This window comes from Dioscorea cayenensis, chromosome 5, assembly GCF_009730915.1.
Source record: "Dioscorea cayenensis subsp. rotundata cultivar TDr96_F1 chromosome 5, TDr96_F1_v2_PseudoChromosome.rev07_lg8_w22 25.fasta, whole genome shotgun sequence".
In the NCBI taxonomy this organism is placed as follows: domain Eukaryota; kingdom Viridiplantae; phylum Streptophyta; class Magnoliopsida; order Dioscoreales; family Dioscoreaceae; genus Dioscorea; species Dioscorea cayenensis.
In genome coordinates, this window is record NC_052475.1 from 25,765,539 (window position 1) to 25,905,531 (window position 139,993).

At 34.2% G+C, this 139,993-nt stretch overlaps 19 protein-coding genes and 1 long non-coding RNA gene across 23 annotated transcripts; 13 read left to right on the forward strand and 7 right to left on the reverse strand.

Annotated features, from left to right (window-relative positions):
* Positions 1-7,175: 7,175 nt before the first annotated feature.
* Positions 7,176-10,371, reverse strand: LOC120262285 (oil body-associated protein 1A-like). The gene is made up of 3 exons (XM_039270378.1): positions 10,197-10,371; positions 8,951-9,354; positions 7,176-7,424 (listed from the first exon to the last, which is right to left on the reverse strand). Exons 1-3 carry the CDS (start codon positions 10,319-10,321, stop codon positions 7,249-7,251), a joined length of 705 nt encoding a protein of 234 aa, XP_039126312.1. The 5' UTR covers positions 10,322-10,371; the 3' UTR covers positions 7,176-7,248.
* Positions 10,372-12,538: 2,167 nt separating this feature from the next.
* On the forward strand, positions 12,539-13,775 carry LOC120261838. The gene is made up of 2 exons (XR_005536649.1): positions 12,539-12,816; positions 13,564-13,775. It is a non-coding gene; the product is annotated as an uncharacterized LOC120261838 (long non-coding RNA).
* Positions 13,776-33,891: 20,116 nt separating this feature from the next.
* Positions 33,892-40,527, forward strand: LOC120261497 (MACPF domain-containing protein At4g24290-like). Its single transcript, XM_039269412.1, has 7 exons — positions 33,892-34,423; positions 37,599-37,837; positions 38,183-38,384; positions 38,455-38,532; positions 38,609-38,792; positions 38,986-39,152; positions 39,606-40,527. Exons 1-7 carry the CDS (start codon positions 34,172-34,174, stop codon positions 40,326-40,328), a joined length of 1,845 nt encoding a protein of 614 aa, XP_039125346.1. The 5' UTR covers positions 33,892-34,171; the 3' UTR covers positions 40,329-40,527.
* A 1,636-nt stretch (positions 40,528-42,163) lies between these two features.
* LOC120262116 (transcription factor IBH1-like) lies at positions 42,164-43,289 on the forward strand. Its single transcript, XM_039270174.1, has one exon. It carries the CDS (start codon positions 42,336-42,338, stop codon positions 42,795-42,797), a length of 462 nt encoding a protein of 153 aa, XP_039126108.1. The 5' UTR covers positions 42,164-42,335; the 3' UTR covers positions 42,798-43,289.
* Positions 43,290-46,411: 3,122 nt separating this feature from the next.
* LOC120261399 lies at positions 46,412-51,412 on the forward strand. Its single transcript, XM_039269282.1, has 8 exons — positions 46,412-46,830; positions 47,231-47,322; positions 47,436-48,130; positions 48,777-48,847; positions 49,339-49,428; positions 49,506-49,634; positions 49,803-49,898; positions 50,838-51,412. The coding sequence occupies exons 1-8, from the start codon at positions 46,462-46,464 to the stop codon at positions 50,853-50,855; spliced, it is 1,560 nt and encodes a 519-aa protein (XP_039125216.1). The 5' UTR covers positions 46,412-46,461; the 3' UTR covers positions 50,856-51,412.
* A 1,423-nt stretch (positions 51,413-52,835) lies between these two features.
* On the forward strand, positions 52,836-53,865 carry LOC120260180. Its single transcript, XM_039267621.1, has 2 exons — positions 52,836-53,437; positions 53,667-53,865. The coding sequence occupies exons 1-2, from the start codon at positions 52,836-52,838 to the stop codon at positions 53,863-53,865; spliced, it is 801 nt and encodes a 266-aa protein (XP_039123555.1).
* Positions 53,866-54,608: 743 nt separating this feature from the next.
* LOC120261853 (FK506-binding protein 5-like) lies at positions 54,609-56,398 on the forward strand. The gene is made up of 2 exons (XM_039269857.1): positions 54,609-55,546; positions 56,066-56,398. The coding sequence occupies exons 1-2, from the start codon at positions 54,641-54,643 to the stop codon at positions 56,279-56,281; spliced, it is 1,122 nt and encodes a 373-aa protein (XP_039125791.1). The 5' UTR covers positions 54,609-54,640; the 3' UTR covers positions 56,282-56,398.
* A 453-nt stretch (positions 56,399-56,851) lies between these two features.
* LOC120261855 (rho GDP-dissociation inhibitor 1-like) lies at positions 56,852-58,807 on the reverse strand. 3 transcript variants are annotated; one of them, XM_039269859.1, is made up of 6 exons: positions 58,504-58,807; positions 58,345-58,411; positions 57,546-57,764; positions 57,326-57,450; positions 57,126-57,243; positions 56,852-57,017 (listed from the first exon to the last, which is right to left on the reverse strand). In XM_039269859.1, exons 1-5 carry the CDS (start codon positions 58,744-58,746, stop codon positions 57,163-57,165), a joined length of 735 nt encoding a protein of 244 aa, XP_039125793.1. In that variant the 5' UTR covers positions 58,747-58,807; the 3' UTR covers positions 56,852-57,017; positions 57,126-57,162. The 3 variants fall into 3 exon arrangements, with proteins under 3 accessions (XP_039125793.1, XP_039125794.1, XP_039125792.1); XM_039269860.1 differs by having other exon boundaries at positions 56,852-57,049; XM_039269858.1 differs by having other exon boundaries at positions 56,852-57,243.
* Positions 58,808-60,746: 1,939 nt separating this feature from the next.
* Positions 60,747-71,140, reverse strand: LOC120261852 (phosphoglucan, water dikinase, chloroplastic). Its single transcript, XM_039269856.1, has 19 exons — positions 70,763-71,140; positions 69,935-70,538; positions 68,872-68,958; positions 68,662-68,793; positions 67,435-67,560; positions 67,179-67,357; positions 66,829-66,913; positions 66,436-66,597; positions 66,278-66,330; positions 65,325-65,533; positions 65,081-65,199; positions 64,088-64,158; positions 63,837-63,954; positions 63,644-63,730; positions 63,436-63,522; positions 62,919-62,995; positions 62,185-62,335; positions 61,970-62,105; positions 60,747-61,840 (listed from the first exon to the last, which is right to left on the reverse strand). The coding sequence occupies exons 1-19, from the start codon at positions 70,951-70,953 to the stop codon at positions 60,939-60,941; spliced, it is 3,576 nt and encodes a 1,191-aa protein (XP_039125790.1). The 5' UTR covers positions 70,954-71,140; the 3' UTR covers positions 60,747-60,938.
* Positions 71,141-73,178: 2,038 nt separating this feature from the next.
* On the reverse strand, positions 73,179-78,429 carry LOC120262501 (abasic site processing protein HMCES). Its single transcript, XM_039270628.1, has 8 exons — positions 78,235-78,429; positions 78,012-78,168; positions 77,204-77,289; positions 76,288-76,400; positions 75,170-75,235; positions 74,363-74,469; positions 74,023-74,088; positions 73,179-73,768 (listed from the first exon to the last, which is right to left on the reverse strand). The coding sequence occupies exons 1-8, from the start codon at positions 78,330-78,332 to the stop codon at positions 73,289-73,291; spliced, it is 1,173 nt and encodes a 390-aa protein (XP_039126562.1). The 5' UTR covers positions 78,333-78,429; the 3' UTR covers positions 73,179-73,288.
* A 3,624-nt stretch (positions 78,430-82,053) lies between these two features.
* Positions 82,054-90,519, forward strand: LOC120261047 (type II inositol polyphosphate 5-phosphatase 15-like). Of its 2 annotated transcripts, XM_039268715.1 has the most exons (12): positions 82,054-83,235; positions 84,297-84,528; positions 84,652-85,462; positions 86,266-86,393; positions 86,554-86,638; positions 87,889-88,051; positions 88,237-88,274; positions 88,381-88,648; positions 88,813-88,936; positions 89,021-89,381; positions 89,502-89,857; positions 90,454-90,519. In XM_039268715.1, the coding sequence occupies exons 1-11, from the start codon at positions 82,245-82,247 to the stop codon at positions 89,826-89,828; spliced, it is 3,528 nt and encodes a 1,175-aa protein (XP_039124649.1). In that variant the 5' UTR covers positions 82,054-82,244; the 3' UTR covers positions 89,829-89,857; positions 90,454-90,519. The 2 variants fall into 2 exon arrangements, with proteins under 2 accessions (XP_039124649.1, XP_039124648.1); XM_039268714.1 differs by lacking the exon at positions 90,454-90,519 and having other exon boundaries at positions 89,502-90,130.
* Positions 90,504-93,530, forward strand: LOC120261048. Its single transcript, XM_039268716.1, has 5 exons — positions 90,504-90,861; positions 91,535-91,695; positions 92,002-92,032; positions 92,399-92,501; positions 93,097-93,530. Exons 1-5 carry the CDS (start codon positions 90,541-90,543, stop codon positions 93,195-93,197), a joined length of 717 nt encoding a protein of 238 aa, XP_039124650.1. The 5' UTR covers positions 90,504-90,540; the 3' UTR covers positions 93,198-93,530.
* A 596-nt stretch (positions 93,531-94,126) lies between these two features.
* Positions 94,127-97,448, forward strand: LOC120261249 (cytochrome c). Its single transcript, XM_039269055.1, has 3 exons — positions 94,127-94,307; positions 95,937-96,070; positions 96,974-97,448. Exons 1-3 carry the CDS (start codon positions 94,196-94,198, stop codon positions 97,067-97,069), a joined length of 342 nt encoding a protein of 113 aa, XP_039124989.1. The 5' UTR covers positions 94,127-94,195; the 3' UTR covers positions 97,070-97,448.
* Positions 97,449-98,694: 1,246 nt separating this feature from the next.
* Positions 98,695-100,045, reverse strand: LOC120261248. The gene is made up of 4 exons (XM_039269054.1): positions 99,724-100,045; positions 99,331-99,567; positions 99,088-99,234; positions 98,695-98,993 (listed from the first exon to the last, which is right to left on the reverse strand). The coding sequence occupies exons 1-4, from the start codon at positions 99,727-99,729 to the stop codon at positions 98,937-98,939; spliced, it is 447 nt and encodes a 148-aa protein (XP_039124988.1). The 5' UTR covers positions 99,730-100,045; the 3' UTR covers positions 98,695-98,936.
* A 3,270-nt stretch (positions 100,046-103,315) lies between these two features.
* Positions 103,316-104,438, reverse strand: LOC120261696. The gene is made up of 4 exons (XM_039269679.1): positions 104,240-104,438; positions 104,013-104,129; positions 103,726-103,920; positions 103,316-103,642 (listed from the first exon to the last, which is right to left on the reverse strand). Exons 1-4 carry the CDS (start codon positions 104,243-104,245, stop codon positions 103,583-103,585), a joined length of 378 nt encoding a protein of 125 aa, XP_039125613.1. The 5' UTR covers positions 104,246-104,438; the 3' UTR covers positions 103,316-103,582.
* Positions 104,439-110,208: 5,770 nt separating this feature from the next.
* Positions 110,209-111,005, forward strand: LOC120262128. The gene is made up of 3 exons (XM_039270190.1): positions 110,209-110,353; positions 110,442-110,663; positions 110,739-111,005. Exons 1-3 carry the CDS (start codon positions 110,297-110,299, stop codon positions 110,793-110,795), a joined length of 336 nt encoding a protein of 111 aa, XP_039126124.1. The 5' UTR covers positions 110,209-110,296; the 3' UTR covers positions 110,796-111,005.
* A 4,077-nt stretch (positions 111,006-115,082) lies between these two features.
* Positions 115,083-115,711, reverse strand: LOC120261785 (putative lipid-transfer protein DIR1). The gene has a single exon (XM_039269770.1). It carries the CDS (start codon positions 115,706-115,708, stop codon positions 115,250-115,252), a length of 459 nt encoding a protein of 152 aa, XP_039125704.1. The 5' UTR covers positions 115,709-115,711; the 3' UTR covers positions 115,083-115,249.
* A 4,058-nt stretch (positions 115,712-119,769) lies between these two features.
* On the forward strand, positions 119,770-120,741 carry LOC120260671 (uncharacterized protein At5g48480-like). Its single transcript, XM_039268205.1, has 2 exons — positions 119,770-120,101; positions 120,196-120,741. The coding sequence occupies exons 1-2, from the start codon at positions 119,845-119,847 to the stop codon at positions 120,410-120,412; spliced, it is 474 nt and encodes a 157-aa protein (XP_039124139.1). The 5' UTR covers positions 119,770-119,844; the 3' UTR covers positions 120,413-120,741.
* An 8,459-nt stretch (positions 120,742-129,200) lies between these two features.
* On the forward strand, positions 129,201-134,225 carry LOC120262391 (protein PEP-RELATED DEVELOPMENT ARRESTED 1 homolog, chloroplastic). The gene is made up of 9 exons (XM_039270492.1): positions 129,201-129,595; positions 129,681-129,836; positions 130,519-130,587; positions 130,663-130,833; positions 131,848-131,991; positions 132,929-133,090; positions 133,223-133,288; positions 133,456-133,515; positions 133,606-134,225. The coding sequence occupies exons 1-9, from the start codon at positions 129,230-129,232 to the stop codon at positions 133,648-133,650; spliced, it is 1,239 nt and encodes a 412-aa protein (XP_039126426.1). The 5' UTR covers positions 129,201-129,229; the 3' UTR covers positions 133,651-134,225.
* A 1,005-nt stretch (positions 134,226-135,230) lies between these two features.
* On the forward strand, positions 135,231-136,052 carry LOC120262077 (EPIDERMAL PATTERNING FACTOR-like protein 9). The gene is made up of 3 exons (XM_039270132.1): positions 135,231-135,409; positions 135,526-135,551; positions 135,707-136,052. Exons 1-3 carry the CDS (start codon positions 135,319-135,321, stop codon positions 135,860-135,862), a joined length of 273 nt encoding a protein of 90 aa, XP_039126066.1. The 5' UTR covers positions 135,231-135,318; the 3' UTR covers positions 135,863-136,052.
* Positions 136,053-139,993: the final 3,941 nt, after the last annotated feature.

The window sequence follows — 139,993 nt, forward strand, 5'->3', positions numbered from 1 at the left end:
AACAGTCCCTGGAGGTACCCGAAGACCAGGAGGAGGAGTCATATAAACTTCCTCCTTTAAGTCACCGTGAAGAAACGCAATCTTCACATCAAGCTGATGTAGGGTCCACTCTCGAGCAGCCGTAACAACAATCAACGTACGTACAGTATACATGTGGGCTACATGGGCAAAGGTCTCCTCATAGTCACGACCATGCTCCTGCTGGAAACCACGAGCAACCAAGCGGGCCTTATAGCGTTCGAGAGACCCATCAGAACGAGTCTTCACCCTGTAAATCCAGCGGCATGTAATCGGAGTAGCATGAGAAGGGAGGGGAACTAAATCCCAAGTATGAGTCTAAGACAATGCATCAAGCTCCTCAGCCATGGCAGTACGCCACGCAGGTGACTGTACCACCTCTATGTAGGTACCTGGCTCAAGGACATCCGAGACACTAGTGCTAGCAGTAGCATAACGGTTAGGAGGATGTAAAGTGGATCGATCACGTAGAATGTAAGTGTGAGAGGGTACCTCAGGATCAGGATCACCAGTAGAAGGAGTGTCAGAGAGGACCGGCCGAGGTGAAGATGCTGCAGGTTCCCGACGATGATAAGTATAACGAATAGGAGGATGAGCCGAAGGAAGTGAGGAGGAATCGATAGATAAGGTGGGGGATGGAATAGGGGATGAATGAGAGAGAAGCTCTAGAGAGGAAGGACATGGTAGAGAAGTAGTGGAAGCTGGGGGAGTATCCTCAGTGGATGAGAGAGGAAAAAGGAAGGAAAGAGGAACAGTGGGAGAAGTAGATGGAGTAGAAGGGGGAAGCATAAAAAGGAGTGGTCTCATCAAACATGACATCTCGAGAGATGCGAAAGCGACGAGTGACTGGATCATAACAACGATAACCTTTGTGTTCAAGACTGTACCCCAGAAAAACACAAAGAACCGACTGGGTGGTGAGTTTTGTCCGCTCCCGAGGTGAGAGTAAGACATAGCAACGACAACCAAAAGCACGAAGGTGATCATAGCGAGGGGGAGTTCCATGTAGGGACTCACCGGGACTACGACCCTGAAGATGGGATGATGGTTACAGATTAATAAGGTAGACGGCAGTGTGAACAGCATCAGCCCAAAAGTGAGGAGGAAGAGATGCACCAAGCAGGAGAGCTCGAGCTGTCTCTAAAATATGGCGGTGCTTGCGCTCAGCGACCCCATTCTGAGGATGAGCCCCAGGACAGGATAGTTGAGGCAAGGTGCCCTCAGAAGACAAATGGGTACGAAAAGCATGAGAGGTGTATTCTCCGCCAGAATCAGACCTAAAGGTCTTGATAGAGGCAGAGAACTGAGTGTGCACCATAGTAGTAAAAGAGCGATATATAGATAAAAGCTAACTACGATGATGCATAAGATAAACCCAGGCAAAACGTGTGTGATCATCAATAAAAATAACATAATATCGATTGTCACCTTTAGATACAAAAGGAGCAGGACCCGAACATCAGAGTGAATGAGGTCAAAAGGGGCACTAGTTTGAGACTGACTCAATGGATAGGGACGCTGTAACTGTTTGCCAAGTTTATAGCCAAAACAAACAACATCAGAAGGAGGAGAGACTGCTCCTAGGACACCCTGACTGACAAGAGAAGACATACGAGACTGACACAAATGACCAAGACGATGATGCCACAGATGATGTGATATAGTAGCAGCATACAATGAGAAACAGACCTGTCTGAAGAGGGAAGACGAAGGGAATCCATCGCATATACTCCACTATGGCGGCGACCAGCTCCAATCACCGCTCCACTGTGATCCTGCACACGACATGAGGTCCGGTCAAAAATGACCTGACAGTCATAATCAGTGAGTTGACTAACAGACATAAGGTTCATGGATAGATGAGGGACATGAGATACAGAAGGGACAGAGAAAGCACTAGTGGAGAGATGACTAGTGGAAGAGACAGGTAAAAGTGTGCCATCAGCAATGCGAACATGAGTATGAAGGGAAGAAGGATGAGAATGGTGAAGATGAGTGACATCATTTGTCATGTGAAAGCTAGCACCAGAGTCAAGAAGCCAAAGAGGACAGGAACTACCTAGAGTAGATGGAGTAACCTGAGCCGAACGTGCCTGACCAGTAGAGATGTCGCCCAGATGTGACTGCTGAAACTGACGAAGCATCACCAATAGCTGCTGCTGATCGGCAGGAGAGAGAGAAACAGTGGAAGTCGATGCTGAGTGCGTTTGAGAAAGAGGTGTGGGAAGGAGCGGAGGAGTCGGTGATGAAGTCATGCAGGGAAAGCCTCGCTGCTTCTTCCGGCAGTCACGCTCAAAGTGTCCCACAATGCCACAATAGTGGCAAGTCACAGTCTTCTTCGACCGCTGAGAAGACCGAGAAGCAACAGAAGTAGAAGAGGACGGAGTAGCCGGTGAAGGAGCAGGAGTACGAGTAGCAGCAAGTGCACTGCCCCCCCTGGGAAGGAAGCCCGGAGACGAGTCTCCTCAGCACGAACAATAGTGAATGCCTCGTCTAAGGAGTGTGTGTTAGGGGCATGTAATAGCTGGACCCGGGTCGACTCAAACTCAGGACGTAGACGCATAATGAACGCGTACATACATCGTGACTCCTCATGGCGACGGCGACCAGTGCATGCCTCATCAGTGCAAGTAAGGAGCTGAGCAGTGTGGGTAGGCCAATGAGAGGGTGTAAGGGTATCAATCTGGCGCCATAACCCACAGAATCGACTATAGTAGTGATCACGATGATCCTCCCTTGATGCGAGTGTCAAGGGCCCCGATATAAGGTATAGATCCGTGCTCGATCGGAACCACGCGATATGGCCTCAAGTAGCTCCACATCGCACGAGCAGTGGGTAGATCTGCAATATGGGTGCGAATATCAATGGTTACATTCTGACAAATAATCATCCGTGTCGTAGAATCATCGACAATCCACTTCTCAAGCTGTTGCTCATAAGCTTTGAGAATGGCGTAATCGCTGATCGTCGGAGCTCGCTGGAGCGATGAGAAGTACCGTCAACATGGGAAAGAACACGAAGGCCATCAAGAATGGGCTTGAGAGTAAGCCGCCATGGAATATAATTGGTGCCATCGAGCACCACATCAGAGTGGGAGAGACTGCGGTGACGGACATCAGGAAGAACTCCACTGAGTCCGTACAGGTCCATACTTTTTAACTAAATACTCAAATTAAATTACAATCAAAAAAAATAATAATAATAATAAAAAAATTCTCAAACAAGAGAATAACACCAAAAGCAAAAAATAGTTGGCCGGATATTAGGGATCTGGTCGGGCGACCAGATCTGGCAAGCGCGATAGAGGTCCGGCGCGGCAGGGTCGACGGTGGCCGGCAGGCTCGACGCAGCAGGCCAGCAGGCGAGCGCTCGAGCGGACGCGGCTGGGGGCGAGCTAGTGCGGCCGAGAGCGAGCTGGTGCGGCTGGAGGCGAGCTGGTGTGGCCGGGAGCGAGCTGGTGCGGCCGGAGCGAGCTGGTGCCTGGGGCGAGCCGGTGTGGCTGGCGAGGCTCGACGCGAAGCGAGCACTCGAGCGGACGCACGGGGCGAGCCGGTGCAGCTGGGGCGCCGAAACATGGTCGGCCGGGAGTGGGGACAAGTCAGTGCGGCAGGAGTGGGGACAAGCCCGGGCGCGGTCGGGCGCGGCGCAGGTCGGAGAAGGGCGCGGTCGGAGCGCAGGCGCGGCAGGTGCGCAAGAATCGGCAGTCGGAGAGTGGGATCCAGCCGGAGAGAACGGCAGCGGTCGCCGGAGAAGGAGTGGCGGGGTTCGACACCACTGCAACCTAAGCTAATCTGATACCATGTTAGAGAGTGAGAGGAAGAGAGAAATGCTTGAACCATTGATCTCAATGGACAAGCTCATGTATAAATAGATGATGAAGTGTACAAGTATGTATAGTGTATATGATCTATACTCAGGATATACATACACATATATAAATGTATCTAACATTGACAAAGTTCATCTCTAGAGGAAGCGCTTAGCTTCACATTTTTTTCCCTTTGAACATATGGGTGTTACGTTATAGCCTATACATAGATAAATTTTGTGGTGTAGGAAAGGTTGTCTACATTTGGTCATCAAGAATCTTTTCGATTAATAACCATGTAGATCTGGTGATCATGAAGGGCATATATTCATGTATATACATATATATCCTTTTCCTTTTATGTCACATTATATTAGAGATACACTGCTAGCATTTTGCAACTTTGTCTTGCTATGTTAATTCTTGCTATGTTTTTATTGTTTTTCCAACATAAAGTAATTGAATTCGGGTTTCTAACTGTAACAACTTTGTCTTGTATGCAAATTCAGGTTATCTACTATTTAATGAAGCTGGTTATAAAATGGACATCTTACTTTAAACATAATAAAATAATTAAATAAAACTTAACTATATGGTGGAATTAATACTTCTAAGCTTCTTTTTTGCCGTATGGTTTGTTATCTGTGGATCATGGTCATGCGAGCCTGCCAACCTTTTTTCTTTTAACTTCAATTTTAGGTCCCCAGAGAACATGTACATTATTGGAAGATAAACTTAAAAAATTTGTTATAAAATATGAAGAGGTTTTGGGGTTATGAAAATGAAGATTTTGGAGTTATTGAATACAAAAGGTTTTAGGAATTAAGAGTTAATGTTATGGATTTTGTTAAAACCCATATAACAGATTAAGTTTGTTGTATTTTGTAAAAGGTGAAGAATTTAACAAAAGAGTATTTTTATATATTTTAAGTTTTTTCTCTTTCTAGTATATCTCCTCGTGCTCATTGTCCTTTTAACAAGTGATCTCAGAGCGTTGGCTTGATTTGAAAAAACAGAGATAGGTAGGCTCTTCGTTGTCTATTTACTGGAAGATATAAACTTGTGTGAGAAAGCACTGTTGGATGAAAGTGCTGCGAATTCTCGGGTTGGGTAAGACAAAAGAAAAGCCCTAACGAGAAAGTGAGAGCTAGCTATATATGAGGTAAGCTTCACGAAGAATGAAGAAGTCTTCAAAGCATTGAAGAAAAGTTGTGAAATGGAGAGCAGAAGACTTATTGACTTATTGTTGTGTCTATATAATTTAAAATGATGCTCAAGGTGATACTAGAGAAGCTAAACCTTCCATCAACGAAGTATGAATGTGAAAGGTTTGGCTCTTATCATTTACCTTAATTTACCTATTTTTGCAATAAAATAAATATTTGAAGATAGGCTTGGAAGTCATGAATGATATAGATTTAGAGCATTCGCTAAGAAGGAGGCTGAGAATGGTGCTTCACTATGAGTGATAAGGCATCTAAACACATGCTACAATATTATTGTGAAAGATATGAAGGAGGAGTTATTTGAACTCAAATATAATGTTGAAGATCTCAAGGAAGCTAATTATAAAGAGTTATAGAAATACCTCATTAAAGCTAATAAAGAGTTGAATGAGTTAAAATGAATATAGAGGAGAGAGAGCCCAACAAAGAATTTAATTCCGAATCAACTAATGTAGTTTGTAATTTTTCAATCTGTTGCGGTTATTGCATTGAATAACTTATTAAAAATAATCTTTAAAAGAGGAGGTTGGAAATAAAATTTAATATTTTAGAAATGAAAAATGAAGTATTTTGGAGTTGTAGAATATGAAAGATTTTAAGAGTTATAGTTTTAATAATAGTTTAAATGTGGGAGTTTTGGATTTGGTATTTGAAAGATTTTTATTACAGCTTACATAAATGGCTAAATGTTTTTATTTATAAGAAATAAAAAATAAATAAAAAAATATTTCTAGATATTTTACTTTAAAATAAAGTTTCTTCCACTTTTTGTTATTGTTATCCCCTTTGAGGCGATAGTATCTACTATTGCTTCCAGCATATCTTCTGTTTCATTCCTGGTGTACTTTCAAATAATTCAATCTTGTAATTACCACAGACACTTTTTTTTTTTTTTGGAATAAAATGTATGAACCACTAATTTATATGAATCATGACCACACTTTCATGTGTGATTGTTATTTGTTATTATATATAATTGAATTTGAACCTGCATAACATGTGTTTAGTTTGAATTTAGCATTCTAACCAATGCCAACAATCAGTGCGTAACATGCAAACTCCCGTGTGAGTACCAAAAGAGACTACACCATTTCCAAACCAATTCCAAACATGTTATGTGCTTATTGATCACTCAAATGAGAGGGAGCTGGAAAGGGTACAAGAAAGGCACATGCATGTAGTGGGCCTCTGGCAACCGCCGCCCGGAGGCCACCTCCACCACTACCGTCTTCAATGGCTGGAGAAGCGCCACCACCAATCGCCATTGTGCTCTTGACCATCGCACGAGCGGCCTTAGCATTACTCTCCGGCATCGCCTATCACCCAGCCGTACCACACCTCCTTGGCCTCTCCTCCTCCTCCTGTGTGTTAGTGATCTCCAGTTTCTTGTACAACACCGTCGGAGCCTGGATGACACTGCAATACACTGTAACTTAGCCATATGGTGCTTGCTGGCCTGGAAGAACCATGTTGCTCTTTATATGTGGTTAAAAGATGATGAGGCTTATTAGTGTTGGTAATGATGCCTTGTCTCATTATGTTAATGTGATGATTAGTTTAGTGATTGCTTTGATTATGAGAATATAGATAATGCTAATGATGCGGAGATTGCAAGTGAATGATTAGCTAGGAATAACTTTGATAATGCTTCTTTACTTTACTTGTGGGTTACTACTGATCTTTGGTGGTGCTCGCTACATGATGTATAGATATGGATGGATACACCACCAAAGGCAGGTTAGGTTAGGAGTTCTTGATCAGATCGCCAAAAGTGCTTGTTGTTCATTCTTTTATAGGTTTTCTAATCATCACTTGATGATTATTACAATGCTGGGTGCCACAAGCACTTTCGCCCCATTGTAGTGGAGGCAAGCCACATCCTTTTTTTCTTTTGGTTCATACTTTTCCTATGAAAATGGATAACAAACAGATGGAAGTGTTTCTGTGAATATGAATTTAGATATTTCACTTATGACTGATGTCAATATAAAACCGTGAAGTAAATATTGCATTTCTTCACTGCATCTACTGAAATTATTTAGAAATATTATATATATATAAGATTTCAATAGTCCGTAGTACACAGAGGTGAAGACTGATTTAAACAGAGTACTAGAAGAAACAAACATGTACAAAAGGACACACATAACATATTTATATTTATTTATAGTACTTTAATTCTCAAAACAAAATTCTCAAACAAAGATCCTGGGAAATGAATTAGACTGTGGCAAGTCAATATCTCTGAGCTCCAGCTTAAGGCCCTTGCCAGCTCCATTGGCTAAAGGATGAATCCCATGCTCAGGTCCAGACATGTAGGCTCTGTTCTCCCTCTCTTTCTCAAAAGAAATATCAAACCTATTCTCCACATCTAAGCACATACAATTAATGTTAACAGTAGTTATATTTTTAATGTGCATGTGTGTCTTACATAACAATATAGGTAAAAGTGTCCGTTTGATTTAATTATACCCTATACTCTTCTGGTACTTAAAAATCAAAAAAGAAAAAAAACTTTTTGAGTTGGGGGCTCAATCATGGGCTCATCCATATTTATTAATAAATAAATAAATTATTTAATAAACAAATAAATATTTAATTTGATTTTTTTTCTTTGATGAAAAATATGAATCCTAGAGGATGAAATAAAAGTGAGGATGTTTGATCCATGTGAAAAGAATTCCATGATAAAATCTAATTGTTACTGGCTTTTTATATATAATGCATAAAAGAGTGGTACTCCATTTCTGTCCTTGTCCCAACTCCCAACTCAATTTTCAATTTAAAAGGTGTCAACTCAAAAGATTGAAGATTATATTTAGGGTCAGTGATATATTCATATTTATAAAAAATTTATATATTTTTTGAATAATACTGAATATACCAACCATGCGTTACAATGAACTACATAGTAATGTAATTATACCGCCCATACATAAATTATGACACGCTTATCAAATGACTACTCTACCATGAAAACAATCATTCATTTGCTTTAAATATATGGGTAATAATTTACACATGAGACGAATTCTTAGAGGTCCTAGCTAAGTCAAAGAAAGCCATTAAACCCTAGGTAGTCAGAACCGGACCGGACTGGCCGGTCCAACCGGGTTGAACCGAACCCGGGCACTAGGCCGGTCCGATTCAGCTCAGAAAACCGGACAATGAAAAACCGGCCATGAACCGGGAGAGCTGCCCTATTCAACCGGGAACCGGATGAATCGGGCCGGTTCTCCCGGTTTTAAAACTTAATTAAAAAAATTAAAAAAACTAGCCTGATATTAGTAATATGAATATCTTATATTTATATCTAATTATCTATAGTATTATGAATTAATGATAATCTAATTAATAATTATCTTATGATTTAATGATTATTGATTAATGATTCATATCAACTTATTGATTATTAATCAAGCCTTCAAGCCTTGATGAGATTAATATTATTTAGTGTTTCATACCTTGATGAGATTAATATTATTTAGTGTTTCATATCAATTTAGTTTGAGTATGGAATCAATACTTGTTTGTTTCATAGGTTGAAAATTAATATATGATGTGTATTTGATTTAAAAATTAATACAATATTTAATGTATTTTATTTTATATTTTTATTTATTAAATCCGGTTCGACCCGGTTCAACTCCGATTGGACCTTTTGACCCTAGAACCTTGGCCTCCTCCCGTTTCGAAGGTTCGGTCCGGTTCTGACTACCTAGATTAAACCATAGACTAACTACAAACTACAAGAAATATAATAATAATAATATATATATATATATATATAATAAATGTACAACCTAAATCAAAATTCAAAATAAATAAATAAATACCCCAAAACAGCATGTATATATATATATATATATGATATGATAGATGAAAAGTCATATATACCTTTGGCAAGGTGGTCATAGAGCTGACCATCTCTAGTGAGAGCCATCATAATAGAAGGCAGGCCCAAAGGCAGTGCATCCCCACGGTCAACCTGCCAAAAATGGAAGGTCTTGCCGTAGGTCTTAACCACCTTCTCCAAATCCATGCGTTGGACGGAGAGTGGCAAGTCAGGCATGAAGAGCACCCCACTCTTCACTTCGTACTCATGTGAGTGCCACAATGGCTTCTCCTCCTCCGGCAGCGCCAAGAACAGCATTGGACTTATAATGTACTCAACTCCGATGAGTTTCGCGTCGGCTTTGCTACTATCGAAGATCAAACACTGCCTCACTTCTTCGTTCAGGTGAGCACAGTAGTGATGAGCTTCTACTTGTCTCGTCATGTCATCCGCGTAGAAATGGAACCTTAATTTGATCATACACACATATGTATTTTAATTATATTATATATGCCTGAAGTTAGTTGTTACTGTGAGTCAAAGATTATTAATTATTAGCTCATGAACAAAATTAATATATGTGTGTGTGTGTGTGTTTAATTGTGGAACCTTAATTAATTCGCTAGTGAGAAAAATTTTTAGAAGAGATTTTGGTAGTGTATATTGTATCATGCATGATCTCATATTTGTAGAAAGCATTAGCGAATTAAAAATTTAATATATTAAACTTGATTAATTAATTTAACCCCTCAAGTATCTCAGGTACATGTTCGCTGAGAGCTAAACTAGAGGCCCTGAAGGTAGATGGGTGAAGGTAATTAAAAACATGCTCATTATTCTTAACCGAACTCGATCGCTAGGCAAATTTATTCTTTCTTAAACTCATCTTGTCCTCCATAAACATGCGATCATAATTATTTTCATTTTTCCTAAAAACTGCATATATATATATTTAAAATTTGAACTGGAAACCACTTGCTTAAACTGGCTAAACCTCAATCACTCCCATGATATAATTTATTATGACTACATCTACATCAACCAAAACAAATAAATAAATGATAAGATCAAAATTATGAAGAAAACTATATAGTTCATGGACCATTTTATGGACAATTAGTGACTTTAAATTCAAGTTATAAAACTGAAGAAAACAACGAAGAAACAGAGTGAGAGACCCAGATATATATAACATATGCATGTTCGATCAAGATGGAAAAACTCATGAAACTAAGAAAGAAAACAAATGAACATAAATTTGACAACTAATAAGAATTAAATTAGTAGCTAAGTTTGTGTTACAATTACGCGCAGAGATGTTGATGTATTTGGTTGATGGGGGCAAAGCTCTGGATAATGCCTGTGGCGGTCTCTACTACGGCGGTGCCGGTTTCCGTTGCCTCGCCGGGGACTTCAACGTGGCTGCTGGCCATCTTTAGCTACTTCTTCTTTCTCTCTCTTTCTCTCGATCACGCTATTTTTGTTATCAATATTAATGGTTGGTAGATACATATACTAGTGTTGATGATGATCTATATATATATATTTTTATATATATTTAATTAGGATGGTATTTATAAAGAGTGAGCAGTACTAGTAATGGATAATATAATGGTACTTAGGTACTTGGCAGTTGGCACTAAGAAGGAGCTTCATCCATGCACGTCCCCACGTGGAGCTTTAACAGTGTATACGTGTTAACATCTGGGCCCTTTGAGAGTACACCTAGTCTCTGGAATTATTAACTAGGGACAAGGTTATTATAGTACACTTGGATGACTTTGCACTGCTGATGGGGTTGATAATAATAAAATAATAAAGTAATATTTTTTAACTTTTATATCTAAATGGAACTTTGGAAGATTAGCTAGGAATATTTTGAGGATTACTTGATTAAATACTGTTAAGTGATTGATCTATTTTGTAGAAAATTAGTGCGGCATTATTTCTTTATGTGAGAGATGCGGTCGGGTTGGGTGAAAGAAAAATGAAAATTCTTCATATTTTAAAGTAAAGTTATTGATGTCACATTCGAACTAACACAAGATGCTAACAACGAGAGAGATGGCATTCTATTTGCATCTATGTGACAAAGATGTATTCTATTCTAAATTATTTCTGGAAAATATAGAAGATTCTAAGCATGTTTTATTTACCCATAGATGGCATATCATCATGATCATCTTGCTTTTTTCCCCATTTTTTTGGTTCCAATATATATACATTAAATTCATTATTGTGCCTGGTGAAAACTTATGTGAATATATCAGCCAAACAATTACTTAAAAAGCTGAGATATCCACTAAGCCAGTTTCCTTTAAAAAATACTGGAATGTTTTAAAAACAAATGAAAATAACAAATTAATAGTGCAATTGTTTTACTTTAAATTATTATTATTATTATTAATACAAAATAGGTAAATCATGTCAGACTCGTGCACATATGTCAGGCTCGTGCACATATGTGAAGTTAATACTTCAACGCCCATATACTCTCATCATATTTGAGTTGTTGTTCAAACGCATCTCTTTGACTAGAACACCAACACTCTACGTAGAAGACCCGATATTAATAAATAAAAAAATTACTGATCAAAGTTGTTGATTGTATGTACCAGTGGGAACAATTATGTAATTAATTAAAATAATCATCAACAGAGGCTCTTAATAAAAGGGGGAAAAAAAACCGAATTCTCTAGACAGTATATGTGCGCGTTTGTGTGAGCTGATTTTTTTGAATATGCAATAATTCAGACACTTATATAAGTAAAAGTTTACCTTCAAGTTGTCTTCAAGTTTTCATGCCTAAATTTTGGCTAGCTTAATTAATTGTCTATTTCATTCTTTCTATTCCAACTAATTAATAATCTTACCAATTACCCAATATATATTATGTATATATATTTGGCTCCTCCAGCAGCACAGGATTTGAAACCAATGGGGAAGGGCCATTGGCAAGCCAAACTCCTATATATCAAAGCGGAGATATATGCTATCTAGTACTGAATGGCTTCATTCATGGTTAATTTGAATGCTTTAGAACCCCTATCCCAACACTATTCCTTATCCTACAATCCTACGACGAACTATACTCTGATGGCACTACTCCATTATTCAGAAATGCCCAACAGTTCCCAGACTGCAACTAAAATCCAAAGGCACACCATGAAAATTAAAAAATATATATATATGGACACAGTGATGCCACTAAGTAGCCTCTCAAGTTAGTGGATGCAGAGAAAAGGGGCAATAAATAGCAAAGCTGATGAAGAGGAGAGAAGAAGCATGTGCCCCTGTCATTCCCAACATGGCACTATGTGTCGGCACTTACCAGTACACTGCATGCATTCACAAACACTAGCTCCTTCCCATTATGCGTATATTGGCCGTAGTCCTCTATCCACCCTCCATAGTGTCTCCAAGCTATATATATTCATGCCTATACATTATATTATTTTCATATAATGATCTCTCTCTCTCTCTCTCTTCTGTATGATGCTATAGGTATAGCTATAGCTTTTCATCTCTCTCTCTCTATCTCTCTTTATATATATATATATATATATATATATTTATATATATCTTTTACTCTGAGTGGCTGGGGAAGAACAGGCCACGTGGATGGGCTCCATGTCATCACATCAGTAGGGAAGATTCAAGTTGCACCCCTTGCATTATTGTTTTCATGGCTTTTTTCTCTTTGAAGCTATCAAAAGAAGGTTGTGGTGGTATTCACTTCTTCTTCTTCTTCTCCATGCCCTTCCTTCCTATTTAAAGGGCTGCAAGGGTTCAGAGTTTTGAGGCAAGGAAAGGGAAACAATTAAGTAAAGTATGCAAAGCAAAGCCCTCATGAAGGCCAATGGGAGAAGAGAGAGAGTACAGCTTCATGAGTCCTTTTTCTCTTCATGAATCTCAATGAAGAGTACTGGTATGTCGTGAGAAGCTGTACCCTCTCTCTTCTTCTCTTGGTCTTTTGATGATAATTATCACTTCTTAGAGTTTACCCATCACTTCTCCAATATATATATATATATATATATGGAGATAAGGACCATAAGGTAGGTACATATATATATAATATACATATATACAAGGGATATAGAAGCGAAGGGGTTTTTTCACTGGCCAACCTAACTTTTTTTTTTATTTTTTGATCATGGCTTTCCTTGTTCACGATCTGATGGGAAAACAGCTAGCATTGTAGTCTTTAATTGATCTTTGAATGCATGGTTTTTATATGACGGTAAATATGTGCTAGTTTATGTTCTACTGTTCAAGCTTGTACTTTCAGATAACAGATTTGTACTACTTCATGCATGAAATTGGTAAGTTGCAGGATGTTTTTTCTAGTTTTAATCCAAGCTATGTTTTAATTCCTGTAGGGGCTTGAGCTCAATGTTCTATATATGTTTTGCTACTTTTTATTATTTGTTTTTCTTGTTTATATACTCTATGATCCCTTTTTTCCCCCTCTGGGATTTTGATCTTTGGGGAAGAAGTGAGAAGACTATATACATATGCATTCTAAATTTGTTATATATCTAATTTTTGTCTCCATAGTTTTTATTTGGAGATAAACTGAAAAGAAACCAGCATGAGGTTCAGAAAAAGAAGGATATCTATTCAAAATCTTTCATGTTGCTTCACTGATTAATTTTCTTCCTTCAATCCATAGATCAGCAACAAGCAACACCAGAAACATCAACAGTGGCCAAGTTCAACGATGTTGTTTGTTAATCATTCTGAATTCTTTTTTTATTTATTCTGTCATTAATTAAATCACCATCTATTTTGTTCTTTAGTTTAAGTTCTAGTTGCCTTTTCCTTTTTCTTTTGTATTTATGAAAAATATGACATGAGATTTCTGAAAGGAAGGAGATTCTGACACTCCTCATCTTCTCACCTGCAGCAAAAGAAACAAAATACCAACTCTCTGTCATGGAAATCATTAATCATTTATTTTTTCACTAGCACATTAATGAATAAGGAAAAATATATATAAAGTACTTTCTTTTATACAGATCGCTAATAATGTATTTTCTCACACAATTTGTAAGCTAATGATAAATGATTCATTATCTATCCCTCTAGATCCTAAAATTAATTAACTTCCATTTCTCCTGCTCGTTGTCCCTCTTTTACATGTTTAAAACTGATAAATCTAAGAGTTTGATTTCCTCATTCAAAATGATAATTATATATTTTACCTCATTTTATTATAAACAAATATTGATATGAATTAATAAATTTGATCGTTTTATTCTACAATAATTTTTGTCGCGGCTAGAAACTCTATAAATTATACTGCTTGAATCAGAACCAGAATATTAAATTATAATTAAAAAAAAAAAGCTGCTTTATAAGGTGCTACTTAGATATGAGCTAAAGAATTTTCAACAAAATTTTATATCATATAGAATTTGTCTTTTTGACTAAAACTCTTAAATAAATACATTACTTGAAATTAGAAATAACTCGATCCTTTTTCTTTCATTAAAGTAAACCTTTCTAAATCTGATGATACGATATTTTTTTGAACTTGTAACTTTGTAGGTTGGTCAAAGTTTTAGTTCAGAAAGACTACATGTTGGTTTCTATGCATCACTCCTTTACTTATATTTTAATAAAAGAAAGAAAAAAAAAAGGAAAGAAAGCAAAACACAAAACAAATTAATTTAACTCTTGACATGATGCCCCCCTTAAATGTTTCCTTTCAATTAAAGGTGTAATTAAAGGATTTCATTAATTATTCAGAGCCAGGAAGTCAAATTATTACTCAAAGCTTGACCAACCTGAAATATCTCTTTCCAGCAACCAATAGCAAAGCATTGAGTTTAGAACAAGAACCAGAAGATGTTGAACCCACTGGTACTCTTGACTTCATTATCAAATCAAATCAAATCACTCTCCCAATTCTCTCGTCAATTTTGAAAACAAAGTGATCCCCACCTCACATTCATCCTCTCTTTCTCATGAGCTATGACACCTTATCTTGTTCCTTTTGAGGTAAACCACCAGTACATATCATTAGCCCAACAGTGATTCAACTATATGTGGGCATTTAGTATTGTTGGGAGGGATGTCTCAATCTCTCTCAGTGCATGTTTTCTCTTTAATGTTTTTCACATTTATAAGATATTTATGTACTTGTGATCACGCATGGAAATTTTGCTAGTTAAAAGACTTCGATACAATAAATTTAGATGTCCTATATAGTAAGTGCATTAGTTGAAAACGAGTAATATGAGATGAATAAATTATCATTCTAAACGAGGATTATGAATATTTAAAGTCAACAAATATTGCTATATGAGAGACTGCATCATTTATTGTTTCAAAAAATAAATAAAATAAAATAAAATAAAAAATATAAACAAAAAATAAAAATAAACTCATAATTGAAAAGAAATAGAAATGAGTTAAGAAATCTTAGAAAAGTTTTTGTTTTTGTTTTTTTGTTTTATGATGATGGTGTAAAAATTTGATTTTAAAGTTAATATTATTCTTTATGAACTGGCAAGGTTCTTAAAAGAGTTTAAACTAAACTGAAAATCTCATCTCCGAACATCTAAAGTTTCAAATTAGAAATAGGAAGAATATTACATGGAATTTAAATCAAGTTATAGACTTCTTCAAATATTTCAATTAATTTAAATCCAACAATCCTAGGCGCGGCGCGGTGCGGATTTGTAAATAGAATTAAGAAATTAGAACAAATTTTACAGCTAAAACTCAAAAACCTAAATTTCCATCTCTGAGCAACTTAGTTAATTTCATTCCTCGTTTCAAGAGTTTAAATCCTTAATTAGGCCAGGCATCCTAATCTTGAAATATTATACAACTAATCTAAAGAGCAACTTTTACTCAAGAATCTCATGGCCAAATATCGTAGTTTGACCAATGATCAAATGGTCTATTAGTATACCTGGATCGCCGATAGAGCTCTTCACCAAGTGGTGAGAGTTCGATTCTCAGATGAGGGCTCATTTCTGGGAGATGTGAGCGGTGGTTGTGTGTGGGTAGTCCCAACACCCATATGTATGCGAGGTCCCGCCATCACTTGCTCCACCGAGACTTGTGCACGTCCATGACGGTTTAGCAGCGCCTTTGGGCTGTATATTCCTATTGTCAAAATATATATATATGTATATCATAGTTTGAAAAAGCTGAGTTTATATTGTTAAATTAAGAAAATTAATTATTCATCACCTTTATTCTTAAGATCCCTAGTCTGAGTATCTTCAATGTTCTAAAAAGTTCACTTGAAAAATTAGATTCCATCCAATGTTTGGGTAATCTAACATTAATATACTATGAAATTAATTAAGATTTGCTAGAACGAAATTAGATTTAGCAATCAAAAACCCTAGCTTGAAACCCTAGAATCCTTATTGTGTGTATTCTAAGCTAGCACGCCTAAAATGAAATGGTCAAAATATCAAAATGGTCCTTTTATTTTGTGTTTTCCGTCTTTTTAGTCCCTCTAATATAAATTCTGTCTTTTTGGTCCTCATATTTTCACACTTCTCTCTTTTTGGTCCCTCTAATTGATGGATCTACCCTTTTGGTCCTTCCAGCTGATGAATTAGAGAGACCAAAAAGGATGAAAATGTGTAAATACGAGGACCAAAAGGGCGGATTTTACAACTAAAGGACGAAAATGTGTAATACGAGGACCAAAAAGGCGAATTTTATATTAGAGGGACTAAAAGGGCGGAAAACGCAAAATAGAGGGACAATTTTGATATTTACACCAAATGAAATTCAAGAACTACATTCTCATGCCAGTGTAACCTAATGTTGAATGCTAATGCAACAACTTTTAATTTAGAATTAAAGGACAAGATCAATTCTAACCCTTTTATTACCAAAGGAAAACCAAAACTTAGGACATGAACCATATGTTAAAACACAAGTTCAAAATCTACAAAAATACAAGGATCAAAACAAATATTCAATGTCAAGCAAACGTGTTGTGTATGGCTTATATACACAAGTAAACAAACAGATGTGGGAATGGAGTGGAGTCGAGTGACAACATCTGTCATATTGTGGGAGCATCAGTTTGATAGGTTGGGGTGCGGGGAAACGCCCCCGCGGTAGGATACAAGGATAATTTGTATCTTGTTAGGATTATGATTTGATAATCTTGTAAATTGTATCAGGATAAAATTTGTATCTGGATATGTTTAGGATCCATATAGGTTTGTATTTGGATAAATTTAGGTTTTACCTATAAATATTTGTAACCCTGGTTTTTGTCTCAACCGTGTGGAGAGATGAGTGAATAAGAGGAATACGACCGCTCCACTCCTGAGGACGTAGGCACATTGATGAACCTTGTAAATCTTGTATTTCTCGTTCTCTCATTGCTTTCTTGATTTTCCCTGCGGATCCTTTATTTTTTCTAACAAGTGATATCAGAGCGAGGTTTCGTTGGCAATATGAACTCTGTTAAAAAATTTGATGTGGAAAGCTTCGATGGAACTGAGAATTTTGGATTGTGGCAACGGAGGGTAAAGGATTTGCTCATGCAACAGGAGATGTTAAAAGCATTGGAAGAGACAAAGCCTCAAGGTTTAAAAGACCAAGCCTGGTTGGATTTACAAACAAGAGTGGTGGCACTTATTCGGTTGTGTTTAGCGGATGATATTATGTATCATGTCATGGATCTCTCATCTTCGGTGAAGGTCTGGAGGTAATTGGAGAGTCGATATATGTCAAAATTTCTGACAAATAAGTTGTATCTAAAGCAGAAACTGTATGGCCTAAAGATACAAGAATGTGCAGATCTGGTACAATATATCAATTTCTTCAATCACATAGTCAGTGATTTGCAGAGAATTGAGGTCGGGATTGAAGATGAAGAAAAAGCTATGATTTTGTTGTGTTCTTTGCAGCCTTCATTTGAGCATATGGTGACTACACTCACATGGGGGAAGATACGCTCAAAGTAGATGAGATCACTACGGCGTTGTTGGCCCAAAATCAACAGAAGCAAAATAATGCTGAAGGTTCTCAAACGGAAGCCTTGTATGTGAAAGGGAACTAGAAAATTGGGAAAAAGCAAGGGAAATATGGTTTTGGCAAAAGGAATCCTAGAGTCAGAAGATCTGTTCAATGTTATAAGTGCCAATAAATGGGACATATTAGAAAAGACTGTCCAAACAGGAAGCAACAGATTGATGAAAGGAACAGTAATTCATCACAGTTTGCTAATGTGATCCAGCGCGGTGATTTAGATTGTAGTAATGGGGATCTGCTTTCGGTTTCATCATGTCAAACCTCAGATTCATGGATTTTTCGATACGGGATGTTCGTTTCATATGACATGGAACAAAAACTGGTTTAATTCTTAGGGGATTTTGGTTTTGTTTACATGGGCAATGATAAAGCGTGTGCTATTGCTGAAAAAGGGCAGATCAAGATTCTGATGCATAATGGTGTTGTTTGGACTTTGTGTGATATTCGACATGTTCCAGAATTAAAGAAGAATCTGATTTCTTTAGGTACTTTGCATGGAAACGGTTTTAGCTATAAAACCAAAAAGGATTGCATTGCGGTGAGTAAGGATGGTTTGATAGTAATGAAAGGTGAAAGGAGTGCAAGGAATATCTACATGATGATGGGAAATACAATCGTAGGTGGAGTTGTTGTTGCAATTACAAAATCAAATCAAGGCAATCACTACAGGGAAATTCAAGTATTGCTTGAACTTGATCAATGTATCTAATGCTAAGGAGAAATGTTACTCAACTTATCTAGATAATGAAGAGTTCCCTGGTTTATATCTTCATGGGGTATATTCGCCAAGGTGGAGATTGTTTTGTATGGCTCATATACACAAGTAAATAAGCATATGTGGGAACAGAGTGGAGTGGAGTGACAACATCTATCATATTGTGGGAGCATCAGTTTGATAGGTTGGGGTGCGGGGGAAATGCCCCCGCGGTAGGATACAAGGATAATTTGTATCTGGTTAGGATTATGATTTGATAATATTGTAAATTGTATTCGGATAGAATTTGTATCCGGATAGGTTTAGAATCTTGATATGTTTAGGATCCAAATAGGGTTAGGATCCAAATAGGTTTGTATTTGGATAAATTTAGGTTTTTACCTATAAATATTTGTAACCCTGGTTTTTGTCACAACCGTGAGGAGAGACGAGTGAATAAGAGGAATATGGTTACTCCACTCCCGAGGACGTAGGCACATTGCCGAACCTCGTAAATTTTGTATTTTTTTTATTGTTTCATTGCTCTCTTGATTTCCCCTACGGATCCTCTATTTTTTCAAACAATACGCTTACTTAGATCATAAACCTTAATTTGTTCTTCTTCTTCTCCAAGCTTTCTCTTGAAATCTCCAAAGTGTTCCAAAAAATCTAAAAACATGTTATGCTTAGTCTTCTCCCATCCAGAAACTTCCTCAATTCAAATTTCCCTAGCCGTTGGGTACAAAGTTGAAATATTACCTTAGAAATGTGAATTCCGAAGAATATAGATTAATTCATGGGGATGATAAACCCAAGAATACTTCATTCCTTTGTTTGGTTTGCAAAAACATATTTTTGAGAGTATATTCCTAATACTAGCTAAGAGGTTGTTAGTTCATGAAATATTATATTAAAGTTTGGAATATGATTAATGGGAATGTGATTTCAAAGTTAGGAAATATGTGCGATTTTTGTTTGGTTGACAACACTACAATGTGGTTGAAATGTAGCATTATTATGTTTGGTTAGCTGAGAATCGTATATTATCAATTATATTTTTACTAAAATACCCTTAGTTAATATTTGCCAAATATATCAAAATTTATAAAATTTTGACGTAAATATCATAATTGTTTAATATTAAATATATATATATATATATATATATATATTTTTAAAAAGTAAACTTTTAATTTTAAAGTATTTAATTTTTATTAATATTAATTAAATTAAACTTAATTATATTAAATAAATATAAATTTGGCATCCAACTTAATATTTGAAAAACATTTTTAATCTCAAATGTTTTTTACCTCCAACTAAATATTTTGATAAATATATTTTCATATAAAAGTTATGTGTAAAAAGATAAAACATAAGATTTTCTTATTTTTAAATTTTTAAAGAATTGATATTTTTGTGATTTTATTGGATTTAAAAAGTATCATGAGAAAAAAAAATCCACATTCCTCCCAGAATATTACATTACCGCCAATTGAGTTGCTAATCATATTATTGGTAATATTGTCAAAGCTATCAAATTCCAGCAATGTAATATTCTCATTCTAAACAACCAAACAAGATAATCTTATGTTCAGATTCTTAGGATAATATAATATTACTTCAACCAAACACCACCTAAAAAATATTTCATTCTCTTGTTTGGTTTAAATACAATATTCATGGGGAGTTTTTCCTTTAATTAAAGGAGTAAGAATTTAGTTAATAAGATATGCAACAGTAAGATGCCACTCTCCCCAAAAAAATTTTGGTAAATCAACTTGAAACATTAAAGTTTGAGCTGCTTTCAAAATATGTCTATGCTTTCTTTCAACTCTCCCAGTTTGTTAAGGTGTTCAAACAAGAGAGGTTTGGTGTACAATGCCTTTCTCAACATAAAACTTCTTTATAGCGTCGGAAACAAATTCTCCTACATTATCACTTTGGATTACTTTAACATCTTTGTCAAATTGGGTTTTAACCATTGAACAAAATTTTTTGAGTAACTCACTAGCATCATTCTTCTTAGACATTAAGTACACCTAAATAGCACGACTATATCATCCAAAATAGTGACAAAATAATGAGCAATAGTGAGAAACTGCAATTGATAAGCACCCCATATATCACAATGAATCAATTGAAAACAATCCGAATTAGTACGAAAGCTAGTAGAAAAGGAATCACAAGTTTGTTTAGCATGATACCAAACATCACAACCAGAACCAGCTTTTTGTTTTGAACTAGGAGCAACACAAATTAAAGAATGACTTTGACTTGCGGAATGACACACTTTCTTGTGCCATAATTTAATAGAGTCATTGTCAGAAACAGCATAGACAATGCTTGGTAATGCCTTGTACACATACTCCCCATCACGCAACTCACCCAAAGAAATCATGATCCTTGAAGTGGGTCCTATATCACACAGAATTGATTAGTGAATGTCACAAGGTATTGCTTTTCATGTATTAAATGCGCCATTGAAGTTAAATTACAAGATAACTGAGAAACATAAAGAACATTGTGAAGTACGAAACCATGCCCCAAGACCATTGATCCACCCTTGATGGTTGAAGTTTGAGTGTCGTTGGGGAGACCAACATGTGAAGATGCTATATTTTTAATATTTGTTAATAAATGGAGCCAACTTGTTATGAGTTGAGATGCGCCACTATCTATCAACCAGGAAGGAGATGATTTTTCCTTGAAAATTTATTTGAACCAACTTTAGAGGGTTGAACAGATTAATAAGCTATTGAATTACCTCCAGAGTTAACCTAGGAACATTGACAATCCCTACACTTGCTATAGCATTTCCAGAGTGTTGGTTTGTTAGTGCAATTTGAGCAGCATGAGCATTTTCGAAATTTGCTTCATTCCTCATACTATCATAGTTAGTCTCTCCTTGTAAAATCATGTTTGCTTTGTAAGATTCCGGAATTGTCTCATGGGTGTAGATAATACAGAGATCAAGGATCGGTGGTCTTGATGGTTTTCTTTTCGCCACTCCTGTCATTGCTCGACATGGTGCCAAGAAAGAATGAAAGAATAGAAATGCCTCAACAAAAAAATCAATCGAGGCAAACAATTCAAATAAAAACTATAGAAGGTTATCTTGAAAATTATAGTGTTTGAGGTGGACCATGCTCTGATACCATAAAGAAAAATTATTCACTGAATTTTTCTATATTTGTATTGTGTATAATAGCACCACATATATTGGCATAAATTTGCAAAGTTTAGAGAACAAGTTGCAATACATATCTAATATTTATTTATATCAATAGTAGCATAATATTCTTTAAAATTCATTACAATTACAAAATATTCATTATCTCCTAATTTATCAACTAACATATATCTTCAAACATTAAGGATTTGAAAAAACCCTTAAATATCAAAATTATAGCTCTTTGAAGTTTTTTTTCCAAAACTACCATTTACACTGTGATCAAATTAAAACCATATATGAGTTTCAAGTATTACATAAATCGATACATAAAATTTTAAGTAATTATTTCTCATAATTATGCATGTTTTAAGCTTTAAAATTTCCCACATATCTGATTAAAAAAGTTAAAATTAGAATGAAGAAAATTCTAAGATGTAAAGGACTTGCATTTAACCATTAATCTTTTTTATGAGCAAATTGATATTTTATTTTTTGTACTTGTAAACATACTTATACAAATTCATACAATTTTCTTTTTCTCTTTCCAAATTTGCCTTGTATCTTTATTCTTTATGTGTATGAATCAAATTAATAAAAATTATTATAATTGTTAAGATTTATCAACCCATACATCTAATACCATGACTATCCAAATGAAATTTTAATATTGCATTTTGAAGATGAAAATGATTTTATATATATATATATATATATACCTTTTCTTTTTACAAATATGGACCAAATAGATGATCAAATTATTAATTTTTGAGTTGGAAACGTAATGAAATACGAACTCTCCTATTGTGTAAATGGTATGACTTAAAAATTTTGGAAAAAAATATTGAAATTTAATTAACCATTAATCCTTTCTATCAACAAGTTCATATTTTATTTTATTTTTTATTGTATTTGAACAAAAATTATGTAACTTTATATAATTTCCATTTTCTCTTTCAAAATTTTCCTTTTATCTTATACTTGTTCTCTATGTGCATAAATCAAATCGATAAAATCGCTATATATATTTGTCATGATCTACTTACCCATACATCTAATACCATGTTTATATGCAAGTGAAATTTTGTATTATACATTGAAGATGGAAATGATTTAAATTTTGAAGTGGTGTTGATTAGGATACTCATCAAATAACATTGGGATAAATAGATTAGGTAGCTAGTATATCCTCATCCAAACATTTGATGAGTTATAGCAAATCTAATGTGAATGATTAGGAGTTGATTGTTGCCTCAAATCAAGAATAAACTTTATCAATGAGGGTATGATGTATTGGATAAGGGACAAACTTTTCTTTAATAAAGCAAATTGATGGCTAAAAATCTATGGTTCAACATGAGCTTAGCTTTTAGTTAATGTTCTCATTGATCGACTTTTTGTTTATGCCTCTCCTGGTTTCTCCTTTACATGCATAGAATAAACTAATTCTTGTTCAAGTTTAAAATTCTCCATCAAAACATATCAAGTTTTTTTTTTTGATGAAATAAAATGAGATAACTATGCTAACAAACAATTGAAAGGCTACAATGTATCATAGAGACATGTTGGTGTTTAGATGGAATTTTACTTGGTATATTTAGTTGGATTTGGTTATGATACAATTAGAAAACATTGTTCTCATAAACTCAAATATTCTTGTAATAAAAGTTTGTATCATTAGTCTTTCAATTTGATCTCACAAGTTAAGTTATACATGAACATGAATAATGACTAAATTAGTAATTAGAGGATCATATAGTATAATTAGTATAAGATTTTTTATATTATCAATGTTCTTTTAAAACATAATTAAAAAATTTAAAAAAAAAAATCAGGGAAGGTATAGTTGATAAACAAAAAAATTATGACACTAACATGAAATTCATGTGGCTAGTTAAAACAAATGAAGTTTTATTATATTTTGTATTTTTAATATAATTAAGTTCATATCATATGAGATTTTAAAACTAATTATAATTCAAATTGTCTACATGAGCTAGATACTTTTGTAATATAAATGATTAAATGTAATAACTAAACATTTATATAAAAAATAGTAGAAATATTAATGATATCAATTTAAATATGAGAGAATAATTTTATTTTATAATTTACGTAGTGCTCTTGGGATAAAAGTCAAAGAATGCTACTTACAGATCAAAATTAATTGGACATCATTTTTATTTCTGATTTAGAATAATTTGGCTTCAACGATACAAACAAAAATCCTTTATATAGATAATTGTCACTTAGCAAATCTTTGTACTATTTATTCGATACCAACTAAGCACTATCAGTCAATCACTTCTATTTATTTGTAATATATATCCTGCAGACAACTCTTGGTCTCTATAGGCATCGCTTTATTCTTTCTTTAATTATTTCATAAAATAAATAAGTTACTGAAAGAAAAGATTTAATAATTAATCTGTCAAATGAATATTCCAAGAGAATTTTAATCTTTTCCTTTTATCTTTTCTATATATATAAAAATGGTGTAAACACCCCATGTGGAAGAGAATTGAGCATTGCTTTCTAAATTATGTGCATGAATTTATTAAAAAAAAATATTTATTTTTTCTTTTTATGTTCATAAAAATAGAGCAAAATACTTAGTTTGTGAAAAAAAAATAATGCCAAATAATATTATTTAAACTATGAAATTTTTTCCAATAATTAAGTTAAATTTTACACTCTCATAACTCATAATGAAATCAACTAGTTATAATATAAATATATGGAGTTTACATTTCCAAATTTGTGTTAGATATTTGAATTTAAACGTGAATAGCATCATTTATTTATTTTTATTTTGCATGTTGTTTAAATATTTTGTTTGTGTAATTATAATGAGATTAAAGATTACAACATGTACACATGATGAGGAAAAAAAAAAAGGTAAAGGAAAACAAAACTATCTTATTTATCTTATTCAATTATAATTTATTTTACCATGTATTTATTTATAAAAATAAAATCTTCACATCCAATAACGACAATTTAAAACAAATCTTTCTCATATATAATAGTTGTGCCGCATGCAGTGTGTCACGGACAAAAGAGATCATATCTACAAAGTGAAGCTAAGGGCAAGAAATGTGCAATGAGATGATGGAGCAGGAGTGGTGGCATTGTGATAGTGATGGAAATCATTTCAATTTCATAAGGGAAAGAGTACCATTGGACAATGAGATGTAGTGCGCCTTTGGTGTCTTTAAACGGAAGGGTGGTTGTGGTCTTGTGGATGAGTACGACTCCGGTGTGTAACACGTGTCTTACCTTCACACCCCCCAAATATGAAATATTCATCCATTCATGACCCCACCACAGCCACCACCTTTGTTCCATAGCCGGCCAAGATGGTTGGTTCACCAAAAATAATTAAAGAGAAAAAGAGAATGACGGCTATCGCTTTTTACTCATCTGGTCTCATGGTGGGGAACCATTCACATTCTTCAGCGTGGAACGTGGGCACTCCCTTCTAATTAACATTTGTTTGTTTGTATATTCATTTAATCTTTACTGTGAGATAAATGTCAAAATTAGTATTAAGGTACGTGTATAATTTTGAAGCTCTTAATTTAGACATATAATTTCTTCAATTATATTAGTGTCAATGAGATGACAATATCAAGATTGTCATTTGATACTAGAACTTATCTGAATTAACAAAGACATACTATTAACAAGTTAAGAGAGGTTTGATATATTTAGATGATATAAATATGTGTTTGGATGACTGGTGAATGTCCCTCCTGAGAAAAATATATAGTAACTTTTCAAGTGAAGAGTCTTATAGGTAAATATAAAAAATGTTTAACATGATAAGTTTGAATTTTACATTATTAGTATTTGGGTCTTTGATATAACAACTTGAACGTATTACAGTCAATTCCAAATAATTGAGACTAATAACTTCTTGTTGTTGCTGCTGCAGCATAATTTTCAAGCTTAAAAAAATAACTACAAAAAGTTTGGGCCTGTCATGTGAGGAGGTTAATTTGTGTGAGGCCATTAAGCAAATCAAATTGGGCTTTTTAGCTAAGATATAGGCCTGTTCCCTTTGCTTGATGCTTGTAGCTCTACAGTGCTGTCATATGTGAAAAGAGTAATTGCTAACTTTGCTATTCTTATGAATTAGATTTATCCAATTGACTTTTTTTCAAGTTATTGATCACCAGTAACTTTTTCTTCAAAACACCAATATCATAATTTTCAGATGTAGTAAATAGTAGCATCACTCTTACTCACGTCAAAAAGTCAAGTTCAATCGAGTTTTGCAGAGCTAATACTTTATGCCAAAATTTAAATTCTCATTAATATGTTGAATTTTGATGGATGATATAAATTATAATTTTTTTTATAGATAATATAAATTATAATTTTTTTTTACAATGTAATAAATAGTTCTAAACACATTTTTATTATAACGTCTCAAACATAAGAGTTAAATACCTTTGTTGCTAAACTATTATTGCGTAACATTATAAAAGTTGTCTCCTCGTGTGTGTATATATATATATATATATATATTAATTTTAAAAATAAAAATCACACCTCTATGTTTAGTTTATTTCTACAACAAAAGAGAAGTGGGCATTCAAACGAAGCAATCATATATGCCTTGTGGTTCTATGCATGCATCAATCTCAACAATTTACATGAAGATTGGAAAGTTTGTTTATAGTTACTCTGTGTATTTACGTACACATTAAACCAGTTATTTTATAATCATTACAAATAATAAATAATTGTTATTTTTAAACTTTTAAGTTGTTGAATAGGAAAAAAAATTCAAAATATCAAAATCAATTAGGAAAAAAAAGTTACAGTTCGACATATGCATATGCATGAGAATCCCCATGTTTAACACAACATAGTATAATGGTAAATATAACCCCACAACATAGTACCTAACTCTATTATTAAAAAAACACAAAAAAAAAATAGCAGTGTTATAATTAGTAATTACTATCAATAATCAATAGTTTCCTTTTGTTTTTAAGTTTGATTGACACATACTAGGGAATGGCTCATGCTCTACACAATATGGCATTAGAAGAAAATGAATAACATAACTTAGTACCAACGGCCAATATTAAATAACATAACCAAAGGTCCAAAAGTTAAAAGATTAGTTATTTTATTTTATGAAAATAAATATACCATTCAAAATATATTAAAAAGAAAACTATTACCAACAGAAATATTGGCAATTTAGGAATTATAGTACAAACAAGAAAGATTAAAAGAGTGGAGGAGTAGAGGTGCAAAATATATACAAAGTGCAAAATAAAAGGAATACATAGAACACCCAAACTAGCTAGTATGGGTGATTAGGTGACCCAATTAGAAAGAAAAGGAGCAAGAGGTAGTGAGAAGAGCCTCTAAAAAATGATCGCGTACATGATTACTGGTCCATGGTTAATGTGTCAAGTTGAAAAATCAAAAATCTCTTGTGAAGTGATTGATTTTTATGGAGCTTCTTATCTCAAGAGAAAGGTGCACCGTGCACATGAATTTCAGACTTTGTTGGTAATTTTATCAAAAAAATATTAAATAGGAAACCAAAAAAAGTTGGGATAGGCCGATTGGCAATCAAGTTTAGTATAACCCAGTATTAATTAAAGCAGCTATAACAACAAGACATCACAGTGCTGAAGTCTAGTGTTAAATAACTTGAACCAAAAGTGCTGATCAAAATAAAATTCCCAAATAATAAGTTGAATTAACCCAAGCAAGGTGTAACTAGTCAAATATTGAATAGCTGACACTCCTTGACTTGAAAACAAGTTAATCAAAGATCGATGGGCAAACATTCAAAAGTACTGGTGAAGGCCAAGTCAAACACTCCTATATTTGTAAACCCAATTAAAATGTTTCAATGACTCCAATTTGCAGAGAGTGTGACACCCAATTGGCTCTAAACATTTGAATTATTCAAAGGTCGAAGTTAGGTCGATACTGTCAGCATGAACTTTTATATATATATATATATATATATATATATATTTAAAAAAATAGTCAAAGTTGGGTGAGCAAGGGCCCCATAATTAAATACCTTCTGGTTCTTCAAGTTATTTCTTGTGAAATAGCTCGATGGTGGGACCCATTCCCATTGCCACAGACGCAGTACATGGACGTCACGCAGCCAAACAATCATTTAACTCATAAATTGCAAAATTTGATGATGGAGCATTATTAATATGTTCTTGATGTTTTTTACATGACACGCATATAAGTTTTATCTTTATAATACCGGATTTAAATAATTTTTTATCAAAACAAAAGTAAGGTATTGAAATAATTTTTTTTAATAAAATAAATAAATCACAAATATTTTAAAAATATAACAAATACAAATAAGAAGTACGGTAAATAATAATAATGATAGTTAAAAGACAAGAAAAAGAAAGAGAATATGTGAGCAGTGAGCAGATGATTTGAAAATAAAAGGAAATGAAGACGGAAGAGAGGAATGAGGCTCCCAAGAAATAATCACTTAAGACGATAATCTATCAATGACAACTCTAACTATAATAAGTATCAAAATGTTTCTAATTCGGTCCATGGTTGTAGTTGTTTTCGCACTTAAGCCACATACTTAAGCTACACTTGATAGTAGACAAAGAATTATTTAGCTTAATTCTTTTTCAAGATTGGGGTAGCAAATAACCAAAGACAAATATATGATCAATTCTAATAAAAAGTGAGATGGGTGAGAAAAACCTATTGAATATGCAGTTTTTAATTTCAGTCAAATATTTTAAAAAATAGCTCTAGTGAGGAGCTTCTTGATTTCTCTGCAACAAGTCTCTAGGTTGAACTTCCAAGATGACTAAGTCTCATTTATAGCAGGTTAGGTATGTAGTGACGACAAAAATATAATTAAAATGGTTTTAAATTCGAGAGGCTTAAGGGCGTCATAAGAAAAATGGTCCACTGTCTCCATGGGTGTGTGGCCAAGTGTGCACCTTGTTGGAGGAAAGCATCGCAACTCCATCTCACTGGGTTTCCAAGTTTAGGATTTTATTATTAGCAAATTAATGATATTGATTTTGGATGGGCAATGACGCTTCCATGGCATGGGTCCCAAAGAACACCTAAGCCCAATGTCATTAAAAAAACAATAGAATGACTCGATTGAAAAGACCCCTTAGTTTTTAAGACTTCATATTTTGAAATCGGCTAAAGTCGGCAAGTGAAAGAGAAATGCTTTGAGTTCTAAGCAAGTTAATGAGGTATTTCAAAAAAAATAGTCTAGGAATAAAGGGGTACATTTTTTTAATAAGACACCAAATTATGATTCTTTTTTATTTATTTTGGGATCCAAACTTCAATTTGAATCAAAATAGTTATCATACTTCAATTTTGTTTCACGGAGTGATCACCTGAGAGATTTTAGTCTATTATTTGTCATCATATATATGACGCGTTGCCTATTCAACTAATAATTTTATCTCACCTACTAATTAATAGAGAATTTCTGACATTACATCATAAAAAATAAGTCATAATTTATTGGATGATTCTATGGCAAAACAAAATTGAAGTTAAATAATCATTTTGATTCAAATTGAAATTTGTACTTTAAAATAAAAAAGTGTCATAGTTGATACCCTATCAAAAAATTTACCTGATAGACCACCTCTAATGACAAACATGATGCTCTAGTGGAAGGTGAGTAAGATGCTTGGAGGACTAGGGGAAGCTTTTATAGTAGTAGTTAAAATGGATAACCCGAGAACACCACTTGGATTTGCTGATGCAAACCAAAACTTTTAGCACTATTTATTGAAGAGGGTGTTGAGGTTCAAGATATCTCACCTCCTCTAGTGAGACTTGCAAAATTGTTTTGAGGCTACTAATAAAAAACCATTTGAACTCAAATTGGACCCATGCCATAGAAAATCTCTGCAAACTTTATCAATTACGTGAAAGACCTAATTAATTGACTAATTTAAAAACTGACATTAAAATTTATGAAAGAACAAAGTTTAGAAAAATGAGTCTATCACAATATATATATATATGATTTTTTCATAAAGAGAGCTGAGCAAACAAAGAATATCAAATTTACTAAATAATACTATTAATAATTTCTACAGAGATCAGAACACCCAAATAGGTGAGGAGAAATTGAACTCTAGCATAATTAAGATTTCCTGCCCTACAGGAAAATGATCAAACCTAGATGAGGAGACATTTCTCACAACTCTACTTGAATTACAATTTAGACAATGATAATAATTGGTGATCTTCTTAACACACATGTAAGTCACTCAAACTAGCCCTCACAACCCCTAGGGCCCACCCCTTCACTCAAATTCAATTATCATTAGTTTAATAGTTTAATGTTAAAAATTTTGAATGAAAATTATTTTATCAGCCAATTATCTGCCATAATATAATTTAAAATGCAAAATTTTAAATTTAAATGTTGTTTTTGAACTATAAACTTTAAACCATAGGCATGATTGAACAAGCCATTAAATATTATTTAACTTTTCTGGGTGGTTGATACTTGATACTAAGGGGCCGTTTGGTCCGCAGTAATGTGAAAACATTAATGCATGTGTTTAGATTGGGCAACGTGGTAATATTGATTGTAATATGTGATTACCAATCTTGAAAGATTACCAACAAATTTGGTAATTCCATTACCACTAAAATAGGTGGCTATGTTGGATTAACAAGTGGTTGGTAGGTAATCTGAAATATTTTTTTGAACAAATATATCCTTTGTTTAAAAATAATAATTTTTATACTTTATTCGTTGGATAAAAAAATTAAATTTTAATACCATTATTTTGGAAATATGTTGAACTTTGAAATTTTATTTATTTTAAATTTAAATTTGCACAAAATAGGTAGACATAAGGGTATTTTGGGAAATTTAGAATATTACCAAGTTGGTACTATGTAATATGAATTTTCAGCCAAACATGGTTATTATAAATTACCACAACATTCATGAGCATATAACATTCCTGATCTCATTACTACGGTAATCTTATTACGCGGTAATATATCATTACCGCAAAACATAACGCCCCTTAAAGCAACTGTAACCATTACCCCAAATATGAGATTTGGGGTTATTTGGAGCTTCAATCCACCCTCAATTTTTACCCCAAATTTGGGGTCCCATACATTTTAATCAATATTTTTTTTATTTTTATTATTGTAATTAAAATTATAAAGCTAATAATTCATGAATATAATTATAATTTATAAGTAGTGAATTTATATAATTCACTATTTATATAAATTGACTATTATGTTGTAATATTTTTGCATTTGTTGTATGTTTGTCTATGATTTTTAATGTAAAATATCTAATTAAGCAATTTTTTTTTGTTAAAATTGTAATCAATAATGTGTTTAGTATTAAATATTTTCGTGCTATATAAAAAATAATTTCATTATTTATCAAGTTAATTAAGAAATTCATAATTAAATTTTTAAATAAATTAAATCCTAAATTAAAAATATTTTATTCGTTAAAATATTTTAAAATATTTTTATTAATAAAATATTACATTATAATAAATATTTAATTAAATTATTATTGAAAATATTTAATTTCAGTATTTTGTGATTGAATAGTAATAATAATAAGAAAATGGGATTGGTAAGGAATATTCTAAAAATATAGTTTTTTAAATAAAATTTAGGGTTTGTGGTTGGAGTATAATTTATTGTAGTAGAATCGAATTTAAAGTTTTGGGTAAAATTTTAGAGTTGTAGATTGGAGATGGTCTTACAAAACTACTGACCATACAAACAATAGATGAACTATTAAAATCAATAGATAATACATTTAACTGAAGTTATGTCTATAAAATTCCTTAGGAGCAATGTTAAATATTTTGAAGATATTTATTTGTATGAAATACTTCAATTTAATAATACATAAAATTCTAAATACGAGTTGATCACGTAGACTTAATAAGTATTATGCACGCTAGCATGCTGCATGACAATCAACTAAGAAAGTCTGAATCAAAGTCCAAAAAAAAACAGTCATTCCCTTGTGCACCATTTTCAATATAGACAATAGCTCAATTGGTATTATTTAAGAGGAACGTGGGTTGTCTAATTATCCACTGTTATTAAAACTATTTATTCCTTGTATTTCTTTCATTTTCATTGTCCGAAATCATGTGGAGGAGTTATAAATATAAAAAACTTTTAATGATGTCCAATTATTTTAGAAAACAGGGTTTTACAAAAACAATTTTTTTTTATCAAATAGATAAGTTATGTTAGGGTGTAAATAAGTAAAAAAGTGATTCTTCCAACTATATGTGTCTTACATTCTACGTAAAAGATCTAATATCAATAAATTAAAATATTACTTATATATATATATATATATATATATATATATCTTTAAAAAAATTATAAAATTATATGAAAAACTTAAACATTTTGTTTTCTTTATCAATATTTATTAGTGTATCTAGAATTCAAATTTAGTTTTTTTTTTAAATATCAAATTTAAAAAATTAAAATTGGCCAAAAAATGTTTTTTTTAATCAAGCAAACATGCCGTCATATATAATATTTTTTCATTCATCATCTTTTTTCGCTATTTCTAGAATCTTTTATTCTCATGAGAGATGTAAGAGAAAAATTTTCCAACAATTCTTTTGCATAACAGTCGTGAGATAAAAATTCAAAACCATATATAAGGTATATAAAAAATGATGAAATTTCATGAGTTATGTATAGATAATTTAACAATTTCTTTCATGAGTGTAAATATTATATATATATATATAGAAAAGGTTTAAATTAGTTTGAGCAGGTAGGCAAAGATGAGAAGAGCCATTTTTACAACAGAAAATTACTACTTTTAAATAGAAAAATTAATGACCTATGCCACGGATCACTGCCACAACTAGTGGCTTAAATGTCATTGTAATTCTTATTATTTTCTATTATATATCATTTATCCATCTTTATTAAAAAAACCTTTACTACATATAATTGTCATTCCATAATTTTAGTCATTATTTAAGAAACTACATTAAAATATAAGGGTTTTTTTTTTCTTCTCAAAAACACTTAAATTTATGACTTTTTAATAATTTATTTTATAAAATAAACAGTATTTGGAGCATTTTTAATAAAAACACTGGTACCTTCATATAAATGTCTAGAAAGTAATAAAATATCAAATAAATTATAAAACAGTAAAAAATTAATTACACTACATAATAATAAGATCAACCAAGCTATATATATATAGCAAACATAATCTGTGAACCTTCGTATGTTAGAAAGGAAGAAAGAGAAGCAAAACATAGAGAAATCGGCGTGGAGAGAGAGAAACAAGATAATAAATAGTGCTCAAATCGTAATATTGGGTTGACCGAGAGTGTTGTGTTTTATACAAATTTTTTTTAAAGGAGTACAAATGAAGTTGGATGGCTCGGATCAGATGTGTAATGTTACAATTAATGATTTGACGATCCAGAATTTGTCAGATGTTGCACAATGTTCATCTCATTTTTACTATTAATCAAGATTACTATTAATCAATTAATGAACATTTTATTTTACTGTTCATAAAATGCTATATATCACACGGTTCTATTTAAAATGAATGACTATCTACAAACATTCGAAAATAAAAAATCTATGAAAATTTAAAGATGACACCTTACACAGACACACACACATATATATATATATATATATTGATCTGAACTGTTCAATTGAGTACTGTACATGAATAAATTTCAAACGTCAACTCTATTTCTAATAGACCTATATGAACTTAAAAAAATAAAATAAAAAACTAATGAATCCTATTAAACCATACTAAATCCTAATTTAACTACATAATTATTAATGTGTTCAACTGCTTACAATGTATTATATATATACCTATATATATAGCCATTTTTATAAAACATTAAAATCACATCATCACAGAGTAGTTGTATGTCAAAAATATGCAAAAATAAATAAATAAATAAATAAGGACTTTCTCTCTCATTCCTAGTCTCACAATTAATAACAGAGGAAGAGAGACAAGTCATTCCCTTAATAAAAAAGCAATTTGACCAAAAGAGATAGAGAGAGAGAGAGAGAGTGACGCGTTCCCGCAATTGAATGTCGGGAACTCACTCTCTCTCTCTCTCTCTATCGATACAGAGCCAATGTGACAGTGGATGGTCAAACCTTTTGCTCTATCAATCAAACTACTATTCTTCTTCTTCTTCTCGCTCTCAACTCTCCAATTCATCATCGTCGTCCCCATCAACAACGACAACAAGAGTTCCATTGAGGGCACGGAAGGAGGAGGTCTTGATGTTGTTGCTCTGAGAAAGCTAGCATCATAACCATCATCATCATCATCATCGGAGCACTGGGTATGGTATGGAAGGGGAAGGCGAGCCGCTGGAGCTCAGGGCGCTGCGCTCGCTTGGCCTTGGTTTTGATCTCACTTGTGATTTCCGACTTAGATTCGCTAAAGGGTATCCGTGGGGGAGGTTGGTGGAGCTTGATGAGAGGAATACTCGGGATTTAGTCTTTCCTGGAGGAGTCTCTGCTAAGGGGGTGTCTAGGGATATTGGATTCGATAAGGGTGATCGTTTGCGCTACCGCTCTGATGTCCTCGAGTTCAATCAGGTCATTGCTTCTTCTTGTCTTGTTTTTGAGTTCTAATTGAGATTATTAGTTGGTGAAAAGTGAAGATTGGAACCTGAATTTTGCTATCTGATTGCGTGGATTTTTTTGGATATGATCTCATTTTCTTGAGAAAATAAAATGTCTGACTGCTTTAGTGGTTTGTGATGAAAATAGCTCTATTAGTAGAGACTCTTGATTTGATTTAATGTTTTGAGGTCTTTGTGCAAGGCCAAATATGAATTTGTTTTGAATTAAAGTGGGAAAAGTATTTCATTCCTTGTATGCTTGCTACATGCCAAAAATATAATGTGCCTGCATGGTCCTGGAATAGTAACCTTTTGAGGATGTGTGCCTACCTGAATATTCCTAAATGCTTGTTGATGTGTGTTTAATGACCTCCCTTGCTAAAAGCATGTGTTTTGAGGATGCCATGCTGAATTCCTGATGAGTTGCTTGTCGCTGTTTAGATACCACCATAGTCATGCGAGTTCATCCTTAGTCATATTGCTCTCCCATATCATCAAATTTGTTCCCTATAGATTTGACAATTTATCTGCAAAAACCTAAGAGAAATAATTTTCATAGAACATAGGCCTATTCAACCATCAGGCAAGAAAGCATTTTCAAGCATAATAGAGCATGAAGAATGCTTGCTAGAGCATAACTGAGGCATTCAACTTTGTTATGAATAGGTGTCCTGTTAATCGCAGATGTGGCTGGCTGGATTCATTGTTCTGTTTGTTTGTGAATGAACTTTCAAAGGTTAACTTTGACATTGAAGGATTAGAAGTATTAGTAATACCTTGACCAAGAAAATAGGAAGTCCTGCCCGTTTTAATTCTTTGTCTTTTTCTTTTTTTTTTGTCAAATGTTACCTAGTTTTTTATTGCTATTATGTTATATTTTTTAATCAATCTTCTAGGAGGAGCATGTTTCTCAATTGACATGCACCCCACAAAATCAAGGATTAGTCCATGCTTCATTTTCAACCTAAGTCCGTCAGGTTAGGTTATTCCATAGGTTGTAGTTTACATTATTTTTGTATTAGCATTATGAAAATGGCTATATTTTTATTGATTTTGAAGTTTTTGGTTATTACAAATAAGATTTTAGTATGATCCATGAATTTACTAGGCTCAACTTATTATCTCTGTTTTTCATCACTGGGGTGAGATGTGTGGTTAAGTCTAATCTGCGATGTCCACATCACAATCCAAAATATCTTGAGGAATTTTCTAGTCTTAAATGATCTAAGACATAGGAATGGCTCCTTTAAGGCCACTTAGTTGGACAGATGTTATCCATTGATTGGTCGATGTGAAAAGTGAAAACTATGGAATCTCATCCAATAGAATAATTATAAATAATAGAATATATATTCTAATTATCCATTTAATTTGAAAACTTACAAGGAATGCTAAATTCCAATCGTATCTTTTAAAAGCAATCTCAAGCATATATCCACAAGCCTACCATTCCAAAGCTATGATTTGCATAATATAAGAGTTTTTAGATAACTTTGAAAATGAAAGATATAAAGAATCCAATTATGCCAAAATGATCAATATGCAGAGGCAAGCATTGTAATATAAAAATGATATATATATGAACTTTGAAAAAAAATATAAACGTAGCATAGTAGTTTATGATAGTCGGATGAAGAGATTTTCATCATTTAAACTCTTCTCACATTTTCTTTCCATTAGATAGGATTTCAAATTGAAATTTTTTTACTTCTCACAGGGACCAATCTCATTGTCACATCTGTTATGATTGCTTTTCATAAATCAATAATTCAGGGTAGACCTTTTTATTTTTCACTTTTCACATGGATCAATCATGGGTTGACATCCTGGTTGGCCTCATCAAGATTAATTGTTCAACACTTTGCAATCATCTTATGGACATTAATAGACTGTCTTTGGCACGAAATCATTTATTTTGATAGGCACAAAGAGTAGACCACAATAAACAAGGTGATATTTACAGAGAATTAAGAGCAGTAATGCGTCATTTTAATGTTAAAAACCAGAAAACTTTATTACAAAGATTGACCTGTTGATGTTTTAAATTTTAGTTTCAATTCAAACTTGTGTTTTGAAAAGTAGAAAATGTGAAATATTTATTAGTCAAGGGAAACAATGAGAATACAAGTGACAGCCAGGTATAAAGTAAATAATCAAACAATCTGTATTATTCTTTTAAAAGCCATCACACCCAATTAGATGGGACCTTTGTTAGCATCCTATTTTTTTTAATGATCCATGTCTTTGTCTGTTAGATTTATTTGTGATATTAAAATTCAGCCGAAGCAAAACCACTTTGGCTAAAGCAGTTTTGATTTCAGGTTTGCCTGAATTAAATGAAGGACTCAGTTTGAGATTCAACTGAAAATCATACTAGGAGCCAACGACCATTTGGTCTATTGGCATCGGGTCCCTTGCGTAGGGTGTTCGCCTCGAGTGTTGAGCGTGACTCCTTGAGTTCAATCCCCATCTCGCGCAAGGTGAGGGCACGGTTCGGTGGTGAGCGCTGCTCCCCCACGTGTTTGTCCCTGGGTTCCGGTGCTTGTCGCCTTTCTCAAAAATACTAGGAATCTACACTGTACCACTTTCTAGACGAGAAATCAAACTACTTTAGCCAAATATTAAGTGATAAACAATAATGAGAATTTACTCTTTACCATGTGATCAAGCTGTGCAGGAAATAATACTCTTTAAGTAATGATCTATTATCTAAACCTAAGAAATTCTTGTTAATGTTTATCTTTTGTGTTATACTCATAATACAGTAATCTTGGTCATCAATGTAATTTGAAGTCTTGTTCTTTTGATTGCGTTACAAATATTTAAGTTTGCATAAAATCACCAATTGGATTCTTATTGGGGAGTCAAGGCCATTCAAGTCAAGGCTAAGCCGGCAAGTCTGGCAAGTCTGTTGTTGTTTCGCTTGGCCCAACAGCTGACATCCCACTTTCCAGATGCTCTTTCTGTCAGATGCTTTCTTGTTTTTCTTAAAAAAAAAAATTTTCACTATATTCTTAAGCATTATAAAGAAGTGTCCACATTGTTTGTTTGACATTGTCCGATTTGGTGATTTGTTAATTTTCTTGTTTATAAATGAACCTAATGATTCTTTCTTTGCATGCTCCAAAATTATGATATCTGATGGACAGATGTCTGAATTAGTCAATCAGAAATCTTCAGTCCAAGGAAAAGTACCTTCTGGTTATTTTAATGCTCTTTTTGATCTAAGTGGAGCATGGTTGGATGATGCCAAGGACACCAAGAATCTTGCTTTTGATGGTTACTTCATTTCTTTATACAATCTGCACTTAAAGGCTTCTCCTCTGGTTCTGCGAGAAGAGGTCAAAAGGGCGGTTCCTCCCAAGTGGGACCCTGTAGCACTATCTAGGTAATGCCTTCAAGGCTTCACTCTTCTGCTTGGTTCATTCACGTAGTCTTGTTTGTTAAATCTTCACCAGTTCAATGAGATCGATCTTGATTAAATTTTATGCGTTGTTGAAAGTTAAGGGGGAAAAAAGAATTTTCTGGTATCATTTTCAAAGTAGTTGAATGCTAGGTAACACCCAAATTTGCAGCTGTTTGTTTTCTCATCTGTTTGGTCTTTTCACCAATGTTTTTGATGGACAATACAACTCTGACTTAATGGTTATTCTCTAGACAATTTGTCAGTTTGTATTTTAACAAGGGATATATAATTTGAACGGTCCTTGATGCAGTCTCACCTTTTTAACAGGTTCATCCACACTTATGGTACACACATAATTGTGGCAATGGCAGTTGGAGGTCAGCATGTTATTTGTGTCCGGCAGCATCCCTCATCAACAATTTCATCTGCTGATCTTAAGGTACATCTGGAGGATCTTGGAGATTTTGTTTTTTCTGATGGAAGGAGTCACTCCCCACTGCATAGGAAGACAAAAGAAGGCAAGAACAAGGTACATTACTTGTGAGGCATATGATTCATTTCTTTAATTCATGGATAATTTTAATTTGTCCTTCAAATAGGTTCCGGATGTCTTCTGCAATATCTTGCAATCAAACAACTTACAACTGGCTAGCTATTCAGAAACTTCAAGCAAGGACGTAAGAGACCACAATCCTTTTCTTTGACATATATTTCACATTTCAGAAATTTAGAGTGAGCTCTGAATGCAAGCAGGGTCTCACACTAGTCTGCTCGAAAAGAGGAGGGGATGTGTTCTTGTCAAGTCATTCAAAATGGCTGCAAACAGTTCCTAGTAATCCTGATGCCATGCTCTTTAAGTTTGTACCGATTACATCTCTCCTAACTGGTGTTGCAGGAAATGGCTACCTTAGTCATGCAATCAATCTATATCTTCGCTGTAAGTTCTTTAGTTTATTTACGTAATCAAATTACTTTTGTTAATAAGATCTCATGAGATTGACAGTCACAGTCTGTTTCATTCATCATCTATGTGCTGGGTTTCTGTAATCATTCTGCCTTATTCAGTTACTTTGAAGTGGATATGGCTATAGCTAATACTAATACATTGGGATTCCCTATTTTCTGGTCAGACAAACCTGATCCGGAGGATTTGCAATATTTCTTGGAATTCCAAGTTCCTCGTCAATGGGCACCAATGTTCAATGAACTAGCTCTTGGACCACAAAGAAGAAAAGCATCCTATCCTTCATTGCAGTTTAGGTTTTTTGGCCCAAAACTTCAAGTTAACACTGCACAGGTAATATTTTGTTTTCATTAATCATTTGGATTTTGATTTTGATTTTGATTTTGTATGCCAATGTTGAAGCCTCCCACATAACCGCTAGTTTGCAAATAAATTTCATGGGAATTTCTTCCTGGTCGTCTTGTGACATGCAATTTTAGTTGGTGAATAAAGAGCATATTTGTGGTTGAACTTCTGGAAAGCTCTCTAGGCATATAAACAAATTTGTTAGCAGATGCCAGTATCCTGTTTGGTGAAGATAGGATATATGCAGAGGGCCCTAGTATGAAGACCAAGTGTTATCCTTGGCATGTTCTTTTGGGTATTTTATTCAATAAATATCTTCACAAGAAGGATGAGGATTATCTCAGATTAATAAAAAATTAACATTAGCCTATTATATTTCCATTCTGACAAGGTTAGTGCCATAAGTATTCCTCATTGATTTTGGTACCTCATGTGGTTTAGGTTTCCAGTGATCAGAAGCCTGTAGTTGGTCTGCGGTTGTACTTGGAGGGCAGGACATGCAACCGATTGGCCATACATGTTCAGCACCTATCAACAGTTCCCAGTATGCTTGACCCTTCATGTTTGCGAGGATTTTCCGAGTGGCAGGGATCGGAAGAGTCAGACCCAGAGTACTTTGAACCTGTTCAGTGGGGTAGATATGCCCGGGTCTGCACCCAGGTTGTGAAGCATAATCCAGAATGGCTCCAAAGGACACCGAATAATGGTGTCTTTGTTGTAACAGGTGCTCAACTCGTCACCAAGGGTAGATGGCCTAAGAAGGTCCTCCACCTTCGCCTACTCTTCGCACACCTCCCAAACTGTACCATTCGTAAGACAGAATGGACCAGTGCGCCTGCTACTTCCCGTAAGGCAAGCTTCTTAACAAACCTCAGCACAACATTTACTCAACGTGACACCCCTCAGCAACCAAAACATGAACCTGCATTGCTGAATTCCGGAGTGTACCCAGAGGGCCCTCCTGTTCCAGTTCAGTCTCGCAAGCTCTTGAAATTTGTGGACATGGTTGAGGTGGTCCGCGGCCCACATGACTCCCCCGGCCATTGGCTGGTGACAGCTGCCAAGCTTGTCAAAGAAGGGGGAAAAATTGCCCTCCACGTAAAATTCGCATTGCTGAATTATTCAGCTGAGGAAGAAATCGACGCACCCAATCACTGTACATAAAATTTGAGTTTTGATGATTTCTCTAGTTGCATTTGAAGATTTTGGTAGCCATCTTAATTGAATATGTGCATTGTAATATTGATTTCTTCATTGATAAAAGTTGTATAGACACCAGTTATCAACTGCTCAGGGTCAGGATTGTAAATACATCTCCCATTGTTTCTTTTACCATGAAAAAAAAAATGATTGTTTTGTTCCATGTCAGGATTATAAACCTGTTGGATTTCAAATCTAGGAATGAGAAATGGTGAGTGGGATTTGCGCTGGAACGGAGTACTCCGAAAGTGATGGGGACCTACAAACATTTGGATCTTCCCCAGATCACTCTGTTTTCAGCCATGAACAAGGTACAATGCACTCAAGCCTTCCCCACAAACATCCATCTTCTTTTTTTAGTTTGGTTGCAATAATGTTTTCAGGCTGGCAAAATGCTTTCATTAATTGAGTTTGATACTGATACATCCAGCATTCACAACAGGAGTGGCTTGGTCCGTCAGTCCCTTTCATTGGCTTATCCACTCAAAGTTTGCATTATTATTATGGTTATTTTTTATTCATTATTATATAAATAATTATTATTAGAACTGTCTTCTTAACCTCTGAGGTGTGATCCTGAAAGTGAGCAGTCTAATATACTTTTAATAACAACACTGCACTTAAAAATCCACATTTACAATTTTTCATTTATAAATAGCTATTTTTTTAATTTTTAATTTTAACAGAGCAAGCATCAATACTATAGCCTAATATATATTGTTTTGTAATAATTCTGAAATTTACGCTGAAGGGGCATGTAACCAGTCTGGACTTTGCACATGCATGAATATATAGTTTATTAGGTTCCACATATATTATTTTGAGAACAGTCATTATGTTCATCCGATTCCAAGCAAGGTGTATCTCTAATAATAACAAGTCAACTGTCAGGAAAGTCTTGAGTCCTGCGATCATTTACATAACAAGTCAACTGTCAGGAAAGTCTTGAGTCCTGCCCTCAAATAAATGTTTACTTTTGACAAAGACCAACCCAAGCCCAAGGAAAAGAAATAAAACAAATTCAAATAAAGCTTAACCCAATCTACCCCATTTCTACCACTACTCTCAAATGTAGTAATTTATCAAAACAAGGGATGCAGACCATAGATTATAATAACAATAATAATTATTAGTAGTGGTATAACTTTAATGAAAAACAGGCTGTCAGAAAGAGATTCGATAAAGCATGTTTGGCACCAGCGACTTAAACAGAAAAGACAAAAATTAAACAAAATAAAAATAATGTAAAGACAAGATATAGAAAAAATAATAATAAAGCCAAAGAATTAATAGCCAATTTTATTGGCCCAATCAAAATTTTAGAGTTCACATCTCACTCAATACAATGATGCTAATGGATTTCTAATAGTAAGTGTGTGTTGGTTTGTAGTCTGAATTTTGTGTCATTGAGTGATGGTAGATGGATTGGATGATCAAATTTTTATCCATGCATACTCTATAATTATATATATATATATATATATACTCTAAGTATGTATATGTATATATACATACTCTATAATTATATATATATATATATGTGCTTCTCCTATTTATTAAAAAAAATTTAAAAAAATTTATATGGTTCCTGTATAAAAAGGAAAAATAAAAAGTCGCTGATCATTCAAGCTTGTCTTTCTAGACATGTGCTTTTTATGTGGTGAGATACTTCTCTCGTTTTTTATTTTTTATTTTATTTTTAATAAAGAGCTACTTCTGTCTTCCTTCTCCCTTTCTTCTTTGATAAATAGCCTTCATTCTTAACCCCTTCTCTCCCTCCATCCCATTTCATCTCATCTCATCTCATCTCATCTCCTTAATTTATTTTTTTTTTTATAGAAAAATTTTCTTCATTCTTTTCCTTTAATTTGTTTCTCTTAAGAATTAAACTTTGTGCCAGAGAAAATCCCTGATCAGTTTCCAGCCTAATTTTTTCTCTTCCTTTGTGAAAAACATATCTCCAACATAGCCATGCATAATAACAAGTGCCTAAAAGAAAACCCTAACCCTAACCCTAACCAACCATTGTTGGCTTACCACTTCATACAAGCCCTAACTCGTATTAATCTAACTGCACATACTACTACATCTACCAAGCAACGTAGTCACATCATCAAGCATGCAGCCTATGTCTCAATGGCCTTTGCAGCTGGCAACAAGAGAACCTGGACTCATGCAGTACTGCTTCATAATAGGTTTCCTCTAAAAACAAGATTTCATCGTCTTTCCGGTAGCCGGAGATCATTCATCATGTCATTGTCGAGGAATAAGAAGACCCATCGTCATGCTCACTTGCTTCGGAGCTTAGTTCCAGGTGGTCATGCCATGGAGTTCTCAAGCTTGTTAATGGAGACAGCCAATTACATACAGTATCTCACTGCGCAGGTGAGGCTCATGCAGTGCATTGTGGAGAAGTTTGACATGCATGTTTGAATGAAAATATTATTTCTTGATGTATATCAAGAATTACATGTTAAAAAATAAAAAAACATGGAAGAGTATATATATTGTATCGTAGATTTTTGTAGATTATAGTAATTTATAGATTTTATATGTTTATATATAACCATGTGTGTGTGTGTGTGTGTGTATACACACACATGTTTATAGCTTGTTTGTAGATTGTATATCAAAGTGGTTCAAGTTAATGAGGGACGTAGTTACTAGTCTTGACTTCCTCTGCACGTACATCTGCCACTGTAATGGAAAATCGCCCTTTGATGGCGGGACTTAATTCATCGGACACCTTTGACACCAAATTCATCAAAGCGGCTATGAAAGGCTGTCATCTCTTGGAAGCTATAATCTTCTGGACTTCAATTCTCGTTATTTGTACTCTCTTGGTTAATAGTGGGTGATTTTATCATTTTTTTTTAAGGTCAATTAAGTTGTTCCCCTCATTTTGATAGAGCCATATATAAATATATTTCGTATCTTCGTTTTTAAATTTAGGATGGTTCAACCCATTCTTTCAAAGATAAAAAATAAAAAAGGTTGATTATATACAGATAGCAAACTTTTTTTTTTTTTTTAAAGTTTAATTTGAATCTCTTTTAATATGTTAGCTTACTTATTTTTGTGTGTTTTGTTGTTTTTATGTGATGCTTCTTCTAATTTTTTGTCTAGTGTTTCGTATACTAAAATAATAGAAATGTGGGTTTATATATATATATATATATATTTTAAAAAAGTGGATAAATCACTCTAATTAAAAGAAAAGCCAAACAACAAACAACCAGCTCCACGCCAGAGACAGCATAGAGAACTCCAACAAAACAACATATGGAAGAAACCACTAAACGTGATTATAAAGAAGATACCCCAACAAGTAGAAGAGTGAGAACAAAAAAGAACAGAAACATAAAAGAGGAATAGGTCTCTTTAAAGAACATAATATAATAATATATATATATATATATATAAATGAATTACTAGGACAATAATATTGGTGTGGATGTGTTTTATTATGGTTGAATTGATTATGATAGGAAAATGATATATATGTTTAGATGATATTTGATAATTTTATTATAGCTAGGAAGTTTGATAGTCATATATGTACGAGTTCTCTTGTTACTGTTTAGAAAGTAAAATGTATTATTATACCTTGAAATATTACAAGATGATCTATTTTTAAATATAAAATTAATTGTTTAAGATAAATAATAAGGGAAGGGTTAATTTCCTAATTATTCTCCAGTTTAAGATATAACTCTCTTTTAGAAATAACCTATTCAAATTTAAAAGATCTTATTCTTATTTTGGAATAAGTTAATACCATATTTCATATGAATCAACTCATTTAAGTAAACCAACTTAAAGTAAAACATTGCAATTTTTTCTTAATCTAACCACTAAACAAACATAGTAATGCTTGATAATAACATTATTAAAAAAAAATATTTTAAATAATTATAATGCTAGATATATACATATATAAATATATTTGAAGGTATAAGAGTTCATTTGATCCAAAATCAAGATCAGTGCCAATGCAACATTAAACATGAATATACATAATTTAAAAGGTGATAAGATTTTCCTATTAAAAAATTAAGGTAGTTGAGTCTCCAACTTGATGTCCATTATTGATTTGGAGGAAATTTTTTTTCTTCACTTCATTCTTTTTATATTTAAAATTTTAATTTATTGTCTTAAAAACCTACCAAGAGAACAAAAAAAATCCTATTTTGAAATATGTAGGTATATATACATGAGGAGATCGTATAGGTTAAAAATTAATTCTATATTGAAGTTTATAAAATTCAAGTTTTTTTTTCCTTCTAGTGTTTGATTTCTTTTGATCAATTTGAAGGTAAATGTTATTTATTTATTTATTTTTTAAAGTTTACTCTTTTTTTTTAATTAGTCAAAATCTATAAATTCTTTCAAGATAACCAATTGCGCAAAGTTGTTTCAAGGGACTTGTTAAACAAAGGAACTGCTCATGGCACAAGCTATTTTAAATAAAATGTTATTTATTAAAGAATTTTCCAAAAAAAAAAAATTTCCAATCATCCATTTTAAGGTCATACATATTCATTAGAATTTAAGTGTCATAAATCAATTTATAATCAAATTTACAACAAACATTTAAGTGATCTAACTATTTTTTTTTTTAATAAAAATAGATAAACTACAATTTTATTAAACAAATTAATTGTTTTCTCATCATTAATAAAAAAAAATATATAATTTCAATTAATATTATGATAATAAAAATTTTATTATAAAACATATTAAAATAACTAAACTTTAGCAAAAACTGGTTAGTTGAATTTATAGGAAAAAGGTTCATAAAATTTCTAAAGAATGATTATATCAAGAATTAGCATAATACCTACCCAGTTAGCAAAACGAGTTGGTAATATATATATATATATAAATTAAAAAATAGTAATAATTTGTGAAAAATACAGAAGCGTCGAGGAAGAGCTAGAGCGATAAGAACTACGAGCAAGTGATAAAGTATTACAATTTCAATCCATATTCCTCACCAACAATGCCTCAATCAAGCTGTCATGTGTATATATATATATTCTATTCGACTTTTTTTAATTTTATTTATGCGGCAAACCCCAAGCTTACTAATTCATCATCACATGAGAGCCAGCTTTCATCTCCAGGTGCATTTGTTTACTATAATAAATGCATACCCTTCACCCTTGTATATTTACCCTACCCAACATCAAAGTTATGTAATACTATATAATTAATTGGAAAAATTACTTATATAAAATTTTATATAAATAATAAATTTGTAGCTTATTCATCTTTAATCGAGAAAGTAAAATCTCAACTCATATAAAAGTAAACGCAACTAATATAAAAAAGAGCTGAATTTCAACTAATACAAAATGAACGTAACTCATACAGAATTCATACAGAATGATTTTGCATAATAACACACCTTAAATTTTATTTATTCACAATTATTTAAATATATATATATATAATAATTGTTAATAATATATTATAAATGTAATTAGAGTAATAAGAATAGAGAGCCAGAGTATTTACCAAAACTCTGTAAAATTCATCTCTTCTTTTCTTCTTCTTCTTATTTCTCTCTTTTCTTTCTCTTCTTTTATCTAACAAATTATACAAATAAGGGGGTATTTATAGGGTTACAAAAGTTGAATGAACGGTCAGGATCGATTTGATCCGACGGTCCAAAATACCATTATTGGTGGAATAGTAACAGTACCGGCGCTGCTAGAGTACCACATGGGCGGCTGCTACAGTATTTTCTAGATGCTGCTACAGTACCATCGTCTACTACATCAATTTGCTATAGTAGGCATCCATTATATAATATATATTTATAACAATAATAACTTTATAAAATTGTTGCACATACAACCAGCACTGGTGGTTTAACTTTAAAGAACTTTTTCCGTATGAAGTTATTCTTTAATTTTTTTATAAATTTCAAACTATTTATAAAGAAAAGTTCCATTTCTTATATAAAATCAAAATTTTATTATTTTTACTATTTTAGGCTATATGCAAAAAAACCCTTTATTTTCATTTAAAAGATAAAATCATAAAAGGAAAGTGAAGGGAAGTCGGAGAGGTCTGTGGAGGTGAAGCAGCAATGGCCACGAAGGGTTGCCCCGCCAACGCGTTCCTCTACAACGGCACGCTTTGCGCTTGCGATCCCGGGAGGTACTTTCTCAATGGGAGCTGCGCGCTGTTCAATGCTTCGGCTGGCACATGGGGGATCAGCTCCAACGTGGAGTCGACTTCGACCTTCTTGAGCACTGTGCTACCTTTGGATTCCATCAAGCGGGTCACGCAGTCGCAGGCGGTGCTGCTTGAGGCCACGCTGGTGACGCTGGTGTTGTGGTTGATGTTCTGTGTGGTAATTCGGTTTGTGAAGGTGAAAGATGGGAAGAGCATCTGGTTTCGGATTCGGTGGTGGATCAGTCGCCTCGATTTCTTCTATGCTACGAAGCACTGGATGGTTTGATTTTCTTGTGAATTAATTCTTTCTACTGTTTGCTATATTTGCCTATTGATTTGATTTTTCTATCTTTTCCCCAAAAATGTGATTTTGAGCTTCCTGGGAACTGACTTTCTGTCTTTATCCTTTTGCCTCACTATAAATCTTTCATGAACTGTTTTGCTTTTGTTTGTTGATTTTAAATTGTTTAAGATTTCATCATCTGTAATACTATATATATATATATATATATATATATATATATATGCTTGTTCTCTGATAGCTCATGAGATTCTCACCATTCAACCTGGTCAATGGGATTCTTAATGATAAAAAATAGCCTTTTATTATTGTTGAACTCACCCTTTTGCTCTTGACTGGGAGATTGTGACCTAGCATTTTTTGTTAATAATTGGTGTAGGATGACGGCACGGTAGTAAGAAAAAGGAAAACTGAGCTGGGTGGAACTTTTTCTGTAGCAAGTTGGATTCTTTTCGCCGGCTTATTGACTGTGTAAGTACTTATATGGATTTTTTTATGATCTTAGTTTGGAAATAATGTTGTTGAAGTATTTTTGAATCAATATTACCAGAAATGTTTCATACTTGGCTGTTATCTGATGACAGGTTACTCTATCTTCTTATTACAAAAAGAAGCATTGAGGTGCATAGAATGAGACCAGCTAATGCTCCAGATTTACTTGAATTTGTGAATGATTTGGAATTCAATATTACTACAATTTCTAGTATGAGCTGTTCTCATCTACGTGGTCTTGATACCTTAGTAACCGGAATTCCTGGCTTCATTGATTATAGAGTTTTCCCTTTGTCAACTTACCTAAATTATCACTGCTATAATACCAGCAGGGGGCCGACTATATCCCTTAAGTGCAATAATTGTCAAGTTCCTCGAAGAGACCACTTTGTTTCATGGGATTTTGTTGACCTTCCAAATGAACCTGCCACTGCTGTTGGTTTTGAGTTCAGCTTCACTGCAAAGGATCATAGTGATGATAGACATATGAGTTATGTCAGAGGCACACTGGAATCAAGTTCAAATGGTACATTGAAAACCTTTAGAGGTCCAGATTTGAACATATTAAAAATTCATTTGTTTCCACGGGCCTATAATAATATGCATAACTTAAAGCTCATTCAGCCTTTGTTTTATGACTTTGTCCCTGGTTCATCGTTGTCTGAGGCTAGCGATCTCATGTCTTCTCTTCAAAGTTCCAAAAGTGGAATAGTTAATACTACGCTGTATATGAGATACCTTGCTGATTACATTGTCGAGATTGACAAAGAAAGTGTGAATGGTCCTGGTAATTATCTTTTCTATTATCCTCAATTTAATTTTTAATTCTTGGATATGTCTGCTTTTACTTGTACAACAGCTCACATTTTCTACTTTGTTTTTTTATTTTCTGAAATCAACTCTGCTATTTCATCAATCACATGCAATCCAGCTTATATAATAATATAATATTATAATTAGTTCCTTGAATAGGTTATGTTTTTGATTTGAAGCTAAAATATTTACTACTGAATTGATTCCTCAACTTAATCTGACTTCCAAATATGCCTTCACCTGCTGAAAATACCACTTTCCCACAGTATGCTCCAAAATTTCTTCTTCTCTTCGTTGAGTTTTCCATGAGTTCATATTAAGGAAAAAGATGAAAAGAGGGCATGCACCCATAGTACCTAGTTTTGGTGTACTTGGTTCTCAAAGAAGAATATTCGTTCATATCCTGGACTTTCTGAAAGAAAACATTCACTCATGCATGCAGATATACTTGTGTCAGTGCACTCACATGATTTTGTAATATATCTGTAGAAATAAATGTTCTGTTTTAATATTTAAATTTAAACTGTTCTTTGAATATCTGTGAGCTTGCTGTTCTTCATTTGTGTACCTATGTGATCTCTGCCATATTTGGTAATTTGCGAAATACCTTTTAATTGCAGTGACTTTCCTCGCGGATGTTGGCGGGCTATATTCATTTAGTGTTGTTATTTTCCTTTACTTATTGCTGCAAGTAAGTGATTGTGTTTTTGATCATTTGGTCAAGCTTTCTCTGGTATTTTATCATCCAACCATAAAGATAGGAGAATTGCTACATCTTTAGACCAGAAAATGGTCATATTCGTTGTGGTGTTTAGGCCCAAATAAGATACAAAGCAACTAGATTCATCAAAATTTAGTATTGGCGCCTAAAAAAGAACTGCAGCGATTAATAATTTTTCTGATATAGAATTACCTGCTTTAGTCAATTTTCAATTGCAATACTATAATGTGAAAATCATTGGATTGCATAACAATATGTCATTGGTAATTAACAAGATACTTTTGACCTCAAGCAAGAACAACTAATCATTTGTAATTTACAGCATACTTTAACACTAGAACAGTTCGAACTGAAACCTAGAATGTATTCTGCAGTCTGCATGGTAGAAGTGTTCCTCGCCTATATTTTCCATTTACAGTGAGATGAAACCATTGAATATAACTGACTCGCTTATCCTGTAGTTTGAGGCCAGATTCAAGAAGTTCCGTTATGAGGATAGTGCTATGCGAAATATAAAAAATCGGAGTCGTGCTCAACGAAATTGGGATAAGGTCTTCCTCTAGCAATGGTTATTTTTAATGTTCAAATTTTCATTCAAATTGTAAGTGCTGACCATTCATTGATTCAGTTGAGGAAGTATGTTGCGTACACTTGGGCTCCTACCAGTTTGGATTGCAGTAACATGAGCAGCAAAGGGCACAGCAAGTCGACGGTAGATTCTTCTCATGGAATTGGGCCTCTTCACAGAACAGAACAGGCAAGTTGAAAAGATGCTCAATGCCATGAAAGAATAGTTATCCTCTGGTTAAGCTTGTCATAATTGTTTGGTTTTGATGGCCACAATAGACCTTAATACAATGAACGAATTAGTTAATGCAAGAAAAATCATTTTGCAGAAGATGATCATATTCAAATTTTGATGCAGAATTCAGTTCCTGAGGCAACTGAGAAGGACAGGTCTAAGTTAGCTGGTAGCACTGCAAGGTATAATCATAAACATGGAAATTCAGCAGATGGACATGTAAGTGTAACCTTTTCCTTTTTGTACTTATGAGTCTATAATCTTGCTATTTGTGGCCGTAGAAGTTGACTATTAGCATTGCAAAACCACCAGGTCTCTTTTTGCTCCTTTATTAAGACATTTGACTACCTGTCCTAATGGCATATTCTTGGGATCAAACCTCCTTCCAATAAGTCTTCACTTATCATATGTTTTGCTGTTTTATTTGACAGTGATTATATTTTTGTAATGAATTTTGGCTAGATGACAATGTTCACAGAATATTGGGCTTGATGTCATAATTTAACAAAATTTAATTAGAAAAAACATAATGGTGTGCACGCTTCTAGTTGCCACCCTTTTTACTTCAAATTTTAATATGAACTAGGTGAGCTTTCAAAAGTTCTAAATAATATAGAAGTATATATTCATTATTTCCTCTATGCTAAAAATTATAAGTTAAGCTATGACTAAAAGAAGGCTTTTCCATGAGATTCTAATATTTTGGAGTAGCTTCCTTTTTCTTAATGATTTCATGGACTAATTCAACAAATGTCTTGTAATTAGCTCATGGGTCTGAATCAGGTGCCTGGATGAGGTTTGCTTTTAGTTTGGTTTTTGGAGTTGCATGATGTAAATGAATTCTACCTTGTCTATCCTATTGGTATAAATCTGATGATTCATTGTCACACGAGAACTGATTTTGAATTCTTGGATAACAATATGAAGGGTCCCAGTTAACATGAACAAACTCTAGCATAAGTATCATGTAACTATGAGACAATTACAACGTGCACAAGGAAATGGATCTTTGTGAGACTGTTCTCATGTAATTTTAAAGCCAGCATTGGAGAGCTAGTCCATTATCTTATTGTTTTTCAAAGCCTATATATGCTCTACCAACTTCATAGATCAATGAAAATTTACTAATAATTCATAGTCCCGTTGTGTTTCTTGCAGCAACAATCTCGACAGTGATGGTCATGATGAAATTTCGGTCAACCGGACAATTAGCTTTCAATGAATCTGATTATTGGTGAATGAATTATTTGACTTGGAACTATGGCTTTGGTTTGTGCAAAAGGCGAAGTCATCGGAGGACTCTGTCAAGCTGCAGATTGAAAATACTCCGCCTTTTTGCTTGGATCCTGAGAAGTGTTCTCCAGTTTTCAATGTAACATAATACAACCCTTTGCATGACTTAGATGGAGAGAAGGATGCCATGTTGTTCATCATATTTGTTAGGCAAGATTGGAACTGCAGATAAGGATTGATTCATCTGGTGTTAGCCAGTGATTTCCTGGGTTTTGGGGGCTGCTACAATTATGAGGATCTATCTACATGAGCAATATTGGCTTGTTGATATTGTGGTGTATCTGCTGCTGAATTTGTTCTTGTACCTCTAATTTGTAATGTAAAATATGTGAAGAATGTAAATTAAGAAGAACCACATTGATGCTTTTGGAGCATTTGATCTTGTAAAATTGTGTTAACATTAGGATTTTATGGTAATTAATCTATGGTTTTTTTTTTTTTGGGTCATTTCTATGGATTTGGTTTTGTTTTAATGCATCAAAGATACAATACTTTTTTGTCTGAAATAAAATTAAAATAAAATTTAGGTTCATTGCAATTATGAAAGACTTTTATTTGCATGATTGTTTTGCAATTTTTTGTTTGGTCGGATTGCATCCACAAATTCAAGCAAATTACCTCATAAATATATTTCTCTTATTATTTTGAGTGATTTTCTTTATAAAATTTTTAAATGTTAATTTTTATTAAATAAATTGTGTATCTCTTAATGATTAGTTCAAACATTTTATGTGCCATTAAATTTCCCTGTTATTTATTGGTCCGATATGTGGCCGGTAATCACGTGCGTTGTTAGGGGGCTTGCTTATCAAACTTGATGGCAGTATTTTTAAAAGTAATTAACAATTAATATTAAACCAATTCCACTACCATATATCATATAAAAATATATTCTTAAATGAAGTCCTTGAAGTCAAAAACTTAGTACAAAACATACACAGATGCAGAACGTAACCACACAAAATATTCGATACCAATAAATTAAGAGGTCGTTTGTGATTTTTATATTCTAATAAATAAGTTAAATTATTAAGATATTATATACATATAAAAAATAACTGATTCAACTAACTATATTTTAAATTAGTTTTAAGTTTGTAAAATTTTTTAATCAACAGGATTTTTTTTATTAAAATTAATTTATAAATTGTAATAACTTCATCAATCAACAATTATTATTAATAATTGTTATATTTATTTGAGTTCAATTTTATGATTTTATATTTAGATAAAATTTTATTTTTATTAAACATAAAAAAATTTAAATTCAACTCTTTTTAATTTAAAAGGACTATATTTAAACCATAACCTTGGTGTATTGAAATTAATATATATATATATATATATATTTATTTATTTATTTTTAGAAAAGCGACAAGCATCAGAACCCAGGGACAAACATATGGGAGAGCCGCGCTCACCGCGCTCACCGCCGAGTTGGCTGAAATTAATATATATATATATATGTATGCATGATGCATGTTTTTATTACAGTTTTTAAAGTAAGTAAATTGATAATATATGTATATATACATACTCTGGCGTCGATCCATGCATGCATTCATCCTACTTGTGATGAGGTTGTGGTTGCGCCAATATAGACATGAAGAAAAGTCACAATGAAGAGATGCAAAGTGAATAGTTTCCTTTCCCTTCCAGAATGGATCTTGACTGAGGATGAGAATTAATAATATTGCCATGCAAAACAATGCTCAAACGAAGGGACGTTCCAATGAAGAGAAGCATATATAGATTAAAAGTGGCGTCCCTTCTCCTAAAAGATACGCTTCTCAGAACACTATATAACAAAGTTAAAGCCTCCATGATACCTCACACCATCCCCTCATTATTTGAATAACAAAAATGGCTTCCATCCTTGAAATTCTGAATTATCACAAGATGGACAGGAGGCTTTACGAGAAAATACTGGGGCTTGGTCGTCTTGCTAATGTGGCCCGCAACATCGTCGCTTTATGGATGATGTTAGAGTTTATGAGTATCGATGTTATTTACTGTGTCAAAGACATTACTGCTCATATTCTATTGCTAGACTTTGTTTTGGAGGCAGAGGCGATTCTCAATGTTATTCGTCCAGGCTCATCATCATCCTCCGATAATGATGAGTTAATAGCTATACCACTCACTGCCAACTTTGCTAATGAACCTATTGATTTGCGGTTCTTTTCCTGTCATAGTGATGTGATAGTGAGAGGATTAACATACATTCTTGATGGAGTTGGTACACTCATTTTCAATGATGAATTGAATCAAATGTTGCTCAATTATGAAAGGACATTAAGTTTTTCTCAACATCAAGGGTTGAGGTCACCAGCTATACCAGAGGAGCTGGGTAGACAATACAACTCTCGAGTTACACCTTCGTTGGAGGACCACAGATCATTATTTATCACCTTTTCTAGAGGATTTGCTCTAAGGAGGGAGGAGATCATGGCTTACTTCAATGAGTAAGTAGTTATTGTTCAAAATTTTGATATTTTTTTATTGTATATATAATGTATCGATACCTAACCCAATTAATAAGTCTTTAGGAAGCCGATAATTCAATCATTATAACTAGTATATCGTAATATTTGCATGTTTCTTGATAAACTCTTAAATAAAGGGTACTTGACACCTATTGTCAAAAAATAAAAAATAATGTATTGATGATTTATTTGTTTATATATTTTGCAGGAGATTGGGAGAATGTGTTGAAAGAGTTATGATGGAGCGTACTCCCATTGGAGTAGCACCAATGTATGGAAGAATTATATTCACAAACGATGCATTGATCGATATTTTACTTAATGGAGAGCGGGTGGTAAAATTCGTGATAAATGGAAGGCATGTTTGGGGACGAAAATATATTCCCAGGGCTAATCGTATCCCATAAAGTTATGCAATGTTATATATTTTGCAGGTGATATCCCATAATATTATTTTTAATAATAAAATAAAATAAAGTTATTGCATTTTAAATTATGGATTTTTCATCTTTTGCTTCACTGAAATTCTGAAATATTTAAATTATTATCTATATTAAATATTTTTTAAAAATGTTAGTCTTATAAGTGAAATGTAAGCTTTAAGACAAGATGCTAAAAAAGTGGTATATATAATAAATTAAATTAACATTTAAATACATCCATACATACATACATATATATATATATATATATATATATATATATATATATATAATTGTTAATATTCGTAAATATTATTTTTAAAGTTTTTATTCTATACATATTATTATATCTCACACTTAATTTTATATAAAAACGAAAAATATATTAAACATAAATGAAAACATAAATGTTATATAAACCTATATATATATTAAAAAAATAAATAAATCAGAACAAAACAATAATAAATAACAAAATAATTATATATATAATTTAATTCATTAAAACTAAAACAATGTTATATATATATATATATATAAATTAAGTATCATGAAATGCAAGATGGCAACATTCGCGCGTCCGAAGAGAGTCACATTAACGAACAACGGCCACGTATCTTGTTCGTTTTCAAGCGCTCAGCACTCTCCAACGCGTGTCTCTCCCGCACATAAAGCGAAAGAACCCGCACCGATCACTCTCTCTCTCTCTCTCTCTCTCCTTCATCGATTATCGTTGTTCTTCAAGAAGAAGCCCTTGAGAATGGAGGAGGCCTCAAGTTCGCCGGAGAGAAGCGTGCCCAAGCTTGGCTTGCTTTGCCGTGGCTGGAGGATCGGGAAGAAACTGGCCGTCGCTGGAGCTGCGGTGACGACGGCGCCACTTGTTGTCCCTCCGCTACTCGTCCTCTCCACCGTCGGCCTCGTGTGTGCCGTCCCTGTGTGTGTCTACTTGGCGGCCTTTGCTGCAACCGAGAGAGTCATGACTTCGATGCTGCCAATCCCTTCCGATGAAGAACCAGTGGAGAGTGAAGTAGGGGTTGAGCCTTTGGATATGGTGTATGTGTGTGTAGTTAAGGAGAAGGGTAGAATGGATGATGATGATGATGACGATGATGATGATGTGAGAGGAGGAGGAGGAGGAGAAGAGAGGTCATTGATGGATGTGGAGCGTGAATCTCTGATTGAGAATGAGAAAGGGGAGGTGGTTGTGTTGATGGATGAGGAGAAGAAATCAGAACAAGTGGAGTTGGGGGAGAAGAGTGGAGATGGAGAGGGTTTGGCTGATGCAGCTGTTCAGATTGAGAATCCATTACCAATTGTTAGTGAAAAGGATGAAAATGGTGAGAATTCAGCAATGAATAATGGGAAGGAAGAAGATGAATTGAGCGTGATGGAGTATGCATCTATGGTTGAGAATGCTAATGGAGAAGTAATTGTCATATTTAAGGAGCTGAAAATTGAAAAAGATGAGTTCTTGAATGCTCCTGAGACTGAGAAAACATTGCCAACTTCTCAGATTTCAGTTGCTCCGGTTGATAAGGAGAGCTCAGAGTATGCTTCTGCTGTGGAGGATCAGTCATCAGAAACTGCAGATTCTGAAATTCAGATTTCCACAGAGCTTGTGACAGTTTTGTCTGTTGATCAGACAGAAGCTATGGACAAAGATGAGGTTTGTAATTTAATTTGCATATTATTATTATTACTTTTATTTTTCCTTTCCTTGTTTATTTTCTTTTAGCATTCTTGACTCTTGAATGCAGAGAGAAATAGTTGTAGTTCATTAAGAGAGAAGTTCAATTCAATTCCCAAATTAGTACCCCTGTTACTAGGATTCTGTTATTCTTATTTTTGTGATAGTGTAGTCAGAGACGATTGGAACTGTAAGTGAAATGCAAAGAGGATTTCACTTCCAACTCATTTTAGTTTAGATTAATGCATAGTACAAACACTGAATTTAGTGTGTCATCAAACTTTCAAGACTACTATAATCCAAATCCAGTAACAAGATCTAAAGATTTTAAAAGCTCATAGCCTCATGCCATTCTGCATTCAATTAGGATATATGACTATATAAAGTAACAATCTAATATAACACTGATCCGCAGTACAACAAACTTGCAACAAATCATGTATCTTTTATATCTTTGTTGTGTATGTGATTTATGTGATATTGGTAAATCCAATGTAGGGTAAGTTTAATGAAGAGAAGATATGGGAGGAGATTTATGCATTACGAACAATTATGGGATACCAAGGGGCTTTGAGCATGTCCTGTGTTGAGGAATTGACTGCTTTATATATATTTGCTGGAGTGGAGCCCCCTGCTAATGTTAAGGATTCCCCTAAACTTAAGGAAGTTAATGATATGCTCCTGTTCTTAAAGTCTGTAATTGGAGTCAAGTGAAGCTTCATGTTGAATGCTAATGTTTAGTATATATAAACAAGTGTAAAACTACTGCAGACTCTAGAGTACTTTCATAAGGTTTTTGGTATTTGTTCTGAAAATTGCTTACGGTGTATGTTTATAGATGTGATTTAGAATAATAATAATAATAATAATAATAATACTTCAGTATGATCATGTTTTCTATTTCATTGGCCTTGTTTTGATTTTTCTCATTTTTCACATTCTTCATTATTTATCTTCATTCTTTTCTCCATTTGAATGCTATCAACACATCACGCAGTATGAATATGGCAAGTTTTTTTTTTTAGCCTGAAAGAACATTTTATAAACTATGAAGGGCTTCGACAAAGCAGAGTACAGCCATGCCCATCCTAAATCTCCACGGCATGCAGTGTCCAAGACAAGCAATTCAGAAAATAGACAATGCAGGGGATAGACATCCTTGAAGCTATCAATGGTTGAAATAAATAAGTTCTTACAAATCAGATAGATTTAAATTTAAATCATGAAGTTATGCACAAGAAAAAATTAAAACAAACACGGCACCCTGGACTCAGCACAAGAATATAACAAAGGTAATGAATATATGGAAAACCAAGAAAACATAATTGATAAAAGTATTCAAACAATTACACAAGAATCATCTATCTAGATAACAAGATCTCAGCTTGCAACAATAGTTGTTCGGTACACATGAAACTCTTGTCGGACTTCTTCTTGAAGGATCATTGTCCTACAGAGAATAATTAGTAAAAGTTCACTCACCTAAAATTGATGGAGAGAAATTTATTAGCAGGTTTGTTAGAAAACAATTAAATGGGACAACATTTGGCTTCACAACCTGTTCATTCAATAAGTAGTTGTGTGTCCAGAATTGCTCAAGAAGGTGTAGGCCAATCCTTTCTGATTTCAAAGAAGTAGCTGATGTCTAAATAGCACTTACCATCATCATCTACAAACTGAAAAAAAAAGAAGGGAACATGAATACTCATCTAAAATATTTGGAAACTAACATGTATTCTTAGGACATTAATTGTCTACCTTTGTTTTGGCAGAGTAGGACCCTCTTGCAAATATACCAGAAGGTGTAGTCTCTTCTTCCAGTTCATATATGTAAGGTTCTTTTTGAGGACTGAATGTTCCAAGCATTACCTTGGTGTTCTCAACTGGACAAGATGAAAACAAAATTTTCAGTAAATTGGTATTCACATACATGGCTAATTGAATGCAAACTATGGAAAAACAAGTATGCTTTTTGTACCTCTAACTCCAGTCTTCCATACAGTATTAGTGTATCGAAGCCCTGAAACAATGTTGTTGGTAACGGTGAAGGAGAATTTGAGACGGTAACGGCTTCCGTCTTTAAGACAGAATGCATATCCCTTGGCATTTGGCACAAAAGGGATTGGCAGAACAAGATCAGGGCGATTAGGAGTTACAATTGTAAGGCTTTGAATCTTCACTTCTGGCTCAGCAACATCTGCAGTTTTTATTCAATGAACAAACAAACATCCTTTAGTTCTTTGGTAATTTTAAAAATTCCCAACTATTATCATCAAACACCAACATTAACATGATGCAATTGGTCTTACTAAATGGAGAAACAATGTAGCATAAATTAAATCAGTGAACAGACATCTTCTTCTGAATCATTTAAACATTCATAGTTGGGACTATCAGATGATTAGATAATCATTCCTTTAATCAAACAATGCAGGACTATAAGATCACTTACTTCATAAAACATTCTGAGCCATTAGGACCACCCAAAAAATGGATAAACAGAAATGAAAACAATTCTGATTTTTTTTTTAAGAAAAAATTGCTGAATTGATTAAGCATTTCATGATTGTAAATTAGATTGACCAGAGCATTCCTGAACAATGTAAAACAATTGTCTCTGTCAGGATTGATATATTCAAGCTGCAAATTAACATCCCAAATTTCTCTTTTAGATAAACCAGAACATTCATGTACAAAAAATCAAAACAAATCCAAATCAAACCAAGAAAAAAAAAACAGAGAATCACAAGAAAAAATAAAATAAAATGAAAAATTACCTCCAACATCAGAGAGATCAACACTCCCAAGCAACTGTTCCTTCCACCTCCTCAAGCTCTCATCATCCTAAAAAATCCAATCAATCTCATCAAACCCAAATTGATTCAAAAGAAGAAGATCAACAACAACAACAACAACAAGAATACCAACAGCCAAACCTTATCCATCTCTAGCTGTTCCTTGAGAGGAACCTGAGGGCCAAGAGGGACCTGGAGATTCTTATCATCCTCTTCATCATCTTCAGGCTCATCATCGTCATTGTTCTCGGTGGAACACAAAGATGTGGTGCTAAACTTACGAGATAGCTTCTCAGCGTCGTCAGCGTCTTCTCCTTCGTGATGTTGCAGCGGTGGAGGCGCGACGCTGGTCTCGCCGGGTGCCGGCTTCTCCAAGGTCTCCATCGAAAACGAAGGCAAAGATGATGTCTTTGGTTAGGAGGCAGAGAGAGAGAAGAGAGGAGGTGATGATTTCCATAATAAGAGTCATGAAGGAAAGGATGATGAATGAGAGCGAGAAGAGGTCTGATAGCCAATGACGTGATGACGCGTGGATAAGAACGTTTCTGTTGTTTTTTTAGGGGGGTTAGGCCGTTGGACGAGGGATTGCGCCAAAAACGGGTTAGATGTATTCCATCTCAATTCGTGGGGCCATTTGGTCCGGCTTTATTTATTTTTTTATTTTTTTATTTTTTTGGAAGCCGGTCACGTTTTTTTATCCGGCGACAAAAGATTCAAAGACAACACCCAAACATCTATAGATCCATTAAAATTGTTGTATTTAACAAAACTCAAACGTGATACCTCTTAAAATATTATTTTTTTTAATGAGATTAATATTACTGAACTATGAGCTCTTTGGTTTATTTTTCTTTTTTTTATAATTTTTTTTAAAATATAAAAAACCTAGATTTTATTTTTAAAAAAAATACTAATAATTGCATGCATACATGTTGTATAAGAGTGAGAATATTGGCTAAAGGAATTGTACTTTAGAAATTGTATTTATTTTATATTTTTATAAATAATTTTAATGTATTATAAATCCTATTGTTAATCACATATAAAAATTGTAATTAAATTTGTTTAGATTTTTTCGAATGAAGGATGATGTAATGTTTTATTTTTTTTTTTCATTTGTAAGATATATAAATTAATTTTTAGGAGAAGAAGAGGAGATTGAAAATTTCACATTAGAAGTGAGTTTTTTTTTTAAGTTTTGAAAAGTAGGAAACAATTAATATTATATTTATGTTTATTTTAAAATTTATTTGTGAAATATTTTGTTTAGTATTTTTTTTTTTTAAGTTTATCGTTGTGTATACTATACAAACATTAAAAGCTATGGGAGTGATGAGTAATTACCAAAATGATGGGGGTAAAATTGAAAATCACTTTTGTTCATGGGCAAGACGGCATTAGATAATGATGAAATATTTGGGGCCTACTTTTTCTTTGTTGAATAATTGTTTGGTTATGATTAATCAATGACATCATTGACCAATGCTTAAGAAATATATTGTACTAAATTCTCCCAAAATCTAATCAAGAGATGTTAATGTTGATCTTGAGCATGTCATTTGGAACTTTTTCAACAAAGCTGTGTTTGAATTAGGGTGTTAGGTTGGTGGCGTTATCTTTAATTTAGCCACTTAGTTATGATGAAATGTTTTGATTAAATAGTTTATAAAGATGAGAAATTTCTTGGAAAGGGATTTTTTTTCCCCGGAAAGTCACTAGACTTGATTAGGCTTGTGGTTAAGGACATGTGTCCAAAAAGCTCTCATGGAGTGTTATACATTTTCATTTTTTATGAGAGCAGGGATTCAAACTTCTATCTCGCCCAAACTCGCCCAAAGAAGAAAATAGAAGTGTAGTTAGTTAAGAAACTTTTAGTTAGTTGTCAATTTTTGATCTGCTATCTAACAAATATTTGTAGATTATATTTGTCATTTGCAAGTGTTATTAGCATTACGGTGTTTTATTAAAAATTAAATATTTTTAAAATTGATTAAATAATAATAATTGGATTGAATATAAATTAGGGTATGTTACAAGGAGAGTCTGCATACATGAACACATAACTATATAAAATTCTGATTAATGCTGGCCAAATATATCAGAGATACACTGTAATTACAGGTTTGAAAAACCAGTAACGTAACATGTCCGACAAATTTATCAATCATTTGAACTTAAAAGACTAAACTTTCAAATAAATAAGTGCTCTCAAGTCATTACCATGCTTGTGACTTGGTGAAGTGGGGCATTTTATTTGCACCATTATTCTAAAACTTATTCACTTGGACCAAATAATGCTCCGATTTAATTATAATTGATAATTAAGGATATATTTGGATAGATTCAGTATCCATTTGTTGAGATGAGTTTTATTACAAAGGATATAACAAAATAAAGAAAATAGTGCTCATACATCTTATAATTACAGAGTACATGATCAAAACACAAGTAACGGTGCTGATCTTTGTATTTATGTGTGCCTTGATATCACCAGTTTATTTATTCTCATGGATTGAGTGTTTTTCTCGGCCAAGCACTAGGCATGTATTTATTCATCAGAGACATAAACAACAGTGTCATGGTTGAGGCCTGGACTGGACTATGTAAATGTTTTTGCCTACAACACAGCCCTCAACATCCTGCGGGCAGCCGAACTTCTGCTCAAGAAAGAAACCGATTGCGCAAAGACGTTGACCAATCTGTCGCCTGAATATAGGATCAACTGTCAAGGGCTTCTTGCTGTAATCGACGGTCAACCGAATAACCTCACCATTGGCAGGACCAGAATTCAAAACGATCATCTCCTCACTGAAGTTTGCAAATGCTAAGGTACTGACTCTGCCATCGAATTTCCCTGAAGATAGCCGCCATGGAGTTCCACGGGTACCGGATGCAAGAGTTTCACCAAGGCCGGGCGCAATCTCTGCCTCGACCAATTTATGGTCACGGTCTGTAGGGCTTAGTGTGTGAAGCACGAAGGAGAGATCCGGCACAAGCATCTCCTGAACCAACACAGCCATTTGGGCATCTTTCTGGGGAACACGAGCCACTCGCCTGCTTAAAATTGCTCTCCGTGTGTACAAGGAAGCCCACACGCGGCCAACAGCAGCCTCAAAGACAGCTGGGTCTGAGAGGCTAACATTCAGAATGGACTCGTACAGTCCTGCAGCTGACATGCCTGCTAAATCTTCCACATTGGCACTGGATCTTACTATTAATCGAGCATTGCTTGGAAAGATTTTTCGCAAAGATCCAATTGTACTTGCTGTTGGGCATTGAGCTGATACCAAGGACTGGAGTTTGGAACACATTCTGTCGAGATCACCACCTTCAAGTTCGGCTGTCTCAATCTGTTGTATGAGAGATAGGAATGTGCCTAAGGATCCACTTCTCTCAAGTGCTGATTCCATGGCCCCGAAGGGAATTACTGCACCTCCAGGTACTTGAAATGAAGCAGGAACTCCTTGATCACTGTAAACTGTAATAAAAGAAAGAATATTACAAAAGCAGGTATGAAGTCTATCAAAATTCTATGCGAACAATTGAATATGTACTGCGAACAGGCAATAAGCATGGCTTCCATGCTAAATATATTTCTCGAACTAACCTTTTACAGAAAGCTTGGCCAGAGCTGCAAGTTGACCGCACGCAGCAGCCTTTGCACCTGATGTCTTGGCATTTGCCTGTGAAAGCTCTAACACATCACAAGAAGTAGCACCCTTCTTAAAAAGAGGCCCTTTTGGCTGCAAAAAATAAAATGACAAATGAGAATGGAATTAACAAAAAAATACAATAGAAAATGTAAAGTGTAAAGTAATATACCTTGATAAGATCAGCAAAAAGTGAATAGCCCAGTTCCTCAGTTTCCTTGAGAGATGATGATCCATTGTCTGATAGGATTTCAGAGGAAAAAGTATGACCATTTGTTGACGAAGAGGTAGATAGATCAACTCCAGCAGCTGACGCTTCCAACCTATGTTAATTAATTTGATGCTGATATCTCAGTACATACTCAGACAAAAATTGGCGTAGACTGGAGGACAGAATTAATCAAACAAATGTTGCTGTTAAACAGATGCAATTGATGACTATGACCTCATACACCTCGTTTAAGATTTGTATGGTCCATAATCCCAAATGATATTATCAAGAAAAAAGTATATACCAATTTGAGAATACTGTGTTTTTCCATAATTTTGAAGGAAGAAGTCTTGAGGAAAGCTATGGAAATCCTCATGAGGCAAAGCATAAGCACAAGCATGCCCAACTCAGACAAATGGACGAAAATCAAGTCATACGACAATGGATTCAACATGTCAAAAAAACTACAAAAACTATATGTACCAAACATGAAAGCTTAAATGATTTCATAAGGAAATATCAGCATTGGACATGGTCTCACAAATCACATAAATAAGACAGCATCCTACTCATGCTACAAGCTATAAAAGTTGACTATACCATAAAAGCAATAAAGAGTGAGAAGTTGCATAGGTACAGCTCAGAATAACTAGCAATAAATAGTGAGCATGACGTCTTGAGTCTAAGAATATCACCTCACATTTTTCCCAACAAGTTCTCTGATACTAGAAATCTTGTCATCATCTTCACAAGTGACAAAAACAACTTTCTCCTGCGACAAAAAAAATAAACATTTTAAAAAGAGAAGCCTTGCAGTACTACCTTAATAAAATTTATTAGTTGTTTATGAACCTTGCCATTCCTCTACCAATAAAACTCTAAAATAGAAAACATCTTAATGAAAGGCTATTGGCTGCCACATACCCATTCAAAGAATCCCAGACTTGTACTCATGAAAAATATTATATCAATAAAACTCTAATGTCAATTAGCTGCCAGACATACCAGTTCAAAGCTTGTTAGTTCCAACTATTTGAGGGTGGCACTAGTTCAAAGAAATCTCAATTATATTCAAGAAAATATTTTAAAATACCATTAACACTAAATATATAGCATGCTCCCGTTGAGAACAATGCATGGAAAAGCCCTCAGTTTAAGACCAACAAAACAAAGAGAATAGAATAGAGATAATTTTCATAATATAAAGCTGACCTGTCTAGCCCTGACGCCTAGATGTGAAAGGTGAGGTAACTCCTGAAGAAGCACAAGCCCAACAATGTTGCTCCCAGCTGCCTTAACCTGCCAGATGACATCACTAGTTACAAACACAGGGTTGATGATTGCTCTATGACACCAAGATGATCGTCCAAACTAATAGGGTTGATAACTACAAAATGAAATAGAAATCTGCAATCCCAACCTCCTCGTCACCATCAGCCTTGTTGACCACCAAAATAACAGGACCTGTGAGTGTCGAAGGCAGAGAACCAGGGACAATATTTTCCACCTGCAACAAACCAATAAAACAACCAAAACTGAAGATCAAATGATACATACAAAGTTGATTTGTAAAAATAAATATTAGATAAATCAGAATAACCAGTGAAGAGGACCTGCATAAGTGTTCCATGAGCCACTCCTGGGACAAGGACATCCCAGCCAAATGATCCAAGTGCAATTCGTACAGCCTTGAGAAGAACAGTGCAAATCTTTGAAACCTGAAAGATAACACTAAAATAACGTCCAAAGTGACAAGTCAGGCTTGGTGCTTATTGGACAAGTTGTTTGTGTAGTTCCTATATACAAATCTTGAAACATGAGCCCGAAGTTTAGATCACCTAAGGAAAAAGGTTGTGAACATTACCCTGCACGAATTTCAGCTTCTGTATATGTCATCACACTATTTGCTGGAATTCCCAGTGCTTTCCCTAGTTTCTGGAAGAAGAAATATTCAAATCAATTAGTTTAATAATCTAAACCTGGGAAGCAATCAGCTTAGTAGAATGCTCAAAATAAACATCACAGGTAGATATTTCAGCTAGATAATTTCCAAATGTTAACTATGGCTTCGGTGTTATGTACCTAGGAAACTAAAAACTATCTTTCACGCAAAAGAATACAAAGAATAGCTAAATACAGTAAAGGTAAATAAAATCACTACTGCTATCAAGTATACCTCAAGCAGGACGTAATATATAAAAATGAACCATGCTTATGTTGAAAAAAAACTCATGGAAATGGGTTAATTTATATGATTAAGAGGGAGAACTATTTTTCAAGTCTGGTCCCAAATAATGTAACTCAGCAGTGCCTCAGAATGCTAACAATTGAAATGGAGCCATAATTGAAATAGACAGGTTTTTTAAACAATTACACCAGCTTGACGACATCGAAGGGCTGACAAACCGCCATTTAAGAAAGTAATCACATCACTCATTTGGATTATAGTAAAGTGACCTTCCTGGACAAGCAAACTGATATACTAGTCTTCATTGGCAAATTGTAGTAGTTGATAGAAGGTGTGACAAAGAAATTTATAGAATGGAATAACTTCCACTGATCATTTCCAATAATGACTAACCATATGCCAGTAGCAAGTTCATAATGATAAAATTATTTACATTGTAAACAAAATCCTTTTAAGATAATAATTTCCAATATAATGTTTACAACACTAGCAGCCTATAAATTTCTCACTTGGACCCTAATGATACTATCACAAATTTAATTTTTATATGTTGTAGAAATTCATCAGCTGAGGAATCAGTTAAAAACCTACTAAGCTGGCTTCCCTCCAACAAAAATGTAAACTGTGTATATACATGGAAGTTATTAAAACAAAGAGAATGTTGTGAACCTGGACTTTATCAGGAAATATCTGTAGAAGAACTTCAGAAAATTCTTCTGTTAGTCTTCTTGATCTGTCAAGAGTAGCCTTCAGTCTCAAAGCCCAGATATATTTGCCACTCTCATCGCCTGCATGAAAATGAAAGACCCCGAAAAACAGAAATGTAGAGCAATTAGTGTTCTCAATAATGGACAGCTGCCAAGCAGGTTTAAGCCTATTATAAAAATAAAATGGTACAGAGATACAAACTTACCTTGTGTTTCAGAATAACCTTTCTGCTGCCATGCAAGAAGCTCATTTTGTATGGCATCACACTCTTCTGATTTCCATCCTGAGAGCCCAACTTGACGAATTGCAATAATAAGTGCACCAAGCGGTTCATTCCAACAACTTATATCCTTTGGTCCAGTATTATGTGCAAGCCAAGATGATCCTCCCATTGCTTCAAGTGCATTTAAGAACCTATTCATATGTGATTAATACAGACAAAGAAATTGAAGTTGTATCAGAAAGTATTTGAGGATCTTGTCAGAATATATACTCAAAGAAAATGAATTAGAAAATTGAAATTACTGTCAAAGTCAAGTTTTAGGAAAACTGAGTAAATTATACTTCAGAAAGTATATAACAAGGTAAATTGTTAAGATAGAAGCAATTGCCTGTATGGATCAAAGCAAAAAGTTAATTTTATCAATTACCTGGATGAGATCTTGAAAGTAAATATGCATAATGACAGTAAATGAATTCAATTAATATCCATATAAAAAAGGAAGTGATTGTCTAGATCAAGGGAACTAACACACTAATAAAATCTTGCAAAGAGATTAGGAGCAGGTAGATAAATGGAAGATTAAGGACAATAAAATCATGAAGCAATATATTTTATGTTTACAAGGAGGGAAACACAGCATCACAACCTTAGGAACAACCATCCATATATAAAAGGCATTGATTAAGGCCCTTAAAGATTTCTTAAAAATTGAATTCCTCAAATCTGCACTCAGGTCTTTCCCCTGAAGTCAAAGGCACCAAGAGCTGCTGCCATGCTGCTAATGTTTTTAGTTAAAGCAAGCTTAATGAGAAGAGCCAATGTTTTTCATTAAAACTAATCTAGCTTGAAAAATAAAAAAATGATGTACATCAGTATTGAATATGGCGCTAAAAGCCCAAGAAGAAAAATTTTAAAAATTCCAAAAAAAATTTTACCTGCTTAACAGAACAAATGAGTAGTCTTCAAGTCCAATTTCACATAGGCGCCACTATAACAGAATTATTTCACAATTAACCAATGTAATCATATTTTCATACACACAGTCAAGAAAAATAAATAAATGAATAAATAAGTATCTTAAAAAATAGCATACCTTCTGACGCATAGCTATAGCAGCATCAGGGGCATCATTTCGAAGGCCACTTTGAAGGCCTTTGACAACAAGAGCTCTTATAGTAGTCAAAGACTGCATGGTCTTCATCAACTCATTCACACCAATTTCAGCAGAATTTCCCAGTTCTTGTGTCTCCAAACTCTGTAGAATATCCTCATCAAAATCTATAGCCTTGCCAACTCAGGGATCAGGTAATTTAACTATCATGAAGTTACCATGGCATGGAGGAAAAATCATAATTATAAATAAAAGAAAACCTTAAAATGACAAGATATAAATACCTTCTTGACCTACAAAAAATGATCAAGAGCAATAAAACGGAAACTCAAATCAGATAATCATCCAAGAATCAGAATGAAGATAGACGCATACCTTCTTGCACTTCAAAAAATGATCAAGAGCTAATAAGCTTTCTTCATCCAGAGATTCTTTGATTGAAATAAGTTGCTCAGTCAAACTGCAATAAACTGATGCTTAGCAGCTTAAATCAGCCAGAAAGTTTGAATCTTTTAATTGCGCATTCATGTCTATCAACATCACAACCGTACTTAGTAATTGACCACAGAAAATTTCCAGTTCAAGCATAACCAAGAAAAGAAACAATACATTTGGAAGACAATAACAAAGAGCCAAGAAATCAAGGAACAAAACTCTTCATTGCTAACCAATAACTTGTTTGACAAGGTAGCAATAGTATACTCAAATTTGACAATGAAGCATACCTCCCAGCATTAAAGAAATCTTTGAGTTCTTGATGAAATATCTCGAACTGTTCTATAAATGCTTCACTATACTGCCCTGGAGTCTTTGTTATCTTAGCAAGCATGGCTTCTGTAGCAATCAAATCTTCTGGACCAGCATTTCGATGAAGCTTGTTTTGTATTGTATGCTTAATTTCTTGCTGATAATAAGGAAAACAAACCATCAGGAAGGCATAATAAAATATTATTCCTTCAAAAAGACAATCCATTGGGCCACCTTCAAGTCATGAGGGATATCATTACGATGAGCAATATCACGTATACGAGTTAGAGGAACAGATGCAGTAAATTCTGACTTAAATGAAGGCAGGCATGGATGAATCTTTCGGCCCACAAGCACAGCCTGCCACAGATTAGTACAAGAAAGAACATCAAAAAGTATTCACAGAATAGTGGAAAATGTGGAGATATATAATAAAAAGATGGTCAATTTAAAATGTGCAAAAACAAGAACAGTGCTAAAAAGCTAATACATATTTGAGTAATAGTTTATTCTTACAAGAATGAGAACAATTGAGAAACACAAGTTGAATGTTCCAAGAGGAGCTAGTAGAACTATTTGCATTAGATTTAGAAGAAGCCAAAACACCTTTTCTACTAACCTCCAACAATCATATCATAATCAATCATTGACGCAAATTAAGGATAACTGTGGATCAGATAATAGCAAACATGGTACAATAAACTCAAAGTAGTCCTTAAAGTGTAGCAATTATTTGATGTGTGCATGTTTCGTCACCATATTGCCGTGTACAACAAACTAGTCTCTAAATTCCTATGAAATCTTTGCAAGAAAATACTAAAAAAAAACTCATCAATGCTTGCACATCAGTATCTGTAGTTTTATACTAAAGATTCATAAAAAAAAAGTGTATGGTTTATGTTTTACCTTCTTTTTGTGCAAAAGAAAAAGAAGATACTATTAAAATAGCAATAAATGTAAAAGAAAATTTTGTTTTTCTAGAGATTGCAAAAATGAGGTTTTGCCATAATAACACCAAAATCATTTAGGTCCTCAAATTTGGGAAAGCATCGAAAGATGAATGCGTCATATCCTTAAGTTCATCGCAGATCAAATCATTAATTTCAAGTTCAATTGGAATCGATTGGAGATAGAACTTTTTTTTTCATTCAACCAAAACTAAAATGATTTTAATACATCACCACTGAAGCTGCCCAGTTAAAAGAAGCATTGTGCAATGCTATTTCAACTCAGATTAAGTGTATTAGGATCTTCATCCAAGAATCAGTTTGGCTAAAGTCTGTTATCCAAAATTTATCAATTTACCATAGGCAACATAATAAACATTGCTCAGACAGTTTCACTAGACTAGACAAACATCGTAACAAGAGAAAAAGGAGAAATTTGACAAGAAAAAAAAAACATATAGAATGTGAAAAAATTAATGATTAAAATATTGCAAAAGGCAAAAGAGCAACTGACCAAAGGCCACTTATTTTTTTGATCAGTTATCCTTTCAAGCTCACGAAAAATAAGTCTAGAAATCTCAGCAGGCCTGTTTGGCCGGCGGTGTCCTCCATCTTCAAAACAGGGAATTTGGCCTGTATTGATCCACTGCAAAGATAAAAATCAAGTGTATATAAGATATTGTTTAGCTTTTTGTTTAGAACAGAAGAAGCCTTTTAGGAAAACCTTCAGGTAGATAGCAGAGTATATTAGCGCATCCAAGAGATTTCCTTCCTCCTGATTTGCCATCAGCAGGTCTGATACAAGTTCTAGCTGCATCAAGATAAAGAAGACAAATAAATGATTTATAAAATATGTTGCTAACTAATACAGAAAACAAATGAAATTGGCCAAGTTACACTAGTAAGTATTGGCAGTGCCAATCATATCTCAAAAGCAACCAGAGAGCCAAAGAAGGGTGACATTTTTTTACTATCATATTATTTCAACAAAATCCAATAAAGCGCAACTCTTGTTTGTAAATCCCTTTAAGCAACACAAACTCATTACTTACATGTCCCCAAAACAACAATCCTATGATAAGCCTCATTTCTATTTCCCTCATTATCTCTGTTTAATCATCTAGCTCACTTTGTGTTCTCTTTCTCACCAGAAAGGGCCACAGAGTAGCTCCATGCCTTAACTGTGAACAGGATTACCTTCCTCCTAAGTTTTCACACTTTCAACCACAGAAAGGTTAAATAAAAAATACAAAGATGCTTGGAACATATAAAATCTAACTACAGTCTCGCTTTGTTAGCAAGGCTGTGCACATACCTGCTTTGTGATTCAACATTAATGTAAGGCCATGCCCATTCAATAACTGACACACATTTCCAGACTTACCTCATTAATAATCACAAACTATATAATGATGTCTTAAATAAGAGACAGCACACTTGTCTCGTATCTGTGTAAACTTACATAGCAAACCAAATCTAGTATTTGAATTGCAAGCACTAATATCAGAAAACATATAATGTCGCAGAATTTTGGGATCCTAGTGAAAAATAAATCAAATTAAGATACCACTACTTCACATAGGTTTTGCAGCACATTTAAGCTTTTGCAATCAAATAAAATATATACTGCGATTAATCCTTATGAAAGAGTATCGTTCAATGTTTCTTTTTCTCACCTTCACTGATTAATTATAAAACTTTTTGGCTTAATCTCACATATGAGCTTTAAGCTATCAAGTCAGATTGTTTGGTCATAAGGCCTAAAGAATAAAAATTTCTCAAAGTACCTTCCGCCACCAATTCCTGGCGCCACGGTCACCCTCCACAAGTTTCAATGCCACAGCATCAAGGCCCTCAGTATCCCATCTCCGCTCAGTCTCCCTACTTGCATGTTCATTTGAACGCATAAAAGAAGCTTGCCTACCCTTCCATTGCTCAACAAATGGGCTTGTCTCCACCTCCAAGACGACTTCACCATCACAGCCATCTCCATCAACGTCACCATCCAATTGACTGGCTATGTTTTCATCCCATACCAATTCAGAAAGTTCAACAACCTCCCCAGTATTATTCCAGTGACAGACTAGACCAAACTCCCCACCCATCGGCAACTCCAAAACTCGGTTATCTCCATTCTCCCACATGACACTCTTCCCATCCTTAGGCAAAATGACAAACTTGAATTCAATTATTTCTCCTCCACGAACCTCAAGCTCACAGACCCATCCTTCCGAAGACCAGTCCATCCGGACAGGGTTTTTCCATGATCCCAGTTCTTTAGAGGACCCAAGGACTGCGACTTGCTCACCAAACTCAACCTGGTGATCAAGACGGACATGTAAAACAGCCTTTCCTTGATTCATGGACTTCTTCCTCTTCTCCTCCTTGGGCCTGAGATCAGAAAGTAGCAGTTTTGTGAAATGTACACGTTCTAAACTCATAAAAATCGGGTATTGAGACATTAATATCGATCATAAAATCATAAATAGTGGATTCAACTATCAACTGCGAAGCCATAAAAATCAAATCTTGGAACTGCACAATGAATCCAAAGGTATTGCAATTTTTATTCATTTTTTTTTTTTTCTAATAATCAGAAGGTTTATTCGGATTACCTTTCAACAGAAGTGGTACTACTGCCGCCGCCGCTACGGCAATGAAAGCGATGAAACACAAAAAGACGCCCAGGTAGGGGCTTCGCGATGGGAAGAGGTGAGAGATGGTGAGAAGGAAGGCGGAGTAAGGTCTGGGAATGGTGATAGCTGTGCTTGCAGAGTGAGGAGTGGATACGGAGGAGAGAAGCCATTGGAGACGGCGAGCGATGGCGAAACAAGGTGGGAAGCGAGAAAGGTAGGCGGTTTCAGATCACGGGAGACATGGAACGTTGATTATTGACTTCGAAACAAGCTTCGAGTTCCGAGAGCGAGAGAGACAGAGAGAGAGAGAGAGAGTTTGAGGCTTTTGGGGATGGAGATAATATCGTGATGAGGGCGCGGATTATTTTGGAGGAAATGAATAATCTATATATATATATATTATGTTGCCAATCTCAAGACATTACATTTTATTTTATTTTTAATATTTTTTTATTTATGTTTATTTAACTTATTTTATAGGTTTTTTTTTTAAAATTTAACCTTTGTATTTTTATTTTATATTTTATATTTTAAATTTGTAATAAAAATAGAAAACATTTGAACTAATTTTTAAAAACTAATCAACCGCTATTTTGGCACCACATATTGGTATCATATCCCTTGTGTATAGTATTTGTGTCTTTGCTTTGGAGACATGTTTAAACATAAGCTCACCCAGAGTAAAAAGTGAAACTGTTTTTTACTAAGACTTAAAATGTTATTTAAAATCTAATAAATTAATTAATTAATTATTATTTTTTTTAATATTTTAATTTGCCACATCCTTCCCTTCTCTGCTATAGTCCTGAGCTAGGGGAGGGAAGGAAGTCATGGGTGAATTGGAGATCACTTTTTTTCAAAATTAATTTTTCTCTCATTGGCCCATTATTGTATGTCTTGAAATTCAGTAACCTATAACTTTTGGGAACTTAAATAAAGGTTGAGAGACATGCTAAAAAATTTTTGTAGGGGACTTAAATAAAAAATCAAAGAGACCAAACAATAAATTTTAACAAATATTTTCTTAAAATATCCATTTTAATCTTTCATATAAACTTTGTAAAAAAAAATTGTCAAAAAATATATTTTTACAAATATTTTTTCTAAATATAAATTTTTTACACTATATAGTATATAAATAAATCTGTAAAAAAAAAAAGCGAAATAGTCATTTTGGAAATATCTTTCTTAAAATTATAATTTTTTAAATTATATATATTAATTTCTTCAAATAACATATCCTTGGGCCACCCTCCTTTCTCTGTTGGGTGAAAGCATTGATGGGTGAAAAATTGACTCTTTGCCCATTCATATTTTTGACGTGGCTTTATTTATATTCGCTAAAAAAAAATTAAAAATAAGTACATGAAATTTAAACCCTTCTCTGTTCAGTTGGGTGAAGATATTGACTTTTCGGCGATGCATGTTTTTGACGTGGCTTACTTATAATCGTCCAAATAAAAATTAAAAGCAAGTATATAAAATAATAAATAAATAATTTATTAAAAAATTAAATTATTCAATGATTAATGATGAGGGTGGTTACTACTGGATAAACTGCAAGTTCTTGAAATATAAAATATTTTTATATATGAGATTTAATAAAAAAAAATATATAATTTATTTTTAAAACTATTATATATTTAAAATATACGAAATATAAACCGATATATTTATAATTATTTAATTTTAATTAAATTCAATTACATTTGATTAATTTGCAATTTTCTCACAAAATACATATGGCCCAATATATTGGAACTCCCAACCATCCCAACCATCCATTTGTGTGTATTTTCTAAATAATACCTATAACTTGATTAGTATTATTGTGATTCATACCATATCATAACCAAGTTGGAGAGTGTCACAAGCCTTGTTTCTTTTTCTTGCACTTACAAGTTATAACACATCATATATTCTCCATCCAATTTAAAATGATGATGTGAAAAGAAAACAAGAAACATATCATCATAATCTATAAATGAGAGCTCCCATAATCATCACAAAATAGACCCCAACGTCATATATCACGGTAGTTGTTGCTCCAAAAAAAGCCAAATATAAAATATGGTGCATATATAATTGATACCTTTAATTATGTTTGGAGGAAATCTTAATCAACCAACTAAAGAACATAATGAAAATTCCCATTGGCATTGCAACTATTACACATAGCTTTATTAATTAAGAGTGATTGGTATTGGAAATATGATCATCATTGAAATGAACATTTTCATCCATCCACAAAGACAACGGCACATGTTCATATTGTATCAGCTACCCAACTTCTTAGTCATTTTGGTCAAGAGAAATGCAGAGTATGCTATACATCATGCAGATGAGGCCACGTGATGCATTAATTAAAAAGTCCATACACCATATTTATCATATATATATATATATCAATGAAATTAGTCTATTTTTTCTACAAATTACATTACTACAAAAGTCACACAGGTTTCATTACAAAAAAACAGTTTACTACAACAGGGTTTTTTTTTCCTAGCTTTTACCAAAATAAGACAACAGTGTTGCTTGTTTATCCCCTGAATTCTTGTTACTTCTTCCCTTCTTCACTGGATTTGAAGTGAAGTTGCTAACCTTTTCGGTTGTTTGTCCTGAATCAGTGCCTATGTCTTCTAACTCCCGTTTCTTAACAGGGAAAACTCCGTCCTTGACAAAAGAGTTACTTATGTTTTCAGTATTTAGTTCTGGATCAGTAGCTATTTCTTCAAATTCTAGCTTCATAGGAGTATCAGTGTCTACAGGTTCATTCTTCAGAGGCATGGAAGCAGCTGCACGTCTACACTCACTCCCAGCGGATTCTTCCCTTTCTTTATCATCAAATAACTCATCTTTCACTTCTGTTGGCAGAGATTCTTTATATGGGTCACTGCATCCTGGCTGTGACCGACATTTATCATCTGTCATCTTTATGAAAAACTTTGATAGTGGATTCTCACAGGCAGGTTTCAGCTGTATCTGAAAACACCATGACATTGTATGTTTACTTTCACATGGAACTTGTGGGAAGGCTTTAGTAAACTGTGATTGTGCAGAGTTGTATACCATTCATTTACATTTAAGGACTGATCAAGATAATTAGTTCATAATACTTCACCAAATATTATGATTTTATTTGATCTTTGGATTGATTCATGAGTGGAGGTATTTGTATCGCAAGAGTAAACAACCTTAAACAAGTTCATTATGCATTAAAATGCCAGAAACAATACCTCTTTGATGCACTCAGGCCCATTAAAGGTTGTTTTGCCAATTGCAGGGGTCACAGGATACCACACCTATTGAATGTAGGTTACACACAAGAATGCAGAATCAGTTTAACACTGGAAGAGCTTTAAAAAAGGATAAATGAACAGCAAACAAAGAGAAGTATTTTACAAGTCATAAAACTAGATAACATGTGTACAGAAAAACATTATATTAAGGATTTCAATCTGAAATTTTAATCTATTGACGAGACATTTTTTTTTTTGTAGTTGACTGGTAAAATCCATACAAGATAGTACACTTCTTACAGAAAAAGAATTAAATCACAAATAGGAACTGAATTACCAGGTCTGAATCTTCATATGGCTCCCAGAGCGTTTCAGGTTTGGACATGGAGTTATCTAACCACTTATCAATGGAACCTTTTCCGGCCAGGATTACAGGCATTCTATCTACACTCAAAAGAATCAAGATGTTACGATCAAGGAAAAACAAATCGTAGTGGTATGATATAAAATTACAGGTTGAACTGTATTTTGATTGCTAAGTCATCAAGAAGTAAGATAATGGAATTTTACTTTAAAAATAGATATTGCTTGATTTAAAGAAGCTTCGGACCTTCTTCATGCCAAGCCACATGAGTAAGAACAATGGCTAATGTCCTTATCATTTTATTTATCATTATTTTCCTAGCTTTCTTTATCCTTTAATGTTACCTTCTCTTGCAATATAACTTAATAAAATAGGTATAATCATTGAAGAAAATCCATTCTTGTTCTTAATAAAATTTAACTAAATTATCTTCTTGATGAGCAAGACAAAGAAGCTTCTTTATCCAGTCCAAGAACATATTAATTAAGACACAAATTTTCTTTAACTAATGTTTTAAGAAAACAACGTAATGTTGAAGGAAAACAAAAGTTATTAGAAATGACAACAAATTAAATATAAGGGCATTAGCTCAAGAGCCTTATACAATTTCTAAAAAAAATATTTCATATGCTTACCAGATTTCTTTGATCTTTTTACAGAATTCCACTATCTTGAGAAAATAAACTATACTTTTCAGAAGTACTCCTATAACAAATGATGGATATTGACTAATCAGAAGGGTTGAACATGATACAATCACAAGAGATAAGAAATACCAACCATGAAGCCACTGCAAAGCAGATGAACAATGAGTTGTCAAGATTGTGAATGTATAAAGAATATCTCCTGCAGGAGAAATAGAGCTTTATTGTAAAATCATTTGAAGGTCACTATACTACAAAAATTGATGCCACCCGTATATAATTGCATATAATTACATACAATTAAAACAACTAATGAAACTTAAGTGCCTTTAAGAAAAGGGAAAACAAGAAAGCCATAGCAGCCATTGGTTGGTTAAAACTACAATCCGAGTTCATACAAATAATAGTGTAAATTCAACTTAAGCTGATAACTTACAACCTAATGAAGTTTGATTCAAATGATTTTATTCGTAGAACGATCAGTAAACTGTCAAAGATTTAAGAGGATAAAATACATATTATAAAATTTAAAGAAAAGATCATGAGAAGTAATTGTAAATATGCACACTGTATACTTTGTAGTAAAGTGGAAAGAACAAGTTAGTTTTGTAAAAATGCCATGATACAGCTCAGTGATCATAGTGTATCAGCCAAAGTAACCATGTCATGAAAAATAAAACTAACACATAAAAGCATATTAAATAAGTCAATACTATGGCATTGTCTGGGCACTATTAAAAACAGTCTACATATTTTCAGCATCTTATTCTCTATACAAGTGCACATACAACTTGTACATGGTGAAACATCACAACTACAAATGAATCTACTGACCATTTACAAACAGTGTAACATTGCAATATCATATATATCTACTGTTAAACATAAGATTTTACCCAAACACTTTTGCCAACCTCATAGCTGTTTTTGTGAATTTTCTATCAATTACTGCATGATTGAATACGTTTTGCGGTATAAAAACAACATTTTTAGTGACTAAATTGATGCTTTCAAAAATATTATAATTAGCAACACAATTTAAAAGTAAAACTAGAACCCCCTTTTAAATAAAAAAAGGATCAATTAATCTGCTATTCACATACATAACATTGAAAATTCTGCATGTCTCAGGCAGTTATCAGGGTGTAATCTGTTTCTGTTATCATCAACCATATTGCTTGCCATGGCGCAGCATTTTTATTATCTTAAGCTAGAGAAAATCATAACCATATCAAAAAAGATAATAGAACCTACCTTCAGAATTCTGCCAAGAATCATAAAGAGCAGCAAAAATAAGAGGTCGATGATCCTTAAAATGTATGTAATATGGCTGCTTTTTTGATCCATCCTTCTTCCACTCATAAAATCTGCTTCAGAATACCAAAGAGCTTATGAAGGTTATTATCTAAAAAATAACAGAATGAAATATCAAGTAAATGGCAACAAATGTGATCAACAGTAAACACCTGCCGTCATGTCTAGCCCGGCTGTTCAAAAACAAAACTTTTCTGAGGTGTTTAAACTCCTTGATTAGAACAATTCAGTTTAGATGCTAAAGACCAAGTGTGTTGACCAAAAAGTTATTCAAAGTTGCTTATTTCAGATTTCTCTCCCATCCTAGAGGATTAACCTCCAAAATATCATCCTTTGATTAAGATGAAGAAAAACTCCCACAAATTTATATAATTTTCAACTGTTTCCTCATAGATCAGATCCATATGGGATTTGTCTTGACCATTTGATCATTACTCTACAAAATCTATTATGTCCTATTCAAGACAACAACATGTCATGCAAGCATAGAAAGCAACTTTAATTTACTTATCTTCCTTCCAGATTAATCCACAGCATCATAACTTCAAATCCCAGCAGAAACTGTTACAAAGCTCTTAAGAGAAGGCAAAAGGTGCTAAATCTAGCAAAACACAGATTACTTTCCCACAATTTCAACAGCACTAGAAAAGTGCCTTACTCAGAAAGACTTTTACAGCCATCCATAAAGAGCATCATTAACACAGTTATTCAAAAAATCCAATTGCAAATTTGCGTTCCAATTAAAGAACAATGAAAGCAAGATACAAGTGAAAAGAGTTTCATTAGATCTTTACAGGAAATAACAGAGCATGCAGAAATTCAGGTAATCATGCAAAGATAGTTTTCCCCATCATACCCTTCTACTGCCACAAGGCAACGGTTATTAGGCATAAGTCGGCGAAATGATGCTTTCTCTTTCACAGATTCTGACCTTGCATTGAACTGCGTATAGAAACAATTTAAAGTTATTTACATCAGATGAAACATGCATATGTCATAACCAAAATGCAATTCTATACAACTGATATCCATCTTCTTTAAAAAACCAATCTGCTAATCTACTTTAGTAGCAGCCCCCTGAGATTAACTCTATCATGCTTTTCAATCCCTTGCCAAATCACCATCTCTCGTTTCTGGGGCTTCATAGATGTCCGCAAAAAACAAGTGTATTGAAATAAATTCTTTGTGGTCACATTAAGTAACAAAATCAAACCAAATTATTTTTCCTCTACAAATACTGGATAACTTTAACAACCATTATAAGTCTATAAAGGGCCTCTTTTTCTTGGTACTTGTAACTAAATTTGTTTAAAAAGAGCCAACTTGAACAATCCCAAAATAAAATCGAGAAAAAAACAACAAAATATCCCTAATTTTTCAGAAGTTTCGAATTTTGATAAAAAAAATCAAATATGCAGTGATCTCAAATCCTATCCCTTTCTCCTCAGCATAATAGGCAGATCAACCTTTTACGAGACCTAGAAACGCGATCATAAAATCCTCCTCAGCCAACGGGTTCACATAAACAAAACCCAACGAGCGCAAAGCCTTAAATTTCAAACTTTTAGAGTCCGTCCTCTAGGTCACCGATTCTAAAAACACTACCTTTGCAATACTAACAAACAGGGAACAACAGAAAGAGAAATCAAACAGCAATCGAGTACCATCCGAAAGTGATCAGGTTTCTCTGTCTTCTTGGTGAAGCTGGGCACAAGACCCCATTTCATACAGTGGATAACAACCGGCGACTCCCCGTCTTTCCGCGCCGCCACCACCACAGGCAAGTAAGCACCCGGCGCAACATTGTAGGACGGCTGATAACTGGGAAATCAAGACCAATGAAGAATGAAAACGAAGAGGAAGAGAAAAAATCACGGAAGGCCTCACCGGTCGAATTGACGGGTCGGGACGGAGGAGTTGGGAACGAAGCCACAGGCCTGGCCAATTTGCTGAGGATCCAGCGTGCACCGAGCTCTTCCGCACATCTTCCCTCCGGCGGCCAACCTCCACGCTGCTCTCGCCGGGGTTTTCTCCGCCGCTTTCTTGAAGCTCGACCAAGAAGGGGGCGGGAAGAAGAATGATTAAAAAGACGAGGAGATGAATGGAGTGCCGCTTGCTTATTGAGTTATTGGTACGGTAAAATAATTAAATTTCATATTTTATTTATTTTTTATTATTATTATTAATGTAATGTGAGTTGAGACGACCTCCCAAATTCCCAATTACTGTTGAGATTTTGAATCTGGAAAAATTCTGAGAAAAAATAATTATTTGACTTTTTTTTTAATTTCACTTTTTAAGAAAAAAATAATAAGTAAATTAAAGTCGCTAGCCTATGTTTCCTTGTATGTATATTTTTAATAAAATATTTTTTATTATTTTTTTACTTAATTCAGTTTAAAAGATTTTTTTAGGTTTTTTATATGTCCATTTAGAAATTTTATGAAATATTAAATAATTTTTTTTTAATCTCAGTATTTATTTTTAATATACTACTCCGTTTATCAATACTTTTTTGAAAAATAAAAACACTATATTAAGAGATAATGTGGATGAAGATAATCTTATGTGATGTGAAGCAATTCTAGAGCCGGATTAATCCAAAGCAACACAGGCACCATCTACAAGGGCTTTAGCTTCCATCTAATCTCTCGTCCCCTGGTTAGTTCTTTGTTGATCCAATGGAATTTTATTTTACAGTTATGATATGAATTTTTGGTGTAACCAAATAATAATAATAATAATAGTCTAACACATAATAATAGAACAACCAGTTAACAAAATAACAACAAAATACAATACATATATATAGAGGATGCATTTTCTATGTTCAATCATAGATTATAAATCTATGTTGATGTAGACCGTTGAATTTTCATTAAACGATTGTGAATGTACAATGAATATTATTACTATGCTTATGAATAATAACACAATAAAAAGCTTGATGTACGGTGTACACTCCAATTAACCCTCGCCCTAATTAGTACTATGCTCAACCACACGTTTTACAAATGTCCGTAATTGATGTTTTTTTTTATATATATATAACACAAAAAATAAGAGTATTGGCATAATTGTGAACAATTATGATATAATTGTGAACAGTTATGATTATATTTTTAAAATAACATAGATATTTAAAATAAATAAATAAATAACAAGCCTCATCAAAGATACACACGAGTAAAGAGATGGTGGCTTAATGATATCCCAGAAAATTATGGTGTGAGTGGGGTAACATAAATTCTCAATATTTGATTTAAAAGAGAAATGAAATACCAACTATTTTATTTCATTGTATATGTGATTTATTTTAATAATTTTATTTTAATTATATTGATTTTATATAGTAATTATTTTTAGGAAAAATTATGTAAAAGTTCTTATAAAGTTTCATTTTTCTTCTGCAGTCTATCTGACATTTGCACTTCCAATATAGTCCCTCATTTTTACACAAATTCTTTTTTAATCCATGCCTTAACACCCATTAATGCATTTTTCTCTCAAATGGCAGAATTGCCTTCTCTTGTGCCTCCCGCACAATCACGTCAAATTTTTTGGTAGGCAATGACAGAGATCTTCTTCATAAGTTTTTAGTGTACTTCATCTTCATTCTTTGTCTCTTATTCTTCTTTTCCTTGTCGTTGTTCTTCTTCTTTGGCTCCTTCTTTCTATCATTCATGTAAACATCTTCATTCAGTTTCGCTTACTTCCTCCTTAGGGGCATTTTTTTTTAACATATGGGTTTGTCTAATGTTTACTTCCTCATCGACTTTTCTTCTTTGGATATTCTTCTCCTTCTTCCGCTGTTGGGCTTGTTTTTTTCTTTGTTGCTCTCCTTGGAGAAGAATGTTGTCGGGCCCTCTTTTTTAAGTCGCCCAATTGGGACAACCTCATATAAGTTTCCTTGGCCTTTCCTGTTCCACGGCTAACAAGTGCAATTTCCTCATCACTGGCTGGACAAGAGTATAGAACTGCAAAGGATGCAGGAGATTGACACCCTAACATTATAGTACATTAAACATTGATATTACACAAAACGGCGGTATATTACACACTACTAAAGTATATTACATAGAACTAGAGTATATTACACAGAACAGGAAATATCTTACACACTAAGTTTATATACTATACAGTATACGAGGTGTCCAACCAATGCGTTGCTTCCTCACACTTCCGGTTACCTCATAGAACCAGATAATGAGGGCGATTGAGCACCCTTTCAGGTATCCGACGTTGTAGTACTTCCCTTGACAGCACAGATGCACCCGTGCGCCCATTTTGGGAAAATCGTCTATCAGCCACCTGTGGATGGCATGCGCCCAGGCGTAGTTGCCGATAGTCTCCAGGTTGTCAGCATACCTAGCCACGAAGGTGAGCGCATTGAGGGAGGTGTTCGAGAAGAAGATGGTGGTCATGAAGAACACGACGAGAAGCTTTACGATAGTCTCTTCCATTCCGGACTTCCCTCGAACAACTCTGAACATGTTATCCTTGATGGCATCGCGATACTGGTTGTGCATTTTGTTCAAGTAGGCAAGCTCAAATTCAGATGAGACTCCTTCCCCTCGTGCCTGAAGGAGATAATCTCTCTCATACAGGGGACGCCCATAATGATGGCAACGTCCTCGGGCCTGAATGACAACATGCTACCACCAATCTTGAACCTTCAGTTCGGCCATCATATATACGGAGCAGCGTGTCCACCATCCCCCTTTCTTGGACCACGACTGCTAAGTCCATCAGGTGCACAAAAAGGGTCCGGCAGAGGATCTACCAGTGCGTATTGTTCATCGTTTTTTTCAATCCCTCTATTGTCTTCACGACAGGGGTCAGGTAACACCTAGCATTTACTAGAGTGGTAGCCATTTATCTATTCAATTGAAATTACACAAAATGATTAGATTTTACACAGTAGAAGGATATTTTACACAGGACGGTAACGTATATTACACAAAAAAAAAATCCAAAATCCCAAAATAATACACGCGAAAGCCTGAAACCCAAACCGGTGAAATTCAGATTCTATACAGGAAATCGAAAAAAATACACACGAAAAGCACACGAAAGTCGGCCAACTTCTCCTTACCTTTTTGCTTGTGTTTTTGTTTGCAGGAAGGCTCACGAATTTCTGGGAAGCCGAGAGTGCGAAGAGAAGAACAAGTTTGTCGGCGAATTAACAAGGAAAAGACAGTCGTATGCTCAAGAAGAAGAATAAAAACAAGAAGAAGAAAGGTTTCCACTGTGACCACGTATATAATTATAAGACCAAGACTCGCCTAGTCAGTTACGGGCGGTGGGTTCCCAACCGTTGGGAGGTTTCTAACACCAGTTGAGGTTATTTTCACCATTTCCCCGCCTTTTGATTTTGAAACTTGAACAAGGGACAAAGATGATATTTTTATGCTCAGTTAACAACCTATTAAGGCCCGTTAGTATCATCAAAATTTGATGAAAATTACTTTAAAAAAGAGAGACTTTTGAGGAATAAGCAAACTTTAAGAAATTTTTAAGGATTCTGCAAATTATGGAGGGACTTATAGGTAATCACCTGTATTTTTTATCCATAAATTAAACTAATAAATTTATTTTTTTCAAAAATATAAACTATATTTTAATAATAAAAAATAAAAAAATTAAATATATATATACATTCACGTATTAATATATAATAATTAGTGCAGTGAGAGGGAAGAGAACTAGAGGCTCAGCACCGATGGCTATCGCGGGGCTTTCCCGCCCGCAAGCCTCGCGCTTTCCCCGGCGCTCCCCTCTCTTTCCCAGATTTCCTCCCTCTCCCTCTGCTTCTCTCCAAAATAAACCAACAATTCTACTCTCCATTCCCCTCCCCTCTCCTGCCCTTCTCCTAATCCCTCCCATCCTATTCAATCATGGACGATCGAATCATCGACGACGACGACGGCCATCTCTCCGACCCCGCTACCGTCCCCTCCTCCAAGCCCCGCAACTCAGCTCCTGAGCATCCTCGCCGCCCAATGTCCCACAGCCAACCCCTCGTCGTCCGTGATCCCGCCTACGCCCTCAGCAACAGTGCTAAGCGCAACGCTCTCCGTAAGCACTCCCTCGACGATGATCGCATCCTCCCCCCTGAATCCTCTCCCTCCTCATCCTCCAATCCCTTCTGCGTCGACACGCCGCGCTCTTACTCCTACTCCCACTACATTCCTCCCCATCTCCCCTCCCCTGGCCGCCCTAACCCCGCCTCTCTCTCCAGTGGCGAGCCTAATGGATCCCCTGTCGCCGAGCTTTCCGAGTTCCTCGTCCCCCCTGGTGCCCTCCCGGAGTTCATCGGTCGCGGCGGTGGCACCGGCATTTTCAAACCCCCTCTTCGCGCTCCCACGCTCCCTAACCGCCCCCCTCCTCTGGAGATTCGGCCTCATCCCTACCGCGAGACCCAGGTGAATTCCTTCCTTAGGACCATTGCTTACGCCCCATCGCAGCTCTGGGCCGGGCACGAGTCCGGTGTCCGTGTCTGGGAGCTTGAAGATGTCTACAAGGCCTGGGACGATAAGGATGGAGGGTTTTCGGGTTTCAATGTGAAGAGAGGGGATGAGCAGAGCGCTCCGTTCCGCGAGTCCTGTTGCCCGACGACCCCCACGCTTTGTTTGGTGGTCGATGCTGCGAATAAGTTTGTGTTTACTGGGCATAAGGATGGCAGGATTCGCGTGTGGATGATGGAGCTGAGCATGGCTGTGCAGCAAGAGAGTGCAGCGGAAAAGGTAGTGAATGGTGTTGATTTCATTGCCACCACGAATAATGTGGGTAAGACTACCAATGGTGATGGTGTTTCCAGCTTCACTGAGGTGTTGGCCTGGGTTGCACATCGCAGTGCAGTCCTCTCAATGGCGATCTCTGCAAATGGTAAGAAGCACTTACGGGGGCATTTCTTTGCTTGGAGATCTGCTTATATTGGTACATATATATATATATATATATATATATATATATGATTGAAGGAATAGGGATAATTAATGTCTGATTGGAAATTGTGAAAAATGTGAGTAAGTATCTGGATTTCATTTTTTGAGGATTGGCATCATACTTTTGACAGAGCAAACGTTGCACATCTTTATACCTTGATTATGCTGTCGGTTGCTAGGTGCTTTTCTTGTACATGATGAACAGTTATCACTCTTAGTTTTCCTAGATTAACATAAAGTTTTGGGTGAGAAAGACTTGTTGAGAAGAAGCTTGCGTTAGGCTTTGCCAACAAACTTTACTTCCGTGATGTTTATAGTTGTAATTCTTGTTATTTACCTGAATCGAAGGAAATCTTTGCTGCAATTTCATGCTTCTTGTACTTATTTGGTTTGTTATCAATCAAAAATTTGAACTTACATTTTCTTGCTTCATGGAGACAGTCTTTATCAAGCTCACTCCTGCATCATAGTTAATGGTAAGAATTATAGTGTAGGAGAAATTTGTGGTTCAAATTGAAGCCTTTTTACTAAAGTTAAACATCATAGATATGTTTGTTGGATATATTAAATGCGATGGAATACCTGTATGATTGCCAGATGCATCAGTGAGGTCAAGCATTTAGAAATAAAGAGTGCATCCGATGCTTTTAATGGCTCCATCTAGCAATTATACTTCATCCAAATTATCATCAGTATCCAATCTCTTTTTGTTTTTTAAGTAGTTATAAGTTAGATTATCCCAAAATTAGCACCAATATTAGTTTCTGAACATGGTTAGGTTCTTGCTATTGATCTTGATGTGTGACCTCAGGAAACAATGTTGTCTTATGATCTAGAAAACATTTTAAATGAAAAATTGCTAAAAAAGAAATAAAATATGAAAATAGGTCATTATTGGTCATGCATCCTCATCTTCTCTTGAATTATAGCTTTTAATATCATATGGTGATGACTTGCTTATTTAACTCAGCCTGCTACTTATCATAAGCATGTGAATTCCAGGTGAATTATGGTCAGGATTTGAAGGAGGAGTTATTAAGGTTTGGCCTTGGGAAGCCATTGAAAAATCCCTCTCTAAGGGTAGTGAGATAGTTGAGAGGTCTTATATGGACCTCAGGAACCTAAACAATGTTGGAGGTGTTTGTGCCTTGCCAGCTGCTGATATAAAATATTTGTTATCTGATCATTGTAGATCAAAAATGTGGAGTGGAGGTTACCAAACTTTTGCATTGTGGTATGCTTCTCATTTTCTTTACACTAACCCTCTTTTGTTAATGCATGTATTTCTATGCCCATTTTTCCTTATTAGTTTGTGAGGTAACTTGGACTTTTCTTCTTCTTTCATTCTACTCTACAGGGATTCTCGTTCAAAAGAACTTCTGAAAGTCTTTGCCCTAGATGGCCAAGTTGAGAATCGGGTTGATATGCCGTCAGACAATGATCCTCATGTAGATGATGAGATCAAGATAAAGCTTGTTCCCTCTTCAAAGAAAGAGAAATCACAAGGTTCTCTGAGCTTTTTTCAACGTTCAAGGAATGCACTTTTCGGAGCAGCTGATGCTGTTCGGAGAGCCGCAGCGAAGGGAGCATTTGGAGAGGTTTACCGTAGAGTAGAATCAATGGTAATGGCAATGGATGGAATGATTTGGACTGGTTGCTCTAATGGCACACTTGTTCAGTGGGATGGGAGCGGTAATCGGATTCAGGAAATTCAGCATCTTATGTCATCTGCTAAGTGCCTCTGTGCCCATGGAACATGTTTATGGGCAGGTTATGCAAATGGCACTGTTCAGGTTTTGGATCTCAAAGGGAAATTGGTTGGAGGGTGGGTTGCCCATAACAGTCAAGTTATAAAGATGGATATTGGTGGTTCTTATGTCTTTACATTGGCTAACCATGGTGGTGTTCGTGGGTGGAACCTTGCATCACCTGGCCCTCTTGACAGTATATTGCGATCTGAGTTGTCCAATAAAGAGATTTCATATACAAAATTAAAAAATTTTAAAATTTTGGTTGGTACTTGGAATGTTGGACAAGGAAGGGCATCTCATGAATGTCTAACAATGTGGCTGGGAAGCACAGCTGCAGATGTTGATGTGGTTGTTGTTGGATTGCAAGAGGTAGAAATGGGTGCAGGTTTTCTTGCAATGGCTGCAGCTAAGGAAACAGTAAGATATGTCTTACTTTTTGCTTGCCCTGATTTTAGTTATTCTTTTATACTAAACTTCTTCAACTGATATTTATGTTCTGGCATTGCTTTACCCTCGTAGAATATAATCCATTCTAACTCCCTTGTTTTTTTCCCTGTGCATCCACATCAGATTTCTTTATCCCTACTTTTTATGTATTTATCATTTAAATTTCAATGCCAGCCAGTTTGTTGCATGTCCGTAACTTGTCTGGAGGATTAGCAGTCTTTCTATATTTAGATTTCACCAACCTTGTCTTTACATATCTAACAATTTCTGTCACTTGCATTTTTTTTTCAATGTCATTTTGTATTTAAAGGCTAATGTAGACAAATTAGAATTTATGGTTTTATGACAAATACCGCCGTTCCGGAGGTCACTACCATCTAAAGCAAGTTAGTTTCTTTTGGGGGTGACAGCTGGTCATAGATATCCACTATTCATTCCCTGCCAGTAGTGAAGATTTAATTTCCAGGTGATTGCATTCTGGTTGGAATATATACATTGGTAAATGACCATATGAGATCTTGGATTTTATAATGCCAGTAGCATGTTTTTAATTTTCATAGAAGTAAACATTTGAACTCGGAACTTGTGTATATACAGGAAAAAAGGTTTGCATTCATGAATTTTTGAGTTATTTTATACCACTTTCTCTTTTGTGAGTAAGTTTGCCTTTCCTTACCATTCTTTCATATTTGGCCATGATCTTGTTAGTATAGCTAAATTTGTAGAGATGAAGTGTGTCCTTAATCATGCTGACGGCTGCTTTACTGCAATAGGTAGGATCACTAGAGGGTAGTAGTAATGGAAATTGGTGGTCAGATGCATTAGGGAAGGTGCTGGATGAAGATGACTCCTTTGTGCGTGTTGGTTCTCGGCAGTTGGCAGGATTGCTTCTCACTGTATGGTAAACATTTCTCATGATAAAACTCTTGTTTAGTTGTCTTCCATATGTAAGTTCCAACTAAAAGTATTTCTGAGAGGCATCCAATTGTTATTCCTCAAGTTTTAGTGATGTTGTTCATGCTGATTCTTTGTGCAACTGAATAACTTCTATTTGTACCCAGGGCTAGGAAAACTCTTAGGCCTTACATGGGTGATGTCGATGCAGCAGCTGTACCATGTGGGTTTGGTCGTGCAATTGGTAATAAGGTATTTAACATAAGACAAACAATGTGACCAACATGTTCTATGCTGCATTTGCATTAACCTTATTTTGGAGATTTTCATTGTTATATGTACTGTTATGCTATTTGAGCAAGCAGAAGAAATTTGAGTCTTGACATATGGAGTAAGCTTGCTTGAGATTTTTGAAAAGAATCATACAAAACCTCTAACTCATAGCACCAGTTGGTAGTCACCTATTTTTCTAGGTGGAAATCAAGAAGAGGATACACAAAAAATAAAATGAAATTGAAGCCAACTAGAGGGGAAAATATAAATATAGTGGGAGATCAGTAAATAAAACCGCTGACAAACAGACCAAACATCAGGCATTTGACAGAACCTGATTTTAAACACACGTGTGCGTGTGCACACGCAAAACATGCATATGTATAAGTCGTGTTATGATATCCTATGCAAAAGTTATTCATCTTTATATGTAATGTTTTATTTGAGTTGATTTTAATGTTATACTCATTGAGGGTAAAAAATATGGTAGACTTGTTAGATGCAATTTAACCGCTACTATATATCTTTTTTTGAAGTTGACTTAGCTTTACATTCTTATTTCTTCTTAGCAAGTTATCATGCATAGTTAATTTTAAATCGATATCTACTTGCTTTAGTGGAGGTAGGTTATGTATAAATTTAATGCATGCTCAATGCCATTCTTAATTAAATACAGATTATGCTTCTCTGATGTGCTTTGTTAAACATTATAAATAGTTGATATATACGCATTTTTCATGCAAGCAAACCACACACACAGATAGGCTCCTGCTCGGGTGTTTGTGGGTGTGATTTTTCTATTAATATTTGAGTTTCTACTTTTGAATGCAATTTGCTTCAATTAGCTTCTGGTAAATAATAAAAAAAGTAATTTCCTTTTTGGTATTGTCAACCAGAATATTCAGCAAGATAGTCCTGAATTTATAATAATTAGGACAATTTCCAGTCAACAAGCTATTCCAGCCAATGTGATGACTGGTTTATTTTATTTTCTATTTTTTTATTTTTTAGGTTTTTAGTCTGAGGTGGCACTTGAGCGTGGTGGTTAACTCGGGGTTTTAGTATGAACCAGCACTTAAGTTTTACCTAAATCTATCAAGAGTACTTATTTAGAGTCTTATGAAACCACCTTTTGCCCTTCTGGATTTTAGCATGCTTATGGGGATTCTTTTGGTGTGTTGTCATCTGTAGTCTTGACTATCATGATACATATGTAAAGGTTATTGCAGGGAGCTGTAGGTTTGAGAATGAGAATCTATGACCGGATAGTGTGCTTTGTAAACTGTCATTTTGCTGCACATCTGGAGGCGGTTAACCGGCGCAATGCTGATTTTGATCATGTTTATCGTAATATGACTTTCACCCGATCATCCAATTCTCAAGCTTCAGCAGGTATTGTTCTACCTGTTTCTGTTTTTATTTATGTTTGGTTCTTCTTCTCTTCACAACTCTAAATGGGCCAATAGTTCTTCAAGATGTGTTTGAGAGACATGAAGCATTATTGCCATCTGCACCTCTCTACTCACATGCGGTTGTTGAGTTTTATCTTTATGTCTTGTTTCTCTTCTTTGGTGCAGCTATATCCTCTTCGTCAAGTCACCATCGTGGAGCAAATGTATGTAACTAATTTTGTCATTGTATACTGGAAATTCTTTCATTGCTTGTGTAAAGCCATTTCTCCATGGAGAACATATATAAAAACCATGACATGCCTATGGCAGGCCAATGGAACTCAATTTGATGATGGTAGACCTGAATTATCAGAAGCGGACATGGTTGTATTTCTTGGTGATTTCAATTATCGGCTTCACAGCATTACATATGACGAAGCAAGAGACTTTGTTTCTCAAAGGATGTTTGATTGGCTTAGAGACAGAGATCAACTTCGAGCAGAAATGAAATCTGGCAAGGTCTTTCAAGGAATGCGTGAGGGTCTAATTAGATTTCCTCCTACATACAAGTTTGAAAGACATCAAGCTGGTTTAGGAGGTACATTTCCCAGGAAGATTCCATATGAGTTTTATTCTTTTATTCAATGTTCATTCATTCATTCATTGGTCAAAGCTATACATTAAGCATTATCCAGCTTTTGACAGATGAAAGCAGCTGTTTTAAAATTTAGTACTAAAACTATGTTCTTGATTATATCTTAGGATATGATTCTGGTGAGAAGAAGCGAATCCCTGCTTGGTGTGATAGAATTTTATATCGTGACAACCGCCTTACTCCAGTGTGTGAATGCTCGTTAGAATGCCCTATCGTTTCTTCAATTTCTGAGTAAGATCTATTTTCCTGTCATATGTTCTTGCTAGAAAATTCTTTTCTCATCAAACCTAGTAGCAGCTTACTGCTTCTTTTCAGGTATGATGCTTGCTTGGAGGTCACTGGCAGTGATCACAAACCTGTCAGGTGCATCTTCAATGTTGAAATGGCACATATAGATGAGTTAATAAAGCGCCAAGCTTTGGGAGATATTATTAACTCAAATGAGCAAGTGAGATCCATGCTCAATGAATATAATAACATTCCTGAAACTGTTGTTAGCACAAATGACATCAAGCTACAAAAAGGAGAAGTCCCTCTCCTACAAATTACAAACAACAGTGAAAAGGACATCTCTGTTTTCTGCATCATTTGTGAAGGCCAATTTACAGTTAAGGAGGAAAAACAAGCCTCTGAGCTTCGTCCCAGAATTTCTTTTGGCTTCCCTCAATGGATAAAGGTATGTGTCATATGCACATTTTGATCTTCCAGCACTTGATCTATCTTGTCGGTTTTCTAATATTTTCAGGGCATCAGTAATTCTTTTCCGCCTACTCTTTTTGTTCTGTTTGTCTCATAGGTCAGTCCTGCAGCTGGCATAATCAAGCCTTTGAATACCATAGATGTATCTGTGCATCATGATGATTGCCATAACATGGAGGAGTTTGAAGATGGAATCCCCCATAAATGGTGGGTTGAAGATACTAGGGACAAAGAAGTGATTTTATTGGTAAATTATGTGGGCAGTTCTTCAGGTGAGAGCAGAAGCCACAGGATTCATATTCACCACTGCTGCACAACTAAGAGTGAATCAAAAGAGCATAAAAAGTCTAAACCAAAACCCGAGTATTTAGTGCTTGGTGGTTCGTCAGAGGTGCTTAACTCCAGCCAAATGCGTTGCCATTGAAAGGAGATGTACTGGAAGAGTTGAAGAAGGTGAGGAATCATTCATTCTTCTGTTCAAGCAAGCATCTCTACATTCTAAAGCTATGTTTTTCCATCTGTGTTAAGGGAAGCCACATTTGGTAGTCATATCCTCTCCTCTCTGTGAGGGTTATAATTCTTTGATTAGTTTTTTCTTTTATTTTTATTTTTTAATTTTTTAATTTTTTAACTGAAGAAGGGCTCTGTGTAGCATTAGAGTTGTTGACTGGAGTACCATTTTGAAAAAGGTTCCCTAACACATGTAAATTATATTGGTTGACAGAATTTCTTTCCTTCCTTTTTTTCTCTCTCTTGTTTCTCCAATTGCCTTCTTAATTGGTGAAGTATGAAGTTTGTATAATAGTCAATGCCGTCTATGCTTAATGCTCGTGCAACCTTGTTTGTAGGGAAAAAAAATGATATTAATTCCTTAAGAAAAATATATAATTAGGAAAAATAATTTTTTTTTAAAAAAAAACTACATTTTAAATTAATGAGAGACAATTCGTTTTCATTTTAAGGATTTTATTATAACAGAGAAGAATTCGGGGGTTTATTGGTAATTATAAAAAACTGAGACATTATTTCGAAAATTCTGAAAACCACAGGGATGTCTTTGAAAAACTCCACAAATTTAGCGAATTCAATCCCCTCGCTGTCAAAGTTCAGTCGAGCTTTCTCCTTTGTTGTTCTCTATGCTGCGCGCGCTCGCCAGGCATCTCCCAGCGCGGCCACGGCCACTGCCACGGCCATCCCTATGCTCGTCGATGCAGCAGCTCCGATGGGCGCGGGCGAACTCATCACGGGGCAAGGTTCCGTTCTCGTTCACGAAGGGAGCTGCTGGGGTTGAGGAGAAGTCGGAGTGGTGGGTAGTGGATGGAGAGATGCACGAGATTGGTGACCACGTTCCTCACAGGGAGCGGTTCGTTATCCCTAGGGATAACCTCCCCAATCGCCGCCGCAAGCAGATGCGCGATCAATTTATGCGCCGCACTCGCCTCGTCCTCAAGGAGTCGGTGCGTCTTGTAGCCCTGATTTCGATTAATCCTTTATATATATATATATATATATATATATATATATATATATATGTATGTGTATCTTGAGAATTTGATCTCTTTGTTAGATAAGTGAAGTCATGATGATGAATAGAATTGATAGTGATCCATGAATTGGGATGGGGAATATTATGGTAAACTTTCATCTAAAGACTACTGCAGAGATAGTAGGATTTTGGGATGTGTCTGTATTTCTAAGGGGAAATGATTGAGGAATTGTAATAGGAAACAAGGAATTTGAGGGGAAAAAAAGGGATAGTTGTGGAAATGTAGCTGAGGGGAAGAAAATAATGATTGTGAAAAATTAGGTAAACAAGCAATCTCATATTTTCTAGCTATGGATTTCTCACTTGTCAGCTATCATCTAAATTTTGACTATGCCTAACATTTTCTTTACTAATTAATTATATTTAATGTCGAGTTTAACTGCTTTAGTTGTTGCTCTGTTGACGATATTAGTTTTTTGTAACTCCACACCAAATGTGATTTCATTCTTATGATTTCTGGTGTTCAAGTAACCCCTTTTCTATAGGAAATATAACTACTTTCTGATCATTGCTGAGACTATATTTTGATTGCGTTTTGACAATTATATGTGGGAAGAAAGAGTTTGAATATATCAATGTGACAGGAACATGAACCTTGGTGTAAAAGATACATGGAACTCTATCAGGAGCTGAGAGAAAACTGGGAAAGGTTGTACTGGGATGAAGGTTTTGCCAAAAAAATTGCACATGATCATGCCAATTATGACTCTGCGGAAGATGATGATCTAGATTTTTCACCATATAGGTAAAGCTCGGAAATAGAATAATTCTGTTTTCCATTATCGTAAATTTTGACATGCCTTGTATATAGTCCATCCTTGCCTATAAAATTGTGAAACTTCTTTTATATTATTACTGCTTCATTGCTTGTGGGAATCTGTAATCACTTTCATGGGTACAACATCCACATTTTTCTTCTCCAATTAAATCTGTATTTCTATTAGTTAGTGCAAGTTCGCTTTCTCTGGGAGTTAGTATTGGTCTTCGTGAGAATGATATAGTTGGCTTTTATGTTTTAAATTCAATATCTTACACATCTTGTCTGCTGCAGGAGAAGGCGGTCTCATGAAGATCAAAATAAGGTAAGTTTTTCTTTTACTACTGCATCTTCCAATCCTTTAACCTTGAATTGCCCCAACCACTGTAATTTATGAAGCATTCTTGAATAGAGAAGCTTTATGACACATATGGCAAGATGTCCATCTTATGTTTTTTTATTTATGTAAATTGCAATCAGGGTCTTAATGCTTTTCAGATATAGATGCTGTCTTTGATTATGATTACTACATTTTGTGGAAAGATTGTATTTTCTCTTGCTGGTTGACTGATTATAAATTGCGGATAAAACCTGTGGTTATGCAAGTGTATTGTCCAAATAAAGAGAGCATGCTATTCGGTGAACAGAGCTTGCCTCTTGCATTGATTATCATATTGGATTTTGTATGCAGGACCAAATTTTCGATGGAAGCAAGCAAACTAATACTTGGGATAAAATTGGTTTGGTTCGTGACAAATTCGAATATGATAGAGAGAGAAGAATGAGGGAGAAAGGTTGATTTTCTTCTGACCCTTTTTAACTGACATGTTTGTTAGGGCTGGTTTTGCTATAATATATATTATCCCTTGTGAGTGGTTTATATTCAATGTAGGGTTACATCTGCTTTGCTGCCTTATTTTCTTCCACACTCATGTGTGATTGTCGATCTCATATTCCCTTGTTCTTGGTATTTACTTTTTCTGTTTGAGTTTTACCAGCGCAGCTAGCAGGCTGATTATATTAGGCATTTATTACATGCTATGGCGTATAGAAATTTGTTGTTCAGGTTGCATATTCATTTGACTTTTTTATTTTATTTTATTTTTCTAATTATCTACTAGAAGTTATTTGTCTTTATTTCTCACTTTTCTGTGTCAGGTTGATGTTAGTCTGGTGCTTAGGATCTGGATGACATCTCAATTTTCCTTCTAAAATCTTTTTTAAATTTCATTTCTCACTAACTTATCTATGTAACAACTGATACTAACACAATTGATATGACAAATTTCCTTTCTGGGATCTTTTCAAATTTTCATTTCTCAATTATTTTTTTATGAAAATCATTCATAACAACACAATTGATCCAACAAATTTTCTTTTTGTATGCAGCCTTTGCTCCCATGAACAGGATTAGTAATTCTGATATTCGTGATTCAAGTTCCAGACACTCCTTCGGATTGCAGAAATTTTTCCCGCAGACGAGGAACTGAGGATTTAATCGAAGACAATGAAATGATCAGATGCCGCTCTGGACTACAAGCCTGATATGCAGACAGTAATGCTGAGAAGCTGCAAAATCTTTAGTAGGTGATTGTCATAGAGTTTCAGCCGTTCCACAATCAAACACATTATAAGAGAAACTGATGACAATGTCTTAGGAATCAAGATCAGTATCTTAGCATAATGATCCAAATGACTGCGAAGATGAAGCAAGAGATGCCCCCCTAGTGATGTTCCTTTTATAGTCTGGTATGCAGAAAATCCTAGTGCATGTTGTTCACTATTTATTTTCTTGGATATTAAAAAAAAAATGCTTTCCATGAGATGAGAGATATTATTTTAAAAAATATAATCTTGATTTAAATTATTCTCAAAAGAGTTTGATTATGTCTCACAAAATACCTTAAACTGTCAAGAAAATGTGAAAAAAACAAGATTATTCTCTGCAGAGTAAATTTGAAATAATGTATGTATTTTATGAAATATATCTTTCAATGTATTTACTAAATTTTATATTCATGAATTGAAACACTCTAAATATTTATTTTTTTGGTTTTTATAATAATAAATTAAGGCTCTCATTAAACACTTCTCTGAAATGAAATCTAAGATAGTTAGTATTCTTTGAAATTAAAATAAACTGGTCAATTAAATGGAAACGGAGACCAGTTTGGCCGTCTGGTGGGTTGGTCGAGTGATTGACCAGAACTAAACCGGGTTCCAGTCAGACTGATGGCTGGTTCGAGAAAGGCAAAATGGCCACACGAGAGCAACCGCGTGGCGCACACCCTCAGGGTCTCGCGCGAAGTTTCCGCTCTAGCCAATAGGCAAGGTTTCTAGAAGGACGAAACTAGCCCTATGACTTTCAATTTATTCCCGCACAACCCACCGCCCTATTTATATATAAGCACCCGCGTTTCATTCGGGACCAAAACTCGTCGGAGAGAAAGAGAAGAGCGAGGCGAAGACGTAACCCTAGCTTTCAGAGATGTCGACGTTCGCGGAGGCACCTCCCGGCAATTCGAAAGCCGGGGAGAAGATCTTCAAGACCAAGTGTGCCCAGTGCCACACGGTCGAGAAGGGCGCTGGCCACAAACAAGGTTCGGATCTCTTTGTTTCTTGTTTGTTTTTCTCTTGATTCGCGAGAGGAAGTGATCTCATGTTGATTGAATTTCTATCTTGTTTCTGTGATTTGTTGATGCCATGATTGATTATTGAGCATTTCTTTTGATTGTTCTTGATGGGTGTTCTTTTTTCGTGTTATTATTGTATTTTTGAAATGATGGGGATCTGTAGTATTGGGTTCAATTTGATTTAGAATTTGGGAGCCCTATTTGTTTTCTGATTGTGAATTTTTTTGTTTGTTTGTTTGTTTGTTTATGAGTTGTTTTTTTCTGCAGTTTCTTTTTTTTCTTTTATTGATTTGAATTATGCTTATTGTGGTATGTGAATCTAATGATAGCGCCAATGTTAATTGCCAATTGCTATTAATCTTGTTGTTTTGATCAGATCTGATGCATTTGGTATGTTACAACTTGATTTGAATTCAGATGTCTTTAATAAGCTGTTGGGCTCTCATTGATTGTCACAATTATGTTATGTGATTGTTTTGCTTGATGTTGCCTCTAATTCATTCTAGCTAGCAGGTCTGTGGTTAAGTAAATTTTTAATTGTATATATCTTATCATGGTTCTGATTTAAGAGTTTGCTTGGTTTGAAAATTTTGTGGCAGAACTTAAATTATGACAAGACATTTTGGCAGGCAATGTACCCCCTTGTTTTTCTATTTCTTGGATTGCTTGATTAGCAGTGGGTTTTGTTGTTTTTGTATCTAGAGTAGGTTTGCCTGTGTAAAAGGCAGTGCTTGTGTTTTCATTTCCATTGAAATTAATAGTGTTTGATTATATGCCTTTAACATTAGTTGCAATGGGTACTAAGCTAGTATAGAGCAAATATTATGGGTCTAGCCTTGTTGGTGTGTATTAAAGAGAAGTAAGAGATCATATTCAAGCAGTAGAAGAGGAGGAAAGAAAGAATGAAAGAATTTATCCCTCTTGTGACGAGTCTTGTCAATTATTTATATCAAATAACATATACATTTCCATTACAGAAACAATGTATATGCTTCACTGGATTGTATCCAACAAAACTCAGGCTATATTTGAAGAAATAGCACCAAATCATGTCTGAACATCCCATATCCATGTTAAGAACTAGGTGTCTAAGCTATGGGTTTGTGTAATCCTTCACTGTAAATTTTATTTTTGCAACTTTTTACCTTTGTGATGCTATTAAGTTGAGTGCATTCGATTCTAGATTTCCCTCTTCCTTTGTGCTTCTACATTTGTAACTCTTTTTTTTTTTATAGTTGCTTAATTCATCTCAACAATCTTATCTAATTTGTCAACATCACATTTTCTTCCACTTATACTTCTTGACCTTTGGAAGTGTGTTGTTTCCTTGAACACTACTTTGCATGCCTCATTGATGTATTTTACTCGTGGAAGTCATATTTTTGCTATACATCATTATGGTGTAGTTTAGTATCTTTGATAGTTGAAGCACTGATATCTTGAATAGTTGATGATGTTTATTTCTGTATCTTTTTTTAACTCCTATTTGCTAAACATATGCATATTTGGTTCGTTATCAGAAACTGCTGCCTTTTCTGCTGTTATTTGTAATTTTTTTATGTTTTGCTCATGGAGGTGTGAATTTATTCTGGTTAGGTCCCAATTTGAATGGTCTTTTTGGGAGGCAATCGGGTACAACTGCTGGCTATTCCTATTCTGCTGCAAATAAGAACATGGCTGTGATATGGGAAGAGTCAACCTTGTATGACTATTTGCTTAATCCAAAGAAGGTATGATTCGAATATGCCTAATTCTAGTGGATAGTTTGTGCACAGAGTATTCTTTAGCCTTTACTCTTTTGTAAATCTGTCATTTCATTATGATGGTGGGCATCATTTGCATAGTAATCTTTCCAAACCAAGCTTTATGATATTTTACTTTATCCATTCTCCCTATGAATAATTCCTGGAGACTTTGTTCTCTTAAGACTTGTACAGTTCTTTTCTTATTGAAAGTCCATCCATGAAACTTTCAACTGAGGTTAACATCTTCATGCATAGATTTCTTTTTAACCATAGATTCTGTCATCCATAGATCTGCTTCCATGTTTTCTGGTCTGGTTGTGGGTTCCTGTGCATAAATTTCCATGCATCATACCCTTCACGCCCAATCTTCAGTGACCCATTGGGCAGATTTGTACAAACTTATATAGAAGCAGTTTGTATTGTGTGTATATCTCATATGCATGATTATATTTATAAAAATACCTACTATATTCGCCTATGCATATACTCGTATATATGTAAATGCTCAGTGGACCTTCTCATCTGGACTGTTTTGGGCTTCCATGATATTTATCTGACAATCTGTATGAACTTAGAACAATATCCATCCAAGTTTTTGACAGAAGATTATGGCCTTTTGGCTCTTGAGTTAGATGTCTCTTTGCTTGTCTTCTAAGAACATCAGTAGTAAAGAATTTTAGGATATACCAATTCTAGAGTAATCACTTTTTGAAATTAGCTTTAATAGGATGCTGTTATCATAAAGCATTCTCCATCAGGATTCCTAACTACTTTATATTAGAATTATATTCCTGCTGTATACTAACTGGCTATTCTTGTCGAACTTTCGATAAGGTAGCCATCATTATATATTGATCTTATACTTTTGTTGATCTCTTGTGCTTGCAGTACATCCCTGGTACCAAGATGGTTTTCCCTGGACTGAAGAAGCCACAAGAGCGAGTGGATCTCATTGCCTATCTCAAGGAGTCAACAGCTCCTTAACCCTTTGCATATTCTAGACTCCACGATATTCCTTTTTTGCCAATAATAAGACATGTGAGGTTAAAAAGACATATGTCAGATTGGAGCTACAATCTGTTTTTTCTCATCTTTTGTCTTACTCACTGCGTTGCCCATCTTGAAGTTCTAGTTTACCTACTTGAGTCCTGTTTGTTTCCCCCTTGACTGGTGTTTGAAGTTTGAACACCAGGTAGCTAGCAATTGCTATTATTCACATCACAAACCAATATATTTTCTCTTCTTTTCTGTAATTTCGATGATTTTGTAGCTGTTTGGTTTACAGTGTTGGTTTTGCTTGTAAATTTAGAAGTTGCAAATTGCAATCATGCTTGATTTTAATAAATCTTGATTTGAGTCCGCACGTATTGCTTATTGCTTTTCTTCTTTTCTCTTACCTAAGCCTATAGTGGTGTATGCTCATGATGTCTCATAGGTTCCATATCTTTTTTTCTCTTTAGATAGACATCTCCTGGGCCTAAGAAAAAGAAGTAAAAAGCTGTTTTACTAAAAGAAAAAAAATGTGGGGACAATGGGGATATTCAGAGGCTCGTTATGCCACGTATAGATAGGCATCTGAGGCTTTTCTTTTTTTCTTTTTTTAATAAGTGCATGGACTTTATTAGTTCTTGTTAGGTGTGGGTTTGCATGGTTTATTTAAAAAGGCCCCTAGAGCTTCTTGGTTCATGTAGGGCTGGTGAGAGTGTCTGATAGCTTTAGTGTAGTACAGCAAAGAGATGAGGGGTAGAAAAGCATGAGACAAATGCAAAGGTAGTGTAAAAATGATAAAAAGGGTGGCTTAAACTTAGGCTTTTTGTGTGTGTGTGCTTGCTTTAGTAACTTAATTCCATTTCCTGTGGCTTTCTTTTGTATGATACCCACTTCTCTCGTCTTCTTTCTTCCCTTCTAAAGAAGCTATGATTTTTTTGATAGAGGTGGTCCTGTCATGTTACATGTTACAGAGAGTGTAAATTGTTTTACATTATTTACAAAACAAATTGGCACTGGACAAGAGTGAGTTGTTTGATATGATCAAGGAAAAATGACTGATATGCATACTGCGTACACAAAATTACAGAAGGGAAAAAGTCAGAGAACAAATGGTGATATCAGAAGGAACTACAGAGTTTCTGAACTTCCTTTCTATTCTGCATGCACAGGTTAAAAATTTTTGCCACTTTTTCTTATGCAGAGTTTTTACAGACAATTAATTAATCCCTCAAAGCAAAACTCCCAGCCATTAAATAACCATTGCTGTAAAGACTTCAGCTTTACCATTTCTTGTCTTGTTTGCAGGTCTAATATCCACCGTCAATCAATAACATGAGAAAGAGAAAGACCTCACCACTTTTGAAGCTCCACTTTGTTTTTCTCTTGTGCCTCTTTTCCATCCCATGTGCAGATGTGCTAAAAAGCAATAAAAGTTGGGTTAGCCAAACACCACCACATCACTAACCAAAAACAAACATGAGATGTTATCATGGCCTTTTCCATCTTAAAAATAATTAACATCCTTCACTCTTTGCAATGCACGCCCACAATGATGCACACTTGACAACCAAAAAGACCAAACAAACACTGCAAAAGCCTGTTTCCATAATAACACTTGATTGATTCCATGAAGTGAAATTTGAAGCAAAGAGGTACCAGATATTCATATATTGAGTATCAAACAATACAAATATTCATTGAAGATGCTGACTGATGAGCTCATTATGACTATAATAATCATAATAATAATAATATAAACTCGTAAATCTTAAGACAACCATTCTTACAACATTCTATCCAATTTAAGTAGAAAACAAACAACAATTAAAGCAACTTTCTTCACAAACTTGGTGTCCATCTCTCAAGGAACACAACTAATCCCCAAGCATCCAGACCAGAAACTCCTTCCAATCTTTTTCTGTAAAATAATAAGGGGGAAAAAAACTCAAGTACTTATTAAAAAAAAAAAAAAAATCAAAGGCTTGCTCTGCTTTGAAGAAACAGAAACATACTGTCTTAGGCTGCTTCTTATAGAGAAGTTCAGGTGGTATCTTGTACAAGTCCTCATCCACAGCCTTTGGATGTTTAACTCTCTTTGGTACCTCAGTTATCACATCACACACTTTGCTCTGTTTCTCAACTCCTCCTTTCCCATTCTTCTGAAAAACCCAAACAACAAAATTTAAAAAAATAAAATAAAACAGAACATACTAAAAAACAATCATGAAAAACCAAACAAAAAGAAAAAAAGGAACCTTTGTTGTTGTTGTTGTTGTTGCTGCTGCTGCTGCTGCTGCTGCTGCTGCTGCTGTTGATTGATGGCTGTAATTGTAATAAGCTGGGATGAAATGAACTGGAACTTGGAACAGATCCCTCTCTTCTTCCAAAGGGAAATAGTGTGTATGAACAGCAGACTCAAAGTACTGAGTGATTGGAATCTCATCACACAAGTCCCAGTTCCCAAATGCTGGAACTCTAAACCTCTTCATCTCCTACAACAACCACACACACACACATACATACATACATACATAAATATAGTCAACCACCATAATTACTACAACACACTACCACCCTCAAAGAGAAACAAGTGAATGTGATAAATAAAACAACAACAACTATAAGATAGAGTTTTATGAGCCACTCACCTCCATTACTTTCTTAGCTTATAACACTGACCAGTTGTAAAAGAGAAGAGATGAAGAAGATGACGAGGAAGAACTTGAATAACTAGAGACAGTACAAATAGAGTGAAAGATACAACAAGAAGAAGAAGAAAAAGAAGAAGAAGAGGAGAATGACTATTTTGACCCTCATGGGGAGAAGAGAAGAAAGTGTTGACGTTTTGGCAGAAGAGGCTTTTGACTTGGAGGTTTGCATTGCATTTGTATTTGTGTTTGTATTTGTAGTGTTTTGCAAATTTTAAATTAGCTCGGATATCAATGACAAGAATGGATGGGGTCACATGAGACATGAATTCATTGTCCACTCTGCTTCTTCTTCCTCACAGATTTGTCTCTGGGGATCTTACATCTCTATCTCTTTCTCTATCTTTCTCTCTCTTTGAATTTTGTTTGGTTGATTGAATGTCTTTTCCTTCATGTCTTGGAGACCGTGGGAAGGTATTTATATAGCTTGGAGTAGAAGAGCTTGTAGCATCCATCTTGGACTTTCCGTTTCTTACTGCGCCTTCTTCTGCTTCTTTTATTAATTACTACCTACTAACTAATTTATTATTAGTTACCACCTTTGGAACTTGGATTCATGAATTTTCCCTTTTTTATACTATAATACACTCCTTCTTACTTTTATTTCTCCCAAAAATATATATATATATATATATATGGATTATGGAGTATATATATATATATATAGCTATATGTGGGTATTCCGTTTCTTACAGCATCTTGTTCTGCTTTTATTAATTAGATAACTAATTTATATTAGTTAGCTTTGGAACTTGGATTCATTAATTTCACATTTTTATGCTGGTTATTACTTTTATTTTCCCAAAAAAATATGATTGATTTTATTTAATATAGTATTTTTTTATATATAATTCATTATAGATATGCATTAATTAAACCTTTTATTTTTAGGTAATGGTAGTTTGGTAACTAAATAAATTAAGGGTTTGCTATACAGCAAATTATTGGTGTTGTTTTTTTATTAACATTGGCCAAATCACAACAAGAATTTGAAATTGTGGTTTTGAAATTGAGAGAAAAATAAGATATTAATTACTTTATTACTGATCAATAATTTATTGATTTTGTTGATAATGATTAATGATTTTTATCATGGTTGATATTTGAACTTCGTTTATATCACATGATCATATTATAATTGTGATCTATTCTGGTTATGTGTATAATATTAGTAGTGATGATATCTAAACAAAATGTCTTTAATTTATATATTTTTTTAATTATTTTATTTTGTGTTTAGACAAATACATTTTTAAAAAAATCAAGCTAATTAACTAAATCTTCTAACGATTCAGGAAATTTATTGGAACTATTATCTTAGTTCAATACTCAACATGACCTGCTTTTAAAGTTATAGAGCATTAATTGATCAAAGTGCTCACTTTATTGATAATATGTTGTGCTTGTTTGCCATAAATTTGAACACACATACTTGTAAGCAAATGCTAGACTAGTATATCTTTGAATTATCATTCACTTATACACCATAGAATCAAGCAACATATATATATATATATACTATACACACACATAGATGACAAAGTACTATTAGCAAAAAATATATATTTTTGGTGAGTAATAATAATATTAATAGAAAAACAGTGGGCTTAAAAAAAATACCCCTGATTATTTGAAACATAAGTTCAACAAGGCATGTGTCACACATGTCCTTATTTATTTTTTATATTTTAAACTTTTGTTGGTATTCTTATATTGATTTTTGGCCGTGCATGTCTCTGACTCTGAGTGATTCAATTTTTCATCCCTAATATTGTTAATTAACAATGGTCACTATTTTAGTTTTATTATTATCATCATCCTTACGTTGGAATCACAAAGTCTTCGTTCAATGTTTTCCATTTTAAATATGTTTGATATTTTAATTATTTAATGGGTCTTGATTTATATACAATAGAATGACTATTAAATCTATAAAAGAAATAATAATAAAAAAATAAACAACAATAAGCACCCAATTAATAACCAGAACAACTTTAAAGTCTAATAAATTTAATGGACAGAATAAAGAATAAAAGAAAGACAAAAGAGTGTCGTTTCTCAACAGTTAACCTCACCCAAACAAGTTACTATTAATCCACTAGACTAGTACACACACACACAGAGCATGCATGCATGCTATGCATGTTGCTCATCTTATCATGGCGTCTCATTGGGAGCAGCGGTAAAATCTAAAAATAAATTTAAAAAACTAATAAATAAATAAACTAATAAAAATATAAATAAAATAGGAGAGGAATGAAAGCGAATAACATGCATTGACAGTGCATTTGCAGTGACTCAGAGGGTGCTGTGGTGTTTCAGTCGATCACTGTTACAATATTTTTAACAGCTTTAATTTCAACACAGAGCATGTAACGTACGTAGGAAAATTACCAGCCAACAAATAAAGACAGTCAAAACACCAATGCAAAGACAATTAGGCTGTTCGTGCATGCCATTGCTAGTTTGCTACCTTTCTTTTATTTGTACGTTTATACTCTATATATCTATATAATGTTAATGTTAATTGTTTAGAATTAATGCTGATCATTCTAGTGTTCAACATGCAAGACATGAAGAGAAACAGAGAGGGATAGGTTTGGTTGGTGTGTTGCATTTATATATAGAGCCAATATTTAATTACTTTTAATGTTTATCGAATCTTTAGATGATGATTTTGTTGGGACATAAGTATTTAACAATATTCTAGAATATGAATGTTTGTAGTTTATCCTCTTGCCCTTCATGAGTTATCATGTACAGCTCTTGTGTTTCATAGTAGAGAAAATAAATGATCTGTTTAGTTGTTTTTTTTTTTCAAAAAATAAAAAAATAATAATAACAGTATGTGAAGAACAATCCAACATGGCAGTGACTATTTGATGTATTACCACTAGATTCCCTATATAAAGTTTTTGTCTTGCTTAAAAAATGAGTTCAAATTATAATTTACACAGGTAAAAAAATATATATCTTGTAAAACTTAACCCCTCCCATGCTCATCTTTAACATGTTGGTATGGCCACATTTATAAATAAACATAAGTAGTATATAATAATTGTAGCAAATTTTAATAAGTTCTTATTGCTTTATGGCTAATTAATTTTATAGCATTGCTTCTGTTTAATATATATGTATGTATGTTATGAAATATCTTATTAATTATATATATATATATATGTATGTTATGAAATATCCTATTAATTACCTCCCTTTGTCAATGATCTTAGACAAAATTCTTGGCTTATTTATTTATTTATTTATTTTTCTAAAATACAATCTCCAAAAGCTCTTTTGGAAAGATAGATTCTCTAAACTTTGTGACCCGGCCCTTTGATAAGTTTTATTTAAAATCTAAGAATAAATAGGCAAAGCAAAATAATGCATGTGATATTCAAAATTGCAATCAAAAAGATCTAAGTGAAAAGTTTAAGGCAATAATTAAAGAATATGACTCACAACAACAATAATAGGAACAAGCAAAGATGAGTGCATGCATTATGAGAAAAACAGAGTTAAACAGACAAGTGTCTAAAATGTCAAATCAAATAAACAGATACACATATAAGTTAACTTTGAGGAGAAAATGGACTCCAGAAAAGCACAACAAAGTCAAGCAAGTTGCACCCATTTTCCTCCTCCTTGAAAATAAAGACACTGGTCACACTACAAACACATCCCATCATGCATTCAATTAGATACATTGCAACCACTAAGATAATATAAAAATCCAAAACAAGTACTCCAAAAGAAAACACATACACTCACACACTTGAAAACAAGTGTACAATCTTAAAGCTCAAGCAGAGATGCAGTTCATCCCTATGCATCCTATTAAGAAGCTCACAAGCATCCTTTTCTGCAGAGATTAATGGTTGATAAATTAGTTGCCAATCAAAGAAGATGATGAATGAGATAGACATATATATATATAATAATTACCCTCTTTGGTTTTTGTTGGAGGAGTTCAGGGGGGATCTTGTACAAGTCCTCATCTACAGCCTTGGGATGTTTAACTCTCTTTGGTGGTGTTTGGGGAAGCACATCACAAACCTTACTCTGTTTCTGTTTCTGTCTCTGTTTCTGATTCTGATTCTGATGAACAACAGCACCTGTTCCTTTAGCACTCTGCCTCACCTGCAGCAGAACAAGAAATGAAACTTACACTTCAGTAAAAGATTTGATGATGAATGGAGTTAGAAGTTAGAACTTGAAGAGTTGAATGGAACCTTTTTATGGTGGTTTTGTGATGGTTTTGCATGGACTTCAAAGTACTGAGTGATTGGGAGCTCTTCATAGAATTCCCAGTTGCCAAAAGCTGGAATGCTCCTCCACCTATTAGTGTCCTGAAGAAAACAATGAGAAGAAGAAGAAGAAGAAGCAGCAGCAGAAACAGAGTTGTGAGAATAAAAAGAGGAGAATGGAAATGAAAATGGTGAGAATTGCAAAGATGAACCTCCATTTGTTGGTGAAGGAGAGAGATGCTGCTGTGATGTTTGGTGGGAGTTTAAAAAGAAGTCAGAAAGAGAAAGAGAAAGAGAAAGAGAAAAAAGCAGGGGAATAAGAAGGTTGGTTGGAGTTGGGCATGGAGTGCTCTGGCTGCTGCTTTATGAGGCATGGTCTGCTGCACTGTTATGTTACCCCTATTAAGACTGCTCTACACTTTCTCACTGTTTTTGGATGCTATCTATTGTTGTTGTTGTTGTGGTGTTGGGATGAAGACCGACTTTTTTTCAAGCTGACTAATTTTTAATAAGGTTTTTATCTTAGGTGGCAGAGGTTAACAGGGTACTTGGATTGTGGGTAGATGGAGTCATAGAGTGGTGTTCAAGCTCATGCTTGCTTGGGGGACATCATATCTATGGTAGATGATATTGTTTTTTTTTTTCTTCTTCTTCTGCTTTTTCTAATTATTATGACTTTTGTTTTTGCAAAATGGTCATGTGTATAATGTATATACATATATATATAATTCCTTTTTCCACTTGAAGATGACATAAGTAGCTGTACCCTGTAAGCTATGAAACTAACACATCAAATAGCATAAATAATCTTAATTTCCTAACATTAGCTTGATGGTCCTAAATGATAATCTATATATATATATATATATTTGATGGATACACACCTAAAGTTTCATATACAAAATATGAAATAATAAGTTATCACTTTAACAATTAATAATGGTTAGGTGAACTGACATAATGAGATTAATAGAATTTCACTTGAGCTACAAATTTCTTCTGTTGATGGTTATAATTTTTATATAAAAAAAATGGAGAAAACACTAACAGAATTAAAACTATATTTGATGGCAGTAGTATATGAGTCAAGCTTATCCATTTTTACTAAGAAACTGCAGAGTATTTTTTACTATATTAATTTTATATTTTACAGTGTGTGAAGTTTAAGAAAAAAAAATTAATTAAGATTGGTTGAGTGGGAGAAATGAGTAAGTTAGATGATGATGATGATGATGAGGATGGATCATGGGTGGATGATCATTCTTGCATTAATGAGATAGTACTGAGCTAAAGGAGAGGTATTAAATAGGGCATGGCATACCCTCACCATCTTCTTCAGTTCTTGTTTCTCCTTGCCCTTCACTATTAACTCTTGATGTGACAACTCTTTTTTATACTCTTACTTCCTTACACACACTGTAAGTAACCATGTAACATACCCATCAGCTAATCAAACCACTCTATTTATTTTTATTTTTATTGGTAGACTTATTTGATTTAAATAAATATTTTTGGTAAAATTTTGTAACATGATTGAATGTATTTCTTTAATGTTGAAAATTATCACTTGTAATTCAAACCAACTGGTACAAATTTCAAATATGATATTGGTAAATAAAATTTACATTAAAATAATTATTTTTTTGGACCACAAATTAACTCATAGTACCTAACATTATATACACACATGCAATGGCTCTAGAAGTGGATCTCTGTTCCTCCCATATAAATAGCAGAAGGTCAATATTGGAGTGTTTGAAATTGCGTACATATACTGATTATACCACCTTTTTAGCACCATGTGAGGGGGTCCAAATATAATTTAAATATATTAAATAGAAAAGGGGCAAAATAATATTTATTGCCACCTTATTTTTAGCCAAACTTATTTTAATATAAATCAGATTCATATTTTGACCAGCTGTTGAGTTTGGATATCTGTTTAACAAAAAGCACAAAGTATATTCAATAAAATATTCATTGAGAAAGCCAAAAAACATGCATTTATAAAAAAAACCTCCTCCTTTTAGCACGTAAAAGAGTTCCAATCCATTATCCATGTCAACCCAAAAGAGAAAACCATGAAAGAATCTCCTGGAACTACTGCAAAAGTTCTCTTCAGGTCTAACTCTATAGATAGGGATTCATCATCACAAACATGACACCATATCCTTCTCCTCCAATCACCAGAGTTTCTTGCATATTTCACACAAAACAGAGAGCCCTGATGATCAGCAAGTTAACAATAGTTACTTGCTGCTGAACGTACAATATGATATCTTTAGCATTAATTAATGATATTGATAATAGCACCAGTGTATCTTCTTCTCCTGCATGCATGCAGTGCATGCAGATGCAGGAAACAAAGCAACTAAACAAGAGAGGTAAAGAGAAAGAAAGCTATGAAATAAACAGCAGATAAACAGAGGAAAAGAAAGAAACAGAGGGAGAGTGAGATAGATGAAAAGAGTTCCCACAATGTTTTTCACTTGAATGGAGTGGTTTTGGGAGGAGTGCCAAAAACCAGGCAGAAGGTTGCACCTGCAGTAATAGATAGAGATGAGATAGCATCAATGGTGATCAGTACTTGTGTTTTCTCAGCGGAAGCTCCGCCGTCTCAGCTTGCAAGACTTGGTCCATGCTTATAATGCCCCTCAGCCTCAACAGGGACAACCAGTACAAACACTGGGAGACCTCTAACTCTCAGCTTTTTCTTTTTCTTTTTTTAATTTCTCAGATTATAATTTATATATATTTAACAAAAGCGTGACGAAATACTAAAAACAGTGAAGGATGTGGATAGGTGTGGAGTGTAATCATAAGTTTAGTAAAAATATTTATATTCTTATTTTACGTGAGTTTTTAAATTTAATCTCAGATTCTTAATGAAATGAACATTATATGTAAATTTTTTTTTTTTATGTTAATAGCTTAAAAAACTATTAGCATAATCTATACCCTTATATCAATGTTGATTTAGTCAATATATATAAAGTTATTATTTATGAATAAAAAATTCAAAAAAAATATTGAAAGAAAGGTAGATAGAATTAATATTAACGTACTACCAATATAAATAAAGGCATTGTAGCAGAGAATGCCGGTAGATCTACAACCATTCTGAACTTGTGAATGTTTCTTGCCGTATGATGTACACACACATATATTGATTCCTATTGTTATCATGTGTTTACTTAAGTACTATTTTTCACTTGTAATTATGGTCCAATTCATTTCAAAGTTTCTGTTGAAAAAAAACACTGATTTTCTAAATCCTATCTAAATTAAACATGGTAAAAAAATTGAAATTTAATTTTTTGACATAAATTCCATTGAAAGACATTTGTACTCTGCCAATCTATCAGACTTATTAATGAGTGTGATTCATAATTATTGACCATATTAATTGCTCTTTTTATTGTGATTATTTACTGTGATGAGACATGCCATTGATATGCTAAAGACAACATTAAATGTGGCCCATTCCAACTATTGCAACATGTGTCATTATTTTGTTATGATTCAAAGTTAGTCAATTAGAATTAATTAATTGGTTCCATGTTGTTCTACCATCTATTGCTCATAATAATAAATAATAAATTGAGACTTTCCATAACGTATATATAATTAGTGTTAATAATTTATTATGCTTTACTCAAAAAAAAAAAAAAAATTTATTATGTAGCAAAACAAAGTAATTTGTTAGAAAAGATTAGCACGTGCGGATGCCTCCCAAAAGACAAACCTAATCCTCGAGCGCCGAACACGTTTTTTCCACGTGTGCCGTGCTGATGACCTCACGCTTCTGATCCTCCTCTCTTGTTTATTTTGCCATTTACCAAATCTTTATTTTGTTAAATATTTATTTTTAATTTTTTTTTTCCAATTGTGTTTGAAGATAATAATTAATTTTTTTAATCTGAAGTGTTGTATTTCATTCTCTTCTTCACTAAAAAAAAAACTGAAAATTTGATCTTCTCATCAAGGGTCAAAGAATTACTATATATATTTATATATAATAGATGTTTTTGCAAAAACATAGATGTCAAACTGACATCAATGCCAATGTCAGATCCTAAATCACAAATGATAAGTCTTAAACTTTACATTCTATAAAATATTATAAAATTTTAAACACAAAATTCTAAATCATTAAATCTTTTAAACCGTAAATTATAAAACTCTAAACCTAAACAATTAGATTACTAGGATTTTTTTTTTTTGTAAGATAGAAATGTTAAAAGTTGAAAATATTGGCCTAAACAACATTTACCATCTACGTTATTTATAAAAATCACCTTCATAATAGAAAAGATGGTTACTCCTTTTTTTTTGCTAAGTAAGAGGTTAAAAGATCAACTTATAACAGTTGAGATGAGTGGTTAATACATTTTATAAAAAAAATATTCAAAAAACTTTTCCAATGGTCTATTGTGGACATATATTATATTCCGTATTTCATCTTATTTTTACTTTTTTTCAGGTAAATAAATTTTAAAAAAAAATCACAAAAAGTGAGCGGTGGTAAGAAAAGTGACATAAATACATACTTGCTAAAAAATATAGTTAAAAAAAACCTTTTGAGTTTGTAAAAGCAATTAAAAATTTGAAAAAGGTTTTTTAAGATAATGGCAAAGGATTTTTTTTGGGGGTTTTCATTGAAGAAATTATACACCAGCTTTCATTCATTTCACTTCATCATTGAATGACACTGTTGTCATTTTGTGAAATGAACGAACACTGTTCTATTCTGCAGATGTGACCATTAGTGAGTGAAATACAGCTAACTTCTCTAATAATAATAACTTCTTCATCTCCTTCAACCACTCCTCCATCTCAAGCATGCAGCTAGCATTACAACAAGTTCAATCATGATTCATGGATGATGTGCACTAAAAGATGGGAAGTTTCAGAGACTTCACTTGTCTCCCTTTACTGCATACTTATTTTCAAAAGAAAAATCAATGAAAAAAAAAGAAGCAGCATGGAAATGTATGAAAGTAGATGTGATGTTGAAAATGATCATTGGAGTGAAGAAAGAGAGGAACAAGATGAAGTAAGTAGAAAGTAGGAAAATAAAGGGAAGTGGGTTGGAAGTGGGCATCATGAGGATAATGGCATGTCATGGCTAAATTACAAAACATCACTATATATATCTTCTTGCTGTTTTTAGGTGCATGTTATTTGGAAACTTATAATAGAACACTACTCGATAGAAATTAAGAGAAGAATAAGATATATATATATATATATATATATATATATATTTTTAAGTTAAAACTTTTCATAAATAATTGAGTCTAATTCCCCAATTACAGTATGATGAAATTGATGGTTGCATTGTATTATTGTCTTGTTTGTTTGCAAAATACTACACCAATAATTGTCTAAGATTCTTGTTGAAATTCTTTTTATTCCATGATTAGATTCCAATTTTTAGGTGGGTGCCTCTTTGGTACCAAAACATTTTTATTTTGGATTTTATACATATATATTGAAAACGATGCCAACACTTTTATCCGAAAAAGAAAAAAAAAGAAAAAAAAGAAAATGTCAACACACACACATATATATAAGCGGTACATACACAAAATCAACACGGATTAATTCATTCATAACTATGGTCCAATGGAGTGGATTATTTAGCCATAAAAATCAGTTATAAGTAACACAATCCAAGCCATAATTAATTAAATGAGTAAACTATTAATTAATCCATTCATAACTACGGTCCAATGGAGTGGATCATTTAGCCATAAAAATCAGTTATAAAGTAACACAACCCAAGCCATAATTACTTAAATGAGTAAACTATTAAACCATGTCAGTATGTATGTAATGTTTTTAAACACATTCCAGCAAACAAGGAATTGGTTTTCCCAAACTTTTTTGCTCCCATAACAAGGCCACATAACAAGGGAATCAAAACTATTAAAAACAGCCAAACAAAGCTTCATTGGAAAAGCATAAGCTAATATTCTAACAGTGGCTAAAAGCCAAGCAAGACCTTCTCTTCCCCAAGTTTAAATCACTGAGCATGCATATGGTTTAGGCTTCAGAACCTATGTCCTGTGTTTCTGGGTCCTAAAAACAATCAACTAAAGTAACATTCATAACCTCATAATATATATATATATGTTAACATTAAAGCAAAAAGGTGGGCTTTGGGGCATGATGAACAGAGAGACCAATGGCATGCTCTTAAAGTGGCCTAACTACCCCATGATAGAGACCACCTGCAAGCACTCCTTTTCCTTCTCTTCTATTTAATGTTTTGCATCTCTTCAGCTACTTCTTGGTCTTTTTCTTCTCTAGCACCAATGGAGGTGAGTGTCTTCTGTACTTAATTGCAAACACTGTTTTTGTTGTTTTTAATCTCCATTGTTCTTCTTCATTATGCATGGTGGTTTGTAGGATATTAAAGCTAAGCATGTTCCAGTGTTTGGTTATTGGAATTCTTGTGATGAGCTTCCAGAGCTTTACTTTGAGTTCTTTGGAGAAGATGGTGAGTCATTCAATGTGGCAAGAAATCAAAAGAGTGAGCAAAAACCAAAGAGAGTACTCAAGGTTTCCAAAGCTGTGGATGAGGATTTGTACAAAATACCTCCAGAACTGTTCTATCAAAAGTCTCACAAGGTATATATATATATTATTATTATTATTGAATTTGTTGTAGCTAATAAGAGTTTGCTTTCAATTAATGTATTGCAGAAGAGGTTTCTGAGGAGCTTCTGGTTTGGATGTTTGGGACTTAACTGCATTTCTTGAGCTTTAAACTGTGCCCTTTGTAATTTTTTTTTTCTTTCCTTTTTTAGTTTAGGAGTTGGAAAGGAGTTGATGTTTTGTGTTCTTTTCCAGCATTGTGATCCATTTCCTCCATTATTGATTTAATGCAGATGGGATGGGTGGTAATTTACTGTGTCCTCTGTGTGTCTTCTGACTTGCAGGAAATGGTTCTGGTCCTTTTGTCCACTTTAATTTATGGAGGGATTAATTATGTCATCAAATTATGAAGAACAATGTGATTATTAATGCTAATTGTGATTAAATTTATTGCTTTGATAACAAATTTTAGCTAAATATAAGGAGATGTTTGCAATATATATATATATATATATATAGTGAAGTGATTTATTTAGAGCTTGAGAAGGGAATTGGAAAGTATTGAAAGTGATTAATTTGATTGTTAATTCTAATGGATGACCTTGCCTAAACTCAATTATAGAGATCTTAAATTTTGTGATGCATAACAATGAAACTTTACCTTAATATTATAAGATGACTAGGCTATATGAAACTAATAGGGTATCAATGAAGAAGAACATGGGCCATAGTATTTAATATTTTAATTGATTAAAATACAAAAATAACAATTTAAAATTTTCCTATTTTGTGGAACAAATTTGAAGCCCAATCTTTATAGAGGCCGGGTAAAGATGCATGATGAGAAACTCATTGCTTATTGCCCACACCCTGAGTCCCTGACTATACATGCTCTTGTCCTAAACAAGTTTGAGACGTTAATTTTTCAAAATTTAAAAAAACTTAAAATATATCAACAAATGTTCGGGCGTCATCTCTTCTTTGTTTTGTTATTTATTCATTTTTTCTGTAAAAACAATATTTAAAGCAGTAATATGTACATTTCATACAAGTATGCTTTATTTATTTATTGAATATTAAATAAATTTTGGTACTCCCAGTCCCATGCGCCACTGATTCCGGCCAACAAGCCACGGTGGATGGCAATCATCACATTGGCCTTACATGCCGAAAGTGGGCCCACATCTGAGGTGTCACCCGCGCCACTCAATAACCCTCAACCAACCTATGTACCAAAACTCAAAGTAGAGGGCATTCTCGTAAATCTCCATCCCCTCATTTCACTGTTACGTATGAGGTTACATTACCAAATGGTTGATTTCCTTACAAGACTACATGCCACGTCATCCTTATAGACATTATTTTTCCCAACTGCGGGTCCCACATGCCACCGACTAAACAGAATACTTTCATTTCAACGAATAGTAACCGTCCACGTGGGTTAATAGCCAGGACATCGAGATAGCGAATAGAGGAAGGATTGGATGAAACTGGGATACCATGTCAGTTGGTATCCCATCCAATCAAAAGAAGCCACCTCATCACTAAAATATATTAGATTTTGAAATTAGTTTTATTTTTAAATTTACAAAAAAACCCATAAAAACATGAAATATTTGCACGCAGTTAAAAAACTGCTCCTTCTACATTCATGCCTGAAAATTTATTTTCCCGCTTTTTTGGCCCGCCAAAATGAAAAGAAATCATGTTCCCATGCTTATGATCATCACAAATATATACATTAGCATTTATTGATCTCCACCAAAACTCCTAAACACAATATGAATTGAATGCATAATCACAAAACCTGAGAATTTCTGAGTTTCAAACTAAAAGGGAGGAGATAAGAATGAGAGAAAGAGGGAGAGAATATCTGTTCTCTTTCATTCATCACAATATTAATTGAGAATCATAACATAATTGTAACAACTTCTATAGTTGGCATTTTAACAAACATATTGTGTGCAGGATAATTTATAAAAAAATAACAACCTCCCTGTATTAGTAACAATTCCTAATTACAATCATTCACCAATGTTATTCACCATCTAAATATAATTTATTTATATTTTATTATATAATGTCTGTATTTGGCGTGATAACTCTTCCTAGTGGTCGTTCCTTTCTTTGATGCTTCCCTCGCAACAATCCAGTCGCCTTAGAAATACTTTAAATATGAGATGTCGTTTGTTTTTGAAAATGTGATTAGAGAAATCCCAAAACTGCAAATCTGAAGGCATAAATCTAGGAGAAGGAGTTCTGTAGTGCGGGAAAACATTTCAGGTTTTTTTTGGGGTTTTTTTGTAAATGTAAGAATAAAAGCTAATGATGAAGTGGCTTCTTTTGATTGGATGGGATACCAACTGATGTGGTATCCCGGTTTCATCCAATCCTCCCTCTAGGGAATATAAATCCGGCCATTAATAAGTGGCACGTTGTTGTCGGCTTAGATTCCAAGAGGGTTGATGATATAAATTCCCATCCAATCTCACCTTAATTAGTACCTTCATAATCAAATTTTTTTTTTTCTTTATCAGGGTTTCATCCTTCTTCTTCTTCTTTTACTTCTTCATCAGCTTGGAATCAATGGCTTCAGTTGAGGTGATAATTAAGCCTTTCTGTCCTACTCTCTTCTGTGTTTTCTTTGATGTGATCCTAGTTAGTTTTAAGCAATAGTGTTTGTGCATGGTTCAGTTCTTTATGTTAAGAAAGAGTATAAGAAAAACAAACTAATTAAATAACTCTATAGATTAATTAGTAAAGAAATGGGGTATATTGTGGGATCAAATAATGAGAAATAATATAATATGATTCTAATGTGATTCTAATGATCAAATGCTTGTTTTCTGTTATGCATGACTACCATATATGCATGGTTGCATTACTTATATAAGGGCATTAATTATGCTAAGACAGGATGAAACCCTCCTGCTTGTTGAAGTGAAAACTACCACGATAAATCAATTATAGTTGTAGACAATGTATTGGAAGTAAAAGCAGAGGTTGAGGAGGGGACTAAACCTACCGAAGAGTTTGTTGTAGCTGCAGAAGTAGATGAATCAAAGATTGAAGTTTTGGAGGAGATCAAACCTACAGGAGAACCAGTTGCTGCAACTGCACAAGCAGAAGAAAGAAAGGCTTAGGTTGTGGAGGAAATCAAACCCACAGAAGAACCAGTTGTGGTTGCACAGGTGATCAAAACCACAAAAGAACCAAATTTAGCAGAAACAACATAAAAGGAAGTAAAGGTTCAAGAGGAGAAGCCTGTGCAAGAACAAATTTCAATATCAGCAACAACCACAAAGGAAGTTGATAGTTTGTTAGAAAAGGTTGAAGAAGTAGAGGGAGTGAAGGTTGAGGTTTTAGAAGAAAAGGTTGAAGAAGTAGAGGAAGTGAAGGCTGAGGTTTTAGAAGAAAAAGTTGCAGAAGAGGGACAAGAAGAAGCCAAGACTGACTAGAAAGACTATATATCTATCTTGAAAAACTGCAGGATATATATATATATATATATATATATTAAGTGGTAAGAATAATTAAACATTTTTGGTATGTCTTTATTTAACGCAGTGCAGTAATCATGTTGCAAATTAAGGACTTTTGTAGCCATGGGTCTATACATCCTTTGTAGCTATATGTTTTTCTTTTTCTCCATTTTAAGTTTTCTTTTCGCATGTTGTCAGTTATAAGCATTATGATCCTTTGAATGTTATGCTTTTTGTCTCATAATATTATTTTCTTAAAATAAATATGCAAACATATAACCGTATGTACATGCATACATACTCTCACCAGTGCGCAGCCACGTGTGTGTATATATTTAGTCAAGGATGAAAAACTAGTTACAATAAAGATGCTCATATGTTTCTTTTTTTAATTTTTTTAAATGAATAAATCACATTTATTCTAAAAATAGACAAGCAGAACAATCTCAAAAAAGTAATATTTCAACGCGTAGCTCAGGCAGAGAACAGAGAGAACACAACCACTAAGTGTGGTCACAAGCTCATATGTATTTTAACCCAAATGTTTGATTCTCAGGACTTTTATCTCTTTTTCTTTTTCAAGCCAAAATCTAATGTATATTATATAAAATTTCTCAATTCAATGCCTAATTGAACACAAAAAAACCTTGTTATTTTGCATATAAACCAAAAAATTGGAGAACCCAAGGAGGTAATTAAGGCATGAGCACTAGAGTAAAAGGCTGTTGCCTCTGATTAAAGACTGTTAGAAGGACCAATCATGTACTTTTTATTATGCATTTGTCATTCTATTCATCATCAGATAATAGTTATATATTAAACTCCCATATTTAATATCCAGTTGGTGTCCTTACAATAAATATCCATCATATATATGTTCAAGATCGTCCTCTCTTACCATTTGGTCACATTGTTAACATATATTACTGATTCAGTACCTTAAGCCACAGATTCCAAGATAAATCAAAGATTCACTCAAACGAAGAAAAAACATTAAATTCAACAGAAGTTTGCCATACATACACAACATATATAACTACTTAAATAGGTGAAACAAACAACAAACATTAACACAATTGACAGACCACAGTACTATACCATCATCATTAAAGAAGTGGATTAATTTCTCATTTGTTATCAGCAATCATCAGGTACTTTGAGATTACACTTCTCCGGCAGCTGCTTGGCGATGGCCGGGTCGATACCAAACACAGGCAGCCAAACAGAGTTCTTGTAAGAGCAGAGACAGGGAAGATCAGCGGCTGTGAGAGCTTGGCAACATTCTTGTGAAGGGTCTGGTGGAGGGGAACCAGTAACTGCCGGCTGGCATGAATCCAAGCCAGCCTTAGTCATGTTGCAAATCCCATCATCAGCCATTACCACACTCACCAACAACACTAGCAACACCACTGCTGCAACCAACCTGCTCATGTAGTGGTAGTGGTAGTGGTCCATTGTTGTTGCAGAATCACACCAAGAAGGAGTAAAAATTAATGAGCTAATTAAAGAATAAGAAGGAGGAGAGGAAGAAGATGAATTGAGAGGCAAAGCAGAGCCTAAAAATGGTTGTCTGCCTCCTTCTCTCCTAACGTTCATTATATATAAAATTCAATGTAACAAACTGAGACAATGATTAATGACTCATAAGTCATAACAACCTCTCAAGCACTGTAACAAATACCTCTCATATGTTAATACAAGCCACTCGTTCAGTCTTCTCTCTAACAAACCGTTTCCTTGATTACATATTTGTTTGAACCGTTTCTAATAACATATATATTTTTTTTTTCAAACAACAATAATCATACTTGCTCATGCACCAATTATTGTGCAATGAGAGGAAAAAAAAAAGATAGTTGTTAGATTAATGAAGGCTCTAAAGTACCATAACAATAAATGACAATAGAATTTCCATGACTTACCATGTTGTTTGGTCAAAACTATAATAGATTGGAAATCAAAGGAAGAGAGCTAAGCTAATGAATTATAAGGTTATTATTGGTTTTATTTATTTATTTATTTATTTATTTATTTTGGAATGTTGTGGAGCGTGAAGGATGAGGAACCACTAGTTAGGAACCCGTGAATGAATGTGGGATCAATGTGTCACGGGTTGTCTTGGAAGAGAATTATTTTAGGCAATTCGGTGTTTTTAAAAAGGATTTTTTTTGTGGTTGTGTTCTCTTGTTGGGATGTTACGAGAATAAAGGAATTAATTTATGTGGGTTTTTGGAAATGATGATCAACATTTGCTGTAAAGCAGTGTTCGTATATATAATGTATATATAATGTAAAGCAGTGTTAGTATTAATCTTTTATAGAGCTTCTCAAGACGAGTGTTTGGAAAATTGGAAATGATGGTCAACATTTGCTGTTAAAAAGAAAAATATATGATTGGGCAAAGAACGAGCCAGAAATTATAAATTTTATTTTTCATATCTATCAAATGGTTATGTAATTAATGATAGTGTTTTAAGTTCAATTGGTAATATTTCCAAAAGAAATGAGTTGTTCTTTTATTCAAAACAGATTAAGGGTTTAATTTTTTGAATAATCATCAAAGTTTAGTAAAAAGTTCAGAGTTCTTTCACTCGAGTTTGATTTGTTTAAAATAATCATCGAAGTTCTAATTATTTTCAACGTCAGCATCGAGACGATTACGAGACACCGTTTAGCTGGCGTGTACTGCGGTTTTAAATGTTGATTGAACTTTTCACGGTGCTCACGCCGTCGAATGGTCGATAATCATTCGGGTGATTGGCGATTTGAAAAATCATTCAAGTCGATGATTATTTGAAAACAAATCAAACTGAGTGAAGAACTGTAATTTTACCAAACTTTAGTGATTATTTAAAAAATTAAACCCAGATTAAGTATAATTAATATTTTAAAATGTATTAATAATTAACAATTTATATGTATTATAATTTTTTCTTCTGGAAAAATTTGGATGAATTATAGTTTATTGAAGGAAAAAAAAACTACAAATGCAAGACCAAAACCAAGACTCATTTGAGAAAATAACAAACAAACTAATTTAAAACACAAGAAAGAAACAAAGGCATAAAACATAAACACAGAGAGGCGAGCCAATAGACGCCACTGCAACGGTTGCCATGACCTTCATCAGCACTGGATAGACTTTCAAAATCAGCTATGAGATGCTAGCAAAGCTAAGAATTTTTCTAATCAATGAGCCAGCTTCTTTAAATTTAGTTTTTTACCACTAGATCATCTGGAAATTCTTGATTAAATTTAAATTGAGGCAAAAAAATTTTAAAATAATACTTTAGAAAATTTCCATTTTAGCATTTTTTTTTACCAATTTCTCTATTAATAATGGATCATGTGTCATAATAATTTCTTTAATTTTATATTCGCATAATAAAAATATTCCCCTTCAATCATTGCATTGCACTGTGTTTGTGTTTTTTTTTTCATCTCCATTTGGATTTCTATGACATGTTTTTAGGCCAAATAACCGCTTGGTTAATTAACATCGAATTCTCAGCATAGAGTGTTCGTATTCTGCAAAAGAAGTAAATCTAAATCTCTTTTTACGCAAATTGAAGGTACAAGTATTGATGTTTCATCATTTTTACTCGCACTAGATATAATTTGTATATAATGAAATAAAAATTAATATAAAAAATATAGATGACACCAAATATAAATTAAAAAAATCACAATAGCGTGAGTTTGGATTATCCCATCATTAATATCTTCTTAGCATTCAATCAATAATAATTATATCAAATTTGTGTTGAAAATTCTTTCTCCAAAATAAATTATAAGAACTAAATTCCAAGCTTAATACGTTATATTTCAAACTAAACATTATACCATTCATTCTACCCAGAAAAAAAAGAAATGAGCATAACACAAGTCATTGTGCAACATATTTATAAGTTGAGTACAACACTAACTCTGAGCCAACTCAATAAACACTACCGGATTTGATCCATCTCAAATATTATATTTGTCCCACTGGCCTTTTCAGTCTGGGCTGGGCTGGGCCTTTTTGGATGAAGACGACCTAATTATTAAATAAATACCATTTATTTATTATAGTTGTAACTCAACTAAACAAAAATATAATAATAAAAAACCTTTTTTATACCCATCTAACCACGGACACATATCACTTAAAACAGAATATTTACGTAGGTTTGAAACAAACCCAAAGTTTAGGTTTATTTCCTCTGTACATCCAACCATCTATTTCATAGTGGGAAAGTAGTTTTTTTAAAAAAAAATCAATTTGTCACTTGACATTTGGCTTATTAAAAAATTGATAGTGTAGGAACAACCCATTTGAAATTGTTGCACATCAATTAAAATATTTTGTAACCATCAAATATCTACATATCCTACCTACTTTAAGAACATTTCTTTTTTGATTTTTCTTAATAATTAATTATATTATTTATATATATATGGATAAAAATAGGTAAACTGCATTTGATTATTTTATCTTCTTTTTATAAATAAAATATCTAAGTTCAAAAACTGATTAGTTTAAAAATTAAATATTAAATTAATAAAATGCTCTCTATTTGTAATTTAAGCTAAATTTAAGGGAGTTAATCATAAAAAAAAACCATTAATTTGTAGGTCTATCTTCACGATATCAATGTGACACCTTTCTCATCCATCCGTATCATCCATAAAGACTCTGGTTCCAATCCAACCATCAAACACGCACCACGTGTCTTAAATCCCGAATCTGAATGCTCAACGTCTCCTTTTCTCCACCTATGTCACAGTTCCTCATTTGTCTCCAAACAGACTACAATGTCCCCTAGTCGAATTAAACCTCAATACGTGGCAGCTCATCATTGGCTTTTCTTTTTGAATTTGAAATGAACCTCGACGAGGAGAGCGAGTGGTACCGTGCCACGTAACACTCTAGAGTCTAGCATTCGACAGGAAAGAGGAACAACTTAAACGGATAATTATTTATTTATTTATTTGGATAAGAAACAAGGTTAGGCGGATAAGGTTACCGCACTTGGGACCACGCCTTAGGTGTTGCCAAAAACGCCCCTTCCGCCATGCCTCTCTCACTTCACTGCAGTGGCTGGGTAGGTGGATGTTGATGGCCGTGACGAAAAGCTACTTGTATTTCCGCATTTACCCTTACTTTTTTTTTAAAACTACGAAGGTTAACCAGTTGTTGAAAGAATTTGCATTAATTAAATGGCTGTCTCCTCGGCTTCTGCGCACCCGTTGATCCTAGTGATAGAACTACCAATCAATGGTCCAGATTCGCTTGTACTCGGCTTTATTGTCTCCACTCAACGGTAAAATGAATTGGAAATTACTCATTTACCCATATTTGAAACTGTAAAATATGATATTTTCCAAACGAGTTCAACATTGAAAAGAAGAAATATTATAATAATTTAAAGAATTTATTTTTAAAGTAATAACAACTTCAAAATTTTTAACATCTAGTGAAATTTTTTTTCTTTTCTTTTTCTATTAAAAATACATAATAATAATAATAATAATAAATGAACCGGTTGAATTGACAGTGGCATTATCGTGAATTACGAGGAAAGCATGGGCATCAAAGATTAATGCCGGGTAGTGGAACGGTTGCAAGGGCTTCGAACCTCTAAATCTCTATAAATACCCCCTCCTTCCAAGACCTCACTGTCTTCTAGCCTTTCTCTTTTTTTCTCTCGCTCAGTTGTTTTCAGGGTTTCGTCGCTTCGATTAGGTCAGTGATGGCGCTGGAGATCGAGCAGCAGAATGGGGGAGCGAGCTTCGCTGCATTGAAGCCTCAGCTGATGCTGCCGGCGGGGAAGGCTGACGAGGCGGTTCAGTTCTACAAGACGGCTTTCGGTGCTGAGGAGCTGAAGCGTGTTTCCCACCCTAAGCGTAAGGCTGACCAGGAGCTTCCGCTGATCTTATGCGCTGAGCTCAAGATCGGTTCCGCTTCCCTTCTCGTCTGTGATCAGACCGATGATTCCTCCTGCGCTGCGTAAGGCCCAATCTATATCTCTGATTTGCGGTTTTAGTATGCCCTTTTTCATGAGATTTTATTTTTTTTGTGGGTGTTTGTGATTGCGGAACAGTGGGAACGATAGCGGGAGCGGGATCGTGTTCAGGCTGGAGACATTGGACGTTGAGGGGGCTTTGGAGAAGGCCGTGAAGGCGGGGGCGGCGAAGGAAGGCGAGATCGTGGAGGACGACGGCGCTTGCTGCGGCGGTGTCGTCGGCAAGGTGAAGGATCCCTTCGGCGTCGCATGGATCATCGCCTCAGCTTCTAAGGCCGCTGACGTGGAAGCGTAGACGTCATCCGATCTATCTGACAAGTGTTTTGAACGGCTCTGATTCTTCGATCTAGCTCTCCACTTTTAGTACTAGCACTAGTTTCTTTCTAGTTTTAATGGTAGTTTTTCTATGTTTTTTGGTAACAAAAATTGTTGAAAAAGAACCTCGTGAACCGGTGAACTGGTGAATAGGGTATCTATGGGTCTGACCCACAGATGCCGGTTCAACTCTAATCCTTTACTTGTTAACCATGTACTTACTATTTCGCAGGCCGGGTTTCATCCAGGCCGTTTGTTTTCTGCTACTCTTATTTGAACCGTTGATATCTCACATGGCTCATTTATGGACTGCGTTGCTTTCTGCGCTCTTTTTCCTCTTTGGTGGGAAATGCAGTACAACGACTTTATTAAATATTTTATTTTATTTTTTCTTTTCTTTTCTTTTTTTAAATTTTTTTGGTAATTATTGAGTAAAATCTTTTATTTTATTCGGAAATAAATGGTAAATGTTGGTGTTGGGGTTGGGGGTGGAATACTTGGGAGGTGGCGGATCAAAATGAATCTTTTTGACCAGGCCTGTGGTCCGAGGATTGTGTTAGCTTAATTAATGCTTTCTTCTTTGGACATAGGATAATTTTGTTTAAGCATTTGTCTCTGCTTTTTTGTGCAGTGTGTTCGGCTGAGTTTCTGCCGGATTTTGTTAGTGCTTGGGGTCCATTTTGTTTGAGTTACTGTTTTATACTCCCTTCCGTTTTTTTTAAGTTGTAATATTTTAGAGTTCTTTTATGTTATTTGTTTTATTTATGACATTAGAAATTATGCAGAATTAAATAATTTTTTTAAATTTATCTTTTAAAGTTAATATATTTATATAATTTTTTTTAATAAATATTAAATTATATTTTTTATTAGTAAAATTTTAAATAAAAATAATTTTAGAAAATAATGTATTTTTTTTTTATAAAATATAGATAATTAACTAATTTTTAATCATTTTTTTAATCGGTGTGAATTAGTTAAATGTGACAACTATTGAAATGATAATTTACATCTCATGGTATATATTATTTATTAATATGTTTATTTGTGTAGGGTAAATGTTGAATTTTGAATATAATTTAGCTCATTGGTACTGGCAGAATTCCTGTTAATGGTTAAAAACTTGAAAGACAGGAGAAACAATAATGCATAGAAATCAGATAACTAGGGTTTTTTAAGGGGATATTTTCTTATAACTGTTTAAATTATCTTTTTGGTACCTCTAGAAGTACTTTTCACTTTGGTTCTTTAATTTTTTTTCATGCCCTTTGTATTCCTTTATGTTTTATGTTTTTGGATTTGAAAAATTAGATCCTCTTAGTGACGTTGAACTGGGTGTTAAATAGTTGTAGATGTGGCATAATCTTAATTACAAAAATTTGAAAACAAATAAAAAAAATAATATTTCTTACCGTATTCTAATCCAATAATAGGATTCAACCTCAATCTTAAAGCTATCCCTAATCTTTGAAATTCTTAACTCATCAAATTTCCCTTTATCTTGTCCCCTTACATCTTTCATCTCTCGTCGGTGAAGTGCTACAGCCGAGACCCCACCACCGTTAGCTAACTTTTCATTAATCCTTTCAAAAAGCAACCATCAAATCCAATAATCCTCCTATATAGCAATAAAGCTTTCTTGATTATTGTGAGGTAGACATTTTTTGAAAAATTGGTAATACCTCTTGATTTTGAAAAATTAATGATTTGTTCTGCATGCGGTTCAACTCTACAAAGGTTGTGCAATTATTAAAAAAAGTCTTCCTTTTCATAGCAAGGGATCTTAATATGGGGGTGCAGTCTTGACCCTAGAGCTTCACCACCATCAAGAGGTGGGAGATGTTGGGGCATTAGATGAAGAGGAATTAATTAGATTAAAGATGATTTTAGACTTGAAATTTGAATCTTAATTATTGGAATAGAACATAATAAAAAAACATATTTTTTTAAATAAATATTTTAATTAAGAATATGCCCCATATGCAAACTATGAAAGGGCGAGTTCAATGACCATCACCTAGAAGATTTAATTTTACAAATCCGAAAAATAAAGGGACACAAAGGCCTAAGAAAACAATGGTACTAAAGAGAAGGAAATTGTACGTTTTTGAGTTACGAAAAGGGTAATTAAACCTTTCTCATCCTCTATTATTCTCTTTTGATTGATGTTTTACATAGGTACTAGCAATAAGTAGATGAAAGATGCTTTATTCCTTATGATTATTTTTAGGTGACATAATACTAATAGATTAGAAACAAGTGAAGGAGCACAATTCTGTCCCTCATGGTCTTACATGTGTTAAAGTCATCAAAGTTTAGAGTTCATACATTTACTCTCTAGCGCATTGATGTTTGTCTAGTTGTTCTCGTAAGTTGTACTTCCTCTGTTCTTTTTTATCTTTTATAAATAATCGAATTTCATATATTAAAAAAATTAGTTATTTCACATAATTTAATAAAAAATTAGTATTATTCTTAAAATTACCCCTAATTATATGTTCATATTTATTTTTCATATTAAATTTCAAAAAAAGAATTGAATAGAGTGTTAGGGTAATTTTGAGAAAAAATAATAAATCCTGATGTTTAAAAATGACAGATAAAAAAGAACATAGATTTATGATAGATAAAAGGAACGGAGGGAGTACAATGGTATGTTTATTTGGAGAGTATTTTTTATATTATCATTCTATTATTTTTTTAGTGAAAATCTGCCAAAAACCCTCTAAGTCTCAGAAATCGCTAAAAACACCCTCGCTATTTTCTGAATCCCTAAAAACCCCCTCCTTTTAAACACTATGTTTTTCAAACCCCAAAGCCCTCAGAACGGATGTGACGGAGTGAGTTTCAAATTTTATGGATGAAAATGCCTCAGATGGGAAGTCGTGGGCTGCAGCCCATCTCTGGGCGGTCTGAGAGGAAGTGGGGCTCGTGAGGGTAACCCCAAGAGACGAATTTATTGGAGTCGCTTTACTTTGCTTTTTTTCTCAACTCGCCTTTAGCTTTTCCATTTCCAAAGTCGCTCCTCGAGTTGTCTCTACCGCGAAGTCTCTCAGAATTGGCATTTCATCGCCTTTTCCCTTTCCACCCAGATCTCGAATCGAGAAGTCCCCCTGCGAACTAGTCGGCATTTCATCGACTTTGCAATCTAAGGTATCGAGTATGGTTTTATGTTAACTGCTCATACTAAAAGAAAGATTTTTCGGTTTTTGTCTGGCTCCTGTTTTTGTTGAAAGATATCGAGTCTCCAGGAGATTTCTGCTAGGGTTTTGTTTTTGTTTTTCGATTTTCGTACGTATACACCATCGAAATAGTTTTTCGATTGTTATGATTTCGTGTAATATTTATAATGTACATTTCCCCTTTCATTCGATATGGTTGCAGCTTTTATAAATGAGGTCGACGCTTAAGAAAATAAGATGTTACGCTTTAAAATTTGTCATGCTCTGCTTAAGTATTCCCGCTCGCTTAAGAAAATGGGTCTCGCTTTAACATTTCATATCTCTCAGATAATAACTCGAGCGGTTACTCGCTTTAAAACCTTATATTTCCGCTTAAACTTTTTTGTCAACATCGCATGTCGAATGTGTTGTAATTGTCGCAGCTTGTGATTACGGCGGTCGAACCCTAGTTAACGGGCGTACGCTTATTCGACACCGGCCATGAGAGACCTTAGTTAATCTGAAAGATAATACTGACCCCCCAAGACCGGGAGATTATTCGAATGACACCGCTTGCGCTGCTCATCGAAAGTCGAAGTTATATACCAAGAGAGGGCCTTTCTTGATTCTTCTTTTGAAAAGACGTACGTACGGTCGCACCAATAAATTCAGGATCGGGAAAAGCCTCGCCGAGCTTCAGCCCTCGTGGACGCGACACTCGCTCTTGGTCCGCGGTATGCATGGCGACGCAATCGTGTTTTAGAAGAAGAAAAACCCGCTCAGCGCTCGAAGGCGGTATTTATCAAAAACCCACGAGAGACACGCAGGACTCCATCAAGAGCATTCTCAGAGCAACTTGTTCGATAGAAGGGTAAGAAGATAATTTTTTTCAAACTCACGACGACGCATTCCTGGGTACAATCCTCTTCCCAAATACATCATGCTCGGTTCCGAATCGATCGCTGATTACGCCGACGATCTACTAGCCACGGGGCGATACGCATGGGCGCAGCGACGCAGTAAGTGGCTTATGGAGGATATTCCTGCAAGTACGCCCGAGTGCAAGATAAACGCTAGCGGAAGAAGCACTCAACACAGTGGTACATTAAGGGGTCGCTTTGGCCGCGCTTTAACGTCCCTGGGTTTTACGAGTCGACCGGAACGGGGAAGAAAGTCCGCTTTGGTAAGGTCCCAAGGATCGCTGTATATGCGAAAGTACTCATCGGAAGTAAGTTACGGCTACCGCAGCATGCACGCTCCTTACCTCGCGATTAAGATATGTTACCTCGGGATACTTAAGGAGGGAGCAGGCCGTCCACGACAAAAAGGTGCGTCATAGCGGGTTAAGATTTGCGATCAAGAACGTGGTCTCTGTATATCTCAATGTCAATTTTGTTTTCGAATGTAAACCTGGACATTCAATTCATTGTTTTCGCTTCTGAACAATACGACTAGTATATCTCAATGTAAATTTTGTTTGCTTTTCAATCGTAAGGCAGTGTTAAATTCCATCTCGGGCCATTTCATTGTTTAATTTACGTCTGTAATTGTGTACATTTCCGCTTAATTGTTTAAATATATCATATATCGCTTTTAAACATCAGCTTGAAATATTTCAAATTACAACAGTATCCGCTTAAAAATAATAAACGTCTCTGCTTTAAATACATTCAATTCGTCAGAAGAGTAAGAGTTTAAATATGGAAAGTCGACTCATCAATACACAATGTTTCCTCGTCATCGGCTTACTATTTACAATGCCTAGTCGGCTACGATGGGCGCCATCATGAAAGATCGCTCGATCGTGATCGATCCACGGCAAGCCGCTACAACGTAACTCATGCGACATCAAACGCTCACGACTGATCCTCTTTTCGCTCCAGGGCCGCCCTAGTCGCCTTCGCACAAAGTGCCGCAAACGAAAGCTCACGATTTCGGGTCCTGTTAAACCTACGCCACCACCGTGATGCGCGACGGGTTGATTGTCTTGATTATGAAAAGTATTTTTGTTATACTCTTTCGATGCACGGCGCTTGAACGACAACCATCTACAGCCAAGATTCCACAACAATCCGATGCTTTTTCGCTCTTTATGCGACTTTGAAGTCAAAATTCCTTTTCGATCAGCACTGATTTCGAGCACATCCTCGAAATGTTCGACACTCACAAAACGTCTGTCCAATATCCATGACAAGACTTCTGTAACGATCCGACGAGGAAGGAAGACATCCCACACCGCCGTGGTCACCACATGGGACGAATCTGAGCACTCGCAGTAATCAATTCCCCCGCCAACACTTCACCAAATAAAAAGATCAATACGTTAAGTTTGAGAATATAATGTTTGACTGATAATGACAATATTTAAACGTTAAATTAAATACTTAGCCAGCTAACTAATAACGTAAACGACTAGTACAAGACGTTAACTCAGTGACTTTTGACATATTTAAACAATAAACGACCCCTGCACAACCGGAACAATTAAAAAGAGAAGGAACTTATAACGCAGTAAAACTCGCTTTCATTAGAATTCGGCAATGACACATTTTTCTCGCCCCGACGACAAGATCAACTACAGAGACATTCGAAGATGGAGCTGACGCGACCATCCACCGGAAGTCAACATCGCTTTTCATCGGGCAAACCGCTCTATATCCATCCGTGTGATGAACTTAACCTCGACTGGAGATACTTGAGACCCCTATCGCCACATATCTCAGTTTAACACCAACTCCCAAGAAGTCTCGAGCCATGAACATTAGCACTCTTCCCTCCCCGTCAATCTAGCAATACCACAAAACTCTCCATAATATATCGTCGGAAAAGCAAATCGACAAACCAAAACTGAAATGAAGAACAAAAATAAGCCGAAGAAGAAGAATAAGGAGAAGAATATGTAAACAACAAACAGCAGTTAGATAGGCAAACACAAAAAGTGCATATATATCACTGTCGCGATGAAGACAAAAAAGTGCATAGAGGTTAGACTAGACGTGATGTGATTGGGCGGTGTTTTTCTCTCCATCCCAAGGGCAAAAAAGAAAAAATATATGCTAATCGTCACGATGAAGACGATTGTCATCGCTCGACATGAGTATCTGCTTAAACGCTGCTTTTTATGTTTAAACGGATACATATAGTGTTTAACATAACGATTCATCGGGTTTAAATAAAGTCTATATCATGTAAAATAATACGTAAAACGTTTAAATATAGCTGACTTAACCGCTTTAAAATATATGTTATTATTTAAATCAATGCTTTCAACGACATCGCGTCAAGATGGTACTCTCCGGGTCACTGCTTAAAACATATTTACGTATTTTCTTAAACACCGTTGTCATTGTTTAAAGAGTAACTTGAGTATTGTTTAACTTTTTTCTATTGTTTACAACGACGCTCTTTTGTTTCCCACATTGTTTTTAATAGGTCTCTCGCTTAAATTTCGTAAGTTCACATTCAAATAAAACATCTCGTTTACAACATTTACAAAACATTTTACAACATTTACAATATTTACAACGCCCTCCTGACTGACACTCACGACTCAACCCTCGTGATAATCGAAAACAAGTGTACGTACATTCGAACGCTCACGGCTGCATAATACGCGATCAACTCGAACTCGCACAACGCATAACATTAAAAAAGGTTAAACAAACACATTCATGAAAAACGACTATTAATCAATGTGTCATGGTCGGACTTGAGCTAAGATACCTGATAGTTAAACACGTAATCGTAATAGTCAGTACATCGACGTAATGTTCTTAAACGATGAACAAAAAGTCTCAAGTGATAAATATCAATCCGACCTTAAAGGATGTTTTCCCTCGATCTCCCTCCTCTGAGAATCCTCCGCAATCACGCTAATACATGAAAACTCTTTTCTTACCCAAGTCGAAAAGCTCGCTAATTGCTCGCCTGCCATCCATCTACGGAGAATCCTCTCGATTCGTGCAATTATGCAGCATTTTCGGCTGAGTGAAAAGATAGTTTAACTTTTGCTGACATTACCGATCGATTCTCAAGATAAGGAAGGAGGTTCACAAACATCCTTTCAGATAGAGTGGTTAGTCCACTGGGAAGAGGAGGAAGAGGAGGAGGGGAGGAGGAGGAGGATGAGGACGACGAGGAGTTGTCATGTACATGGAAGGGTTCTTCCTCGTTATTTATGGTGCTGAAGTCCACAAGGAGGTCGACTCTTCATATCCGAGAAAAATTAAACGCACGAGTGGACGCATATCGATCGACGACAACGAACCGGTGTTCGGATATTTAGGTATCGCGGCATAAGAATTAACGGCCATTAATTTTCATGCACTCTGGATACCATAACCTCGCCACCCACCACGCTACACCCGCCAACAATCTCGGATCAAACGAAAAGATCACCGCTTTACGCAGACTTTGAGAATTTACATCGTTAATATGAAACGTATACATGTAAAAGATAATGTTAAACCCTGAGACTGACAAGTATTAAACTGGATATGTACAATTATTAAACATATTAGTAATATATTTAAACCCGGATAATAGCAAATAGTTAAAACATTATTTAAAAATATGTAAATAGATAACCATAAACGAGAAGCAACTTTTACAACGAAATGAACTCGCTTTTCAAACGAGACGTACAATGGCACACGCTCGCTTCGACAATAAAATCGACTACGTCTCATTCAAGACGAAGTCAGACTGACCAATCCGACTGGAAATCAACTTCATTTTCTCTGGAGAAACCGATTTATATATTTCGTATGATAAACTTCACCCAGACTACCACAAATGATCGCCATAATAAACACCGCGAATGGTCAAACCTGATAAAGAACGGGAGATTCTCACCAGTACACTGAAACCTAGCAGAATCGAAGTCGAACAACTCAAACGAGGAGAAACGAGGAGAACAACAAGATGTAATGCAACTCCTAGGCATTGCTTTATCGAAAACCAAGCGAAAAGCTCAAAAAGGTCTGAACATGATGCGATTTTAGCTTTTCCTTTCCCACCATTTTCAAGCTAAAAACTGGGATTTCACAAACACTGAATCTATCTGAAAGTGAACTGTAGGGGTAAAAAGGAAGCTTAAACACTAACTGAGCCATCGGGTCTGCGTAAAAGTAGGAGGGGTTTTTGGGAAGTTTTTGAAAAATTACGATGACTTAACGAGTAATTTTTCTTCCTTATTTTTATTTATAAACTTATTTTTTATTTTTGCTTTTATAAAACATTTTTTGTTGTTATTTTTTATTTTTGTTTTTTAAAAAAATATTTTTATATTTGAGAAATGAGTTTTAAAAACAATGAAATGCAGAAAGTTTTTGTTATAAAATTATACATTGTTAAAAAAAATATTGTTTCATATATATATATATATATATATATAAATGTATATATACTAACAAGAACCTCATGATCTATTAACATTTGGTTTATCATGTAGAGTATTTTTTGAAACTGATTTGCTATACACATTTTTTAAATTTCTAATCCCCTATAGATAATCAAAGTGAAAACAAAAGCACATAAATAATACATAACCAAATTTTTTTTAACAATTGTAAAAAAAAACTAAAATTACTAAAATTAATAGGGATATATAATTATGTGATGTTATAGGGGTGTACATGCAAAAATATCCTTGTTTGATACCAAGTTATCCTTGCCCTTCAATGGAAGAGCCAAGCTCCAAACAGAGAACAACAATGGTGGTAGGGGTTCTCTTCTCCCCACTCTCCTCCCTCTGTACACCGTCTTCTCTCGCTGCAACCCCACCCTCACATCCCTCACCATTGCTCAACATCCCCTCCATCTCCTTCTCCACTGACAAGCGCCGCCGTTCCACCTCTTTCCGCTGCTCCGTGCACGGTTCCACCGCCAGAACCTCTTTCCCCACTCCCGAGAACTCTGAAAGTTGGGACTCTGAGGATTACCAGATCTTCCTCAAAGGCGGCGACCAGGTCATCTCTGTCCTCCAGGAGATGCTCAAGCTGGTAGTCTAATTGCTCATCCAAATGCCAGCCTTTTTCCATTTGTGATTCTAATTTACTTTTCTCTTGATACTTTTCTTTGATCTAGCTTGAAGACATGGATATGGATGAGGACTCGGAGAAGGCGGCGGTGCAGGTGGTGGCACAGGGAGTGGTGGGCAAGAGAGTGGATGAGATGGAGACTGGATTTATGATGGCTCTTGACTACATGATTGGCGTTGCTGAGAAGGATGGGGATGATCAGGTTATTGTTATCTTGTGATCGATGTCTCATTTTCTTTCTTAGCTTTTTGTTCTGTGAGGGCTATTGTCAAAATCTTCTTTGTGCTCACAAGTGATGAACTGACGCGTGTTGATTTTTGTTACCTTTCGGTTCTGCATTCTCGTTTGTCATTCACATAGTTGGAAAACGAAAGTTTAGTTACAAAGAAATTACTTTCTGTGGAAAATTTGATGTAGCTGATGAAACTTACACATCAATGTCCCTAATGATCTTCTGTTCTTCTTTCATGTAGGATGCTGTTGAAACTTATTCTTGTAGAGCTAACACATTTAGTTGGATTGATGATTATTTGATGCAAAATTTCGTTCGAGTTATACTGCAATTAATCTTGTGAGATACTAGGTTTACTGGTCTATATGATAGTTTGTGCATTAGAAACTAGTTTAGAAACTACATCCTTGAGATATGTAAGCATCCAACTTGTTGCACATGATTCTTTGATGTGGCAACTATATAAAGATAATGCAAAATGGGAAGAGATTCCTATACCTGATATCATTTTGAGCTGGAAGATTGATGAGGGCAATATATTGGCATATCAATGGCGGGTTGAGTTATTATTCAGTTTGTACTCATTCAATGTCTTTAGTTTATTCTAAAATCTGCATTTTTCTGATTGAATTCATTGTTCTTGCTCATATAGCGCAAGTCTCTTTTGGAGGTGATCAAGCAAACAGTCTTAGACCATCTTACCAAGAAGTGCCCCCCACATGTGAGTCCAGTCTCAGTATTTTGTTGGTAAACTGATTTTAGTTCTGAGAAGTAACTGAATGAACACTGGTTATAGGTTCAAGTGATTGGCCTACTTTGCCGAACTCCTCAAAAGGAAAGTCGGCATGAATTATTGCGTCGGGTAGCTGGAGGTGGTGGTGTGTTCAAAGGCGAAAACAGCACCAAGGTTCATCTCCCCGGAGCAAATCTGGATGACATAGCTAAACAAGCTGATGATTTATTGGAGGTATGCCTCATTTTAGGTGTTTGGTTTGTATTTAACAAGGTAGTATTATTGTGTTTGACATTGAATTATTGGAGGATCTAATGATACTCAATGGGCTATTTTCTCTACCACCTAAATCCGGTTTACACCTCTCCGGAAGGATTTTCTATAAATATCAAAACTAATGGAAATTATATGGTGTGCTTATCCTATAATTCACAGTGGCAATAAATTCATGCCGATCCTTGACCAAACATTTCTTCTCTTTATAATACCAGAACCATGGTTAGGATCTCATTCTGACCACTATAAATTATGCTTCTTATAATTTAGTTTATATTTTCTGCATATGCACTTTGCTTATTCCCATGATCTGTACCGTTTTTGCTTTGATCTTGACACATGATTGTTGGAAACTAAACAATAATTAGTTGTCAGATTATTTTCACAGCCACTTATGAGCTTTTTGGCAATCAAGATAGAGGACCATATTGTTCAGTGAGATGGAGTACATAATTGAACAAGAGTCTAACTAATTCATTGAATTGGTACTTTCCTGAGAAACTATTGTTTTTGTGAGTTGTGGTGTACAATTTTTGCAAACTGCCTTCCAAAGGTAAAGTAGACATTGTTTGATTGAGGACCTGCAAAGTGATTCTTTCTTAGAAGCAATAGTACCTTGCGTATTGACAAGTACCTATTGAGATTGATAAACTGTCAGGGGCTTATCAATTATTGATTCCTCTATAGCCCAAAAGGTTTAGAATTTTCTCTGTTAACTGGATTTTCATCCTGGAGTAGGATGATCGAATAATACACTCTTATCACCTTGTTGAGTATTTTCATCTTTTAGAAATTTCAAGTAAATGAATCAGTATCCCCACTTGACCTGTTAATTTCCCCAACTTTTATGTATTCCTTTTGTAAAGAAAAGTTGTAACAGATGTAAAGATTATGCACAGTGAGAATTCTGCTCAATTATAGTCATATTATAAACTTTAAGAACCACGGGCCTTGTTGATTTTACACCTGCAGACAATGGAAGCCAGACCCACTATTCCAGATAGAAAACTCCTTGCAAGACTTGTGTTAATCAGAGAGGAAGCCCGGAATATGATGGGTGGCGGGTTACTAGATGAGAGAAATCATCGTGGTCTTAGCACATTGCCTGAAGCTGAGGTATGCTGTCTGCTTCCTTTTTAGTCTTTCCTTGTCTTTCAAGACATATTTGTATGAATTTACATTCATAGGCCCACTTATGTTAATAATGGAAATGTCAAATATGGTTTACTGGATTTGGTTGTAAAGATACTCTATGGTTTCCTTTTTAATGTGATAGTTGTAGATGAAGAAGGAACCTCCTTCAAGTGCATGTTTTGGCTAGCTTACTTGTTCAATCTATACTCTCATGTGAAAGAAATTAATTAGATCAGTTTGCTTAACACTTCACATATTTTAATAAACATATTAGTTTAGCTGCAGATGTCAACATCCTTGTGACATCTGAAAAAATAGATTCAAGTAAAGAAAATCAGGTTTTTGTTGCAAAGAAGCTCAATAAGCTAATGTAGTAAATGCTGAATTCTCAAACTCCACTGGTCTTAATTCAAAACTAAAAAGAAAAGCCATTGAAATTTTAAAATAAATAAATAAATAAAACTAATCTAGTTTTTATTTGTCATTCATGAATTTGTGCTAATGCTATTGTTCTTGCCTGTGTTTTTCTTGGCTCACAAGTGAAAATCTATTGCTTTTATTTCTATGTTTGGTGAATGAAATGGATGCAGTAAATGCCTGTGCATATATTCATCTCTAAACTCATAAATTCTGCATTAGCTGAAAGAAAAATGAGGAACTTGGATTAACATGTGTCATACTCTGTGACCAGGACTCTTCAAACAACTCAACCATCTCTGAGAATTTTATCTTGATTAAAAAAATATATATATTTTTTGGTTTCATTTTGATTTTAAAGAAATTGACACCTCTTTGTGTGATCTTGTTTGATTTTTAAATTCAAAGTAGATGCCATTTACCTGCTTATCAGAATTATGATTTTTTTTTTTTCATCATTTTTGTTCCCTTTTCCTTTCATTGAGGATCAATGTAAATGCAGGTGAATTTCTTGAGCAAGTTGGTGGCCTTGAAACCAGGAAAACGTGTCCAAGAAATGATCAGTAAGGTGATGCATGGGAAAGATGAAGGTGCTGACAACAATTTCAATTTAGATGAAGATCTTACAGAGGAACAGCGGACGGTGGGCGGGATAGCAGGAAGAGTAAGTTTTCTCATTGTTAAATTTGCAACATCCAGCTAGTCAGCCTTCATAAATTTCGGTTATATCAAAGGGAAGCTGATCGTATGGTGATAAATACTAACCTTCTGATCCTTGCAATCCTGCCTTTCTCAGGGAAGTGTTTCAGGTCGTAAAGCACGGCCTGTTCGTCCGGGCATGTTCCTGGAGACTGTTTCCAAGGTGTTTCTATTTTGAATTTTGGATCCTTGTATTTCGGGAAATTCTTTAAAAAAATGTATATCAAACAGATGTAGATGGATCTTTTCTAATTCTTATATGGTGTAATAATTATATCACACAAAATCAACACGCTAAAAATTTCTCTAATCTTTCATTCGCCTTGTTAGGTCTTGGGTGGAATCTATTCTGGCAATGTATCAGGTATAACAGCACAACATCTAGAGTGGGTAAGTTCCTCACCTTTGACAATAACTGTTTTCTCTCTTTGGAATTTAATTCACAGCTTGTTACCTTGCACATTATTCGCTGGTTCTCAGGTTCATCAGAAGACCCTTCAAATTCTTCAAGAAATGGCCTTCTAATTCCATATCGATAGTCGTTACCCGAGAGAGAGCTCAGTGCTTCTCCCTGACCTTGTGGTTCATGAAGTAAAACAGTTCCCAAACCAAGCAAAGCAGTTGGTAAATAATATTCATCATCTAAATTCATGTCAACACAACCATATTTGCTGATCATTAACCACATGTGTGTTCTTGCCCAAAGGCCCTGTGCCAAAGTTCAGAAATCAGTAACTGTAGCTGATCTAATGGTCTGTTTGAATACTGTGGATTCTTTGGCGGACTTGTACTGCTTTAGGTTTTGTCTTGTCTCTGCCAGACATGCCTACCCAACAGCAGCAGATAGTGTTATTGAAGCCCATGAGAAGCTTCAATAAGACTATATCTTATATGATATGCAATGTCCCTGTTGAAGATAACAAGGAGGCCCAAGACTTCAATCATAGACCTATTGCTGCAAAGTATGTTTATCAAATTAGAACTCACTTTGTCTCTTATAATGGCACAAATGTTCTCTTCTAGTTTCTTCCATCTTTTTTGTTATATGCATGACATATCAAGTTGGTAAAATTATTGGAAGGTGCCACTTTGTTGTTCCACCATTGGATGATGGTTTGTGAGATTATGTACAGTGGAAAATTATATATATATATAATATATATATATATGAGTGCGCATCATCTTATTGTGAATTTTTTTATTTGAGTTAATATATTTATAAATAATAATACAGGAAAAAATGGGATGCACAAGTATTGTTACTATTTCAACTCATTCATTTTCTCAAGGATGCTTTTTAATATCTAAGTATAATATATATATATAGTTTCCCTTTTCCTGCTGTTCCTTATAGATGTTAGATTCTTGCAAATGTAGTCATGCCACTATTATTTTATTAATTTACAATTTTACGCATGCAGAAGCCAAAATATGAGCATCTTGGATTGTCCTTAAAGAAGATCTTTTGTGCAGGAGGATGTCCTACCAATGTTGGCCCTAGAGGCTATTAGTCGGAGCCTATGAAGTTTCTAAATAATGTGCATTGTAACTTGTAAGTGAGACAAAAGTAGCGATGCAGACATTGACCTATAATTAATCATTGATTGATTAACCAGACTGAGGCATTTTGTGTATATATAACTCTAATATAATAACATGCGAAAAATTCACACTTAAATCTAATACATAACAATCCAATATATATATATATATATATGTTAACTTACATGTGTATGACTGATGATTAAAATTTTAGAAACAAAATTAATTATGGGGAGAAAAATGAAGAAGCTAACACAGATACTAGTGAAAAAGAACAAAACAATAGCATTGAAAAAAAGAAAGATAAAAAAAACTTAAAAACAAATAAAAAAAGCACAAAGATTAGATAGTACACATGAGGGACTTAATGGTAATTCCAAGAAGGGTCCGGAAGCATCCGATGGGTGGAAGCCTGGAGGAGTACTACCTGCATGTGTGTCCTTTGGAGAAAAGGATCTCAGAGCACAGCTATTTTTCATACTCTTTTGGCACTTAGTCCTTAAATATTTATATATTTCTCTGTGTATATATATACACCACTTTGTACCTTTTTCCCACTAAACACCACCACCACCACCTCTTTCTTTCTATGCAACTTCTGCAGACCCCAAACCCTAATCACCTCTCATTCCTTATCCCTTGCCAACAACCATGGCCATGAAAAGACCTAAAAAAACCACCTATCTCTTCTTCTTCTTCCTATCCACTCTCCTCTTCTCCACTCTACTCTCCAATATTCCAGGTCATTTCCCTAGCTTTTTTATATATCTTCTTCATATATATTAATAATAATAATAATATATATATATATATATATGTCCATCCCCACTACTTACATTCTTCTTTCTTTATCTTCAGGTATTCATGCTGCAGATAAACTAAATGTGAGACTTCTCTGCATATGAACTTAATTAGCTATGCATGCATGCCATGCCATGCCTTCTTCTTCTTCTTCTTCTTCTTCTTCTTCTTCTTCTTCTTTTTTTGTTTAGTGATATATATATAATGTGGTTATATGTTTTTGTGTTTGTTTGGATAGAATGTGAGAAGGTTGATGATAGGTTCAATGGCTCCTACTTGCACTTATAATGAGTGTAAAGGTTGTAGATTCAGGTGCAAAGCTGAGCAAGTTCCTGTGGATGCTAATGACCCTATCAACAGTGCATACCATTACAGGTGTGTTTGCCATGGTTGACATGGCTTGCATGGTATTAATTTAATTATACTAGTTTCTGTTTCTGCTTGTGCTCATCATTCAGATATAGTTGAGCATTGTTTTTCTTAATTTTCTCTGCTTCTGCTTTTGGACATTTTGTAATATGTTGTCCTCTTCCTATATGTACTCTCTTTCTTTTTAGTGTTTAATTTCAGAGGTTTTATTTCTACTCTCTCTCTCTCTCTCTGTGCATGTTATTTTCCCATGAGATTAATAAATCAATAATAGCATGAGGTCTAAGATAATTCTTTTATATATCTTCTTATATGTGTACGTATGTATGTACATATGCATAATGTATGTATGTATGTATATACGGAGAGAATGTAATATAGCATGTATTTTGAGGCTTACATTATAAAAACTATAGTGAAACCAAAGTTCATGTAATTGATATATTCATGATGAAAATTAAACAAAATAAATATTTTAAGTTCAGAATTTGAATGATAGCTCACATTCATAAACTTAATGATTTTTTTAGGCATATTATATATTTTCACATTTACCGAAATAAAATATGTAAAAAAAACTTAAACCTTGTGGTTTATCCATTTTTTTTTTTTAAAAAAAAAAGCAATAGGGTCCATGAAATCATGGAGAAGATGGCCAACAATCAGAGGCTAAGGTTGTGTTTGAATTGAAAGAAGCGCATGAATGCATGCATGTATATATCATGCATGTTCATGTTCTAGGACCATCCCAAAATTCCGGATGAACCTTTTGGTAATTGGTAGGACCATGATACATGCCACGCCACTTACTAGAGACACCAACCACTGTTATCACATGTGAACTACTCAGAAATAATTCACTCTTGGTAGACCCCCACCGACCACCACGCATATATATATATATATATATATATTTACATTTATATTTATACTACGAGCTTGAGCTACTTCAGTCGCTAGAGGTTGTAAGTGGTTTGAGTGAAAAGAATTTATCTTTTTCTGATTGATTGATTTGCACTTATTGTGGTGTTATTTCATCAGACTTATGTAAAGAAAGATCAAGTAGTAGCTAGATATCATAAACAAATCCTGAAAGTGTTAGGCATGTATCCATCAACATTCAACAAGAATGTGCATCTTCTATCTTTGTGTGGTGATCGATATGATCAATTTTTTAGCCAACGACTAAATGGTTTATTAATATACGGGTCACTAATAGAACTCTATATCGAATGATGAGAGCTCGATTCTCGGCTAAAGACACATTTTTGAGAGATGTGAGCGGTGGTTGTGTGCGGGTGGTCCTAATACCTATGTGTTGTTTCACCGAGATTTGTGTATGTCCCTGATAGTTTAACATGACTTTCGGGTTATCTTTTTAAAAAACATGATCATCTCTTAAAAACTTTTTATGCCCTCCATATTATATATGCACAATAAAGTAATTAATTTGATGATAAATAAAGGTAATGGAGTAATTGTAGTACATGTCACTGTCCTTGATAAGATGGATGGCATGGGAACGTGCCTCTTAGTATTATTCATTGCACAAATTTCAATTGATGGAATGATCATGAAAAGATGAACAAGAAGAACATCAACTCATAGAATTGGATGTTGATGAATATGATGACATGCAAAGAATATTTGTAAAGGGAAATAATTCTAAAGAATAACTAATTTAGAGAATATCTATATATATGACTATATATCCATATCCATATCCATATCCATGTTTTTAAAATAAGATTTAGCAAGTTTTGACATTGTTTCCATTGATTATATTATTAATAAAAATATATATCATTCAATTTAAATGGGCCCATTAGAATACATAAATCAGTAGTTGTTTTTATATTGTATAATTCAATTTCTGTAAGTTAATAAATGAATCAATTTTATAGGTTATGTGATATCACATTTCTCTCTGTACTAAAAAAGTAGAGGGGTTTGATTTCTACTCATGACTTTTCACTTGTCATGATTCTTCAAACTAAATAAATAAATAATTAAAAATTCAATTGAAATAAACACAAGCTCATCTAATAATTTAAATTGAGTATAAAGAGTTTTGTAATATATAGCACATGATTTGTGGAAAAAAAGTTACTTTGATTGTGAAAAGTGAGAGCTATTATTAAAATTATTCTAAACATATTATTAGATATATTATAATAAATATTATATTCTAATATAGAAAAGTAGACGGTGGGTAATACCATTAACTAACATATAAAATATTAAAAAGTTAACTTTCTTTTAAAATATAATTGTATATGTATGCAGAGTGTTTATCCATATATTACAAATATATATATATATATATATTATCTGACTTATTTTCCATGCTATTACTTATAGGCTTCGTTAAAATACCAATGGTCATCATTACCACTTTTTTGCCCTTAAATCGCTTATAATTCATATGTTTTTCCCGAATCATTATCTCTCCTCCACTAATAAATAATATATAACAGAAAACATATTCAAAGATATTCATGATAATAGATATTTTACATATATATATATATATATATATCAGAAAAATAGTGAAAAAGGGATAACAATCATAAATATTGGCTTAGTAAAACTTTATAAATGTGTAACTAAATTAAAAAATTAGATCAATAAATAAAAATAAATCAACAGTGAATGTCAACTGAGACAAGAATTAAAAAACAGCAAAGAATAATCATAAGCAATAAGAAAAAATTTACAAGGAGATTAAAAAATTAGACCACAAAAACAATACTGTTAACAAGACTAATTAAGAAATCTAAAACTGTCCCATCAAAATAATCCTTCTGATGTGAGTTGAGATTTTCTGAAAGAGATTGCAAATTAGCTGTTGATCTACCATTAGTTGTATCAGTTACATAAAATTAAATGATTAATATGAATAATTAGGCCCAAAACAAAAGAAAAAAAAATTAAGAAAAAACTGGGACCATCTTCAGTTTATGATGATAGAGATGAGAGGGAGCATTTTGTTAGTAGGATCCAACTGGATAACATCTAAGCAAAAGCTATTGCTTATTAATATAGTCAGCTATCTTATTTATTAAAGAAATTAATCAGAGTACTGTTTTCTTTTTCATTTATTTTATGATTCATCCCAATGTTTTTTATTAAAAAAAATGTTGTCAGGTCATATGGATTCCTAACAACAAGAACCATATATATATATATATATATATAGATAAAATTTGATTTTAATCTCTTGCCAAAGTGAACTCATGATGTTTGTGATAAAATTAGTACTGGTAGTTAAAATGCAGCAATTTAACAAACCACCAAACAAACAAATAAAGGAAATGAAGTCTTTTACTTTGCTTTATTTCACATATACATATATATATATATATATATTTATATATATAAAAGAAATTAATATACCTTGATTCTTCCTGAATCAAACTGAGAATATCTTTTAGTGTTGAATATAAAATACAACAAACCAGAACAATGCATGATTTATACACCCACACACAGAGACACACACATCAACAACATAAAACAAGAAAGCATAAGAAAGAAGCCATGAAACCAGTTTATAGAGGCCAATATTGGTAGCACCTTCAGAGGTTTGTATTACCATTATTAGAAGAATGATGGACAGTGTTCTTGTTCCTCATGGAAGAAGAAGAAGAAGAAGAAGAAGAAGGCATTGTGCAATGGTGAACAGGATACTTGGAAGCATACAACTCCATTTTCCTCAAAACAGCTTGACCAAGTGAGGGTAACTTGCTTTGAATTCCTTCCATCTGTATTAATTGTTGGGTAGAAATGACCGGTTGGTTACGGTTATCCGGTTAGACCTTTTTATTATTATTATTATTATTATTATTTTTATATTCCATTCGACTTTCCGTGAATAATGAGTGTTTTTTTTCTTATTTTTAATTCCTTTTAATAATAATGCTTTATGTTATCACTGCCTTAGCTAAATATTTAAGAATTAATACTTATATGTCATCACTGCTTCATTTCATGCTTTTTATTGTTTTACCTGCCGTAGTTTTGATTTGAACTTTATTTTAACATTAAAAAAAAAAAAACTTTGATATTTTATAATATCTAAATGGTAATAATAAGGTTTAATTTGTTTTACAGTGAATGGAATTTAGTTAATTTTCCATGAAGTATGTATGTTTTT

Excerpts from the sequence above, each read along its gene's own strand:
- LOC120262285 (XM_039270378.1), bottom strand. The coding sequence starts at position 10,321 with ATGGCCAGCAGCCACGTTGAAGTCCCCGGCGAGGCAACGGAAACCGGC. Across the intron at positions 9,355-10,196 it reads ATACATCAACATCTCTGCGC|GTTCCATTTCTACGCGGATG; the intron begins GTAATTGTAACA and ends GATCAAATTAAG. Across the intron at positions 7,425-8,950 it reads CTATGACCACCTTGCCAAAG|ATGTGGAGAATAGGTTTGAT; the intron begins GTATATATGACT and ends GTATGTGCTTAG.
- LOC120261497 (XM_039269412.1), top strand. The coding sequence starts at position 34,172 with ATGGAAGGGGAAGGCGAGCCGCTGGAGCTCAGGGCGCTGCGCTCGCTT. Across the intron at positions 37,838-38,182 it reads GACCCTGTAGCACTATCTAG|GTTCATCCACACTTATGGTA; the intron begins GTAATGCCTTCA and ends CCTTTTTAACAG. Across the intron at positions 38,385-38,454 it reads CAAAAGAAGGCAAGAACAAG|GTTCCGGATGTCTTCTGCAA; the intron begins GTACATTACTTG and ends TCCTTCAAATAG.
- LOC120262116 (XM_039270174.1), top strand. The coding sequence starts at position 42,336 with ATGCATAATAACAAGTGCCTAAAAGAAAACCCTAACCCTAACCCTAAC.
- LOC120261399 (XM_039269282.1), top strand. The coding sequence starts at position 46,462 with ATGGCCACGAAGGGTTGCCCCGCCAACGCGTTCCTCTACAACGGCACG. Across the intron at positions 48,848-49,338 it reads TCCTTTACTTATTGCTGCAA|TTTGAGGCCAGATTCAAGAA; the intron begins GTAAGTGATTGT and ends CTTATCCTGTAG. Across the intron at positions 49,635-49,802 it reads CTCTTCACAGAACAGAACAG|AATTCAGTTCCTGAGGCAAC; the intron begins GCAAGTTGAAAA and ends ATTTTGATGCAG.
- LOC120260180 (XM_039267621.1), top strand. The coding sequence starts at position 52,836 with ATGGCTTCCATCCTTGAAATTCTGAATTATCACAAGATGGACAGGAGG. Across the intron at positions 53,438-53,666 it reads ATCATGGCTTACTTCAATGA|GAGATTGGGAGAATGTGTTG; the intron begins GTAAGTAGTTAT and ends TATATTTTGCAG.
- LOC120261853 (XM_039269857.1), top strand. The coding sequence starts at position 54,641 with ATGGAGGAGGCCTCAAGTTCGCCGGAGAGAAGCGTGCCCAAGCTTGGC. Across the intron at positions 55,547-56,065 it reads AAGCTATGGACAAAGATGAG|GGTAAGTTTAATGAAGAGAA; the intron begins GTTTGTAATTTA and ends AATCCAATGTAG.
- LOC120261855 (XM_039269859.1), bottom strand. The coding sequence starts at position 58,746 with ATGGAGACCTTGGAGAAGCCGGCACCCGGCGAGACCAGCGTCGCGCCT. Across the intron at positions 57,451-57,545 it reads ATGGAAGACTGGAGTTAGAG|TTGAGAACACCAAGGTAATG; the intron begins GTACAAAAAGCA and ends CATCTTGTCCAG. Across the intron at positions 57,244-57,325 it reads CCTACTCTGCCAAAACAAAG|TTTGTAGATGATGATGGTAA; the intron begins GTAGACAATTAA and ends TTTTTTTTTCAG.
- LOC120261852 (XM_039269856.1), bottom strand. The coding sequence starts at position 70,953 with ATGGCTTCTCTCCTCCGTATCCACTCCTCACTCTGCAAGCACAGCTAT. Across the intron at positions 67,561-68,661 it reads AAAAAAATAAGTGGCCTTTG|GCTGTGCTTGTGGGCCGAAA; the intron begins GTCAGTTGCTCT and ends AATCTGTGGCAG. Across the intron at positions 67,358-67,434 it reads ATATCCCTCATGACTTGAAG|CAAGAAATTAAGCATACAAT; the intron begins GTGGCCCAATGG and ends CCTTATTATCAG.
- LOC120262501 (XM_039270628.1), bottom strand. The coding sequence starts at position 78,332 with ATGTGCGGAAGAGCTCGGTGCACGCTGGATCCTCAGCAAATTGGCCAG. Across the intron at positions 74,089-74,362 it reads CATATGAAGATTCAGACCTG|GTGTGGTATCCTGTGACCCC; the intron begins GTAATTCAGTTC and ends TACATTCAATAG. Across the intron at positions 73,769-74,022 it reads GGCCTGAGTGCATCAAAGAG|ATACAGCTGAAACCTGCCTG; the intron begins GTATTGTTTCTG and ends TGGTGTTTTCAG.
- LOC120261047 (XM_039268715.1), top strand. The coding sequence starts at position 82,245 with ATGGACGATCGAATCATCGACGACGACGACGGCCATCTCTCCGACCCC. Across the intron at positions 86,639-87,888 it reads GTCGTGCAATTGGTAATAAG|GGAGCTGTAGGTTTGAGAAT; the intron begins GTATTTAACATA and ends AGGTTATTGCAG. Across the intron at positions 88,275-88,380 it reads GTCACCATCGTGGAGCAAAT|GCCAATGGAACTCAATTTGA; the intron begins GTATGTAACTAA and ends TGCCTATGGCAG.
- LOC120261048 (XM_039268716.1), top strand. The coding sequence starts at position 90,541 with ATGCTGCGCGCGCTCGCCAGGCATCTCCCAGCGCGGCCACGGCCACTG. Across the intron at positions 92,033-92,398 it reads CTCATGAAGATCAAAATAAG|GACCAAATTTTCGATGGAAG; the intron begins GTAAGTTTTTCT and ends TTTTGTATGCAG. Across the intron at positions 92,502-93,096 it reads GAGAAGAATGAGGGAGAAAG|CCTTTGCTCCCATGAACAGG; the intron begins GTTGATTTTCTT and ends TTTTGTATGCAG.
- LOC120261249 (XM_039269055.1), top strand. The coding sequence starts at position 94,196 with ATGTCGACGTTCGCGGAGGCACCTCCCGGCAATTCGAAAGCCGGGGAG. Across the intron at positions 94,308-95,936 it reads GGGCGCTGGCCACAAACAAG|GTCCCAATTTGAATGGTCTT; the intron begins GTTCGGATCTCT and ends TATTCTGGTTAG. Across the intron at positions 96,071-96,973 it reads ATTTGCTTAATCCAAAGAAG|TACATCCCTGGTACCAAGAT; the intron begins GTATGATTCGAA and ends TTGTGCTTGCAG.
- LOC120261248 (XM_039269054.1), bottom strand. Across the intron at positions 99,235-99,330 it reads CAACAACAACAACAACAAAG|AAGAATGGGAAAGGAGGAGT; the intron begins GTTCCTTTTTTT and ends TGGGTTTTTCAG. Across the intron at positions 98,994-99,087 it reads ATAAGAAGCAGCCTAAGACA|AAAAAGATTGGAAGGAGTTT; the intron begins GTATGTTTCTGT and ends ATTATTTTACAG.
- LOC120261696 (XM_039269679.1), bottom strand. Across the intron at positions 103,921-104,012 it reads CACAAAACCACCATAAAAAG|GTGAGGCAGAGTGCTAAAGG; the intron begins GTTCCATTCAAC and ends GTTCTGCTGCAG. Across the intron at positions 103,643-103,725 it reads TCCAACAAAAACCAAAGAGG|AAAAGGATGCTTGTGAGCTT; the intron begins GTAATTATTATA and ends TAATCTCTGCAG.
- LOC120262128 (XM_039270190.1), top strand. The coding sequence starts at position 110,297 with ATGTTTTGCATCTCTTCAGCTACTTCTTGGTCTTTTTCTTCTCTAGCA. Across the intron at positions 110,354-110,441 it reads CTTCTCTAGCACCAATGGAG|GATATTAAAGCTAAGCATGT; the intron begins GTGAGTGTCTTC and ends GGTGGTTTGTAG. Across the intron at positions 110,664-110,738 it reads TCTATCAAAAGTCTCACAAG|AAGAGGTTTCTGAGGAGCTT; the intron begins GTATATATATAT and ends AATGTATTGCAG.
- LOC120261785 (XM_039269770.1), bottom strand. The coding sequence starts at position 115,708 with ATGAACGTTAGGAGAGAAGGAGGCAGACAACCATTTTTAGGCTCTGCT.
- LOC120260671 (XM_039268205.1), top strand. The coding sequence starts at position 119,845 with ATGGCGCTGGAGATCGAGCAGCAGAATGGGGGAGCGAGCTTCGCTGCA. Across the intron at positions 120,102-120,195 it reads GATGATTCCTCCTGCGCTGC|TGGGAACGATAGCGGGAGCG; the intron begins GTAAGGCCCAAT and ends ATTGCGGAACAG.
- LOC120262391 (XM_039270492.1), top strand. The coding sequence starts at position 129,230 with ATGCAAAAATATCCTTGTTTGATACCAAGTTATCCTTGCCCTTCAATG. Across the intron at positions 129,596-129,680 it reads TCCAGGAGATGCTCAAGCTG|CTTGAAGACATGGATATGGA; the intron begins GTAGTCTAATTG and ends TCTTTGATCTAG. Across the intron at positions 133,091-133,222 it reads TGGGCGGGATAGCAGGAAGA|GGAAGTGTTTCAGGTCGTAA; the intron begins GTAAGTTTTCTC and ends TGCCTTTCTCAG.
- LOC120262077 (XM_039270132.1), top strand. The coding sequence starts at position 135,319 with ATGGCCATGAAAAGACCTAAAAAAACCACCTATCTCTTCTTCTTCTTC. Across the intron at positions 135,410-135,525 it reads TCTACTCTCCAATATTCCAG|GTATTCATGCTGCAGATAAA; the intron begins GTCATTTCCCTA and ends CTTTATCTTCAG. Across the intron at positions 135,552-135,706 it reads ATGCTGCAGATAAACTAAAT|AATGTGAGAAGGTTGATGAT; the intron begins GTGAGACTTCTC and ends TTGTTTGGATAG.